The following is a 144179-nucleotide window of genomic DNA, read 5'->3' on the forward strand; positions in this document are numbered from 1 at the left end:
AAGAACATGTAGAAGTCACAATAAGTGTTCACTAAACAAGTACATTAAACTCACTGCTCCATAGCGCCCCCTGCCCTTTTAGCTTCCCTTAATGTAACAGTTAAAAGAAGAATATTGCTTCTACAGTGACTAGTGTAACACACACACACACACACACACACACACACACACACACACACACACACACACACACCTTTTCTCATTTCTATAAATATTTTTAGGTGAACAGCTTAATTCTGTCATTCTTTTCTCCCTTATTATGTTCCTTCTCATGAATATGTATGTGATAATTATTCAGAGAAAGCACAGATTATAGGTGACTCATTTAATACTTTGTATTATAAATGTCGTTAAATACAAACATAAAAAAACAAAAATAGGAAGTGAAGAAGAATGTTGCTGTAAATAAGAGAGAAATGTTAAGTGGGTAAATACTCACAATGATGAGCAAAACAGACAATGTCACCTTCATCCTGTCCGTAGAGGAGTGTATTCAGCACTGAAACAGAGATTAAAACTTCATCAGATAAACAACAACAGTGACAACAGTTTCATGTATTTCTCTCATTATATTCAGTTGCAAAGAGGTGGCAAATAAATGCTAAAGAAACATTTAGAAATTAAATGGATCAGAAAGAATATGAAATGAAATATATCACATACGTAACTTATAGCCAATATATTATGTCAAGCCATTCAGGAAATTATTATATATATGGATTAAAAATCTGAGAATATATATCAAAATCTGACAATATATATTAACACCTTCGGTTATAACCTTCAATATATATTCTCAGATTTTAATATATATTCTCAGGTCTCTATATTATAATATTCTCAGGTTCCTATATATATTCTCAGATTTCAATATATATTCTCAGGTTTTGAATCCATATATATAATAATTTCCTGAACGGCTTGCCGTAATATATATATATAATATATATATGCACCCTTGGCAGCGCTATTGTACAGTGAAGGGAAGGGGGATTTGTAACTTTGTAAAGTCCGTTTGGTGAAGAGCAGAGGGGAACGGGGAACGATGTGGAATATGTGTCTGTGTGCGCTGCATGTGTGTGTGTGTGTGTTAGTGATGTGTGTGTTAGTGATGTGCGGATCGATACTGAAATATCGATACTTCCGATACCAGATCTGTATGCTCTAAAATCGATTATCAAATGAAATATCGATACTTTTGATACTTCAGTCATTTGTGGTAATGTATATTATTAACAGGAATACGGTGGAAAGTAACTAAACTATTCAGATCTTGTCTAAATGACACGCTGCTGGTAGGAACTACTTTTTCTTCCGCCTGGGTAAGTGCCTAATACGTAAGCGCAGTGGCACAGTGGCACGCTGCTGCTCACTCGTCTCTCTCTCTCTCAGTGTGTGTAATTGAATGGCGGAGCGAAAAAGAAGTTGTGTGTGGAGCTATTTTATATTATATATTTATATTATATTCTCAGGTTTTGAATCCATATATAATAATTTCCTGAATGGCTTGCCATAATAAATATATAAATATATTTATATATATATATATATATATATATATATATATATATATATATATATATATATATATATATAAATAATAACAATTCAGCCCAATCAGCAACCAAATTCATGCCAACACAATTACGATGCTGATGAAAAACATATATCAACCTCTGGAAGTCACAAAGGTAAAGAGTCAGAGATGTACTCACAGAATAACCCCAGCACACAGGACAAAGTGCGCCCCATCTTCACGTCGAGCAGGGACAGTCTCTCTGATTCTGAGATATTCTACTACTTTGCTTCAATAGTACGTGTCCTTCCTTCCTTTTCACATAAATCACACAGCGACAGCAGTTTTGACCGCAGCCTACTCTGATATGATGACACTTCCTGCCCACTGAATTTTTTTAGATTCTATCTTTTCCAACAGTTGATGCCTGTTACATTACAATGTTTCAGGGACCAGGACCCTGAGGCGTTCCCAGCCCAGGCAGATATATAATCTCTCCAGCATGTTCTGGGTCTTCCTCTGGGCCTCTTACGGGAAGAGCCCAGGAAAACAAATAGATTAAAAAATATATATTTGTTTACATCCAAATGAAGTCTGTGCTGATTGAAATAAAAATAAATCATGAGTAAATACCAAAATACACGAGTAGCTGTGTCTTTTGAAATTAATGTCTACATTTTCATTGCCTCAATACATCACACGGATGTTAGACTAAATTTTCCAGCTTTTGATATCTCAGTTTTATGGCTTAATGTGGCCTGCAACATAGAGAAATGCCACAAAAATATTTCTGTAATTTGAGATAACTACCCTTTTTATCTCATGTCGCTACAATAACGTCAAATATATACAAAGTGGTAAACAAAGGGATAATCATTGCTTGTGTTTTGTTACACTGAGTTAGAACATTTAGTTCACAATTAGAGCTTAAGAAGTAACAAGCAAAGCCAGTGCTTCTCAGCATGAGTGAAAAACACCCTTTTCATTTCCTCTTTAAAAGATCTGCTGCTTAGTTAAGAATGACCACATTACCACATTCTCTGCAGCAAAGAAGCAGGGTTAAAGTAGCAGAAATTAAGTGCAATGGATACTTGATAATCAATAATAAAGTGAAACAATTCACAACAGGGACTCAGGGGCAGAAGAAAAGTGTCTGAAACCAGGACTGGTTTAAAAAAATCCAATCTTTAATTGTAGATACAACAGGAGAACAAATCCAAAACGACACAACGATAATCCACAGAACCAATTTCAAAAACAGGCCGGCAAAATACAGACATGTGCTCACAGGGGAAACAAAGACAATCTGACAAGGGGGAGGAGGAAACACAAGGGCTTCGTCTCATGTTGTCTATTTTGCATCGCCACTTCCCTTCCCCTGGGTGCATCCCATGTCCCTTATTTTATGTCTCCTCTATCCTCTATCCTCGCTTGAACCGGAAGTTCTTTCGCGTGCCCCATCTTTACGACCATCCCAAAGCTCTTATTTGTGCTCAGAGGAGAGAGGAGAGAGGAGAGAGGAGAGAGGAGAGAGGAGGGAGGAGAGAGGAGGGAGGAGGCATATCGGAGGAGGCACAAGCGAGGATACATGAGAGCATCCCATGTGGAAGTCTTTTAGCGGTGGCCCCGCCCCCTGACTGGACATCAGTTATTGATTAGACGCTGCAGCTGATCACACTGATCTTATACATCAACATCATTGTAGTTTCAAACCGGAGTGAAGACAGATCACAGATTAAACTCAAGTGTGTCACCACAAGTTTTATATTTCATTTATATGATTCGCCATGTAGTTAAAATCTGTTTTGTGACATTTCTAATAAATTAAAAAAAAGATCGCTCTAGAAGCTTTTTTTCCCTTTCGTGATCTGTTCTTTCCACCATACAGATTTATTATGGATATTACTAAAGTAAAAAAACAAAACAATAGAGAGTATGAGAGTCTGTCCGTCAGCAAGAAACACTTTTACATCGTTTGTCATTTCCATCAGTCCCACGTGAGGCTGATCATTGCTGAGTGTAGCTTTGATCTGAGTGACATCATTTACATTTTACCTTAATCATATAACCTAATAAAACATTGGCTGCTGTTCAGCGGACACAATCATGTTCTGGGATATCAAATAATTAATTTATCACCAGGATTGTCTACTACGACGGTGTATTAGGGCCATGTATGAGAATAAATAAATAGGGACCCAGGGGAGTGGAGCCCAGCCACCATGGCACGCGTAAAAACACATAACATGAGGTGATGGTACTACATCACCACATTTTATTTGTTTCTACCCGCGGGATGTCTCTTCTTTTCCATGACTCACTCTGTTTTGGGTGTTTTATCAGAGTGATTGTTTATGAGTGATCTGACTGCTCCCCTCCAGCCTGTCGGTACACAGAGCGCTGTCTTTCAGACCTCCTCTGCTCCTTGTTGACAGTTACAGTGTGTAACGTTCGTCTAAGTTCTTTTCACAGCAGCAGGTTTATTGTTCCCAGCCTTCATTCCTCACGGGCATTCGGACCCAGTGAGGCATGGATCAGTATTACCCCCTTTCCCCGGGTCCGTTTTTTTTCTTCATACTTGGCCCTAATACGCCGTCCTAATACAGGAGCAAATAATAATAAATAATACAAAGGCAGTCCCGTGCCCCTGAGCTGGACACAGTTCACAGTATAAAGACACAATGCAGGCTTTTATTCATGTGCAATAATATTAATCACCTGTCAGTTGGCTTCAACAGCTGTAGCACTTATAATAATAATAATAATAATAATAATAATAATAAGTAACAAGTAACATCAGAATAATAAAACTCATACTCTTTCAGTTCACTGTGTTTTCTACTAGTTCTTCTAGTTTTCTATTGGTAGCCTACTTTTAAGTTTACTGTTCCCTTTTTTGGTTTGACCTTTTGTAAAGCATGTAGTAAAACATTATCACCCATTTCTGTGTTTCACCTTGTTAGTGAACTTCACTCCAACTCTGTACCACCAATTTTACACTTATTTTTGGAATATATATGATACGGTTACAGAGGAAAAAACTTAGTTTCACAATTAGGCCTATCATGAGTATGGATGCATTTGTTTGTTTGGCATTAAATTTAAGCTTTTTTTTTTTTTTAAATCTCTGCATTGTTGAGGTGCACAGTTCTGATGATAATAATAATAATAATAATAATAATAGGCCTACATTTTATTTATCAGCACTTTAAAACTCAAAGACACTTTACAAGATTATTGAGAGCTTTGTAATTGATGAGGAGGATCTTGAAGTGGATGCTGCTTTATTGGGAGCTAGTGAAGGTGTTGCAGGATGGCTGTAATTTGAGTAATTTACACTTTGACCTCTAAAGAAGTCTCTGATGTCCACTGTCCTTCTTTTAGACATCCTGGCTGCGCCTTATTACCAAACACACACACACACACACACACACACACACACACACACACACACAGGCACGCACGCACAGATCACGTGGACACCGATTCAAACGTTAATGTAAATGAAACTGATATTACAATCCGTCTTGCTGACGTCACCCAGGGAAAACAACCGCCCAACATGTTAACAACAATTTACAGCGGCAGATTAACAGGAACTCCTGTCGGGCAACTAGCAGACCGGTGTGCTAGTGTTTACAACCTGATGGAGTGACAGCGGGGACGGCCAATCACACAAGAAACGGCAGAGCCAATCGAGGAGCTTGTGGGCGGGTCTAAGCTAAGGGGAACAGGCTTCAGCTTGAGCGGCCGTTTTCCGCTCGGTCCTAGTGCCTGACACTTTTATTTTGGACGGTAAAAACTGCAGGTGATTTATACTGTGAACTGTGTCCTGCTCAGGTGCACGGGAATGCCTTTATATTATTTATTTGTCCAGTACCACAAGTGAAGTGCAAGCACACACACACACACACACACACACACACACACACACACACACACACAGACACACACTGACACACACACTTTAGAGAGGAATAAAGATTCCCTAAACCAGCCACCATTGCACGTGTTAGAGCCGGGGGCTCTTAAAGCCTCCCACGCTCACCCGGGTTCTTTTTTCTAAACTTGGTCTTACAAAACACTCAGAACAAATGAATAAAATTAACAATTTCTTGAAAGAATAATAGTCAAATGCAATGCTCAGCGCTGGCTCTGCAATGTGATCCCGATGGTACCACAAGACAGAGTGATTACAAACTTACACATATCTTCTTGGGTTTGGCTAACCCCGTCAATTGGGTGGGCTTTTAACGCAATTGGTCAATTTTTTGTGTGATGCTTTTCGGTTGCCACCCATAGCCATGCATCTGGGGATTTGACATCTCCTTGACCTTTCAAATCTATGTGTGTGTGTGTTTTTTGCTGGGGCCTTCACATCCTGTCTCCCCTCCCTATTCTGCATCTCATCTTCCTGTCCTCTTTACATTACGGCCAAGGCCTGAGCTGAACTCCTTCACATATCTGCTGTCTGATACTGTCCCAAATTTGAACTGAAGTAACCCTGACCATAGGTTCATAATTTAGTAACTCAACCAATCCGAATATATTCTTTATCCTACACACACGTAAAGGGGCCTCACATGAGAATGCCCGTGAGGAATGAAGGCTGGGGACAATAAACCTGCTGCTGAGAAAAAAACGTAGACGAACGTTACACACTGTAACTGTCAACAAGGAGCAGAGGAGGTCTGAAAGACAGCGCTCTGTGTACCGACAGGCTGGAGGGGAGCAGTCGGATCACTCATAAACAATCACTCTGATAAAACACCTTAAACAGAGTGAGTCATGGAGAAGAAGAAGAGACATCCCGCTGGTAGAAAGGAATAAAATGTGATGATGTAGTACCATCACCTCATGTTATGTGTTTAACACGTGCCATGGTGGCTGGGCCCCTCTCCCCTTGGCCCCTATTTATTTATTTTCATAAATGGCCCTAATATGCTGTCGTAGTAGACGATCCTGGTGATAAATTAATTATTTAATATCCCAGAACATGATTGTGTCCGCTGAACACCGGCCAATGTTTTATTAGGTTATATGATTAAGGTAAAATTTAAATTATGTCACTCAGTAATGATCAGCCTCGGGTGGTACTGATGAAAATGACAAACAATGTAAAAGTGTTTCTTGCTGACAGACAGACTCTCATACTCTCTACTGTTTTTTTTTTTTACTTTAATAATATCCATAATAAATCTGTATGGTGGAAAAAACAGATCACGAAAAGGAAAAAAAACTTCTAGAGCGATCTTTCTCTTTATTTATTATAAATGTAGAAATATGTTTGTGGTGTTTTTGTTGTTCAGAGCCACAATAAAACAGATTTTAACTACATGGTGAATCATATAAATAAAATATAAAACTTGTGGTGACGCACTTTAGTTTAATCTGTGATCTGTCTTCACTCCGGTATGAAACTACAGCAATGTTGCGATGTATAACATCAGTCCGATCAGCTGCTGCGTCAATTCAATAAGTAAGGGGGCGGGGCCACCGCTAAAAGACTTCCGCATAGGATTCTCTCGTGTATCCTCGCTTGTGGCTCCTCCGATATGCCTCCTCTATCCTCTATCCTCTCTCCTCTATCCTCCGATCACAAATAAGAGCTTTGGGACGGTCTTAAAGATGGCGGCCGCGAAAGAACTTCCGGTTCAAGCGAGGATAGAGGAGGCGAAAATTAAGAGCTTTGGGATGTACCCCAGACACAACATACAAGAACCAAAACTACAAAATAAAACAGGAAGTGCACACACACAAGACAAGCAAACCATTACAAAATAAAAGTACACCATCACATAAAGTAATTAAAGCACAATATCTTTTACAGAATACAAGGTCGACCAGCGTATATTTCTCAATAGGAAGCATCAAAAGATGATTGAAGGCAAAGCCAGGTTTGAAATGATTAATTACATTTGAAAAAATTGATCAGCAACATGTCTTTCAATAGCAAATGTCTCAGTTACCCTCACATGATCCACAAACCAATTGACAGTTTTAATTAGCCAAAAAGTTTATTGATGGATAAAATGCTAAATAAAAATACAATATAAAAACCCAAAACATATAAATCAGAAATTCATAACGTAGATATCATTATATTTTTTAGACAGAGCAAAGCATGTACATCTGCAGTGATACAATATATTTGATAGCACATTATTTAACATATTTTACAGTTAATGATCACCCTGGATCGTTCTTATTTAATACTGAAAATATATAGACTCTGTTAACTTCTGTAATGTGACTAGTTGTTTGATGGATAATTGATGGAGTTTGTTGGATATTTGGACAACAGGTGCAACAGTAATATTAACAATAATTTTATAAAAATGCTGTCAACAACTCATCTTTGTCAAAATAGCTCTGAGACCTCAAGAAAGTTCTATTCTGTCTATTCTGGAAAACTAAATGAAGATAAATAAATGTTTATGATACTGTAATAAAAATAAACACATCTTTATATACAGCCACTATTTAAGTTGGCATTAAAAATGTCCATACATATATACCAAACTATATATATATAAAACAAATTTCCATATACAATCAATTCAATAATCTGCAACAGCATGACTAGTAAAAAAAATATATATATAAATGTAAAACTGAATATGTGAGATTAACATATATAGTAAACTTTTGATGTATAACATACAATAACAATCACATACTGCATATGAAAAAAGGCCCAAAATATATGTAAGAAAGTACAATTTGTAGCTCTGGTGACACGTAGTGGCTGTTTAAAATATCTACCCAAGGTGACTAATTGAGTTTAACTGAACTGCAAGATGGCCCATAATTACCTCCAGTGTAATGATTCATCACATTTCAGGACAAACTTTCTGTACTTTCTGTTTCTGTACTTGCAGTTCAGGTCTTCACATCAGACTAAACAGCGCCCTTCTCTGGTTAATGCTGCTTCCCTGTTAGAATAACAAGATAAAGGACAAAAATAAATGAATGACATTTAGTCACTTCAGGACATAACATCATTAAAACATTTCATTTTTTTTTTGTGTGGAAAATATCTTGATTATTAATTATACTTCTATTATGTCTTATTCACATACACATATAATAGTTTGCAATAAAATGTCAAGAATCAATCAACAACAACACTAAATACCCATACATATTGATTCCACAAAAAAAAATGTTTTGGAGGTTTGGTTGCTCTTTAACTTGGAAACTACTTCCATCCAGAAACCCTGAATAAGCACACAGGATGTATTAGATACATATTTAATTATTTAATCAAATTATTGAATGTATTTTGAATACTTACTTTCCTTTCCAATCTTTTTTAGTTCAATGGAAGAAGAGGTGGCATCTTTGGATTCACCTGCATCTGAAATATACACATTTTGTATCAATAATTCGTTATCGGTCCACTGACTTTTTTAAAAATAAATCTTGTCAGTGTAAATACTTTACCATTTTCATAGTCTTTAGAGCCTTTGATTGTTTCATAGACAGAAGCATCACCTACAGAACAGTTAAAATACAGTCGAGGTCAGGTTAACCATTTTGAATGTATTATCATCATCAAACATCATGCGATTTAAAAAAAAAAAGTTGTTAAGGGAGGGAATATTGATATATAATAAGCAGGATATTTGCTTACAGTGGAGAAGAGAGGAGTATTCACTACGTTGAGCTTCATTCTGATAGACCACGTGACTTGAGGTGGCATCCTGGGATTCATCTGCATCTGAAATATATACATTTAATATAAATCACTTGTGATCAGTCCCCTAAACCCTCCTCTCATGTTGTGGGTCAAATTGAAACATTTTAACGTTTAAAAATCTAAAATAAATAGTTAAGGTGTATTTTTTCATGAAAGGAAAAAATGTAAAATGCAATTTTAAAAAATCAATGGCATGTAAAACCATTGTATGTTTATATGTAGGTCTTTACAATGTACATGAAAAAAGTTTTCGCGTGCACTTTTTATGAAAAAAGACTGAATTGTCCTCATTGAATCATGATCTGTGTGAGGTAAATAACAGCATTGCACTAAATATTGATTAAAATGGTTAGTAATGGAGTTAATGATGAAATATAAACAATGTTTATTAGGATTTTTTTTAGTTTCTGACACTTTTGGATAACAAAACACACCCTGGGTTATTGCTGTTCCTGAAAAAACAAACATAACAGGTGGGTTAACTCTTGCAGCAGTTACATTTTAGCTGCTATTCCTAAGTAAGTCATATGTTCTTATATTAAGATTTTAAATATAGTTGGCTTGCCTTGAGCATGATTGGACAATGGAGAGCTGACTACTGAATGAGCTTGTTTGACTTAATTCAGATTCTGACCTAATAATCTTGTTAGTTGGAAATAATTTGCACTGGGAAATTCAAGCAGAAATAAAGCTCATATTTCAAATCTTTTCAGTTGAATTTGATTGGCCATGTTTGCAGTGCATGGTACTAAATATGTGTATACTGTAACATTTTCATAGTCTTCAGAGACTTTGATTGTTTCATAGACAGAAGCATCACCTACAGAGCAGTGGAAATACAGTCAAGGTCAGGTTAACCATTTTAAATGTATTATCATCATCAGACATTTAAAAGGAGTTAAGGGGGTGATATTGATATATAATAAACAGGATATGTGCTTAGGGTGGAGAAGAGAGGAGTATTCACTACGTTGAGCTTCATTCTGGTAGACCATGTGACTTGTGGCAGAGCCCTGATTGGTGCTCTCAGACTGGATTGGCCTACAACATGAAGCAAATACATTTAATGTTTTAATTAGTATGTAATATATACAGTATATTTGATATTATGTTCATGTTGTACCAACCTGGTGGAGCTTGAATCTGTGAAGAAAAAGACATTTGTTGTTATTGGGTCTTGTGCTGCAGTTCCATATCATGCAGTCAGGATATATCAGTTTATTTGAATAAATAAAGCATAAATCATCTGATAATAGATGAAAAAGTTCTCACCTCTGGTTCTTCTGTAGCAAAACAAAACCAGCAGAATAATAATAACAACAAGTGCGATTCCACAAACCAGCCCAGTAATCAACAGCACAGGAAGTTTAGAGCCTTCAGGACTGGATCCTTCAATAATAGATAATAACTGTCAATAAACTAATATAGCAGTTTATTAAAGTTATTTAACAAAGATAATAAATATGGTAAAGATAAAAGACAACATCCAAAAATACATACAACAAATACACTTACATTTACAAAATCCAAATGTATAAGAAACCACATAAAAATCCCCCATTCTTATTGTATCACACAGGTAAACACTGACAGTCCCACATATAAACATGAAATTAACCATTCACAGTAAATCACAACTATCACAGCCACTGGTGGAGACGTTCTTCAGCTCAGAAGGAATCCAACAGTTAAAATCATCTGACACTAATCAAACATTTCTTCCTCAGACAGAAATACAGTTTACTTTAAAGAAACTGCAGCAAACTGACCTTTAACTGACATCCAGCTCTGAGCTGACTCTTCTCCTGAGTGTCCACACTTGTAGAAGCCCTCATCAGACTTTGACACTGCAGAGATATTTAGCTCCCTTCTGGTGTCGTTCTGAACGAGTTCCTCATTTCGATAGAAAAACACAGTGGAAACAGATTCCCGTCTTCTCAATCTGCAGCTCAGACTGACAGAATCTCCCTCAGTCACAGGATGGACAGGGCTCACCAGGATAATATTATCACCTGTAAAACAGTCAAAGAAAATAAAGTTTCAGTCAGAGATCAGCTGGTGCAGTTTCAGTGTTGACAGTGAAGAATAAGAATTGATAACAATTGTTTTTTATTGCAGTGCTTATAAAACAGTTTAATTAAATGCTTCGTTCATCAATAAAAAAAACAGTTATATTTGGTGGTTGTTAGTATAAGTTTGATAGAGTTTGACCTCAGAGAAACAAGTAGTGGATGAATTCTGTCACAGAAATACCAGTGAGAATATAGAAATGGTCTTTTTCTTTTTTTTAAGGGTAGCTGCATATAAAAAACTCAAATGTGGAACAACTTCAAATTAAATCATATAAAATGTTGAAATATCTAGGAAAAAAATAATCCAAATATTAATTTACAGTTGGTAAAAAAAAATAGATTGCATTCTTTGAGTGGATGATTTAAAAAAACAAAACTTGACAAAGTACTTTTTCTGGTGTAACTTGTCTCCAAAGCTGCTGCTAAATATTATGATGAAGACACATATAAAACAATATTAAAAATATGTATGTTGAAACACTTAAGAATTAAAAATTGTTTATGAAAGAAAATATAATGAAAACATACTCAGTTGAGTGATGTTGACTGCGTTGCTGAACTCTCCTGATCTGGACTCACACCAGTACACACCAGTATCACCATACCAGTTACTGTGTATGTTGCATGTGGATCCAGTCATTGTCCCCCAGGTGGAGCAGTCTAACAGGTAGCCATCAGTAAACCTCTTCACTCTCCACTCAGCAGAGTTTCCCTCACAGCTCAGTGACACAGAGTCAGAGGTGAAGTGTTGCACTCTGTCAGGACTCACTGTGAGAGACGCTGAGGAACCAAAATCTGAAAAATATATAATATGAAGTCAAAACCAAGCATGAAGAGTAAAAGATTGACAAAATTTAAATGTTCCTATGCTTTATTATTTTTCATTACTGAAGCTCAGTGAAACATACAAGTTTCAAAATTCTGGTTTCTACCTTGAAAACCTTCCACCATTTGAGTATATTTTAATGAAAGAAAAACACACGACTGAAGCTGCTGTTGTCTGTAAAGTAGAAAACTACTGACTCTACTTTTATCTGCCATCTTTCTAAGATACAGGAGGGGAGTATTCAAAACTAAAATATTCCCAGCCCAGTATGTAAGACAATACGACTGAAAAAATAAAGTTTGTCTTGATGTTAGTGAGAGAAGAACAGTCAATTAATTTCTTCCACTAGGGGAACCAGGCATTCATTTTCAAAATACTGTATGTTATAAATGTATATATAAACCAAGGTGACGATGTAACATCTTCAGAAGGACAGACAGAAACAAACCTACCTCCAGACCAGACAAACTGAGGTTGACTGTTATCAGTGTGATAAACTGGATCTCCTCTTCCAGCTCTGCACACATATCCTGCTGTGTGTGTTTGTCCATGAACGATGTAAGAATCCTGTTCAGTCCCAGTGGTGCTGTCAGGTAGCAGCTCATAGCTGTAGGAGTTGTCTGATGGTTTGGGAACAGCCTTATACCAGGAGAACCTCCATCCTGCTGATGGATGTTTAACTCTGCAGTTCAGAGTCACTGAGTCTCCAGGACTCAGCCATGATGGAGACACAGTGAGGACAGGTTCAGGTTTATCTGGTGGAAAATAGTGGATCAAAGTCATCCTGCACAAACTTCATTCATTCATTCATTCATTCATTCATTCACTATCCTAACTGCTTATCTGCACTCGGGTCTCGGGGGGCTGGAGCCGATCCCAGCTGACAAACGTTTTAAATATAAATGAAGCAGAACAAGTCTCTAAGGAGTTGTATAATATTCACTCTGAAAGAATAGTGATGTGACTTACTGTCTGATACGGTCAGTTTGATGGGATCACTCCAGTCTGTTGCAGACTGCTGAGCTCTTCTGCCCCTACAGCTGTAGGTCCCACTGTCAGATCCAGAAGCAGATCTAACACGGTGTTCATTTTGATTTGAAGGTTTGTTTCGGCTCGTTGTTTTCCATTCATACTCCCACTCAGTGTCTCCTCCGTCCTTGATGTCACATCTGACAGTGATCGTCTCTCCTCTGTATATTTCAGACCAGTTTGGCTGCAGAGTCACAACAGCCCTGTTTGCAACTGTTCAGGAGCAAGAATTTACAGTAGGGATACAAAAACATAACAAAACATTAAATCTACATCAAAACACGTCTGTTTCCTTTTCATTCTGTTTCAAAGATAAATACCCAACTCACCATCGTTGTTGATGAGGACTGAGTGGCTGTAGTCTGTGTAGTAAAGTGTCTCTCCTCTTCCTCCTCTGCACCAGTAGACTCCTCCCTGTGAGACACTGATTCTCTCAGTAGAGATGAAAACAGCATCTTGTTTGGTCAGAGGTTCAGAGGTTTTCTCTCCTCTGTACCAGAAGAATTTCCAACCAGATGATGATGTCACAGAGCAGCTCAGAGTCACTCTGCCCCCTACAGGAATGTCTCTGCTGTCAGCTCTCAGTCCAGCCTTTGGTTTACCTGCAGTTCAGTTTGAAACAGAGAAATAAAAAGGTCTTTACTATTCTTGGGAAATAAATAAATTGCTTGATGAAAATAAAATCCATTCCTCTTATTGTAGCATTGTTATAAAAAATACTCAATTACTCATTACAGCCTAAACCGTTTTCCTTGTTTTAAAAAAAGTATTTTAATCTCTGAACATTGTGATTGCTAATGTGCATTGAATGATCACTGTTCTTAAGCTGTTCTTCTTTTCTTTCTTTTAAAAAAATATGTTTACAAACGTGAAATAAAACAAAAAAGTTTGTATTTAAGAGCCGACTGAAGCCTTTCACTCTCCATAATGTGTCCCAGTGATCCTCTGCAGGTCACAGGGAGCTGGAGTGGATCCAGGCTCACACTGGGTGAGAAAGAGTGTCGACCCTGGGCAGACAGCCAGTCTATCACAGGGTCAAAGGTCACACAAACTACCATTTACACCAACAGCCAGTTAATGTAGACGAGCCAGTTACAAGATTCATCTCAACCAAACTAACTGTCAATCATCCTAAACAGCAAGTTAAATATGTTCACACACACAGAACCTTCTTCATGTAGGAGAACTGTGTTAAACTGCAGCATCAGTCCACCTATGAAAATAATCCTTGTTCATTCCTCAACGTTTTCCTGTGAATTATACTGGTAATTAATTATTAATAATTAATAATAATTCTGTGAATGACACTGATAAAAAAAAAATCAAGACAAAAAAAACCAACAAGCACCAATTCTACTTGTTATCATCATTATTTTCATCTGGCTACAGTTTTACTGTTGTAAGTTGTATATGTATGTAATTACATCTAATAAAGTAAAACTGCTTACACTATTACGTATAAAACATTTAAATATAATAGAGAATAAAAATGACATCCTCCAAATGTTACTTTCATTGTGTACTATCACTGTAATCCAACAGTACACTGTATGGTGTCTCTCTAAATTTCTTCTCTTCTCACAGTAAAAACAAACAATCACAATTTATTCCCAAAATATTCCACATATTTAAAATCTAGAATAAAATAAGACAAAACCAATTGAACAACTGTAAAACCCAGCAAAATGATGTTTAATATAAAGGGACAAATGTTTTCAGCGGTCGTGTGTTTTACCTTAATCCAGGTTTTTATGAGTAAAACTCAACAGACTTTAGAGGACTCTCAACTCTTCTATTGTGTCTTTATACAAACTGAAGTCCAAACAAACAAAAAGCAAATTCTTGCACCAACAAGTGGGTAAATACATGTCAAACTGTTCTCAACCTACATCATTTATTCATAAGGGTTCTTCTTTTACTTCAAACTAAAATGGCTTTATTACGCACCTTCAGCATTGTTTAACAGAATGAAGAATGTGGTTTGTTTTATTTCAGAGCAAATGACTGAACTCACCATGAACAGTGACTGCATTACTTTCAGGAGTGAAGAAATCTGCTCCTTGACTCACTCCTCTGCAGGAGTATTCTCCGCCTTGTGAAAAGTTCAGTTGATTTCTGTTTCCAGTCTGAACTTCAGGAGTGTCTGAAGGACGTCTGAACCATTGATACATCAATCCAGCAGCAGGGTCAACAGAGCAGGTCAGTGTCACAGCGCCCCCAGCTGGTATGACAGTCTCCTCTGCTGTCAGTGTGACTGAACGTCTACCTGCTGTTTAGATTGTAAAAACAACAAAACAAGGAAATTGCTGTCATAAACATGCAGTAGAAGTTATTGTTTAAACAGAGTGATTAGTTTGCACATTTATGATCATAATCAAACTCCACTTTCTACATGTCTGCATGAGTTGTAGCTCAACACACTGCAGCAAAATAAGACACAACACAAACAAGTTCAGAAACTTTTTCAACAGTTTGACAACACACTCACACCTGCAAATTAAAAAAACAACAACCACAAAACAACCACTGAAGAACAAAACAGAACAAAGTTTGAATGCACGTAAATTCAGTGAAACTCTGATGGCAAATATCCCTCATACCTGTAAAAATAAATCATGTTGTATGTATATATATATATATATATATATATATATATATATATATATATATACATATATATATATAATATGGCATGCCGTTCAGGAAATTAATCTTTGAATATATTGAATGAATTCTTGAATATATGGAATGAACCTTGAATATATTGAATGAATTCTTGAATATATGGAATGAACCTTGAATATATTGAATGAACCTTGAATATATGGAATGAACCTTGAATATATGGAATGAACCTTAAATATATGGAATGAAACTTTGAATATATTAAATGAACCTTGAATATATGGAATGGAACTTTGAATGTATTGAATTAATTCTTGAATATATTGAATGAACCTTGAATATATGGAATGAAACTTGACTGACGTCATCAAGGCACTGCCATCTTGTATTTTGCTGCCGCAATAAGTGAGCATGAGTCAGTCAGCTGGGAACCTTGTGGCAGCAACACTGACCAATGAGGACATTATCAGCTTATTGTCAAGTGCTTGTATGGGCCACAATCCTCCCGATAGTACCCGTGCCCAATACAGTTCTCCTGACGAAGAAGTTCGCTCCCTTTTTAATCTTTTTAATTTGTTTCTCATTTATTAATATGACGGAGGACAGACCGGAAGCGGGAAAATAAAAGTCCCAAAACACTTATCATCATGCACTAGTATAGGCTACTGTTCTCTTTCTACACCCAGGCATGGTTCACATTTATTTTAGTCAGTCAGTTTATGACTAAACTATAAGTAAATATACCTAAAACACACATATAAACCAAATCATTAATCACAGGTCAAATCCTTTCTGCTAAAGTCCTTGCTGATTGCTTATCTAAGCCCAGTTACATTACTCACGAGTCCAGTGAAAAAAGGGGGGGGATCCTTTTCAGCAGAGGAATGGAAGAAGGAAGTTGAGTTCAATAATTTGCTGTCTTGCAAATTAAGTTGCTGGTTGTCCTTATGGTTGGAGTTGGAGCTTCGCTGGCGGTTGCAATGAACTTTGTGTCCATTAATGCAACTTTGGTGCGCAGAGAAGGTCAGAGTTGCCGTTGGTTCAGAATTCCTTATGGAAGGGGATTCTGAATGAAGAAGGCCTCATCTCAGCTGCAGAGGATCTCAGCGGGGGGTGAGGGGTTAGGGCTGGTGGATCCAGACCTCTGGATCTGCTTCCCCAAGCAGGAGTGGTGGAGAGAGAGAGCGGGAGGGAGTACTGGCTTCTTTATAGCAGGCCAGTGGACCTCCTGTGGTGTCAAAGGTGCCTTGACCAACGACACGACACCTGGAAGGTGTTGTAAATGGAGTGCATTTTGGGAACTGAAGTTCTTGAGAGCAGACAAAATGGAGGTGACTCACCATTTTGTGAGTGGGCTCAGGAAAATGTCTCATTTAGTCCACAAATGAACCCAAAATTCACCTGTGGTAGAATCCCAACATCATTCAATATATTCAAAGTTTCGTTCCATATATTCAAGAATTCATTCAATATATTCAAAGATTAATTTCCTGAACGACATGCCATAATATATATATAATAATATATATATATATATATATGTATTTGAAAATGTTAAGTGTGTATCTAAATTTGTTGAAGATTCATTTGCAGCATTTTCTTCTCCAAATGAACCACCAGATGTCGCACTAGACCACCAGCATCTCAGACCAGAACAAATGAGTGCATCAACCACACAACATGCACTAACATGACCTTTTAAGAAGAATGATTACTTTATGTAGCATTTACTGAAAGACAAAACTAATCTGTGCTGAATGAAGACAGTGAAATGTAATTTAATTCTTACAAAAGCTAGAAAAGTGGATATTTGACCTTTGATTAATTAGTTTTGGATTCTTGTTGTAGAATTTTAAACAATGTGTTTGTCTTGTTTGTTTACATCACAGTGTGACAGCTACTTACCTTCCACTTTCAGTTCTTTCTGTTCGGATTCTTTCCCGTCATCAAACTGACACGTGTAAGAGCCCCGATCTGATGCTGACACTGGACCAATGAACATTACTGCTTTACTGGATGACGGATAAAATTCGGACCTTCCAACAAGTGAGCCGCCTTTGATAAAGGTAGCTTCCATCTCATTTCCTGGATCATGAGGCTTACAGCTCAGAACCACACCATCTCCTTCATACAAAGTGAATTCAGGACTTTCCAGGATTGGACCTCCACCTGTGTAAAAGAGGAAGATTTACTGAAAATCTCAATCAAATGAACACAGACTTCATCTGACAACATATGAGTGATTTAGCAGTGATATGATATTACTGGTCAATATAAAGACACTCAATAACATTCAACATTAGGTTGAAGTTAGATTAAAGAACATGTAGAAGTCACAATAAGTGTTCACTAAACAAGTACATTAAACTCACTGCTCCATAGCGCCCCCTGCCCTGTTAGCTTCCCTTAATGTAACAGTTAAAAGAAGAATATTGCTTCTACAGTGATTAGTGTATCTCACACACACACACACACACACACACACACACACACACACACACACACACACACACACACACACACACACACACACACACACACACACAGATTATGATTTCTATAAATATTTTTAGGTGAACAGCTTAACTCTGTAATTCTTTTCTCCCTTATTATGTTCCTTCTCATGAATGTGTATGTGATAATTATTCAGAGAAAGCACAGATTATAGGTGACTCATTTAATACTTTGTATTATAAATGTCATTAAATACAAACATAAAAAAAAAATAGGAAGTGAAGAAGAATGTTGCTGTAAATAAGAGAGAAATGTTAAGTGGGTAAATATTCAGTAAAACAGACAATGTCACCTTCATCCTGTCCGTAGAGGAGTGTATTCAGCACTGAAACAGAGATTAAAACTTCATCAGATAAACAACAACAGTGACAACAGTTTCATGTATTTCTCTTATTATATTCAATTGCAAAGAGGTGGCAAATAAATGCTAAAGAAACATTTAGAAATTAAATGGATCAGGAAGAAATATGAAATGAAATATATCACATACGTAATTTATAGCCTATACATTATGGCAAGCCATTCAGGAAATTATTATATATATGGTTTCAAAATCTGAGAATATATATATATATATATATATATATATATATATGTATATGTATATATATATATATATATATATATATATATGTATATGTATATATATATATATATATATATATATATATATATATATATATATTGAAACCTGAGAATATATATTAAAAGTCTGAGAATATATATTAAAATCTGAGAATATATATTAAAATCTAAGAATATATATTAAAATCTGAGAATATATATTGAAGTCTGAAAATATATATCAAATGTCTGAGAATACATATTTAAAGTATGAGAATATTATTATTGGTATGTTTGTATGCATCTATGTGTACTGGTATGGTGTACAGATATGCAAGTGTTGATACATAGAATTGATATCATGAAAATGAGAAATTAGTCTGAAGGAAACAGGTAGTTTTGAGTTTGACTTTCGATTTTGATTTCTGACCTGTTAATATTGTTTAAAGAAGTGGGGTGGGATTGAACAAGTTTTTACTTCTTCCCACTCCTTTTCAAATATGTTGTGGCATTTTTATAGAGTGCTTGGCGGCCTTATCAGTGCAGGAGTCACTAGGGCTGACTCCTGTTGATGCATTATTATTATTGTATTGTTGTTGCATATTTGAAATAAATCATTCAAATAAAAAAAAAATCAAATCAATATATATAGAAACTTGAGAATATATCTTGAAAATCTGAGAATATAGATTTGAAACCTGAGAATATATATTAAAATCTGAGAATATAGATTTGAAACCTGAGAATATATATCAAAATCTGACAATATATTTTAACACCTTCGGTTATAACCTTCAATATATATTCTCAGATTTAAATATATATTCCCAGGTTTCTATAAATATTCTCTGGTTTCAATTTATATTCTCATGTTTCAATATATATTATCAGGTTTCTATATATATTCTCAGGTTTTGAATCCATATATATAATAATTTCCTCAACGGCTTGCCATAATGTATGTGTGTATATATATATATATATATATATATATATATATATAAACGATTCAGCCCAATCAGCAACCAAATTCAAAGAGTCAGAGATGTACTCACAGAATAACCCCAGCACACAGAACAAAGTGCGCCCCATCTTCACGTCGAGCACGGACACCGTCTCTCTGATTCTGAGATATTCTACTACTTTGCTTCAATAGTACGTGTCCTTCCTTCCTTTTCACATAAAGCTCATACAGCGACAGGAGTTTTGACTGCAGCCTACTCTGACATGATGACACTTCCTGCCCACTGAAATTTTTTTAGATTCTATCTTTTCCAACAGTTGATGCCTGTTACATTACAATGTTTCAGGGACCAGGACCCTGAGGCGTTCCCAGCCCAGGCAGATATATAATCTCTCCAGCATGTTCTGGGTCTTACTCTGGGCAAACAAATAGATTAAAAAACATATTTGTTTACATCCAAATGAAGTCTGTGCTGATTGAAATAAAAATAAATCATGAGTAAATACCAAAATACATGAGTAGCTGTGTCTTTTGAAATTAATGTCTACATTTTCATTGCCTCAATACATCACACGGATGTCAGACTAAATTTTCCAGCTTTTGATATCTCAGTTTTATGGCTTAATGTGGCCTGCAACATAGAGAAATGCCACAAAAATATTTCTGTAATTTGAGATAACTACCCTTTTTTATCTCATGTACCTACAGTAACGTCAAATATATACAAAGTAGTAAACAAAGGGATAATCATTGCTTGTGTTTTGTTACACTGTGTTAGAACATTTAGTTCACAATTAGAGCTTAAGAAGTAACAAGCAAAGCCAGTGCTTCTCAGCATGAGTGAAAAACACCCTTTTCATTTCCTCTTTAAAAGATCTGCTGCTTAGTTAAGAATGACCACATTACCACATTCTCTGCAGAAAAGAAGCAGGGTTAAAGTAGCAGAAATTAAGTGCAATGGATAGTTGATAATCAATAATAAAGTGAAACAATTCACAACAGGGACTCAGGGGCAGAAGAAAAGTGTCTGAAACCAGGACTGGTTTAAAAAAATCCAATCTTTAATTGTAGATACAACAGGAGAACAAATCCAAAACGACACAACGATAATCCACAGAACCAATTCCAAAAACAGGCCGGCAAAATACAGACATGTGCTCACAGGGGAAACAAAGACAATCTGACAAGGGGGAGGAGGAAACACAAGGGCTTCGTCTCATGTTGTCTATTTTGCATCTTCCCTTCCCCTGGGTGCATCCCATGACCCTTATTTTATGTCTCCTCTATCCTCTATCCTCGCTTGAACCGGAAGTTCTTTCGCGTGCCCCATCTTTACGACCATCCCAAAGCTCTTATTTGTGCTCGGAGGAGAGAGGAGAGAGGAGAGAGGATGGAGGATGGAGGATGGAGGATGGAGGATGGAGGAGGCATATCGGAGGAGGCACAAGCGAGGATACATGAGAGCATCCCATGTGGAAGTCTTTTAGCGGTGGCCCCGCCCCCTGACTGGACATCAGTTATTGATTAGACGCTGCAGCTGATCACACTGATCTTATACATCAACATCATTGTAGTTTCAAACCGGAGTGAAGACAGATCACAGATTAAACTCAAGTGTGTCACCACAAGTTTTATATTTCATTTATATGATTCGCCATGTAGTTAAAATCTGTTTCGTGACATTTATAATAAATTAAAAGAAAGATCGCTCTAGAAGCTTTTTTCCCCTTTCGTGATCTGTTCTTTCCACCATACAGATTTATTATGGATATTACTAAAGTAAAAAAACAAAACAGTAGAGAGTTGAGAGTCTGTCCGTCAGCAAGAAACACTTTTACATCGTTTGTCATTTCCATCAGTCCCACGTGAGGCTGATCATTGCTGAGTGTAGCTTTGATCTGAGTGACATCATTTACATTTTACCTTAATCATCTAACCTAATAAAACATTGGCCGGTGTTCAGCGGACACAATCATGTTCTGGGATATAAAAATAATGAATTTATCACCAGGATCGTCTACTACGAAGGTGTATTAGGGCCATGTATGAAAATAAATAAATAGAGTTAAATAGGGACCCAGGGGAGTGGAGCCCAGCCACCATGGCACGCGTAAAAACACATAACATGAGGTGATGGTACTACATCACCACATTTTATTTGTTTCTACCCGCGGGATGTCTCTTCTTTTCCATGACTCACTCTGTTTAAGGTGTTTTATCAGAGTGATTGTTTATGAGTGATCTGACTGCTCCCCTCCAGCCTGTCGGTACACAGAGCGCTGTCTTTCAGACCTCCTCTGCTCCTTGTTGACAGTTACAGTGTGTAACGTTCGTCTAAGTTCTTTTCACAGCAGCAGGTTTATTGTTCCCAGCCTTCATTCCTCACGGGCATTCGGACCCAGTGAGGCATGGACCAGTATTACCCCCTTTCCCCGGGTCCGTTTTTTTTCTTCATACTTGGCCCTAATAGTTGTCCAAAAACAGGAGCAAATAATAATAAATAATACAAAGGCAGTCCCGTGCCCCTGAGCTGGACACAGTTCACAGTATAAAGACACAATGCAGGCTTTTATTCATGTGCAATAATATTAATCACCTGTCAGTTGGCTTCAACAGCTGTAGCACTTATAATAATAATAATAATAATAATAATAAGTAACAAGTAACATCAGAATAATAAAACTCATACTCTTTCAGTTCACTGTGTTTTCTACTAGTTCTTCTAGTTTTCTATTGTTAGCCTACTTTTAAGTTTACTGTTCCCTTTTTTGGTTTGACCTTTTGTAAAGCATGTAGTAAAACATTATCACCCATTTCTGTGTTTCACCTTGTTAGTGAACTTCACTCCAACTCTGTACCACCAATTTTACACTTATTTTTGGAATATATATGATACGGTTACAGAGGAAAAAACTTAGTTTCACAATTAGGCCTATCATGAGTATGAATGTATAAAATCACATTTGTAATCCGAGGTTTTATTGTATTTTCCTCCAAATCTTTTATTGTTGGTGTTTTTTTAAACAGTTGCTGCCTTCCAACACACGTGAAAATAATGAATAAAAATAATCAAAAGTGAATCTCTTCGGCATTAAATATAAGCTTTTTCAAAATGTCTGCATTGTTGAGGTTCTACAGTTATGGTAGTAATAATAATAATAACAATAATAATAATAATAATAGGCCTACATTTTATTTATCAGCACTTTAAAACTCAAAGACACTTTACAAGGTTATTGAGAGCTTCTTAATTGATGAGGAGGATCTTGAAGTGGATGCTGCTTTATTGGGAGCTAGTGAAGGTGTTGCAGGATGGCTGTAATTTGAGTAATTTACACTTTGACTTCTAAAGAAGTCTCTGATGTCCACTGTCCTTCTTTTAGACATCCTGGCTGCGCCTTATAACCAAACACACACACATACACACACACACAGGCACGCACACACATATCACGTGGACACCGATTCAAACGTTCAAATGTAAATGAAACCTCTGATATTACAATCCGTCTTGCTGACGTCACCCAGGGAGAACAACCGCCCAACATGTTAACAACAATTTACAGCGGCAGATTAACAGGAACTCCTGTCGGACAACTAGCAGACCGGTGTGCTAATGTTTACAACCTGATGGAGTGACAGCGGGGACGGCCAATCACACAAGAAACGGCAGAGCCAATCGAGGAGCTTGTGGGCGGGTCTAAACTAAGAGGAACAGGCTTCAGCTTGAGCAGCTGTTTTCCGCTCGGTCCTAGTGCCTGACACTTTTATTTTGGACGGTACAAACTGCAGGTGATTTATACTGTGAACTGTGTCCTGCTCAGGTGCACGGGAATGCCTTTATATTATTTATTTGTCCAGTACCACAAGTGAAGTGCAAGCACAAACACACACACACACACACACACACTGACACACACACTTCAGAGAGGAATAAAGATTCCCTAAACCAGCCACCATTGCACGTGTTAGAGCCGGGGGCTCTTAAAGCCTCCCACGCTCACCCGGGTTCTTTTTTCTAAACTTGGTCTTACAAAACACTCAGAACAAATGAATAAAATTAACAATTTCTTGAAAGAATAATAGTCAAATGCAATGCTCAGCGCTGGCTCTGCAATGTGATCCCGATGGTACCACAAGACAGAGTGATTACAAACTTACACATATCTTCTTGGGTTTGGCTAACCCCGTCAATTGGGTGGGCTTTTAACGCAATTGGTAAATTTTTTGTGTGATGCTTTTCGGTTGCCACCCATAGCCATGCATCTGGGGATTTGACATCTCCTTGACCTTTCAAATCTATGTGTGTGTGTGTTTTTTGCTGGGGCCTTCACATCCTGTCTCCCCTCCCTATTCTGCATCTCATCTTCCTGTCCTCTTTACATTACGGCCAAGGCCTGAGCTGAACTCCTTCACATATCTGCTGTCTGATACTGTCCCAAATTTGAACTGAAGTAACCCTGACCATAGGTTCACAATTTAGTAACTCAACCAATCCGAATATATTCTTTATCCTACACACACGTAAAGAGGCCTCACATGAGAATGCCCGTGAGGAATGAAGGCTGGGGACAATAAACCTGCTGCTGAGAAAAAAACGTAGACGAACGTTACACACTGTAACTGTCAACAAGGAGCAGAGGAGGTCTGAAAGACAGCGCTCTGTGTACCGACAGGCTGGAGGGGAGCAGTCGAATCACTCATAAACAATCACTCTGATAAAACACCTTAAACAGAGTGAGTCATGGAGAAGAAGAAGAGACATCCCGCGGGTAGAAAGGAATAAAATGTGATGATGTAGTACCATCACCTCATGTTATGTGTTTAACACGTGCCATGGTGGCTGGGCCCCTCTCCCCTCGGCCCCTATTTATTTATTTTCATAAATGGCCCTAATATGCTGTCGTAGTAGACGATCCTGGTGATAAATTAATTATTTAATATCCCAGAACATGATTGTGTCCGCTGAACACCGGCCAATGTTTTATTAGGTTATATAATTAAGGTAAAATTTAAATTATGTCACTCAGTAATGATCAGCCCCGCGTGGGACTGATGAAAATGACAAACAATGTAAAAGTGTTTCTTGCTGACAGACAGACTCTCATACTCTCTACTGTTTTTTTTTTTTTACTTTAATAATATCCATAATAAATCTGTATGGTGGAAAAAACAGATCACGAAAAGGAAAAAAAACTTCTAGAGCGATCTTTCTCTTTATTTATTATAAATGTAGAAATATGTTTGTGGTGTTTTTGTTGTTCAGAGCCACAATAAAACAGATTTTAACTACATGGTGAATCATATAAATAAAATATAAAACTTGTGGTGACGCACTTTAGTTTAATCTGTGATCTGTCTTCACTCCGTTATGAAACTACAGCGATGTTGCGATGTATAACATCAGTCCGATCAGCTGCTGCGTCAATTCAATAAGTCAGGGGGCGGGGCCACCGCTAAAAGACTTCCGCATAGGATTCTCTCGTGTATCCTCGCTTGTGGCTCCTCCGATATGCCTCCTCTATCCTCTATCCTCTATCCTCCGATCACAAATAGGAGCTTTGGGACGGTCTTAAAGATGGCGCCCGCGAAAGAACTTCCGGTTCAAGCGAGGATAGAGGAGGCGAAAATTTAGAGCTTTGGGATGTACCCCAGACACAACATACAAGAACCAAAACTACAAAATAAAACAGGAAGTGCACACACACTAGACAAGCAAACCATTACAAAATAAAAGTACACCATCACATAAAGTAATTAAAGCACAATATCTTTTACAGAATACAAGGTCGACCAGCATATATTTCTCAATAGGAAGCATCAAAAGATGATTGAAGGAAAAGCCAGGTTTGAAATGATTAATTACATTTGAAAAAATTGATCAGCAACATGTCTTTCAATAGCAAATGTCTCAGTTACCCTCACATGATCCACAAACCAATTGACAGTTTTAATTAGCCAAAAAGTTTATTGATGGATAAAATGCTAAATAAAAATACAATATAAAAACCCAAAACATATAAATCAGAAATTCGTAACGTAGATATCATTATATTTTTTAGACAGAGCAAAGCATGTACATCTGCAGTGATACAATATATTTGATAGCACATTATTTAACATATTTTACAGTTAATGATCACCCTGGATCATTCTTATTTAATACTGAAAATATATAGACTCTGTTAACTTCTGTAATGTGACTAGTTGTTTGATGGATAATTGATGGAGTTTGTTGGATATTTGGACAACAGGTGCAACAGTAATATTAACAATAATTTTATAGAAATGCTGTCAACAACTCATCTTTGTCAAAATAGCTCTGAGACCTCAAGAATGTTCTATTCTGTCTATTCTGGAAAACTAAATGAAGATAAATAAATGTTTATGATACTGTAATAAAAATAAACACATCTTTATATACAGCCACTATTTAAGTTGGCATTAAAAATGTCCATACATATATACCAAACTATATATATATATAACAAATTTCCATATACAATCAATTCAATAATCTGCAACAGCATGACTAGTAAAAATATATATATATAAATGTAAAACTGAATATGTGAGATTAACATATATAGTAAACTTTTGATGTATAACATACAATAACAATCACATACTGCATATGAAAAAAGGCCCGAAATATATGTAAGAAAGTACAATTTGTAGCTCTGGTGACACGTAGTGGCTGTTTAAAATATCTACCCAAGGTGACTAATTGAGTTTAACTGAACTGCAAGATGGCCCATAATTACCTCCAGTGTAATGATTCATCACATTTCAGGACAAACTTTAAACATGACTGTTGTTTGTTTCTGTACTTGCAGTTCAGGTCTTCACATCAGATTAAACAGCGCCCTTCTCTGGTTAATGCTGCTTCCCTGTTAGAATAACAAGATAAAGGGCAAAAATAAATGAATGACATTTAGTCACTTCAGGACATAACATCATTGAAACATTTCATTTTTTTTTGTGTGGAAAATATCTTGATTATTAATTATACTTCTATTATGTCTTATTCACATACACATATTAGTTTGCAATAAAATGTCAAGAATCAATCAACAACAACACTAAATACCCATACATATTGATTCCACTAAAAAAAATGTTTTGGAGGTTTGGTTACTCTTTAACTTGGAAACTACTTCCATCCAGAAACCCTGAATAAGCACACAGGATGTATTACATACATATTGAATTATTTAATCAAATTATTGTATGTATTTTGAATACTTACTTTCCTTTCCAATCTTTTTTAGTTCAATGGAAGAAGAGGTGGCATCTTTGGATTCACCTGCATCTGAAATATACACATTTTATATCAATAATTCGTTATCAGTCCACTGACTTTTTTAAAAATAAATCTTGTCAGTGTAAATACTTTACCATTTTCATAGTCTTCAGAGCCTTTGATTGTTTCATAGACAGAAGCATCACCTACAGAACAGTTAAAATACAGTCGAGGTCAGGTTAACCATTTTGAATGTATTATCATCATCAAACATCATGCGATTAAAAAAAAAAAAAGTTGTTAAGGGAGGGAATATTGATATATAATATGCAGGATATTTGCTTACAGTGGAGAAGAGAGGAGTATTCACTACGTTGAGCTTCATTCTGGTCGACCACGTGACTTGAGGTGGCATCCTGGGATTCATCTGCATCTGAAATATATACATTTAATATAAATCACTAGTGATCAGTCCCCTTAAATCATGCAGCAGTCTTAATTTTTTAATGCTTTTCCTAAACAAGTTATATGTTTTTATATGAAGATTTTAAATCTAGTTGGCTTGCATTGAGTATGGATTGGACAATGGAGAGCTGATTACTGAATGAGCTTAAAATAAATCATGTCAGTGGAAAAAAATGCTGCACTGGGAAAGTCAAGCAGTAATAAAGCTCATATTCCAAATATTTTCAGTTGAATTTGATTGGCTCTGTTTGCAGTGCATGGTACTAAATATGTGTATACTTTACCATTTTCATTGTCTTCAGAGCCTTTGATTGTTTCATAGACAGAAGCATCACCTATAGAGCAGTGGAAATACAGTCGAGGTCAGGTTAACCATTTTAAATGTATTGTCATCATCAGATAGCCTGGCTAACACCAGACTATTCTCAAATGAGGGCTAGTCTGGCAACGAGCAATGTATTTTTCCGTAGAGGAGGTGTGGTTTACGATCCTCCAGAGCCGTTTATTGGACGCTTATAATGTCTATCAAAAGCATCTGTAGGTAGCTCTTAGCCAATCAGATCAGTTATACCAGATGACGTAGTAGATCAACAGAAATGGATGTTTGTTGTGTGTGTGTCTATGAGAGTGTTGCTTGCTGCTTTGCTTCTCCAGTTCTCGCTTTCTGCAAGATTATTTATTTTCACGCTTTATTCCCCCTCATGTCATTCAGCCACACACATCCACTGATTTTATGGGCAATAATCAAGCTGCTGCGGGCCTCTCGGCGGCTCCGCTGTCCGCGGTAGCGGGCCTATTAGCCGTTAGCGGCTATTAGCTATTAGCCGCTAACGGCGCTAATAGCCGCTAACGGCGCTAATAGCCGCTAGCGGCGCTAATAGCCCCGCTACCATAACGCCGGTGATCTCAGCGGAGCCGCCGAGAGACCTTTCGCCTTTCAACTTTCGCTCTAAACAATTTAAAACACCATCTACAGCTAAAGAGAGTTTCGCGTCTGCTGCAGACATGTTGGATCCAGAAAACTACAAGCTTCCAAGTGCCGAGTAGTACGCGTCATCGTCTTGCCGTCCCTCCCCGCTCTGTGATTGGATCCCTAAAACAGGGCTAAGAAACGGCCCTAGTTTCCAGACTCCGCCGCAGTTCGAAATTAAATTCGAGCACGCAAGGCAGTCTGGGTATACCCAGGCTAATCATCAGACATCATGAGATTAAAAAAAGTAATTGAGGGAGGGAATATTGATATATAATAAGCAGGATATTTGCTTACAGTGGAGAAGAGACGAGTATTCACTACGTTGAGCTTCATTCTGATAGACCACGTGACTTGAGGTGGCATCCTGGGATTCATCTGCATCTGAAATATATACATTTAATATAAATCACCAGTGATCAGTCCCCTAAACCCTCCTCTCATGTTGTGGGTCAAATTGAAACATTTTAACGTTTAAAAATCTAAAATAAATAGTTAAGGTGTATTTTTTCATGAAAGGAAAAAATGTAAAATGCAATTTTAAAAAATCAATGGCATGTAAAACCATTGTATGTTTATATGTAGGTATTTACAATGTACATGAAAAAAGTTTTCGCGTGCACTTTTTTATGAAAAAAGACTGAGAATTGTCTTCATTAAATCATGATCTGTGTGAGGTAAAGAACACCATTGCACTAAATATTGATTAAAATGGTTAGTAATGGAGTTAATAATGAAATATAAACAATGTTTATTAGGATTTTTTTAGTTTCTGACACTTTTGGATAACAAAACACACCCTGGGTTATTGCTGTTCCTGAAAAAACAAACATAACAGGTGGGTTAACTCTTGCAGCAGTTACATTTTAGCTGCTATTCCTAAGTAAGTCATATGTTCTTATATTAAGATTTTAAATATAGTTGGCTTGCCTTGAGCATGATTGGACAATGGAGAGCTGACTACTGAATGAGCTTGTTTGACTTAATTCAGATTCTGACCTAATAATATTGTCAGTTGGAAATAATTTGCACTGGGAAATTCAAGCAGAAATAAAGCTCATATTTCAAATCTTTTCAGTTGAATTTGATTTACCATGTTTGCAGTGCATGGTACTAAATATGTGTATACTGTACCATTTTCATAGTCTTCAGAGACTTTGATTGTTTCATAGACAGAAGCATCACCTACAGAGCAGTGGAAATACAGTCGAGGTCAGGTTAACCATTTTAAATGTATTATCATCATCAGACATTTAAAAGAAGGAGTTAAGGGGGTGAATATTGATATATAATAAACAGGATATGTGCTTAGGGTGGAGAAGAGAGGAGTATTCACTATGTTGACCTTCATTCTGGTCGACCATGTGACTTGTGGCAGAGCCCTGATTGGTGCTCTCAGACTGGATTGGCCTACAACATGAAGCAAATACATTTAATGTTTTAATTAGTTTATACTATATACAGTATATTTGCTGTTATGTTCATGTTGTACCAACCTGGTGGAGCTTGAATCTGTGAAGAAAAAGACATTTGTTGTTATTGGTTTTGTGCTGCAGTTCCATATCATGCAGTCAGGATATATCAGTTTATTTGAATAAATAAAGCATAAATCATCTGATAATAGATGAAAAAGTTCTCACCTCTGGTTCTTCTGTAGCAAAACAAAACCAGCAGAATAATAATAACAACAAGTGCGATTCCAGACAACAGCCCAGTAATCAACAGCACAGGAAGTTTAGAGCCTTCAGGACTGGATCCTTCTATAATAGATAATAACTGTCAATAAACTTATATAGCAGTTTATTAAAGTTATTTAACAAAGATAATAAATATGGTAAAGATAAAAGACAACATCCAAAAATCCATACAACAAATACACTTACATTTACAAATCCAAATGTATAAAAACCACATAAAAATCCCCCATTCTTATTGTATCACACAGGTAAACACTGACAGTCCCACATATAAACATGAAATTAACCATTCACAGTAAATCACAACTATCACAGCCACTGGTGGAGACGTTCTTCAGCTCAGAAGGAATCCAACAGTTAAAATCATCTGACACTAATCAAACATTTCTTCCTCAGACAGAAATACAGTTTACTTTAAAGAAACTGCAGCAAACTGACCTTTAACTGACATCCAGCTCTGAGCTGACTCTTCTCCTGAGTGTCCACACTTGTAGAAGCCCTCATCAGACTTTGACACTGCAGAGATATTTAGCTCCCTTCTGGTGTCGTTCTGAACGAGTTCCTCATTTCGATAGAAAAACACAGTGGAAACAGATTCCCGTCTTCTCAATCTGCAGCTCAGACTGACAGAATCTCCCTCAGTCACAGGATGGACAGGGCTCACCAGGATAATATTATCACCTGTAAAACAGTCAAAGAAAATAAAGTTTCAGTCAGAGATCAGCTGGTGCAGTTTCAGTGTTGACAGTGAAGAATAAGAATTGATAACATTGATATTTTTTTTTCATTGCAGTGCTTATAAAACAGTTTAATTAAATGTTTCATTTGTTCATCAATGGAAAACAGTTATATTTGGTGGTTGTTATTATAAGTTTGATAGAGTTTGACCTCAGAGAAACAAGTAGTGGATGAATTCTGCCACAGAAATACCAGTGAGAATATAGAAATGGTCGTTTTCTTTTTTTTTTTAGGGGTAGCTGCATATAAAAAACTCAAATGTGGACCAACTTCATATTAAATTATATAAAATTAGTTTTTGAAATATCCAGGAAAAAAATAATCCAAATATTAATTTACAGTTGATAAAACAAAAAAAAGGTTGATTGCATTTTGGGGGATGGTTTAAATAAACTAATACTTTTTCTGGTGTAACTTGTCTCAAAAGCTGCTGCTAAATGTTATAAACATATATAAACTAATGTTTAAAAAAATACATGTGTTGAAACACATAATGATATGCTAAAAATAGTTTATAAAAGAAAATATAATGAAAACATACTCTCTTTAGTGATGTTGACTGCGTTGCTGAACTCTCCTGATCTGGACTCACACCAGTGCACACCAGTATGACTAATACTATAAAAGCCACTGTGTATGTTGCATGTGGATCCAGTCATTGTCCCCCAGCTGGAGCTGGAGCTGGAGCTGGGGCAGTCTCGCGGGTAGCCATCAGTAAACCTCTTCACTCTCCACTCAGTAGAGTTTCCCTCACAGCTCAGTGACACAGAGTCAGAGGTGAAGTGTTGCACTCTGTCAGGACTCACTGTGAGAGACGCTGAGGAACCAAAATCTGAAAAATATATAATACGAAGTCAAAACCAAGCATGAAGAGTAAAAGATTGACAAAATGTAAATGTTCCTATGCTTTATTTTTTATTACTGAAGCTCAGTGAAACATACAAGTTTCAAAATTCTGCTTTCTACCTTGAAAACTTTCCACCATTTGAGTATATTTTAATGAAAGAAAAACACACGACTGAAGCTGCTGTTGTCTGTAAAGTAGAAAACTACTGACTCTACTTTTATCTGCCATCTTTCTAAGATACAGGAGGTGAGTCTTTAAAACTAAAATGTGCTGCATTTACTCTTTTCATACAGTCAGTGTTTTCATCTTATTGTCTGAGTTTTATTAAATGTCTGGCTATTTATTTTAAAAGTTTTGTCTGTCTGTAAACTTCTCTGACTTCTAGCCAAGTGTCTTCAAACTCTGCATCCACCTGTTGTATCAGTATAAAGAATAAGTTTCACCAGTAACCGAATTAATTAATGAGTAAATTCATGCTGTCACATTAATTGAATTGGAATAAGAGTGAGGAGAGAAGGAAATTCCCAACCTGGTATGTAACACAATAAAAATAAAGTTGAAGAAGAAAGAAAGAAATAAGAAATAAAGTTTGTCTTGATGTTAGTGAGAGAAGAACAGTCAATTAATTTCTTCTTCATCATACTGTATGTTATAAATTTATATATATATATATATATATATATATATATATATATATATATATATATATATAAACCAAGGTGATGATGTAACATCTGCAGAAGGACAGACAGAATCAAACCTACCTCCAGACCAGACAAACTGAGGTTGACTGTTATCAGTGTGATAAACTGGATCTCCTCTTCCAGCTCTGCACACATATCCTGCTGTGTGTGTTTGTCCATGAACGATGTCAGAATCCTGTTCAGTCCCAGTGGTGCTGTCAGGTAGCAGCTCATAGCTGTAGGAGTTGTCTGATGGTTTGGGAACAGCCTTATACCAGGAGAACCTCCATCCTGCTGATGGATGTTTAACTCTGCAGTTCAGAGTCACTGAGTCTCCAGGACTCAGCCATGATGGAGACACAGTGAGGACAGGTTCAGGTTGATCTGGTGGAAAATAGTGGATCAAAGTCATCCTGCACAAACTTCATTCATTCATTCATTCATTCATTCATTCATTCATTCATTCATTCATTCATTATCCTAACTGCTTATCTGCACTCGGGTCTCGGGGGGCTGGAGCCGATCCCAGCTGACAAACGTTTTAAATATAAATGAAGCAGAACAAGTCTCTAAGGAGTTGTATAATATTCACTCTGAAAGAATAGTGATGTGACTTACTGTCTGATACGGTCAGTTTGATGGGATCACTCCACTCTGTTGCAGACTGCTGAGCTCTTCTGCCCCTACAGCTGTAGGTCCCACTGTCAGATTCAGAAGCAGATCTAACACGGTGTTCATTTTGATTTAAAGATTTGTTTCGGCTCGTTGTTTTCCATTCATACTCCCACTCAGTGTCTCCTCCGTCCTTGATGTCACATCTGACAGTGATCGTCTCTCCTCTGTATATTTCAGACCAGTTTGGCTGCAGAGTCACAACAGCCCTGTTTGCAACTGTTCAGGAGCAAGAATTTACAGTAGGGATACAAAAACATAACAAAACATTAAATCTACATCAAAACACGTCTGTTGCCTTTTAATTCTCTTTCAAAGATAAATACCCAACTCACCATTGTTGTTGATGAGGACTGAGTGGCTGTAGTCTGTGTAGTAAAGTGTCTCTCCTCTTCCTCCTCTGCACCAGTAGACTCCTCCCTGTGAGACACTGATTCTCTCAGTAGAGATGAAAACAGCATCTTGTTTGGTCAGAGGTTCAGAGGTTTTCTCTCCTCTGTACCAGAAGAATTTCCAACCAGATGATGATGTCACAGAGCAGCTCAGAGTCACTCTGCCCCCTACAGGAATGTCTCTGCTGTCAGCTCTCAGTCCAGCTTCTGGTTTATGTGCTGTTTTAGAACAAAGATTCAAATAAGGAAACTATCATCACTGTGATTTAGGCCAATTTAAAGAGTACAGGCCCAACAGCCAATAAATAATTTAATACTGACACATAAGCTTGCTTTAAGTGATAGGATTAATATCAATATTTAATTTAATATATCAATACTGAAGTCATGCTCATTTAATTCCAACAAAGGAGCTCTGTTGCTGTCACACCTCTCTCTCTCTTCATGTTTCTTGTCTGAATCTCTACTGTAACTTTCCAGAAGCACAATTCAGGATTCAACATGCAAACTGCATTTTCCTCTCCAGACAAGACAGCTGTGTAGTTCTCTGCTCTTCTCTGTGACTCATTGTCATTCAACAGTAAACGTTGTGGAGGAAGTTATTAAGATTAAAAAGCATAAAGTGTTGCGGAATATCATGTGAAAAAGTTCCTGTGGGGTTTTTTTTTTTCAATTAAAAACTTGATATTTCCTGAATGGATGACAGACAGGACAACTTACCTGTTACTGTCAATGTGATGAGGTCACTCCACTGTGTGACAGAATAGCCCCTTCTGCCCATACATCTGTAATCTCCACTGTGGGACTCAGTAGCACTGCTAATGATGAGTTCTTTGTGTGCTGGAAGTGTGTTTGAGCTGGGTGTTCTCCAATCAAACGTCCACTGAAGGTCTCCACCTCCTTGGATCTCACATCTGAGAGTGATCTTCTCTCCAGTGAATATCTGAGGCCAGTTGGGTTGACGGCTAACGGTAGCTTTGGAGGAAACTGTCCATCAAAATAAAAATAACCAGTTAAAAACATTCAATATTATTGTGTTTTGATATATAATCCTCATGATTATTAAGTAAATGCATGTTGTAATTCTTGTATCTAGATTAACATGTTAGGTGGTTTCTAAATGTAAAACGTTTGTATCTTTTTATTTAACATTAGGATTTGAAGTAAATTCTTAAAAAAGTGAAAACATGCTGCTATTTGGCATTAATGACATTTACTTCTGCCTTCCAGCACAATTTGCCATCAGTAACTGTAAGTCGAGAGACAATTTTTTCAACAGAGTTACAACAGCCTGGTTTTAGAACCATTTGAACAAAGCGTGGAACCCTGGAGCACATTCTGAGCAGCTGTTCCAAGGCACTTGGAGAGGGACGGTACCGATGGAGACATGACCAGGTGCTGAAGGTTATTGCTGAAGCCATCGGGGCAGGTGTCGAGTGGGCCAAGCGCTCCCGCCTCCCCAAGCAAGCCATCGCCTTCATCAGAGCCGGGGAACAGCCAAGCACCGCTGCAAAAACATCTACAGGTGTTCTGGCCTCTGCAAGGGACTGGCAGCTGTTGGTTGACATTGAGCAGAAACTGAAGTTCCCCAACCACATAGTGACCACCAACTTGAGGCAGGACATTGTTCTCCTGTCCGAATCCACCAAGCAAGTACTACTGTTGGAGCTCACAGTCCCTTGGGAAGATCGCTTGGAAGAGGCCTTTGAAAGGAAGCTTACCAAGTACGATGGACTTGTCAGCAGTTGTCAGCAAGATGGATGGAGAGCAAGGTGTCTCCCAATAGAGGTTGGAAGCACGGGCTTTGCAGCACGATCGCTATCCAGAGCCTTCAGTACGTTGGGCATCGTAGGACTGAGGAAGAGAAGAGCCATCCGCAACACCACCGAAGGGGCAGAGAATGCCTCAAGATGGCTTTGGCTCAAGAGGGGAGAGCCATGGGGGCAAAGGAGCTAGTTAGCCACCTGGACACAAGCTGGGGTCTGATCAGCCTCAGCTGGGTCACCTGGAGGAGGGTGTATGATGTTGAAAGACCCGAAACACCCGATGACTCCAGGAATCACCACTGAAGATGTGTCCAGAAGCAACAGTAGATGTACTTGCACAGAACAACAGTAAAACATTCAACAGAATGATGTTTAATATCAAGGGACAAATGTTTTCAGCTGTCGTGTGTTTTACCTTAATCCAGGTTTTTATGAGTAAAACTCAACAGACTTTAGAGGACTCTCAACTCTTCCATTGTGTCTTTATACAAACTGAAGTCCAAACAAACAAAAAGTAAATTCTTGCACTGACAAGTGGGTAAATACATGTCAAACTGTTCTCAACCTACATCATTTATTCATGAGGGTTCTTCTTTTACTTAAAACTAAAATGGCTTTCTTACGCACCTTCAGCATTGTTTAACAGAATGAAGAATGTGGTTTGTTTTATTTTAGAGCAAATGACTGAACTCACGAGTTTCATCAACAGTGACTGCATTACTTTTAGGAGTGAAGAAATCTGCTCCTTGACTCCGTCCTCTACAGTAGTATTCTCCGCCTTGTGAAATGTCCAGTTTATTTCTGTTTCCAGTCTGAACATAAGGAGTGTCTGAAGTACGTCTGAACCATCGATACATCAATCCAGCAGCAGGGTCAACAGAGCAGGTCAGTGTCACAGCGCCCCCAGCTGGTATGACAGTCTCCTCTGCTGTCAGTGTGACTGAACGTCTACCTGCTGTTTAGATTGTAAAAACAACAAAACAAGGAAATTACTGTCATAAACATGCCATCACCAATGTATTTATATTATTAAATAGCACTATATAAACACTTTTGTTTTGGATTATGTAGAAGTTATTGTTTAAACAGAGTGATTAATTTGCACATTTATGATCATAATCAAACTCCACTTTCTACATGTCTGCATGAGTTGTAGCTCAACACACTGCAGCAAAATAAGACACAACACAAACAAGTTCAGAAGCTTTTTCAACAGTTTGACAACACATTCACATCTGCAAATTAAAAAAACAACAAACACAAAACAACCACTGAACAACAAAACAGAACAAAGTTTGAATGCACGCAAATTCAGTAAAAATCTAATGGCAAATATTCCTCATATCTGTAAAAATAAATCATTCAATCACAATGTGAAGTCTAAATGTTCTCCAGTTTCACTCACAAGAGGTCAAAGTATTATTCAGTCTTCAGTTTTCTCTAAAAACCTTCACTGTGTTGTTTACAATGTGCATATTCTGTATTTGAAAATGTTAAATGTGTATCTAAATTTGCTGAAGATTAATTTGCAGCATTTTCTTCTCCAAATGAACCACCAGATGTCACACTAGACCACCAGCATCTCAGACCAGAACAAATGAGTGCATCAACCACACAACATGCACTAACATGACCTTTTTAGAAGAATGATTACTTTATGTAGCATTTACTGAAAGACAAAACTAATCTGTGCTGAATGAAGACAGTGAAATGTAATTCAAATCTTTGAGAAGCTAGAAAAGTGGATATTTGACCTTTGATTAGATTGTTTTGGATTCTTGTTGTAGAATTTTAAACAATGTGTTTGTTTTGTATTTTTACATCACAGTGTGACAGCTACTTACCTTCCACTTTCAGTTCTTTCTGTTCGGATTCTTTCCCGCCATCAAACTGACACGTGTAAGAGCCCCGATCTGATGCTGACACTGGATCAATGTTCATTTTTCCTTTACTGTATGACCAATGGTTCCTGTCCCTTTCAACAGGTGAGCCGTCTTTTAAAAAGGTAGCTTTCATCTCATGTCGTGGAGCATGAGGCTTACAGCGCAGATACACAGTATCTCCTTCATACAAAGTGAATTCAGGACTTTCCAGGATTGGACCTCCACCTGTGTAAAAGAGGAAGATTTACTGAAAATCTCAATCAAATGAACACAGACTTCATCTGACAACATATGAGTGATTTAGCAGTGATATGATATTACTGGTCAACATAAAGACACTCAATAACATTCAACATTAAGTTGGAGTTAGATTAAAGAACGTGTAGAAGTCACAATAAGTGTTCACTAAACAAGTACATTAAACTCACTGCTCCATAGCGCCCCCTGCCCTGTTAGCTTCCCTTAATGTAACAGTTAAAAGAAGAATATTGCTTCTACAGTGACTAATGTAACACACACACACACACACACACACACACACACACACACACACACACACACTCTCTCTCTCTCTCATTGTTATGTTCCTTCTCATGAATATGTATGTGATAATTAGTCAGAGAAAGCACAGATTATAGGTGACTTGTATAATGTGTAATCAGCTTTCTGTAAGACAAAATGTCAAAAAATAAATCCAGCTGAAGCTGCTCAAGGTTTAAACCTACAAATAATATTGAATTAACATTCACGTGTATTCATCATGTTAGCACAGTGCCAATGATTAAACCAGCAGAGCTAATATATAATTAATATTGTTGAAGCTAAACTGTGAAACACTGCAGATGCTTCCACACACTGAATGGTTTGATGAGTATGTAAATAAACATTTCTCTCTCCAATAGAGAATCAAAGCAAAGGAGCACTGAAGCTGTTTGTTTGTAGTGTCCTAAAAGCTTACTCAGTGATTTAAGGTTAATTTATAATTCGACAGCCATCTAAATATGAAGCGATTTCGAATTTTGGCGGGTCATAGAGAATAAAACAAGACAAAACCACTTGAACTGTAAAACCCAGCAAAATGATGTTTAATATAAAGGGACGAATATTTTTTTCAGCTGTCGTGTGTTTTACCTTAATCCAGGTTTTTATGAGTAAAACTCAACAGACTTTAGAGGACTCTCAACTCTTCTATTGTGTCTTTATACAAACTGAAGTCCAAACAAACAAAAAGTAAATTCTTGCACTGACAAGTGGGTAAATACATGTCAAACTGTTCTCAACCTACATCATTTATTCATGAGGGTTCTTCTTTTACTTCAAACTAAAATGGCTTTCTTACGCACCTTCAGCATTGTTTAACAGAATGAAGAATGTGGTTTGTTTTATTTCAGAGCAAATGACTGAACTCACCATGAACAGTGACTGCATTACTTTCAGGTGTGAAGAAATCTGCTCCTTGACTCCATCCTCTGCAGGAGTATACTCCGCCTTGTGAAAAGTTCAGTTGATTTCTGTTTCCAGCCAGAACTTCAAGAGTGTATGAAGTACGTCTGAACCATTGATACATCAATCCAGCAGCAGGGTCAACAGAGCAGGTCAGTGTCACAGCGCCCCCAGCTGGTATGACAGTCTCCTCTGCTGTCAGTGTGACTGAACGTCTACCTGCTGTTTAGATTGTAAAAACAACAAAACAAGGAAATTACTGTAATAAACATGCCATCACCAATGTATTGATATTATTAAATCGCGCAAAATAAACACTAATGTTTTGGATTATGTAGAAGTTATTGTTTAAACAGAGTGATTAATTTGCACATTTATGATCATAATCAAACTCCACTTTCTACATGTCTACATGAGTTGTAGCTCAACACACTGCAGCAAAATAAGACACAACACAAACAAATTCAGAAGCTTTTTCAACAGTTTGACAACACACTCACATCTGCAAATAAAAAAAGTTAAAAAAACACAAAACAAAAGGGAAGTTTAAACACAAAACTAATTTCCAGTAAAAATCTGATGGCAAATATTCCTCATATCTGTAAAAAATAAATCATTCAATCACAATGTGAAGTCTAAATGTTCTCCAGTATCACGGAAAAGAGGTCAAAGTATTATTCAGTCTTCAGTTTTCTCTAAAAACTTTCACTGTGTTGTTTACAATGTGCATATTCTGTATTTGAAAATGTTAAGTGTGTATCTAAAGTTGTTAAAGATTCATTTGCAGCATTTTCTTCTCCAAATGAACCACCAGATGTCGCACTAGACCACCAGCATCTCAGACCAGAACAAATGAGTGCATCAGCCACACAACATGCACTAACATGACCTTTTTCAGAAGAATGATTACTTTATGTAGCATTTACTGAAAGATAAAACTAATCTGTGCTGAATGAAGACAGTGAAATGTAATTCAAATCTTTGAGAAGCTAGAAAAGTTGAAATTTGACCTTTGATTAGTTAGTTTTGGATTCTTGTTGTAGAATTTTAAACAATGTGTTTTTTTGTATTTTTACATCACAGTGTGACAGCTACTTACCTTCCACTTTCAGTTCTTTCGGTTCGGATTCTTTCCCGCCATCAAACTGACACGTGTAAGAGCCCCGATCTGATGCTGACACTGGATAAATGTTCATTACTTCTTTACTGTATGACTGATGGTTTGTGTCCGTTTTAACAGGTGAGCCGTCTTTTAAAAAGGTAGCTTTCATCTCATTTCCTGGATCATGAGGCTTACAGCTCAGAACCACACCATCTCCTTCATACAAAGTGGATTCAGGAATTTCCAGGATTGGACCTCCACCTGTGTAAAAGAGGAAGATTTACTGAAAATCTCAATCAAATGAACACAGACTTCATCTGACAACATATGAGTGATTTAGCAGTGATATGATATTACTGGTCAATATAAAGACACTCAATAACATTCAACATTAAGTTGGAGTTAGTTAAAGAACGTGTAGAAGTCACAATAAGTGTTCACTAAACAAGTACATTAAACTCACTGCTCCATAGCGCCCCCTGCCCTGTTAGCTTCCCTTAATGTAACAGTTAAAAGAAGAATATTGCTTCTACAGTGACTAGTGTAACACACACACACACACACACACACACACACACACACACACACACACACACACACACACACACACTGAAGCTGTTTGTTTGTAGTGTCCTAAAAGCTTACTCAGTGATTTAAGGTTGATTTATAATTCAACAGCCATCTGTACATGAAGCAATTTCTGATATTGGCGGGTCATAGAGCCAATAAAAAAAGACACTGCGGCATCCAGCACACTGTCACTTTAAATAGGGAACTGCACTAGAAAAGGAATTCGTCATTTCACACTTTGTGTTATAAATACAGAAAAAATGACACATACGTGGCAAAACACAAAAATAGGAAGTGATGAAGAATGACGCAGTATGTGATAAATAAGAGAATTATTAAGTGGGTAAATATTAAAAACAGACAATGTGTCACCTTCATCCAGTCCGTAGAGGAGTGTATTCAGCACTGAAACAGAGATTAAAACTTCAGATAAACAAGAACAGTGACTATTGGTCATCAATCAACAGTCTCATGCATTTCTGTTATTATATTCTATAAATTGGTAAAGAGCTGGGTATCAAAAAGATCCCCTTAGAGATTACATATATACAAATATGGAAAACATTTGAAAGCTACATACATAACATAACCTTAACATATACTGTACACGCACTGTGCAAATGTGTTAAAAATAGTCTCATAATGTATTCAACAACCTTCCGGTCTGAGCGAAGCCAAATCAGCAACCAAGAGCATGAAAAACACGAGTCTACGTCTGAAAGTCACAAATATAAAGTCAGAGATGTACTCACAGAATAACCCCAGCACACAGAGCAAAGTGCGCCCCATCTTCACCTCGAGCACGGACACGTCTCTCTGCTTCTGAGATATTCTTCTACTTTGCTTCAATAGTAATACAACAAAAAGAGAGAAGTTGCATTTCATATAAATATGAGAGCAGCACTTCTGTCCTGAGTATTGTCTCTCTGTCCTTCCTTCTCTTTTACAATAAGCTCAAACAGCTACAGCGGTTTTGACACTCTGACACATTAACACTTCCTGCCCACTATAAAAATAAATGAGCTTCTTTCCTGTCCAACAGTTGGTACCTGGTACCTAAAATATTGTAATGTACATGTTTTCATGACCCTTAACTGCCCATCTCACTATTTAAGCATCACTGGAACATCTCTCCTGGTTTCAGTCAAACCTTTCAAACGGGACACACTGGCAGACGACCAAGGCGTGCCACAAGGCTCTTTGCTTGGACCGCTCCTCTTTATAATCTACATGCTCCCTCTGGCCAGATCATCCAACAACACGGTCTCAGTTTCAACTCTTATGCCGATGACACACAGCTCTATCTCAGGCAGCACATCACTCCAACCCTCATCCACCTTCAGTAGCTTCCAACTACGTCCTGAAAAAATTACAAAATCTTTCTTCTCACCTACAAATCCCTCATGCATTTGCCCCTCAGTACCTCTCTGACCCCCTTCTCCCAAACACCCCATCTCTGAACCTCTGGTCCTCAGACACTCTCTGCTCTCCATTCCCCACACCAGACTCCGTACCTTCGGGGACGGAGCTTTCAGTGTCACAGCTCTTTCCCGTTGGAACACTCTCCCTACAGATATCTGCAACACTTCATCTCTGGAAACACCATCTGTTCACCACAGCCAACAACCTCTAACTCTGCTAGTCATCAAAGACATTCATCTCTGTTACCTGCTTCATTTTGTTTGTTTGTGTTATGTTCTACTCTACTATGTAAATCTTTCTTGGGTCTCGTGAAAAGGGGCTATACAAATCAAAGAAATAATGATCCATCTATTTTTGTCTACTTTTTAACAGGCCGGGTTGTAGGGGCAGCAGACTAAGTAAGGTATTCCAGACTTCCCGCTCCCCAGCAATGTTTTTACCAGGTCTTCCTTGGGAACCCTGAGGGTCTTCCTCTGGGCCTCTTATGGGAGGAGCCCAGGAAAACAAATACAATTTTAAAAAATACTTGTTTACCTCCAAAAATGAGGTCTCTCCTGAATGAAATATAAATAAATTATGAGTAAATACCAAAACACCTGAGTATTCTGTCTTTTGAAATGAATGTCTGTCTCTTCAGTGCCCTAATGCATCATACGGATGTTAGACTAAATAACAAACAACTTAAGACATTTTCCAGCTTTTCATTTCTCAGTTTTAAGGCTTAATGTGGCCTGCAACATAGCAAAGCCAGTGCTTCTCAGTGTGAGTGAAAAACACAGTTCACATTTCCTCTTTGCACATTTAAAAGATGTGCTGCTAACTTATGTGGTCATTACTACATTCACACCTCGTTTTCACAACGCAGAAAAGAAGCAGGGTTACATCCTGTTTTTTTATAAGCTGTAGAAATTAAATTCAATGGATAGAAGATAAAATAGCAATAAAAGCGCAAATGACAAAGTCAGTCAGCCTTTATTTCTCAATCGGAAGCATCATAAATTGCAGGCAAAGCCGGGAGAATTTTTTGAAATTTTTTTTTTTAAATAGACTCTGTTCTGTCGCAGCACACAAGACAGCAGCAGGAAGTGGCAGAACAGTTCAAACACATTACAGCACAGAGACAGCCTGCTAAAAGTAGTGAATGACATCAGAACAAACGTTGATAAGAAAAAACCTTCGGTTCTGATACTGCTTGACCTCAGTGCTGCTTTTCACATTGTGGACCACCAGATTATTTTAGGTAGATTAAGTGCGTGTATCTGGAAATGTGGGCTACACGGTGATGTAGTGGTTAGCACTCTAGCCTCACAGCAAGAGGGTCGCCGGTTCGAGTCCGGCCTTCTGTGTGGAGTTTGCTTGTTCTCCCTGTGTCAGTGTGGGTTCTCACCGGGTACTCCGGCTTCCTCCCACAGTCCAAAAGAATGCACTTAGGTTTAATTGGTGACTCTAAAATTTAACCAAAGGAGTGAATGAGAGCGTGATTGTCAGTCTCTATGGATGCGTCTCATGTCCCTTATTTCGCATCCCTGCTTCCCTTACTTGCCTCCTTTCCTTGCGTCTTAGTCCCGCCCACAAGGGATGCATGGAGAGACGAAGGAAACGAAGCGAGGAGAGAGGAAACGATTTAAGAGACATGAGACGGCCTTCCCTCCGAAGCGTCACGTGAAGCGACGTCCGTTTCTAATGACGGCAGCAGATCACAGCTGGATCAGCTGTCAGTCACTTTAACAGCTGGAGACATGCACTAATAATAATAATAATAGTAATAATAACAATAATAATAAGTGTTTTTCTCTGTTTAACAAACAGCTGCACATGATAAATAAAAACCTGCATTGTGTATTTGTACTGTGAACTGTGTCCAGCTCAGGGGCACGGGAATGCCTTTATATTATTTATTTATTATTATTTTCTTCTGTATATAACGACGGTGTATTAGGGCTAAGTATGAAAAAAATTAAAAATACGGACCCAAGGCAGGGGGGCAATACTGGTCCATGCCTCACTGGGTCTGTCCGGTACCACAAATGCAAGCACAAACACACACACACACACACACACACACACTTCAAAGATGAATAAAGATTCCCTAAACCAACCACCATGGCACGTGTAAAGACGCATCACATGAGAATGTCCGTGAGGAATGAAGGCTGGGAACAATAAACCTGCTGCTGTGAAAAAAGCTTAGACGAACGTGACACACTGTAACTGTCAACAAGGAGCAGAGGAGGTCTGAAAGACAGCGCTCTGTGTACCGACAGGCTGGAGGGGAGCAGTCGGATCACTCATAAACAATCACTCTGATAAAACACCTGAAACAGAGTGAGTCATGGAGAAGAAGAGACATCCCACGGGTAGAAACGAATAAAATGTGGTGATGTAGTACCATCACCTTATGTTATGTGTTTTTACGCGTGCCATGGTGGCTGGGCCCCTCTCCCCTGGGTCCCTATTTATTTATTTTCATACATGGCCCTAATACACCGTCGTAGTAGACGATCCTGGTGATAAATTCATGATTTAACATCCCAGAACATGATTGTGTCTGCTGAACACCGGCCAATATTTTATTAGGTTGGATGATTAAGGTAAAATGTAAATGATGTCACTCAGATCAAAGCTACACTCAGCAATGATCAGCCTCACGTGGGACTGATGGAAATGACAAACGATGTAAAAGTGTTTCTTGCTGACGGACAGACTCTCATACTCTCGACTGTTTGTTTTTTTTACTTTAATAATATCCATAATAAATCTGAATGGTGGAAAAAACAGATCACGAAAAGTAAAAAAACTTCTACAGCGATCTTTCTTTTAATTTATTATAAATGTAGAAATATGTTTGTGGTCTGTTTGTTGTTTAGAGCCACAATAAAACAGATTTTAACTACATGGTGAATCATATAAATAAAATATAAAACTTGTGGTGACACACTTGAGTTTAATCTGTGATCTGTCTTCACTCCGGTTTGAAACTACAGTGATGTTGATGTATAAGTTCAGTCTGATCAGCTGCAGCGTCAAATCAATAACCGATGTCCAGTCAGGGGGCGGGGCCACCGCTAAAAGACTTCCACATGGGATGCTCTCATGTATCCTCGCTTGTGGCTCCTCCGATATGCCTCCTCTATCCTCGCTCCTCTATCCTCTGAGCACAAATAAGAGCTTTGGGATGGTCTTAAAGATGGGGCACGCAAAAGAACTTCCGGTTCAAGCGAGGATAGAGGAGGCGAAAATTAAGGGCCTTGGAACGCAGCCATGGTCGGCAACAGGAAATCAGTCCAAAAAGAACCGATGGCAAGTCAGGCATGAACGCAATGAACCTGGCAGTAAGTGTGTGAAGCAGGAGTTTATATAGTTGCTTGATTAGTGATTAGAGTCAGCTGGGTGAGCAGGTGCAGAGAGTTTGCAAGGAGTTTTACCCTTATTTCCCCCAGTTTTTGTCTGTGTTTATCCAAAGATAAGTTAAAGAAAAAACAGACTTTATTGTTCCAGATTTTAGTTTAACAGTTAAGACTGAAAATCTGCCAATTATGTTGATAATTTGTGACTGTGAAAATCATCTGTATATCACATGAGTGGACATTTATCATACAGTAAATTATTAAAACTGCTTTTAAATTTTTCAATCACTTTTGCTGCATTAATACATATGTTTTACATTTTGGAAAAAATGTGAGTTTTTTTCCCCCAATTTTGGAAGGTCAACCTCAGATCCTATAATAAGTCTACAATGAACTATGTGGCTGAAACAGAGACTCTCAGACTCTTAAGGACAAAAATATTCCCATTTAAACACATTTAAAACCAAAATTTTGGTCCCATGACCGTTCCAGCATAAAATCTGCAATCTATTATGTCAGACTTTCAGTCTAGAAGCCCCGGCTTCAAAATAATATTCTTAACTATTTTCCATTAGATTATGCCTTTTTCTGATGTTTGCCCTATGGGGCAAATGTATACTTTTTTCTGGTTTCCACTATTTTTGCTGCTGTTCGGAAAAATAAAAATCAATCAAAAAAATCAATGTTCTCTCGTAGACTGTGAAAATAATGACATTTTTGTGTTTGTTTTTTTAAATATATAAACAACAGTGGCATGATGTAACAATAATTTAAGGGGCTAATATTCTGAAAATGAAAGATTGTGATGTCAGCTCAGTGAAAGTTTTGTTTGTCTTCTCAAGAAATCAGAGGGACTTTATAAAATGGGAGACACCGAAGTGAGAAGAAAGCTGCACAGTTGATGCAAGAGTCAGCAAACCATGTTACATGAGGTCAGTCAGTCAAAACATCAATCAAACAAAGTGAGATTGACTTTTTTTCCAACAAAAGTAATGCACTGGAATTTGTAGGTACCCCACACCAATTTGTTCTGTGATTAAGCAACCCCAGGCGTCAAACCGCAGTGTTGCAACCCCTTTTTTCCTTACCTCAAGGGAGTGTTTTTGGTGCCTAATATGCTTTACAGAATTAACAATGTGTTTTAAACAGTCATCATGACTACACTGCAATATAGGTGTGTCTAAAAACAAGATAAAAACACTAAATCTGAGGGAAATTATCTTGCTGCACGGACAGATCATTTAACTTGACAAGATTTCTTAAATTAAGATTGTTAAATCTAGAAAAAGGCATTTTGGACACTTAAAATAAGAAATTAACTCTTAAAACAAGATGAATTATCCAACACTTCTAAATCAAAAGGTTTTTTTTTATCTTGGTAAGAAACAAATCATTTGCAGTGTAAGGGTACAACAGCTCATGTATCAAAAATGTGCTGCAGTGTCACTTTTCAGATATCATACAAATATTGTTGAAATTGTTGTTTTTTTTGTAGGAAAGCATATGAGCCCCTTCATGAGAATACATTGAGTGGTTTTCTTTTGACTTTACTTCATCCTCTGATTCAAAAATATGATACGTCAGTATAATATGAAGCTTTTGCCAGCTTTTGTCCTCTTACTTCACAATCATATTGGCATTGCAATGAAAAATGGCTTCCATAAGTATGAATCAAATTAAGAAAAATGTGTAAAAATGCATGCAATGTGTGTATAAAACCACTAGGTGGAGATAGAGTCTAAAGGTGAACATATCTTCTCTACATGTGTCACATTTTTCAGTGAAAAATCTTGAACACATAAAAACACTATTTATTGGATTAAGTTTTTCTTTTTAATACAAGGCTTGAACAGATTTGTGCATGAATGACACGTATTCTGCATTATCTTTTGGTTATTTGATGAGATTTTGTCCAGAGACATCTTGTTAGAGAGCTTTTTTTGGGGGGGCTGCAGGTTGCTGTTATTGAGGGGTCAGTCTTCTTCTATGGTGGCTAAAAGAAGCTGCAGTGTCCTCTCGCCTCAAGATCGTATGCATGACCAAAATTGTGCACAAATGCCTGAACATGTCTCTGTGCGTAAATCCTTTGTGTTTAATAAAAGTTACCCATATTCTTCTTGTTTGTCCTCTCTCTTTCTGTATCTGTGTTAAATGTGGTTTTTGGGGTGTTGGCATACTTTATGCAGGAAGAGGTTTTCTCTCCCTCAGATCAGATCAGAGAGGGGAGGGGTTGGGGGTAGAAAAGAAAGTGACAGACTAAAGGACGAAACAAAGAGGGAGGGAAACATGTGCAACATGTGATGGAAACACAAACTTCATCCTGGGCCAAGGAGGCAGATCAACAAAGAGAGGGGTGGAAAAAAGGAAGATGGAGGCAAGAAAAGGAGGGAGCCTTCCGACCGGTCCACGTTACGCCATCGTGGGCCTCTTACAATGTCTATCAGCTCCACAAAGTCTATCGATAACGTCTCCTGTCTCTTTCTTCTCTTCCTTCCTTCCTCTATTTCTTTGTCTCCTCTAACATAATGTCTCCTGCCCTCTTTCTCTTTTCCCTTTCCCCTCTTTTCTTCTTGTTCTCTCCACTCACTTGACTCCATCTCAGTGACCGCTGACCTTCGTGACATAGTTTTCCTAAAACTCTCGCCGATCTAACAACAGAGGAGCAAATGTGTTGGGTTGTGTTAGGCCTAGCAAGGTCACATTCTTTCATCCAACACGAAGAGGGTTAAAAATGATAGAGCACAACATTGAGCCTGTATACTCTTTGATATTTAAAGCAGCCATATAAATCCAGACTGGCCTATTTTATCTGGTATTTGACATAAAAGAGTTTTCTTGTTACCCAATCAATGACTGGGTTAAATTCATAGACTGTGTAAAAGGAATTGGCGTAACCACCATGAGGTCACCTTGTTGTTTGTGGACTAGAGCCGCAAGCAGGAGTGTTGGGGAAAGTTACTTTTAAGACTAACCACTTACTTTACTAAGTTACTCCCCCAAAATAGTTACGTTTCTAAGTTATCCTTCATTGAAAGTAACAAATGAAGTACTTTCAAAGTGACCTATTTAAATGCTTTTTAAATATGCCGTTGGTGTGCTGTCACTTCTGTTGTAAAGAAATACCCACACTACCAACTCTTATTAAACATGGAGAGCATAAAATCTTTCAATTTAATTTAACTTCAATTTAATGTATTTATCTGTTCAGCATACAAATCATGACCACAACATACAAAAACATTTTCTTATCTGCCACAATGTCAAGTGCACATTTGAAACAAGACTAGGTTAAAATGTTAGCAAATGGCTAACCATGTTTGGTGCTAATGGTCAGTGTATTGTGTCATTTCCAATGTTTCTGTATACTCGGTTGCTGCTCTTGTTAAATACAGTTAACTCTGTTAAAGTTACACATTATTGTGGATAATTGTTCACTTTTTTTGTTTTATACCTACGCTAGTTTAGCTTCAGCTTTATATCCCTTCTTGTAGCAACTTTATAGCTAATCTCATCTGTTTATACATTATTCAGTTCAGTTAACTACTTAGCTTAGCAGCTAGCGATAGCTTTTCTCTGCCGATTGGTGTGTTTCGCTCCTCCTCCAATTGGAAGTGAGGCTCCCTGTAGCCAGTTTCGGGCCGACCGAGTTCAGCGGCTGGGCGGCTGTCCGAAGGAAGCATGATTTCAAGCTGAACAGCCACCGGTCTTAGCCACCATCTGTCCCCTACAAACACAACATTAATACTACTCCCCCACACTTTCCCCCACTTTCTCCTGCACTGGACTCATGCGAAACACATTTTTATCATCTAAATCTGTTTTACTCTGTACCTGTGCTGGAACGCCTGAATTCCCCCATTGGGGCTCAATAAAGGAAAATCTTACCTTATCTTAATGAACAAAATTAAGGAAAACGGCCTTAACATAGTGTCGACTTACTAATTACTTGATAACACTTTACTAACACGTTAACTCCAAAACTGCTTGCAACCCTCATGCTGTGAGGCAAAAGGGATAACCACAACACCAGCATAGAGCACAAGTAAATTCAGTAAAGCTAAACTCATCTGAAGCAAAATAGCTCGTAAAGTCTGCAGTCAGTATTGTGAGGGTGTTCTGTGCTATGACAAAGTAAATGCTAACATCGCCATCATAAACAACATATGACTAAACACAATCAAACCAAACTAAACCAAAGTTGGGAAGAAGAAAGAGAGAGTGCCATCTTACAATCAAGAGAGAATTAGAAAACAAAGATCCAGATAACCGAGTGATCATCACATCAAACACTAAAATAATGTTTTAAAGAGTCTGTTTTTTTGGTGTAATATTTATATAAAAAGCACCTTCAGTCAAGCTAGATTCATGCTAACACGCTGAAGTTTAGCATCCTAATTTAGCCTGTTAGCATGCTAATGTTTGCTAACTTCAGAATCCCTGGGGGGTAATTGCTCTTTGTTACAGTTGCTGCTGTATAAGAATAGAATAGAAACAAGATAAATACAAAGACCAGTCTTAAGTAAATAAAGACAAATATAAAATGTAGAATAATTTGGAATAAAATAAAATATATGTAGCCTACAATAGAATAAAAACGAAATATGGAAATCTAGCAACAGTGTAACAAATTCAAATATTGCACATGATTCATATAGAAGTTCCGGATTGAACAAATAAATATTATAAATATAATTATAAAGCTATGAGTTGTAAAGTTATGAATCATGTGGTCATGACTGCTGATGGTTGAAATATTCTATTTACTCAGATGAAAAGTTTGATGGCCACAGATGAAAGTGTAATTAGTTTTGCATTTAGTTATACACTAATGTATTGCATTGATTAACATTTAGACCTGAATATGAAATAGCTAAAATTAAAGTAAGCATTGGTTTGAAAGAGGTTATTTAAGGTCCGTGTAGATAAAATAACCAAGTATATTTTTTATACTGTTTATAGAGCAATAATGTTGATCTATTTGTTTTCTTTCTTCAACCTATTTATCAGTTGGCTTCAGGTGGAGCTCCCCATCCTTGGAGGCCGAGGATGACCCCGACCCTAATGGAGCCGAACCCCTTATGAAATCGTCACCCAGAAGGTAAACACACTCATATAATCTGGGCCCCTATGAATGCAGGGCCCCAGTGCTCCGGATAAGGGGAGCCCCAAACACCGCAGGACAGGACTGGGTGCTGAGGAGGAACAACACCGGCTGGCAGGTTGGAGGGGGCCCCGCAGATTGATGTGCGTGTGAAACCAGCCGGGACGAATATTGCGCAGTGGCGGGTTTATTGTGCAGTGCGTCCCAGCTGCAGATTCATGCGTCTGCGCCCTGCCTGGGGACTCTCATCTGAACATTCGGTAAATTTAACTCCCTTCAAAACAAAGTTAAAAGGCAGGGTTTGAATGGTGGACTGACAAGTTGCCCTTTTTACTTTCTTTGGAATCAGAAAACTCTATTAGGCTGCTCCTGTAGCGACCAAACCATATTACTTGTTATATTGGTGTGTAAATATTATACTATAGGCTTTTTAAAGCATGTGTAATGGTAACTTATAATGGAATAGTTAATCATTAATAATAAATTAACCCTTTGGAGTCTCAGCCATTTTGGTCATTTTTTAATCCTGTTTTGTCTGCCTGTATAACACTTTTTAAATGCTTACCATGCAATGTTGGTATCATTTTAAATGACCTGAAAAATATTTTTTCTCTTTGACTTACTGGATCAACATTTTGAACCAAAAAACACCAAAAAAAATATATAACTTTGGATCTTGAAAATTATGTTTTGGAAGAATTTTATATGTTGCAAATGTGAACACAGGTTGCGGTAAAATGAGGATAACATCTACTTCTGTATTTTTATCCTAAATATATTTGAACTTATCTTCGGTTTACTTGGGCTATCATCATGAAACAAAAACTGGTGTGTAGTTTTAAGCCAGAATTTTAGAGGGAAGTTGACGGCAGGGCTCCACGCTGCTTTGTTTGAATAAGTCATGTGATTTGACCACGTTGGCTCGATCTGCATCTCCTGAGGGTTAATGTCACGATAAGAGAGGCTTGATGTTCTCCGCAATTAGATATGAAATAACAGCATATATCGAAAAATGCATCATTCTTTACTTGTGTATCAATTCTTTGCATATCCTTTTTTTCTATCTGCAAAGTTACTAAAGCTGTAGAACAAATGCAGTTCTGAAATGTAGCAGTAGAAGTACAACTTTGTAATATAAAATGGGAAAACTGACGGCCTATGTACGGTACTGAAAGTAATTTTCTACCAACTGTTTTCTTTCTATCAAAGATGAAAGTTCCAACAGATTCCACCACAGGGCCGTTGTTTCAGTGTTACTTTGGTGAATTAATTCGTCCTGGTCATCCCATGCTGTCCATTCACAGCAGGACCATGTGTCCTCGCCTATACAACCAGCGAGTCCCCCTCCTTGCAGTCGGACATGGCACAGCCTCACAGAGATGCACCGACATTATCCATTCACTGCACGCTGACTGGCCAACGCAAAACTGCAAGTAGCCAAGTGCACAAGAAAGGAGCCCTGTCTTTTTTTCTCCTGTCTTTGATTTGTAAATACCTCAGTTTCATTGCAACAACTTCCAGGCTTGTATCTTATAACCATCAAACATTTACATGAGAAAGTTGACAAAGGCTGAAACAGCGGAGGAGGCCTCGCAACAAAGAGGCCCATTTATAGAGTACAGTCGGGGAGAGACACGGAGAGGGAGGGTAGGAGGAGAAGCTGGGAGGAGAGTTGAATTAATGAATTAAAAATGTCGTGAAACAGCGGCTGTCTGAATACTTTTGGGTTTATATAGAGAGGCGTGCAGGGGGGTCCTGGAGGAGTGGACAGCACAAGCTTCTTTAACTTCTCTCTGTCCGGACACACAGGGCTCCTTCTCTGCTTCACATGCAGGAAACTGTGCTCATCTGATTACATAATGACCCAGTAACAGAGAGCCAGAACCGGTACTGCCAGTACCAGTGTGCTGGGAGACACTGACGACTGACCGCTGGCCTCTCGTGTGATTACATGTATTTTTCTGCAAGTTTTTCCGTTTATTTTTTTTCTTCTTCCAAATATAGCATGACAACAACGCAGAGGGACCGCAGAAGAAAACAAACAATGTGATGTCAAAGTGAGAGGTGATGTAAAACATGCTCGAGCTGTCAACAAGTGCGCGCCGTTCAAAAACCTGAACTTTCTCGTCTTCTTCTCAATCGTTTTTTCCCCTCCAAGAACTGTGTGCTGTCTTATTTCACATGTCTGCTACACAGTGAAATCAACTGAATCTTCAAGTTTCAAAAGTTGCGGTCCAAGTGAACTTCGTTACAAGTCAACAGAAAGGTAAGAGACACAGACATTTGGAAAATCTGACTTAAAATGTTGTATTTTGTTACTTTTTATGGAAATAATGTGTAGAATCCCCACAATACTCCTCTAAGCACTACAGTACTTATCTCTTGTTTCATTGAGTTGTTATTTTCTCATAATCTGCATTGTCACATTCCTTTAACATGCCAGAATACATTTGTTTTTGGCTGTAATATTTTTCTTGAGTGTTATGATATTGTTTTCCTAAAAAGTGTTGTAATGTGGAGAATAATCAGCTGCACATCCTTAAAACTTAAAGCTTAACATTCAAACAGGTGCTCAGTCTTGCTGCATCCACTGTGTTGTGTTTACAGCGCGGAGGGATATTAGTAGGAACAATAAAGGAGGTTCCACTATCAAATCGGAACCTCATCTGACTGCGAGACAGAATTATCTGGGTCTAATGCAATACATTAGTAGCAAAAAGGCCATAAAATCATGTAATATTTAACAAATTAACTTTGTGTAGCAATGTTTTGCCGGTACATGAAACTTAAAAGGACAGTTGAGATGTTTTGTGTGGGGTTGTATGAGGTATCCATAGTCAGCATATTACAGTAGAAGGAGAAGCAGACAGTACTATCAGCATTAAAGCTAAGCAATGCAAGCACCAAAACACATTTTAGGTTTGCGTAGATGAGCCAAAAAAAAGGCCCCAATCAGTTTAATTATATGCTGTATTTAGAATATTTTCTCTTGCAATGATTTACTTTGCTGTCCGACAGCCCTTTCCAATGGGGAACTGGAGCCGTTGTATTAGAATCTTAAAAACCACCAGACTCCATTGACAAAAACAGTACTTTTACCTTTGCAGAACGTGGGGGTTGTTGAGCTATCACTGCCTAAATGGGACAGTTAGTTTGTGTTGTTGTGTGACTTTAGTGACTCCAAACTAACCCTTTAAAATACCAAAGTGACACAATAACAAATAACCAAACAGATCGAGGCTGTGGTGGGCCAACAGCTCCTGTGTTCTGCAAAGTAAAATGATTGTTTTTGTCAAAGGAGTCTGGTGGTGTTTGATGAGATCAAAGACGGATATAAAAGCTTCAGTTTGATGGAAAGGATTTTCCAATGGCAAGGTATGGAAGAGAAAATATTCTTAATATAGCGAACACTTTAATTACGCTAAACAGCAACTATGAATTATGGACTAAGTACTTCAAGAAATCCAAACAATACCAATCCCAAAACCTGTCTTACATGGATACTCACTATTCATATTTAGATGCAAAACGGAGGAAAAACATTTGGGCTTCTGCTGCAGAGCAATAGAAGTTGCAGTACAGTACAGATAGTAGCAGAAAGTAATAGAGGGCCAAGCGTGATGGTGGCTGCTCATTGAGGAATCCTCATCAGCGCGACAACAGTACACATATTTACAGCAGAGAGGCAGACTGTTGGCTCGTACTGACTCTTCATGAAGAAGTCAGTCCTAAATTACAGCCTGGTGTCCAACAGCTGCTCCGCATTGTTTAATTTGGGTCAATGTCGTAACTCTTCAGCTACTAATTCTGGGCCGAGGAAGTGGAGGCGAGTGGTTTAGATTTAGATGGAGCTTTGGACAGACACATTGACACATATTGAGTCTGATCACTGGGGCAACTGTTCACGTTTACTTCCTGCTGTTAAATTGTACAAGAAGGTAATTAATGTTGACATGGATGGAAGCATGATGTGGACAAACTACAAATACTAAGTGTAGATGGAAGTTAAAGATGCAGTGGTGGAGCATTACGTATATTAAGTACATCTAATCCATTAGCTGTTATATTCCGGGGGAAATTAATTGTGACTTTGATTACATGTTTCTGCTAAGTGTGAGTTGCAATATAGAGGGAGGTTAAGGTGTCAGTCTGCTTCAAGAAAATCTGACAATATTTTCAGCCGCAAGGTCAAATGTGCAGAGGGCAGAAGTTTGAGAATTTGAACTTTTTAAGTCCTTTTTCAGAATTTTTTGCGATTCAACTCTCATGTTATGGTTGCTGACAGTCTGAAAAGTGTGTGAGTGTTGGAAAAGCTGTGATTACATCTAACTTCAGACATGGATGTGTCAGGAATATTGGAGAAAAATAGTTGGGTCTCCTCATGCTATACATATTGAACTATTTGCATTTCTAGAGTCTTTACTTAGAACCTCTCCTGTCCGCTCCTCTCAGCTCTGTGTAAACAGATTTTCAGTGAATATTTGTCACGTGACCGTTCAACTCGCCAGAGTCAATCATGGCTTTACAGTGTCGCTGAAGAGCAGAATTTAATGTTTTTAACAGGATCTAGTTTCATTTTTGTTGACCTTTTTAAATGAGGAATATAGGATAAAGTGATTCTGACAGAAATATCACAAATTTAAGCTTCATTTTGGTTACTTATTATAATGAAAACTTTCACAACCTGTGATCCATTAATGTTTTATGGTTACAATTTTTACAGTAATGCCTGTTTTTACAGTTTTATTCTATATTTTGGGCTGTATTTTTGGTGATCTTTGAAAGAAAAGTGAATTTTGCATTTACAATATTAGCCACATGGGTTTTCAGGTAATTTTATCAAGGAGGTCCTCTCTAGGGGGCTTCCAAAGGGTCCTGGTGTAAAAGTCCTGAGTCTAATTAATCAAAACATTACATCAAATATACTACAGAAACAATGATACTACTTATCCAGATAGAATCTATACTATACTAAATCCATACCATCGTCACTGTATTGAGGACCAGAATTGAATAAAAAATGTATGTTGGGAGTTGGTCAGGTCAGTCTTGTAAATTTGAAATCAAAGGCTGTCCGGTGTAAACTGTGACTCTTTTTTAGATAAAATGAAGAAAGAAAGAGTTAATTTTTGGGTTGTGAAAATTATTCCACCTGTCACACTAAATAAACAATTTAAAAAGTTCAATATAAAAACAATTTAAAAAGCTCAATGAAGGGCCATTTTTCTTATCTTCTTTTAGGTTATGAAAGGGGATGTTTTGAAGATGCATGGTTTACATCAGGCAGGAATATTGTACAGTTTTAATGGCAATGAAAAAAAGCACAGACTTCGTAATTTGCTTCTTGTGATCAATATAAATTTGTAACTTTATGAATCATCTTAGACTGCAAGAGGGTCGCAGGTTTGAATCCGGCTAGCAACTCTTCTGTGTGGAGTTTGCATGTTCTCCCCCTGTCAGCATGGGTTCTTTCTGGTTTCCTCCCACAGTCCAAACACATGCAGCTTATGTTTAATTGGTGACTCTAAATTGCCCATAGGAGTGAATGAGAGTGTGAATGGTTGTCTGTCTATGTGTCTGCCCTGTGATGGTCTGGCAACCTGTCCAGGGTGAACCATGCCCCTCGCTCTATGTCAGCTGGGACCAGCTCCAGCCCCCCCACGACCCGAGTTCAGATTATCGGTGAAGGAAAATGAATGAATAAATTATCTTCCGGACCAGCAAAGCCAATATGTACTGGTTTTGTGATTGTTGGGGTACCTGCAAATGATGTTAATTACTTCATCATGTTGACATCAGTGATATTACCAGAAACATCAAGCTAATGTAGTGCTGCAATATGGTGCCACAGTATGAGTTCTTAAACCTGGAAGTAATGCTTTCTTAAGCTGTTGGTATCAACCTGGTCTCACAGAAATCCATGAAATAGCCATGGATTTCGCTTAACTCAAAATCCGTGGAATAGCCACGGATTCGCTCAAATTTCCGTGAAACTGACACGGATTTCGCTACAATGCAAGTTAATGACAGTCATATCCCGTGGCTATTGGTTTGTTCCAAGTCACGTGACTTTCAAGGTCCCAGCAGTCAGAACAAAAAACATGGCGGACAGTTCTCTCATTTTTAGTGAAAAATCAATATTTTGACTTAGTTTCTGCATAAAAATGGATTTTGATCACATTTCTAGCGAGAAATATATGTTTTATTTTCTAAATCTTCACTCAGTGAATGTACATAATCACTTTGTGGTGAAGATCTCGCCAGAAAAATATGACTGTCATTAACTTGCATTGTAGCGAAAACCGTGTCAGTTTCACGGAAATTTGAGCGATTCCGCGGATTTCTGTGAGATCATGTTGGTTGGTATACAACTTCCGACTTGCAGTGGGTTACAGTATGAAGAGACAAAACAGGAAACGGGACAATTTTTTTTTTTTTTAAAAGGCCACTGCTAAATAAGAGGCTCTCTCTTAATGAGACTGTCTGAAATCATTCACTGGATACATAAAGACACACTGACACAACAGGTGGTGATGTGCGGTGCTTAGTTTGGCTCCAGTGAGTTTGTGGTTTTATCATCTTGTGTTGGCTGAGTGTATGCCCTCTTGGCACGGCCTGTGTTGATGTTTAGACAGTCCTTTCAGTCCGGTGCAGAGGCGGCGGTGGTGTGGACAGTGGTCACAGCCATTCAACTTGTGTTGTATTGAGCCTTTTCAGTGCAGTGTACTGGCTGCTATGGTGCTTTATGGCTGTGGACACTGGACAGGGGCACTGAGTGGAAGGGATTACTCCCTCCTCTGGAATACTAATGACCGTCTTTTGTCACCGATCTGTTTCCTCCACCATCGCTCCACATACCCCTTCCTCTCTCTCCTTCGCCGTCCATTTCCCTCCTTCTTCCTCTTTCACTCCCTTTGTCACCCGATGCTCAATTCTCTCTCAATCCTCCCCTCAAAACCAATTATTCTCTCCCTTCTTCCCCCATCTCTGCCCCCTCACAATGTCAAGCACTGCATACTCACACACGATCAAACACCGTCACACACACACACACACACACACACACACACACACACACTTTAACCCTCCGTACCGCTCTCCTCTCCCCGTCTAACTTGTTCTCTCTTTCACTCACTCGCTCACCCAGTCGTATTTTTCAATGGTGGCTTTTGTCCCTTTCATCTCATTGAAAACAAAGGATTCTTGTGCACACAGGACAGAGGGAAGGAGAGAGATGGAGAGCCGGACAGAGAGGAAGAGATCCTAACCTTGAGTGTGGAAATAGTCATTTTACAGGAGGGGGAATCCATCAATACTGTCAGCGAGACTGATACACTTCCAAATATTGGTTTTGGCTCTACTGATAATGACATAACTTGTATATTTTTAAATATTTTAGAAGACTAGTGACTGAGGACACTGTCAAAGGATAAGAGTGGTGATAACCTGTATTTTTTATTATCAGATAACCACGACCAATCAACACCGAAACAACAATGAATTGAAATACAAAATATTATCAGCCTAAGTGTTCAACACATATATGAACACCACACCAAATAATCTGATAATGTACGGCTGAAAAATAATCCCATCAAGTATACTTGTTTGAGTGCCTGAGTGTACAGTTGTTTTAGAAATACCTTTAAAATGAAAGTACTTGACTTGACCTGTTCTTTAAAGCTGTATTGATCAATATTTTTATATAAACAATAGATCAAATGTGTAATGTGAGAAGGGCTTGTGACAATATATTCACAGAAAATTAGTTCAATCATTACACTCTAAAGTGTTGAGCATTTTCAACTTATCATTTTGGTTTTATGGCCAGAAAATTTAGTGTATTGGTTCATTCTTAACGCTCTGATCGAACTTGTTTCCAGGAATCTGTTCACACTACAAAGTCACTGATCTGGAGTCCTTGGCGTCACTTTCAGTTGTATTTTTGGACGTGCAGGACTGCCTGAGGAAGTCAGGTGTTGCAGAACTGAGAGCATGAGAGAGGTGGGTTGTTTGTATTTATGGGTCCAAAAAACCCCAAAAACTTTCAACCAGAAGGCTCATGCAAAAACCATCACAAACATACAATTTTTAAACCCAAATTTCAATCTCTTCCTGACCATAACCAAGTAGTTTTTGATGCAACAACCTAGTAGTTTTGTGTGAATTCACATCATTAACTACATATTGACCTCTATCGGACTAGCCATGCAAATCGAAAATGGATGCTAAAGTTGTACCCTGTGCATTTAAAAGTGACGTCAAGGAATCCTGATCAAGTGTTTGTATATGACGCGTTGGAGTGACAATGTGTTTTTTCCAGCTGTTTGGAAAACCTTTCATAAACCGCCCAATCTGCACATTATCATACTACAGAAGGTTATGATCAAACCCATTCGATGAACTTTTTGAATTCATTTAACTTTCGTCAGGCTTAGTCACAGAAAAAAGACACACTTTTGTTCGGTTCAAGTTAGAAAAAGTACTTTTCTAGGGCAAAAAAGTCATTGTAGGAGTGAATAATAATACCGACGTAAATACCGGAAATTACATAGTTACATTGGTTAAAAAGGTGACCCACTAAAGTTAAGTGATGTTACTTCAAATTACATTGTTTACTTTTGATTTCACACGAGGCACCACAATGGTTTCCTCTGCGAAAGTCCTGGATTTGTTTGACCCACCCACCACCCTAACAGCTTTTCGTCCTCTATAGGCTTCTTTACCCCTTCGCTTTCAAACTCCGTAACATCACTTTCATCACGTTTTGTTGTCATTACTACAGCCACTATAACAAACAGATAACAGCCAGCTGAACCTGCTGGAAGGTAGAGTAGATTTATGTTTAACCCTTTGAACCTCAACAAGCAATTTCAGGGCGTTTTTTGCTCTTTTTACATTTTTCTCACTGTGGCCTCGTATTTCACTGCAATATATAAGTCCTGCAGCTCTATGGAATCAGCACAATCATGGCTAGATGAGGGAACAACTCAGAGATGTATTTTTGCAGAACGACACATTATTATGACATAAAGCATAGAAAAAGAAAAAAGTTTCAGTGAATATTTGTCATGTGACCGTTTGTCTCAGCAGAATCAATCATGGCTTCCCAGTTACACTTGGGAGCACAGAATTGAATGTTTTTAAAAGTATCTGGTTTCTCCAAACTGTTTATTTGTGGCGACATTTAAAATGAGGCATGTCGAATCACAATTTTAAGCTTTGTTTTGGTTACTTTTTCTAAGGGTAACTTTCTTAATCTATGATCCGTTTAAGGACAATTGGAAAGTTCAAATTCATTATGATAATGCATGTTTTTCAGTCACGGCGTATATATCAATCAAGAGGATAAAGATCAAATGGGCTCTGGACTGAGTGCCATAGTCAGACTAGGGAAGCTGGAACTAAGTACTAAGAGATTGTCTAATGTGTTGTAGTTTTTAGTCTTCTCATTGGATTTGTTCACAATGAAAAAGAAATATAGAATAATAGCAAAAGAAATAGTGATGGAACAAATGCATTTCACTGCTGCACGTTGTGTGTAAGGTTCCGGATTTGCAATCCAAACATTCCTTTGGACAACCAATTGTATTGTATCCTGCTGTAACTGTTCAAAAGGTCTATATGTCCAATACACGAGTGTGTGTTTACTGTATGTGTAGGCAGGAGCTCCGCAGGGTTCAGAGTTCAGTTGGAGATGGACACGGCCAATCACATGGGCCTCCTCTTGACCCCGCCTCCCCCCGCTCTCTCCCCCTCCACATCTTAGTATTCAGAGCACAGACATCAACACAGATCTCTATTCATTCACTCAGTGTGAGCTCCGGCATGGAGAGAGAGGAGAGAGAAGGGTCAGGAAGGACAGGAAAGGACAGAGCGTATCAGATCGTCGTGTTTCTTAGGCTTTTGTTTGTGTTGTTCTGTTTTTGGTTTTGTTGTATTCGCTCCGGAAAGCAGAGGCAGTTTGAGACAAAAGGGCCATTTAGTGAACAGTGAGCAAGAGAGAAGGCAAGAAAAAGAAGGATGTGGAGAAACTGCAGCCCAGATGAGGGTAAAACTGTTAAGTGTGTACATAAGACGGCCCATACAGGGACAATAAGTGTCTATGGCACCCAAGGGTGGGGAGAGGGGCTTCTCATTCTCTCAATACACTGCTGACACTTATATACTCATCCATTCTGTCACATTACACCACCATCATCTGGCAGACATTCACTTAACACTTGTTAAATGACAACAAGCACTTGGCTTCAGTAATGGTTTAGTTGTATGGGAATATAAGTATTCAGATCCTTCACTGAAGTAAAAGTACAGAGAAACACTGTGAAAAAAACTCCACTAAGTAAGTAAGTAAAAATCTGATTATTTTCAGTCAAACGTACCTAACATATGAAAAGTAAAAATCACCCACTGTGCTGTAATATGTTCCCTGTCAGTGTTTTATAACCCTCCGTTTAACAGATCATAGTTAACGAAAGTTTTCTGTTTGAAAAAGTACCCAAAATGCAGCTGAAAACTGTGATATTTCTGTCAAAATTAATTATTCTACATGGCTCATTTAAATTCTGCGTTCCTCATCGACACTTGATTGATTCTGCTAAGACGAACAGTCACATGGCAAAAAAAATTCACTGAAAATCTGTTTACACAGACCAGAGAGGAGCGGACAGGAGGGGCTGTAAAAAATGTAGTTCAATATGTATAGCACATGAAAACCCATTTCTCTCTCTCTATTATTTATGAAACATGTGGACACTTAAATAAATTCTATTTTATTCCATTTTAAAGAAGAGAATTTCAACTTTCTTTTTTCCTGAATATGATATATGACATTTTTTAGTTCTTCCCATTTCTAGCCATGGTTGTGCTGATTCCATAGAGCTGCAGGACTTATATGCTATTGTTTTACAAAATATGATATTGTAACTGGCCTGACTGGAGTTAAGGGGCCTCATATCAAAACTACACAAAATCCAGCTTATCGTACAGTTCTCCACAGCTGACAACCTCTCAAAAGCTGGATCTGACTTCTAAATAAGCTGCTGCAAACGCTGCATAATTGAGGTCTCTATTCAAGTATATAGAAACAGGCCCAAAAGTGAAGGGTAATGTATGAAAACTGCTTTCAGCATAAGGGAAGAGGGTGGTCCGGTAGAAGACCTCAGCATCTTTGATTCAAATTTAAAGACCCTAACCCTTTTCATAATCTTTTTCATCTGGAATAACAGTCACTAGTGTCTCCCCATCTGAATTCAGTGGCCGTCTTGTGCAGCCAACACGTGAATGAGCCTGCACTATCACGCTTTTAATGTGAAAGAGCAGCTGTGCCTTCATGCTGAAAGGAGGCTTTTATTTTGACAAGGCCAGCTGCCTCAATTGAAAGGAGAAAGGGGGCTTAAAAGGACCACCATGGATCGCCACAACACTGTTCGGTTAAAAAATGTGCTTCTAATCCCCTTCTACTTCTTCTTCGTCATCTCCCTTTCCTCCCAAATGTTCCACTCTGACATTTTTCTATTCATGTGGTTATAAAATGCTCTCTCTTAAATCCTTTTTCACACATCCTGCACCATTTAATTTGGCCTCACCTGCTGTTCACTTCATCCCGATGCCCATACAACCTCTGCCCTTTTTTTCTCACCATCATACCTCTCTTTATCTTTTCATGTATACTCCCTTTACCCACCTTTCTTCTTCTTCTTACCTCCTGTTGTCTCTTTCCAACCAGCCATGACCTCAGCCACGCCCCCCTCCTCCGAAGGCTCCTCCCCACAGAAAGTATGCCACTCCCAGACGCAGACTGACATCACCAAACCCTTGCTGGGCTCCACAGCGGGGACTGGAGGTGCTGGTGCAGGTGGAGTAGGGACAGGAAATGGAGGGCCCAATGCTCTGCGAAGGAGGCGGCGCGTCCTCTCTAAGGACGGTCGAAGCAATGTCCGCATTGAGCACGTAAGCGGGCGAGGGGCGCTGTACCTCCGTGACCTCTGGACCACTTTCCTGGACATGCAATGGCGCTATAAGTTCTTCCTCTTCTCTGCCACCTTTGCTGGGACCTGGTTCGTGTTTGGAGTGCTCTGGTACCTGGTGGCAATGGTGCACGGAGATTTACTGGGTAAGGAGGAGGGAGGGAAGATGTTTGAGCTCTGTTTTGCAGCATAATCGGAGGGAAGAAAGAAAAAGAAAATGAAAGAAAGGCAGGGAGTCCCTTTTCCATAAGTTATGATCTGAAATTGACACAAAGTCATGTTTTCACAATGAGCAATTTATAAAATTAGATTCCAGATCCTCACGAAACATCTGAGGAGGTGATATATCCCCAAACAGAACACCACAGCAGCAACAATATCACTTATTTGTTAGCTTTTAGTTCCAGCACTGCCATCGACAATTTTGTACAACCATTCATGGTCCCCAGAGGATGATGCCTACTGACTTCAGGTTAACATTTTTGATTTTTAGTGAAATGTCACAAAAACTATTCAATTGGACGATTGGATTGTCACGACACGTGATAGAAATTTAGGGGAAAGTTTTGAATTCTTCAATATATCTCAGCATTTACAAAATAATTCACACAAATGTTGTTGTACTAATGGTCCCAAAAGACTTAATCCCACTACCAGACTGTGGTGATCACTCTCATGCTACAATTGACATTTATGGTTTTAAGTAAAACGTCTTGAAAACTCGTGGAAAGATTTCCATAAAGATTAATACTCATGTCCACCCCCAGGGTGAATCATATTTTGGCAATCCCCTGACTTTTTAGTATTTTTTTATCTAGCATCATCATCAAGTCAAGAGTGTTTACAACTGAAAGTAAGGTGTGAATTACTGGTATTAATCAGCAACCTTATCAGCCCCCCACGGATATAAAGGTCATATAAAAATCTTGCTTATTGTCGCTTTTTCCACATAGTTGTACATCCAAAGTCCTTTTCCATGTCCTTTGGCTTTCTGTAAAAAAAAAGACCTGTGAAGTACTTGTTTGTGAATGAAGAACACACATGCATACAGTTTTACATTGCAGAAAGGGCATGAGAAAGATAGAACATTGAGAGAGAGGGAACAAACAGTTCCTTGATAATTTGATTATACCCCCAAAACCCAACATCTTCTGTTCCTTCCTCCCTTCCCATCCAGAGTTTGACCCGCCCTCTAACCATACTCCATGTGTAATGGAGGTGAAGACCCTGACGGGAGCCTTCCTCTTCTCTCTGGAGTCTCAGACCACGATTGGCTACGGTTTCCGGTGCATCACCGAGGAGTGCCCTGCCGCCATTGTCCTGCTCATATTTCAGCTAGTCATCACAATGGTGATGGAGATCTTCATCACCGGCACGTTTCTTGCGAAGGTAGGCAGATAAAAACTTTAATCTGAGGCGTATCTCGATGTATTCTGTTGCAGTTTGTGGCTGGTTCCTCAAACACCAAAACCAAAGTTATCAGTTACGCTTACAGGTTGTCACCATGTTGATGTATCACATGTCTTACAGTAGGCCAATCAGAAGCCCTGCAGATGATTACTGAAGGATATATATGTGTAGCACCAGGAATCATTGTATACCCGCTTTCTTTTGTGTGATGTGTTTTCCTGCTCTTGTAGGTCGCTCGTCCCAAGAAGAGAGGTGAGACAGTGAAGTTCAGTCAGCACGCTGTTGTGTCGAATCACGAGGGTCGGCCCTGCCTCATGATCCGAGTGGCCAACATGCGCAAAAGCCTGCTGTTAGGATGCCAGGTATGCAAGTCGCTTTAGGGTACTGTTAATTTCCGTGAAACTTTCGTCAAAAGCAACCCCTCTACCTTGTATCTCTGTGTATTGAGCTTTTAATACTGATTTCACCTGCTCAGCGCAGCATTAAATGCTACCGACATGAGCATTTTTCTAATACGAACTTCAGATATGTCCGGAGAATCAGTTCGGACATTGCCCTTTCACACATGTAGCACACAACAATTGATTGTCAGACATGTTGTCATGTTTGGTGGTGAAGCGGTGGTTCTAGATTGTGCAGGAGGTAGGACATGAAGCAAAAACTTGCAGTGTTTTGTTTACGTAGCCAGTTCGTAATTTGTTGTTGAGTCTCTTGCCTTTCCTTGATGCTGGCCCTTACTAACAGAAGTTCTTTAGTCTCGTCATCAGTCAGAAATGACCTTGGTGTCTTTGTTTAAATGACGCTTCTTCTTCACACTTAGTTGATTGTATTGCACAAGTCATGTGATTATTTTAATTGTGTATTTAACCAGGAAGTCCCTTGGGAATAAAACCTCTTTTTCAAGAGAAACCTGGCAAAGATAGCACTCCATTGGATAGAAACGTCATCAAGACTTGTTCTCAATGAATTCTCAGTAAAAGTACAAATACCACACTGTAAAATTACTCCACTGCAAGAAAAAGTCCTGCATTCCAAACTTACTGAAGTAAAAGTACAAAAATATCATCATCAAAATGTACTTAAAGTACAAAAGTAAAAGTACTCATTATGCAAAATAGATTGTTTTAAGTATTCAAAATATATTCTAGGATTATTATTATTATTGATGCATTTATGTAAGCAGTGTAACCCTAACCCTAACCTTAAATTTTCTCAAAGTAGGGCTAATATTAACTAATTAATATACTGTTATGAAGTTGTATTTTTATTTTAAAAATCTAATCTCTTTAAATTATTCAAAATTTTTCTAAATGTTGTGGAGTAAAAAGTACAATACTTGCCTCAAAATGTAGTGGAGTAGAATAATAAAGTTACATAAAAATTGAAATACTCAAGTAAACTACAAGTACCTCAAAATTGTATTTAAGTACAGTACTTGAGTAAATGTACCCTGTTACATTCAACCACTGCCCAGAAGCCAATGCACTTAACAAAACTAAAAGAAAAGCTTTTATGAGAACCATAAGCTTTTCAAAGGGCTGTTATAATGTCAAGAATAATTAGACTAGTATGAAATGTAGTTAATGACACATTCAGTCACTGCCATGCTCAAGAAGGCAAGGCAAGGCAAGGCAAGTTTATTTGTATAGCACAATTCAACACAAGGTAATTCAAAGTGCTTTACATACACATTAAAAACAGCAAGACACAATTGAAAACAGTAAAAACAATCAATTAAAACAGGGAAGATACAGCAGGATAAAAAAAGAGGTAAAATAATAAAAAGCACAAGTCAAACATTGTGTAGTTAAAAAGTAAGGGCAGTAGAGTAGAGCAGATAAGTGTTAAAGTTAAGAGTACGCTTCAGTAAACAATAGTGTTTTTAGTCCTGATTTAAAGGAGCTGACTGTTTGGGCAGACCTCAGATCAACAGGTAGTTTGTTCCACAGGTGAGGAGCATAATAACTGAAAGCTGCCTCACCCCGCTTAGTAAGAACACCTCTTCCCCTTTGATGAAGACACTGGCCGTTGCAGGTATTAAACCTGGGGCCTTTTGGTTACAGGATGCCTTCTGCAACCTCTTGGCTACATTTACTGACTCCATCTTGGCTCCCAGGTGACGGGGAAGTTGCTTCAGACGTCGCTAACAAAGGAGGGCGAGACGGTGCGGCTGGACCAGCGCAATGTGCCCTTCCAGGTGGACACGTCGAGCGACAGCCCCTTCCTCATCATCCCCCTGACTTTCTACCACATCATCGATGACAACAGCCCCCTCAGGGCCTGGGCAGCAAAAGGTAGGTCACGGCACACATGTCAATACACACATTTCCAAACTACACTGTTTCATTTCACACACGAGGCATGAATAGTAAACTTCAGTTTAATGTAACTCAGCAGGTTGTTCTCATTCGCTGTTCATTGTTATTGGCAGGAGGGAGGAAAGGCAGAAGTGAGGTGACGTATCATAAAAACTAAGAAAGTCCATTTGTGGCGGGTAGATGTGGCGGGTAATGGGTCAATCAATGACAGGACTTTGACCCTAGAAACTGATGTTCCTCTTATTCTGTGCAAAACAAAAGACAGCTTTTTATTTTAAGTTAACCTGTACATTGCCCGATATAAATAAATCATTTTCTAGGTTAAGTTCTGCATCACTTACTGCTCCCAGTATAGAAGTAGTTATTTTAACCCAAACTAAGATCTTTTTCCTAACCTTAACCAAGTTGTTTTGTTGCCTCGGCCTAACTAGATAATTCTGTTTCACATTAACCATGTGTAAAACTCTGGCTGTCACATGTTTAAAACACAGATTTTGCGACCGTTTCCCAATAGAAGGGTCATATTTCATAAGATATCATTGGAGCCAATCATGAGAATATGTTCAACTCTAGTAAAGACTAGGGTGGTCAAGGTGGTCAAGGTGGTCAATAAACAGATATTGCCATATGATTTCAGAAGTTTAAGCCAATGGGACAAGAGTTTAAAGCATTCTTGTTTCCATTTGTAGCTCAGGTAGTATTGACCAATCATGTTTAAGCGGACTGTGAGGTGGAACGCACTGGCCAATATGCAATTCATCAGCTTCTGTCTGATGATGGTTGCTTTTTAAAAATGTCAGGAGCAGGGAAATGTAGGTTTTTTTGTCAAGACAAGAAGTTGCTATTCAGACTTCTAACAATTACTGGCTCAAGAAAAAGAGGAAGTCTTGGTCCGAATATCCAGAAACCATTCATCTGTTGGCCGCACTGGAGGCCCAGTAATATATTGGCTGTTGCTCCTAGAATCTAAACCCCCCTCAGACAGCTGATGGGTTTAGAAATGGGACTCAAAGACCATTATGTGTTTTATGCAGTGGTGGAATGTAACTTAGTACATTTACTCAAGTACTGTACTTAAGTACAATTTTGAGGTAATTGTGCTTTACTTGAGTATTTCCATTTTATGTAACTTTATACTTCTACTCCACTACATTTTAGAGGCAGATCTTGTACTTTTTACACCACTACATTTATCTGCCAGCTTTAGTTACTTTTCAGGTTGAGATTTAACATAAAAAACATGATCAATTTAAAGTAATTTTTTAAATAAAAGTTTTTTTTTAAATTAAACCTCATAAAAATATATTAAGTTAAAGTTAAATAAAGTTGCCCTATCTTTACAAAATTAAAAACCTGCCTACATAAATGCATCAATACATTTTTCAAAATAATATGTTAGAATATATAAAACAATCTGAGTGGGGACATTCTGCATACTGCAAGTACTTTTACTTTTGGTACTTTAAGTACATTTTGATGCTGATACTTTTATACTTTTACTTCAGTAAGTTTTGGATGCAGGGCTTTTTCTTGTAGTGGAGTTATTCTGCAGTGTGGTATTAGTACTTTTACTTTAGATAGACATCTGAACACTTTTCCCACCAGTGGTTCTATGCCCTGTGCAGAGTTGATAGTTTTAAATCACAGACAGATACAGTAATCAGTTAATGGCAAAGGGTCTAATATGTTTAATGAAATGGTCTTTATTGGAAAAACAAAAGTTTCATATGTTCCTTGAGATTAGCTGTATGTACGCTCAGTATGTATGTGTATGTAGGTGTATTGGTATTTACGGTCATGTGCTGCGTGCTTGGCTGCGTCTGACCGTCCAGAGTTGGGCTGGTTTGGCACTGGAGGACAGAGTTTCTTTGGCTGGAATGTGTGTGAGAGAGATCGGCAGAGACACCCCTCATTAGAGCACAATGCTGTACAGTCCAGGGTGCTGACACGAAGCCTGCACAGATCCACTTACAGCAGCTCAGACCTCTCAGCACTGGAAACCACAAAGCATCAGTACTGACAGAGTCTGATCGCAGCGTATTTACACTTCTCGTTTACTGTAGACGGCTTTTTTATTCAGCCACACTTGACGCGTTGATGTTATAACAAGTTGTCCTCATTGCTGTACCTTAAAGCTCCGCCCTTTAACTTCTGCCTGTTTCCTTTTAGTCATCATTACCTTTCCTTGAGTAATAATTTTAACTGGAGCCAAATTTAAGGGATTATATTACAGCAGACATAATACTGTAATACCTGTTCTGAGTGCCTACTGTAATAGTAGTCAGGTTTTGTTTCCCACTCTGCAGTGCTTCTTCATCTGGGTTGTGAATCTTAGTTCAACATAAAAAAACCCAGCTTGTTGTTCTGGGACCATAAGAAGCTGTCTTTAACCTACATATCTATGTATGTATGAACCATTTGTTGAAGCAAAGGTGCAGACCTCAGTTCTTGTGCCACTTTCATGTCAGGCACAAGATTGCAATCAGTGTGTGAGCAAGTGAGCAGTTCACCAGCACCCAAAGACATCAATCATATCACCTGAAAACAGATAAAGTCTCTCTCTGGGTTCAGTGTCTCTGATGTATTTCTCAGTAATGGTAAACAAGTATGAGTTCTCAAGAGCTGCAACCACAGAGGTGCAGGCATTCACACGCTGGTGGAATGTAACTACATTTACTCAAGTACCGTACTTGTGTACAATTTTGAGGTACTTTTACTTTACTTGGGTATTTAAATTTTTTGTAACTTCTACTGCACTACATTTGCAAATATGGTTTTGACAGCTTTAGTTACTTTTTACATTGAGGCTGGGGAGAGGGACGTCTGGAATGCCTTGCTTAGCCTGCTGCCCCTGCGACCCGGCCCCAGATAAGCAGATGAAAATGGATGGATGGATGGATCGTATTAGTACTTTCAATTAAGTAATCTGAATACTTTCTCCACCTTTACCTACGGTGAAATCTGTGGCCCCCAAATTAACCAACATGAGTGAGCTATAGAGCTTCTGGTTGCAGCTAAAAATTGTAAATTGAATTTGATGAGTAGATAGAAAGACTTGTTTGTTTACATGTTTGAATCATAACCTGGTAATGTTAAAATAAAATAAAAAAAAAACATCAACAGACCAACCAACAAAAAATGGGAAAACTCAAAACTAATTCAGTATCATTAATTATCTTTATAGGTAAGTTTGTAAATGGTTGTCTTTTTCTCTATTGGCAACCATTCATCTGTGTGATACAACAATTACCGCTGTCACGATAAACAGTGATTCAATTTGATCATAATTAAAATCATGTCTGATTGCTATACAGTAAATACTATCCAGCATCAAACAAAGTTAGAAACAGTCCCCTTGATGCAGGTGCAATCGGCAACACAGGTTAGTTTGCATAAAGAGGTGGAACATTTTCAGTAAATTTCTGTTCAATTTCCAGAAACATTCCATGGGAAGTTAAACTGAGGGGAAATTTTGGACATTTAAACAGATTTTTTATAAGTAGAACTTTATCAAGTTTTAATTATTTTATTTTGTTGTTCAATCAATTCTTTCATTGAACAACAAAAACATGAATGCTGAGTTAAATATTACTCATCTGCCCCAGTGCCACCCGTTGAAAAATTAAGTAAAATGCCCCCCCTTCCAGAATCCCCCTAAAAGTCCCATTCTAAATGTTAAATGGAAAAAATGAAAAGAGACCCTTTCTCTCTCCAAAAAAGTCCCATTCAACATGTAAATGAACTGAACCTGTGATGGAGGAATGCACAGTGCATGTCGGGGGCACAACCTCGATAGAGGGCGTGGCCTCAGTAGGGGCGTGGTCTCTGTATGGGGCGTGATCTCCATATGGGCGTGGCCTCGGTAGGGGGCGTGGTCTCATTTTGCATCCCCTAGATTTGCATCACTGAGAACATGGCAAAAGGCTGTGACAATGCTCTGGCGATTTTTCAGCCTTCTGAGTAGATTTGTCTGAAATATTGGTGGTTAGATGGTTTTCACATATTAACATAAGGAGAAAAAGTGTTGCTTATTTACTTGTGGATTTCAATATAAAACTCAATAAAAAAAGATTGTATTCTGTGTATCAGTATGTTTTTGATTCAGCACATTTAAAAAAATAACGTAATAATTCTGATAACCATGATTTTTTTTTGGTCACTGTAATCATGATATGACATTTTTATGCCATTTCGTCCCTACCTACCTGAATTCCTGCACATGATAATTACATCCTGACACTGGTGGATAAAGTATTCAGATCCCTTACTTAAGTAAAAGTACTCATACCACTACTATTACTCCACTACAAGTAAAAGTCCTGAATTCACAACTTATTTCAGTAAAAGTACAAAAGTATCAACATCAAAAGTAAAAGTAATCATTATGCAGAATGTCCCCATTCAGATTGTTTTATATTCTAAATACGTTATTAGATTATTTTTATTGATGCATTTGTGAAATTTATGTTAAATCTCAACCTGAAAAGTAACTAAAGCTGTCAGGTAAATGTGGTGGAGTAAAAAGTACAATATTTGCCTCAAAATGTAGTGTAGTCGAAGTATAAAGTAACACAAAAATGTAAATACTCAGGTAAAGTACAAGTACCTCAAAACTGTACTTTAGTACAATGCTAGAGTAAATGTACTTTGTTACATTCCACCACTGCATCTAGATTTTTGAGGAATATTTGGATGGCAGTCCCTAATGTTAAAAAGCCATTCTGGGACATACATTCACGATAATTCTCATTACTGAGCACATTTCTGTGCTCAATGGTTCTTTGAACAGAGCTGTAGAGCTCCCTGCAGAGCTTGTTTTGTGTCCTCAACATGTACTTCACTTAAAGGACATTCAGCAGGGAACTGGCTTCCAGTGCAACGGTGTGTGAATCTTGTTGACATTGTGTGACAATGATTCACTGAATCAGGAGGGCAGGACTCTGTGAAGAAGATGGTCTATAAGTCCAAACCACTGAACTAGAATACCAGCACATTCCTCTTAACAAGGACACTGTGGGAAACACCAGCAATGACTCATTTAAAGACTTTCTGTTTCCTGTAGAAGTGGGAGACTATGAAACTCTTCTTTGGTTGATGACAAAGAAAATGCTTGCAGGATAACAAAGTGAATGTCAGCACCACAGACTGTATATAAATTATGGACGTAGTCTATTTTAAAGTTTGAAGCGTAGAGTTGGGCGTTACGTTTGTCACCATCTTTGTATTTTGAAACCGGGATAGACCATATTTGGTATCTAAAAATAAACTCTTATTGCTAAAACAAAATGTACTTAATGGAAAAAATGAACAGCCAACTCCTTGGAGTGTTTTTTAGTTCAACTGAACGCTGAACAAGACTTGAATGGGGATTTAAATGAAGAAAATGTTCAAATAAACTTTCAGGAACTGAAAACACACAAAGTTCTGTAAAGAAAACATGACAAACAAGTTTCTGTTTAGATGTACACAGTGCCATGGATACACTTTGTTTTTCTTCACTTCTATCATGATTGACACCTCGCCGTGTTAGCGACCTGTCCATCAGAGGTAGCCATGCTTAAAATTATAAGCTTCTTCATCATCCATTTTCATCTAAATGGGAACATTATTTGCACAGTTAAATCATATTGTCTTGAAGAAGATTTGAAACTAGCGTTTGAGACCATAATGTTACCACAACAATTTTTTTCTGAGTTAAAAAATCAAGTGAGATGTCGTCTCATTTTGTATTGAGATAGATAGGACCGGAGTGCTTTTACAACCGCGACCCCTGATGGACTTTTTGAAGGAATGCAGGCTGAAGGCACTTTGGGTTTGCATCACTGCTCAGACCGGGAGGTTGCCGCCTGCTTACATTACCTGTACTTCAGATTTAGGCTACACTCACTTCTGGATTAAACCCATAAGTGGAGAATAACAGTTATGATTAAATAATTAAATAAATCATTTTCAAACTCTTTCTAACGGAACCTTTCGTAACCTATGATCCATATTTTTGGCGATCTTTTAAATAAAACATACTTTTCGATGGCGGAGTCCAGAGGGTTAAATTGACGATCATTGTAATTCATGGCACAATTCAGACAGAATCAAAAACTTTATTATCTTTTTATTATCCTTATTTATTATCTTGACTACACCTACGCAGTTTCTTTCAATCTTTTTTTTTTTTTACAGTTCCTTCTGAGGGGGACCGTGAATGTCTGTACAGCCTTTCATGGTAACCCCTGCAGCAGTAGCACCCTTAGCCATGACGCTCAGAAGGCCACTACATTCATGCAAATTATTGCATTAATGCATTTGGACCGCCCAATAAACAGAATCCCTCGACCACGTTTGTCGCAGTGAGCACAAGCGGTTGCGAAACGTGGTGTTTTTGCCCTGGTGGGAGCGGTACTGGGTCTGGGTTAGAGTAAGGACTGTTTAGACAGATGACAGAGTCTGCATTCTGAGTGAGGCCTGTTGATGCAGGTGTGTGCTTGTTTGAGTGCATATGACTTCTAGTGTGTCCTTCCTCTTATTGGGGTTGTGTGTCAATGAATGACAAGTATTTGTGTTCATTTAGGTCACATTAGAAATTTATGGTGGGAATGTTTCCGTCATGAGGTACATTATTAATTTGTGCGTGATTTCAAATATCAAGAAAGTGTTCATGTGTGAGATCCAGTCAAGTATGTCAGTAAGTGGGGAGTTTTTATGTTTTGGAAATTTCCGGATGTGTGTGTGTGTATCTTTTCTTCGTCACATACATGCAGTGGTCGAAGAAGAATTCAGATCCCTTACTTAAGTAAAACTACTAATACCACACTGTGAAATTACCCTACTACAAGTAAAAGTCCTGTAGTCAAAAAGTACAAAAAGTACCAACATCAAAATGTACTTAAAAAGAATCAATAGTAAAATGACTTGTTATGCAGAATGACCTCACTCAGATTGTTATATATATTCTAAATATATTATTAGATTATTATTATTATTATTGATGCATGTACTGCTGTCAATGTCGGGCTCATTTTAACTACTTAATATACTGTTATGAGGTTTAATTTACTTTAAATTATCATGTTTTTTTATGTTAAATCTCAACCTGAAAAGTACCCAAGGCTGTCAGCTAACTGTAGTAGAGTAAAAACTACAATATTTGCCCTTAAAATGTAGTGAATTAGAAGTATAAAGTTACAAATGTCTTTAACTAAATGTGTGAATTTGACTTCCATAATACAATAATTCACACATTTGCTACCTAATACTTAATAATGCTTTATGTATAATGACAATAGTATATAGTATTACATAATATCAAAAAGCTGTAATGTGTTCGGTAAAGTGACAGCCCCACAGAGAATTATCACCCAGGTCTGCAGTTCCCCTCATCTCACTGGAGCGTTTCATCTTATTTTAGCTCGTTTGTTATGGTTTTCTGCACTGCAACTGTTTTCTCCTCAGCCCTGTTTCCAGCTGCAGCGGCCAGCTGTTTTCAGCATAACTGCCCTAATAAACCCCCTGTACTCTGTCTCTTCAGCACCAAACAGCAGATGCAGTGGTGAACATAGCAGAGAATTGAGCAGCAGAAGAGAGACCAGACACTTAAAAAATGTTTACAACCATTTTATCATTGTTTTCAGCACAACCTCACCTATATGTTTAACATTGCAGCTCTAAAACTTTGGAACGAATTGCCGCTGCAAATCAGACAGGCCTCCTCACCGTCTCATTTTAGATCTCTTCTTAAAACCCATCTCTTTTCTTTGACCTTTTGACCTCATGTGGAGTGTTGATTTTATGTGTATACATGCATATTTTATTTTGTGCAGGCTGTGCACTTTATGGTTTATTTTAATTTCATTTCATTTCATTTTGTCGTTTTTTTAGTCTATTTAATTCGATTTATTTTTAGTCTATTTAATTTTATTGATTATTGTTATTATTTTGTTTTTGTTTTTGATCGTTCTTTTGTCTACATCTATTTACTGTGTTTAACTTTTCGTGCAGCACTTTGGAAACCTTGTGTTTGCCAAAACCGTGATATATAAATTCAGTGGATTGGATTGGATTGGATATGACCTGATCATTTTTTTGGTTCAACATGTTGAAGCCAAACGGAACAAGAAAAACACATAATTGGGTTTAGAATTTTTTTTACTTTCAAAACACAATCATGCTCAGTGAAGAATTTTAAATGTTGCAAATGTGAACAAAGTTTGCCAAAAATACATATAAGAGGTAGAATGTGGATAAGATATAGTTCTATATTTTTATACTAAATATATTTGACCTTATCTCCGATTTTACTTTGCAGATCATCATCAAACAAAAACTGATATGGAGTTTCAAGCCAGTATTTTTTGGGGGGAGTTGCTTTTGTGGGGGTTTTTTTTGTTTATTGTTTAACCTCAGGCCTCCTCTTCCCTCCAGGTGGCGGTTGGACAGACCCAGAGCTGGCTGACTTTGAGCTGCTGGTGATCATGAGCGCCACGGTGGAGCCGACCTCCGCCACCTGTCAGGTCCGAACATCCTACCTTCCAGATGAGATCCTCTGGGGCTACGAGTTCCCCCCCGTCGTCTCCCTGTCTCCCTCGGGGAAATATGTGGCTGATTTCGCCTTCTTCGACAAAGTGGCCAAAACCAAAAGCCCACCCCTCTTCAAGCACGCCCTGCCATCGAGCCCGAAATCACAGGCGTCCCGCCCCCACGGCGGCAAGGAGGCTGGGATGGACCCCGAGAAGATGCGATTGGAGGAGAACTACAGGGGGGAAGAGAGGGGCCGGGAAAGGGGCCGCATCAGAGATAGCAGCCCACTGAGCGTGCGCATTAGTAATGTGTGAGGGAGGCAGGACGTGGTTACCAGAAGAAAAGTGATGTGAAACTGAGATCAGGTAAAGACAGGAAGAAAAGAAACAAGCTGCTCACATTCTCACCTTCAAATGTCTCTTACCCACTTGTTCTCCAAACACGTATGACAGGAAAATAAACACCTCCGACCACAAAGACACTAAAGATATCTGCAGCCAACTTTCAGTGGAACAAACTCAGCATGTACAAAGGTACAGCACAACATCAAGTCACCTGCAGAGACATTTCTGCACTTGTGTTCATTTTTCTTTTTTGGAGAGGACTTCATTTAATGCAAACACTGCAAAAATCCTTCATCTCATCAGGTCGTTACTGTCTATGATTTAGCCTGAGGGTTGTAGGAATAACTGATTCCAATAAAAAATCTACTTATATTAAGAATGTTCTAGAAGATGAGCGTATATCCTTAAGGCTTAGTCTTTGAGTGCAGTTGGCCCAGATTCAAATCCAGCTCTGAGCCCTTTACTGCAGGTTTTCCCCTTTCACCACAACTGTCATATAAAGCAGAAAAAGGCCACAAAAAAAGAAAACCAAGCTCTTTGAACCAAGCAGGAATAAGAAAAGTGAAGAGCAAAAGTTGATTTCTCTATCCTTGAAATTTTTTATTCAAATTGACTTGATGAGATGTTTTTTGCAGTGTCTCCTTTGGTTGTTAATCACTGATTTCCTGGTACTGTTTTTTATTTTCTATTATTAACAAAATACCTGCAAAAAGGTGGCGAACATACTGGAACCATATTATTTTTTTAACGAAGGATTCTAAAGGAATGTATCATATTTTATGTACACAATAGTTTCTAACAAGTTGTTTTACCTGAAAATATTGTGCTCTTTTATATGAATGTTTTTCTTGTTTATCGGGGTATGATGTTTAGTAAAATTACTAAAAGCACTTTAACTTGAAAGAAATGTGGCATTTGACATAAAGGGGAATAACTGAACTAACTCTTAATTAATGCACTGTAATTAATGATTAAATCTCGTGGTTATGTTTGGGATTCTTTATGCTTGAAAATGGGTCATTTTGCAAGTGTTTGTATGAACTTTTTTGAGGACCATCTTCATGTACAGTACGTGTGTGTTAATGTACCTCTGTACAGTGTATAAAAATATTTTTTTCCTACATTATTCATATCTTTATGTCATGACATTTGGTACACACCTCCATATTCTCATGTTGTCAATGCACAGAAGTTATTTCTGTAAAGTGCAGAACGGCCATCTTTTTACTGCTGTCATTTTATTTTCATAAGCTGGTTATGAAAGTGTGTGTTGATTCTGCAAATGTGTGTCTAATCAACTGCAACTATTTGGATAAAAATGAAATTTTTTTCTTTATACTCTCCATGGAAATGGCGACAGACGCATCAGAGTTAAATCAAATTATGATTTGTGTTCAAGGGAAATAGTTAAAAATCTTTGTGATAAAAAGGAGCGACATTGAATATGTTATTAAAAATCAATAATATATTATATATACGTGATGATCGGTATTAAATTTGTGCTCTTGATAGAGATTAAGTGCCACAACTCTAGTGAAATCATCTGCTGCTCCAGACCAAGCCCAACAGAAAATATTTCAGTATCAGTGTCTGGTGAGCGGTGGTGCCTGTTTATACTGTAAAGCCTACTGTATACTGTATATGGATCACTCACATTGGTCTAACTTTTTGAGTAAGCACTTTTTAAGTGGCTGTTTTAATAAATGTATTATTTACAACTTGTCTCAATTTGTGTGCATCAAACAAAAATGATTCATTTTCGAATTATCTCCATCTGCAAACAAACACTAGAAAAGGTAAAAGGCAAAAAAGAAGTGATAACATATTTTTTCATGTTGATGGTAACTTATTATTTTTTTAATCTTTTATTACAAAATGAATTGTATTATCATCTTTTTATATTTTATTTACATATATTTTATTGAATATATTTTTTAATGCTGATAGCATACATTGTTAAAATAGACCTGTACTTCACTGTTTTATTATACAGTGTTTTTCTTGTTTTTTCTACATTAAGGACAAATTCAATGAATTTTATTGCAAATATTAATCATAAAATGGGCATTGAAATCTGTAAATTAATATAATGGGACACTATAGATTTTTTTAAGTGGATGGTGAGTGTTTATTAATAGTATGATGATACGTATAATAATATAATATAATAGTATAGTATCAAAAAAAAATACAGAAAAATATACAGCATAATATATTATACTTTCTGTGGTCAGGTGTATGCAAAGATAATCCAAAAAGAAAGGGACAAGGACAGAAAAAGAAACAAAATAAATAAATAAATAATAATAATAATGATAATAATAAACTAAAATAACAATAGATTAAAAAAGGATGACAAACAAATAGTTAACACCAAGACATCAAGAAATTAATAATACGTATGTATTAAATAATGCTTTATTCAAGCATTTTTCCACAAAAGAACAGTGCCACTATACATAAACATAACAATTTAGACATAAAAAATAATTGCATTTATTCCTCAGTATCTTGAAATATTTATACACATGCACATACATAAAATACATACCAGAGGCAGGTTTAGCTGAGTCCTTGCTGCGACGGTTTAGCTGGTTCCGGTGTTATATCCCTGCTGGTTTCCACACCAACAGGCAGCTGTGATGTAGTGTTCACTTATTCAATGATGTTCCCCCCAGTAGATAGGAGATGCGACTCGTAAAACGCCAGGTTTTATGTTTATATATGACGAATCTGCTGACAGAGGGGGGCCACAGCTGCGGATGTTGACGCACGCACGCGTACGGAAACCAGTTGGTATGGAAACCAGTAGGGATATAACACCGGGTTCGAATCCGGCCTGAGGTCCCTTTGCCGCACGAAAAATGCTAAAAAAAATAATCTTGAAAAAAAAAAAAGGCTTGACGCCAGCGCTTGGACGTATGTTTGTACGAGACTGAAGGCTGTAAAAACCGTGTAGCCATTGGCCGCTAAGCTAACGAGAGTGACGTTGCTAGCCAACCGCTAGCATCGGCAGTTCGAGGGTTTCAAGCACCGATAGATCCGTCAGTGACCACAAACGACTTTGGCTTTCTCTGACAAAAGTTTCAGCCTGCTTACTCTGCTTTTCATCGTCATAATGTTTCTCTTCAGGGTCGAAACACAAGTGCAAGTTAAAATGTATTTTCCTTTAGCCTGTTTGAATGAAGAGGATTTACCCTCGGTGTTACGGTTTAAGTGTTGACTGTGTTAACTGGCGACTTTCAGCCGTTAAACGGGTCTTTGTTTAGCTTTTCATTGCACTGTTAAATTAATATTTTGTTTTATCGTGTACTACCTGGCTGAGCTGCTGTGCCATTTTTAAAAATGAAAAGGTAAAATGCTGTTTTCGACAGCTTATATAACTACGTCAACCACAGTGTCACTCGAAAGTTACGAGTTAACTGGTGACTGTGTTAACTGGCGACTTTCAGCCGTTTAACAGTAAGAAATATGTAACAGTTAGCTGCTCTCTTGATTTAACTTCTCATGACAATGTCAAAATTAATATTTGGTATTCGGGGTCTGTTTGAATATACATATCACATGGCTGAGCTATTCAGCCCTTTCAAACATGATAAAAAAAGTAAAACGTTGTTGCTGCTGATGTAACTACATTAACCACAGACGCATTAGGCTGAAATTTCCGAGGGCGACAAGATAAACCGTAACACCCGCAGTATTCTGGTGACCACTTTTTGGAAGTAAAATAATAAATTAATTGAAATTATGCCAATAAACATTAACAATGGTTTTGTAATGCACTATGATAACCTGTTGCACAAAGGCTAAGTCAATACATATAGTAACCTAAGAGCAACTAAATATCTTAATCAAAACTCAAAAATGTATACATTTCCTTCAGTAACTTAAAGAAACCTACTGTATATGGAATATGAGACTTAATATACTTAATATAAGACTTATTTGGGATCTATTTAAATATACAATGTATATTTAAATAGATCTGCCGCTGCTTATAAAATGTAGGGGGAAACACTGTACATGTCTCAGCTAATCAGCCCATCTAACCACAGGCGCATATGTCTTAAAGTCACCAGATAACAGGGTCAATAGAAAACCCATAACACCAGCTTGGCCTTTTAAGCTGTGACGTAAATTTTGTTTGTAAGATGTAATAATTACACTAACCTTGTGGTAGCCACATTGAATAACAAAAGTAAAAGACCCCATATCTGTAGTCATAATAGATATGGCACAAGGCAGCTGGCTTCCTCAAATGATGTTTTAATTTAAGTAAAGTAAAAGTATGTTTCTGATATGGCATTTTATTTAGGTGTTAGTTCTCCATAATACTAGATTGTTAAGAACTTGATGGTATATTATAGTGCAGGCAAAAATCAGCTCGGCATTTTACTGCTATAGAAATTATTGTCCCTCATTTATTGTACCATGGTATAGTTTTCTATCAGGTAAAGAGTTTGACTATAGTTTCCTTGACTTTAACAAACGCCACTGTCTATGAGCAAGAGCCACATTTGCAATATTATTGAGAAAACCTTTGTTTCCTGGGCAGGTTTCTCTGGCTCTCAAATGAGGGTTGCATTCAAATTAATTTTTGCTTTGCTGCATTCATGGTTTCCTGCACCTGTTAAACAGGAAACCGCTTTCAATGCGTTAACAGTTAGATAATCATTGTCTAGTGTGCAAAGTATTCGACTGAGTGGATTGAAAATGCTTCTTCTTCTGGGTTTTTGTATTATTGCAGGTAAGATGAATAAAAATTCTATCACCATTTGCAAGTTAATGCCAAAGCCAGTTGATCTATTTTTGTAAAATTTATATTAGATTACATGGTATAACTGTTTAATGCAGTTAAGTCCTATATTCCATATACAGTAGGTTTTTTTAAGTTGGTAAAGGAAATTTGTTAATGTTTTGATGGAGATATTTAGTTACCATTTAAATTCTATTATTATTTCACTGAGAGAAAAAAAAGGTCTCCAGTATATGTGAATAAGTGTCTTACATTGTAGCCTATACCATACTGAAACATATAGAAAGCAACTTTTTAACTTTTAATGTTTAAAAGGGCTGAATAGCTCAGCCACGTAGTACATGTTACACAAAATATCTAAGAATACTTTTGACATTGCGATGAAAAGCTAAACATAGACCTATTTAACATCAGGAAGTAGCCAGTTAACACCAGTTTAACCCTAACACAGAGAGTAAATCAACTGTGCATCAAGTATAGCTGGTTGCTTGTAATGTTGTTGATAGCAACCTGAAAATGAAGAAAACAACAGCATCTTTGGAAATGCTCAATGATAGGTCCAGTGAGCATGTTCCATTAGTTGAAAGAAAGCAAAATGTATCTAACAAATGTTTGTCTTGCAAAAAAAACAAAATGCCAGGGAAGGGATTATGCTTGACATCCATCTCAGGATATTTTAAGTCACATACTTGATGCATGAGACTTTTTCCAAAGTAATATGCTGTTCTGTATTTCATGACGTTCTTCTAATGATGATATGTGATGTTTCCTGTCAGGGGTTACAGCAAAAGACGCACCGACGATGCACTACAGGTTGAAGAACAGCTCATTATGTCTACTCGTTGCTGAAACGCCACCATATCATAGCGCCACATGGAAATTTCATGATAGGGTCATTATCTTTTCTAATCAAACCACACCCATCTACAGAGACAAAGTGGATTACAATCCAAAGAACAGCTCGTTGTGTATCCACAAACTCACAGACACAGATAGTGGCATCTATACATTTTCATTCATTAATTCTCAATATCACGCATCAACTGAGACCCACAGACTAATTGTTGAAGGTAAGATTTTAAATTTCTTTCTCTTTTGTTGTTTAAGATTAGTATGGAAGTACAAACAATACATACTGTATGTTTCTTTATCTTGTATTTAGCTTAAGACCGGATTTAAGATTTTGTCAAACTCACATGACATGATCATATTATAATCAACCTCAGCCAATCCCCTCAAATGCATTGACCTTTTTTTCCATTGTCAATTCAAACATGTCTACAATCCAGTTTTCAAATAAAGACCCAAATAACAAATACACTTTAGGCCAGTGATTCCCAACCTTTTTCTTGAGGGACCCACATTTTTACCATTGTAAACTTTGGCGACCCCCCCTTTGGGATCTAGCTCACTGACTTTTTACGCACAATGATGTGACACATCTTTGTAATCAGCGTAGTTTCTGCTTTCACAGGACACCAAGTTTGTGTGGACTTTCGGTTTTAAGAGGTTAAATTTACACTCGTATGCTAAATGTTTTACTTTTGAAAAAAGCAAGACATTCAAACTTGCATGAAGCCTTGCCATGTGTTGTTAGCTTGTAGATTGGCTTTTTTTCCCTTCAAATTTATAGGTATAGATGTATATATTTAACCCATTAGATTTATTACACCCCTTAAAATAAAGAGGGCTTCGCGACCCCCCGTGGATCTTTGGCGCCCCCCTGGGGGGGTCGGGCCCCCCCGGTTGGGAATCACTGCTTTAGGCAATAAATGTTGTCGACAACGACCAGCGTACACGCCTGTTTATTGCCATATTATTATTTCATACAATATGTGATTATTTCAATTTTTTTAGTTACATATACTTTGTGGCTTATCTTTTAAGTGCAAGTGGCCTGAACATTTGTGTAAATCTGTTTTTATCAGATCTAGTTGCTGATATGAGCAGATGTTAGAGTGCATGGGGGCAGACAGTGGACAGTAAAGACATTTATACATTCTAATAAAGAAAAGAAGACTAACCCAAAAGCAGTTTTATATACATATATATAGTTGATCTTGTCTTGTTGTACATGAGTTTTGTTGTGATTCTTACTAGCTGCCACCAGAGGGTGCCAACAAATAAGCCAATGCCTTTAATGTTTCTGCTTGGGTTGGTGTTGCAGAAACTGTTCCTAGACCCATCATCAGAATGTCAGGGCTGCACTCCAACCTGTCTGCTGAATTGTGTAACGGCACAGTCAACTGCTCCATCCAGGACGATTGGATGTTTTCTGTTTGTGATAAAGACGGCTGCAGAACATCTCAGAGATCACTCAGAAGGCTCAACATCACCATCACCATTGGCAACAAATCTATTATCTGCAGAGGCAACAACTACGTCAGCACAAACAAAGTTTCCGAAAGCACAGAGGCAACGTGTAAGTATAATGTGAAACTTTAAATCAAGGATATTTGCTTCTTTCTCTTTTGGTCATTTTTGAGCAACCTTATTTTGATAATTCAGTTGTTGTGGTACTGTCTGCTAAAATTGAGTTTCCATGTCTTTACAGGCTTAGGAAAACGTAACCCAGAACAACCCACTGCCATAATAATTGTAATAGTTGTTGCAGTGTGTGTGTCCCTCGGTACATTTGCTGGTTTTGTGGCTAAGGGGCTCTCTTCATCACAATATAATCACAATCATCAGGTAAGCTGGTGTTACTAAGCAATATTTAATTGCAGGTTTGTGGTATCACTTTGAATTTGATGACAGTATGTTGTGCATTTTGAAATAAAATGTTTTTAGGTTATTGCAACTGAAACAATTCCTCAAGATGTGAAATTTATTTTACAAATCACACAAATGTCAATGCTAGGATCTGTCTTGTCATTGGATTTCACTGTTAAGAATGAATGCATATTTTTCTGCATTATCTCTAGGCGGGGGTGTCTAGTGCTCGGATAGTACAGAGCCAACCTGTGGAGGCACTGTCACAGTCCCTGCCCAGAGTCTGTACCTCCTCCTCCACCAGTCAAGCAGAGGCCTGTTATGAAAACGTGGGCGCCACAGAGCCCTGCCGCACCAGCAGCCCGACCGTCAGCCCAAGAGAGGAGTTAGGGTCCAAGCAAAGTCAGCAAATAGACACTGTTTACAGCTTTTTACAGGTACAGAAAGCGACTTCCTCTTTAGGTAAGAGTGATGACAGTGAAGGACACAAGGAGGTTCAAGAGGCCTCGGCGTCAGAGTGTGTCGGCCAGAATGAGGCGGAGCACCCTGCACAAATTGACACGGTGTACAGTGTGTTGCAAAAGCCACAAAAAAAGCCACAGCACCACCAATAGGACAAACAAGATTTTGAGAAAAAATCATGAAAAGAAACTTGACTCTGAAGAATGATATTGACATTCATGCAGTATTTACTTGAAACTGGAGGACACGTCGTTATGGATTATGCATGTATTTTGTACAGTGGGGCTCATTTATACATATATATTTTTAAAATCTAAAAATAAAAGAACTTGGGGAATTCCTTCAGTAATACTTCTTCAACTTCACTTTCTGTTATCATAAGCGTTTACAATTCCAATGCAAAAGTTGGGACATTGTTCAAAACAAACGAAACAGAAAGGGGTATTTGGAAATTCTTTTTCAACCTTTTTTTAAAAAAATTAAAAACTGTCTATTCAATGTCAATTAAATGTTATTGAGATTGCAATGTTATTCATCATATAGGATATTGCATAATTATCTTTCTTTCCATCACTTATATTTATTAAAAATATATTTATGATGTGATCTCTCCTAAACATTTTTTTTCCTGAAGTCTATGGTTAATGATTTAGAGTAAAGGACGTCTTGCATAACAATACTAAATCCAGAAGGTGTTTCGACACATATTTTGCCATTTAACAGATATTTGCAACTTCCTGTTTTCATTCTTACTTTGTTCATGGGTCAGTGAATACAGTAGAGTATACAGTATGCATAGAGCACAATGAGACAGCACTGTATTGGATGGTAAGTGCTAGTGTGTATGTTTTGTATGGGAGGATGTTTTATTGTTTGCCTTGTTTGACCCCAGTCACTGTGCAGTTGAAATAGAAGCTCTTTCCATAAATGACCACAAGGGGGTTTCAAACTCACTTATTTGATAGCCACAGAAAGCAAGTACTGCTTCTAAGGTCTGGGACTCTGGCTGCTGTTATGATGCCATGTGAAGTTAAGTTATGAGCCACTGTCTCAAATACCTCCCAAACTAACAAGCTTTTGAAACTTTTCCATTTGAAACTTTTTATATTCTTTGACAGCTAGAAATATTCCAGTGTTGCTCTATTGTTGAGTTTCAATTCCTGTTAATAAACTGACTTTTTAGGGTTTCACATCTTTAGCACTGCACTGATGCATGGGACTGGCTGGTCTTTGCTCCTGCATGTTGGGGTCAGGCAGGTTATTTTTAATGTAATGTTTAACGCCCAACAGTGTGGCAACTTTCATGTTAGATTTTTTTTAAGTCATCCTTCTGGCTTTGCCTGTTATCATCTTTAGATGAAGAAATATTAACCACTAACTTCCTCATGTCACCATCAGTCATCTTTGTATTCAAAACACTGTTATAAAAATCATGTTTTATTTGCTATATTATTTATTTTCAATGCATTGCATTTGACTTCATTTCTAAAAATGTGTAAGTGCTGTGCAGTGTATGACCCCTGTTCCTCTTCTGTGTAGAAAGGCCTTACTGTAGGTGTGAATGTGGCAATGACGTTGTCTTATTCATGTTATCAGAGGAGCACATCTTGAATGTGAGAAGAGGAACCGGAACGTTTTTTTTTTTTTTTCACTCATGTTGCACTAGCTTGGCTTGTTATTTCACGATTGTAGCCTAAAAGCAATCTAAATAACAAGTAGAACATAACACATCACTTGATTTATTTAATGTGAAAGCCTGTTAACATTGATGTTTATGTTTTTTGTTTTAGATGCATAACAAATGGTGCATTAGGCCACAAAATGAGGCATGAATGGCAACATTTAAAATTACACAACTTATGTTGGTGTTTATTTATTTTTCTGAACCATTTTTACAAGAATAAGTCACCTAATTTTAAATATCTGCAATAATATCAGTGTCCAAACGAGTGCTTTTATCAGTTAATGAATTATGAAGTCTTCCATATATTCTTGAAAGGTTTTTGAAGTGTTGAATTCATTTTTTGCTCAATTTGAATCATAATGATTTTTAAACCAGAGTTTTTTTATTATGTGCATAAAATAAGGTAGTCTTGATGGCGTTCTGCCACTTTAAGTCTTTTACAAACATCCACTTGGACTCAAGGGTGAACTGATAATGTTCAATGTCACTGTGAAGTCACAAAATCTGTTTTTAGCCATAACTAAAGTATTCTCTGATGTGGTGCCAGGACTAACAGCTGGCACAGTTAGTTACCACTAATAATAATAATAATTACAATGCCAACAATTACGCTGAGGGCAATTAAGTTAATTGACATTTTTCTATTTTGTATTCTTTTTTTTTTCCTGTTGAAATACAAAATCCAGTTATCATACTTCGGCTTTTATTGAGCTTTTTTCCCTAAAATAATCTAAATTAAATACATAAAATGTCAAATCAGATATCCAATCTATAATCTAAATGTGTTTATTGGTGGATTGTAAACCAACTTTAATTTAATGCCTGATATGTATCATGCATTCCTACCACTTAACTTTTTGTGAAAGCTGAATACATGTGCTGATTCAGACAAAATTTAACACAAAGACCTAATAGTGACATTTCCAAAAAAGGTCAAAGGTCAAATTCACTGTGGCATCATTGTGTTGAGTAGAAACACTTTTCTGGTTGTTATTTGGCGCCTTAACTCAGAAAGGGAGACATTTGGTCAGAGTTGGTGACACCTTGAAACTGTGGTGAGGTATAGATCGTCTGTGTTGCCGGGTGACAGATGTGAGTGAAGTGTCCTCTTCTTGAATGAGTTCAGACAGTACTGCTCTACATTGCTCTGTATGTGCTCCCATGCGTTATATTATCACCACAGTGGTTAATTGCTCTTTCAAGTGATAAGAAAAGCAGCAAAGGCAAAGTTCTCACCACATTTCACATTAAATTCAATATGGAGTGTACTGATCACACGCATGCATGATGCAATGTTCAACCTAGATGATGTAATCATACATGTATACACACACACACACACACACACATACACACACACACACACACTGCAACTCCAACAACATACTAAAATACACAGTTAAATGTAAGGAATGCATTAGATGTTATATAATTTGATGAACTTGTCTTGTGTTTCAGAAATGTGCATTAAGGTTGTTTTAGGTACCAGGCACCAACTGTTGGACAAGAAACAAGCTCATTTATTTTTGCATTTGGCAGGAAGTGTTAATGTGTCAGAGTAGGCTGCGGTCAAAACCGCTGTAGCTGTTTGAGCTTATTGTAAAAGGGAAGGAAGGACAGAGAGACGATACTCAGGACAGAAGTGCTGCTCTCATATTTAAATGAATTGCAACTTCTCTCTTTTTGTTGCATTTCTAACGAAGCAAAGTAGTAGAATATCTCAGCAGAAGCAGAGAGACGTGTCCGTGCTCGAGGTGAAGATGGGGCGCACTTTGTTCTGTGTGCTGGGGTTATTCTGTGAGTACATCTCTGACTTTATATATTTGTGACTTTCACACACATGTTTTTCATGCTCTTGGTTGCTGTTGGCTTCGTTCAGACCGGAAGGTTGTTGAATACATTATGAGACTATTTTTAACACATTTGCACAGTGCGTGTACAGTATATGTTAAGGTTATGTTATGTATGTAGCTTTCAAATGTATTCCATATTTGTATATATGTAATCTCTAAGGGGATCTTTTTGATACCCACCTCTTCATCAATTTATAGAATATAATAACAGAAATGCATGAGACTGTTGATTGATGACCAATAGTCACTGTTCTTGTTTATCTGAAGTTTTAATCTCTGTTTCAGTGCTGAATACACTCCTCTACGGACAGGATGAAGGTGACACATTGTCTGTTTTTAATATTTACCAACTTAATAATTCTCTTATTTATCACATACTGCGTCATTCTTCATCACTTCCTATTTTTGTGTTTTGCCATGTATGTGTCATTTTTCTGTATTTATAACACAAAGTGTGAAATGACAAATTCCTTTTCTAGTGCAGTTCCTTATTTAAAGTGACAGTGTGCTGGATGCCGCAGTGTCTTTTTTTATTGGCTCTATGACCCGCCAATATCAGAAATTGCTTCATGTACAGATGGCTGTTGAATTATAAATTAACCTTAAATCACTGAGTAAGCTTTTAGGACACTACAAACAAACAGCTTCAGTGCTCCTTTGCTTTGATTCTCTATTGGAGAGAGAAATGTTTATTTACATACTCATCAAACCATTCAGTGTGTGGAAGCATCTGCAGTGTTTCACAGTTTAGCTTCAACAATATTAATTATATATCAGCTCTGCTGGTTTAATCATTGGCTGTGCTAACATGATGAATACATGTGAATGTTAATTCAATCTTATTTGTAGGTTTAAACCTTGAGCAGCTTCAGCTGGATTTATTTTTAGACAGTTTCTCTTACAGAAAGCTGATTACACATTACACAAGTCACCTATAATCTGTGCTTTCTCTGACTAATTATCACATACATATTCATGAGAAGGAACATAAAAGTGTGTGTGTGTTTTAATGTTCTTGTTTAGTGAACACTTATTGTGACTTCTACACGTTCTTTAATCTAACTTCAACTTAATGTTGAATGTTATTGAGTGTCTTTATGTTGACCAGTAATATCATATCACTGCTAAATCACTCATATGTTGTCAGATGAAGTCTGTGTTCATTTGATTGAGATTTTCAGTAAATCTTCCTCTTTTACACAGGTGGAGGTCCAATCCTGGAAATTCCTGAATCCACTTTATATGAAGGAGATACTGTGTATCTGCGCTGTAAGCCTCATGATCCAGCAAATGAGATGAAAGCTACCTTTTTCAAAGACGGCTCACCTGTTGAAATGGACACAAACCATCAGTCATACAGTGAAGCAGTAATGTTCATTGGTCCAGTGTCAGCATCAGATCGGGGCTCTTACACGTGTCAGTTTGATGGCGGGAAAGAATCCGAACAGAAAGAACTGAAAGTGGAAGGTAAGTAGCTGTCACACTGTGATGTAAAAATACAAAACAAACACATTCTTTAAAATTCTACAACAAGAATCCAAAACAATCTAATCAAAGGTCAAATATCCACTTTTCTCGCTTTTGTAAGAATTAAATTACATTTCACTGTCTTCATTCAGCACAGATTAGTTTTGTCTTTCAGTAAATGCTACATAAAGTAATCATTCTTCTAAAAAGGTCATGTTAGTGCATGTTGTGTGGTTGATGCACTCATTTGTTCTGGTCTGAGATGCTGGTGGTCTAGTGTGACATCTGGTGGTTCATTTGGAGAAGAAAATGCTGCAAATGAATCTTCAACAACTTTAGATACACACTTATCATTTTCAAATACAGAATATGCACATTGTAAACAACACAGTGAAAGTTTTTAGAGAAAACTGAAGACTGAAGAATACTTTGACCTCTTGTCAGTGAAACTGGAGAACATTTAGACTTCACATTGTGGTTGAATGATTTATTTTTACAGATATGAGGGATATTTGCCACTAAATTTAAAATTAGTTTTGTTTTTAAACTTCCTTTTTGTTTTTTGTTTTTTATTTGCAGATGTTAATGTATATGCATTTTTGCCTTCACATTAAACATCATTCTGCTTAATGTTTTACTACACATTACAAAAGTCACCAATAATCTGTGCCTTCTCTGACTAATTATCACATAGCCTAATTATAGTCTGCTGTCAAAGTGTGTGTGTGTTTGTGTGTGTGTGTGTTAAATGTACTTGTTTAGTGAACACTTATTGTGACTTCTACACGTTCTTTAATCTAACTCCAACTTAATGTTGAATGTTATTGAGTGTCTTTATATTGACCAGTAATATCATATCACTGCTAAATCACTCATATGTTGTCAGATGAAGTCTGTGTTCATTTGATTGAGATTGTCAGTAAATCTTCCTCTTTTACACAGGTGGAGGTCCAATCCTGGAAATTCCTGAATCCACTTTGTATGACGGAGATACTGTGTATCTGAGCTGTAAGCCTCATGATCCACGAAATGAGATGGAATCTACCTTTTTAAAAGACGGCTCACCTGTTGGAAGGGCCACATTTTATCCGTCATCCAGTAAAGCAGTAATGATCATTGGTCCAGTGTCAGCATCAGATCGGGGCTCTTACACGTGTCAGTTTGATGACGGGAAAGAATCAGAACCAAAAGAACTGAAAGTGGAAGGTAAGTAGCTGTCACACTGTGATGTAAAAAAAACCCCCAAAAAACACATTAAAATTCTACAGCAAGAATCTAAAACAATCTAATCAAAGGTCAAATATCCACTTTCCACTTCTCAAAGATTTTCATTTCATTTCACTGTCTTCATTCAGCACAGATTTGTTTTATCTTTCAGTAAATGCTACATAAAGTAATCATTCTTCTAAAAAAGGTCATGTTAGTGCATGTTGTGTGGTTGATGCACTCATTTGTTCTGGTCTGAGATGCTGGTGGTCTAGTGCGACATCTGGTGGTTCATTTGGAGAAGAAAATGCTGCAAATGAATCTTCAGCAAATTTAGATACACATTTAACATTTTCAAATACAGAATATGCACATTGTAAACAACACAGTGAAAGTTTTTAGAGAAAACTGAAGACTGAAGAATACTTTGACCTCTTGTCAGTGATACTGGAGAACATTTAGACTTCACATTGTGGTTGAATGATTTATTTTTTACAGATATGAGGAATATTTGCCATCAGAGTTTTACTGAATTTAAAATTAGTTTTGTTTTTAAACTTCCCTTTTGTTTTGTGTTTTTTTTTTATTCGCAAGTGTTAATGTGTTGTCAAACTGTTGAAAAAGCTTCTGAACTTGTTTGTGTTGTGTCTTATTTTGCTGCAGTGTGTTGAGCTACAACTCATGCAGACATGTAGAAAGTGGAGTTTGATTATGATCATAAATGTACAAAATTATCACTCTGTTTAAACAATAACTTCTACATAATCCAAAACAAAAGTGTTTCCATTGTGTTATTTAATAATATAAATACATTGGTGATGGCATGTTTATGACAGTAATTTCCTTGTTTTGTTGTTTTTACAATCTAAACAGCAGGTAGACGTTCAGTCACACTGACAGCAGAGGAGACTGTCATACCAGCTGGGGGCGCTGTGACACTGACCTGCTCTGTTGACCCTGCTGCTGGATTGATGTATCGATGGTTCAGACTTCCTTCAGACACTCCTGAAGTTCTGGCTGGAAACAGAAACAAACTGGACATTTCACAAGGCGGAGAATACTCCTGCAGAGGACGGAGTCAAGAAGCAGATTTCTTCACACCTGAAAGTAATGCAGTCACTGTTGATGAAACTGGTGAGTTCAGTCATTTGCTCTGAAATAAAACAAACCACATTCTTCATTCTGTTAAACAATGCTGAAGGTGCGTAAGAAAGCCATTTTAGTTTGAAGTAAAAGAAGAACCCTCATGAATAAATGATGTAGGTTGAGAACAGTTTGACATGTATTTACCCATTTGTCAGTGCAAGAATTTACTTTTTGTTTGTTTGGACTTCAGTTTGTATAAAGACACAATAGAAGAGTTGAGAGTCCTCTAAAGTCTGTTGAGTTTTACTCATAAAAACCTGGATTAAGGTAAAACACATGACAGCTGAAAAAAATATTTGTCCCTTGACATTAAACATCATTCAGCTGAATGTTTTACAGTTCAAATGGTTTTGTCTTGTTTTATTCTACTTTTTTACATATGTTGAATAGCTTTTTCCTTGGGAAGAGAGGACATTTGAAAAGACCACCGAATAGTGTAATGTTTATTTACATTGATAGAACATAATTAAACTAACACTAAAGAGTCAATTTGTGGGTTTTTTTCTATATTTACATCATTTTGTATATATTATAGTGTACTGTAGCGAGATGAAAACAATGATCATAAGTCAAACTGTTGCTGGAAACAGGTAAGTCTTGTTTTTTTGTCTTGATTTTGTGTTTTTATTAGTATCCTGACTGATTATTTTTCATGTTTACAGTTTCCAACAAGGCTTCTGTGACCATTCAACCCACCTGGGCTCCCATATTCAGAGGAGAAACATTCACTGTCAGATGTGAGATCGAGGGGAGAGAACACGCTGAATGGACGTATGAATGGAAACCAGACAAACTGAACAGTCCTCCAACACACAATGAATACAGAATTATCAGTGCTGCTGATTCTGACGGTGGAGAATACAAGTGTAAGGGAAGAAGAGACTCCTATTTCTCAACACAGTGGAGTAATGGCATCAGATTGGACGTCAGGCGTAAGTTGGATCATCTTTCTTCTCTATTGAAAATGTTATTCCAAATAAGACAACAATTATGTATTTCTCTTCAGGTCACGCAGTAATAAATATTTAGTTTATTATAGTGGGAACCAAATAACTGAACAGGAGCCAGAAATCAAAGTGCTGCAGCTTCTGAAATATAATAATTCACAGGGAAACGTTGAGGAATGAACAAGGATTATTTTCATAGGTGGACTGATGCTGCAGTTTAACACAGTTCTCCTACATGAAGAAGGTTCTGTGTGTGTGAACATATTTAACTTGCTGTTTAGGATGATTGACAGTTAGTTTGGTTGAGATGAATCTTGTAACTGGCTCGTCTACATTAACTGGCTGTTGGTGTAAATGGTAGTTTGTGACCTTTGACCCCGTGATAGACTGGCTGTCTGCCCAGGGTCGACACTCTTTCTCACCCAGTGTGAGCCTGGATCCACTCCAGCTCCCTGTGACCTGCAGAGGATCACTGGGACACATTATGGAGAGTGGAAGGCTTCAATTGGCTCTTAAATACAACCTTTTTTGTTTTATTTCACGTTTGTAAAAATTTGTTTTTTTAAAGAAAGAAAAGAAGAACAGCTTAAGAACAGTGATCATTCAGTGCACATTAGCAATCACAATGTACTTATTCAGAGATTAAAATAAAAAAAATGAAAACAAGGAAAACAGTTTAGGTTGCAATGATTAATTGAGTATTTTCTATGACAATGCTACAAGAAGAGGAATGGGTTTTATTTTCATCAAGCAATTTATTTATTTCCCAAGAATAGTAAAGACCTTTTTATTTCTGTTTCAAACTGAACAGCAGGTAAACCAAAGGCTGAACTGAGAGCTGACAGCAGATTGTTTCTGAGCTGCTCTGTGACATCATCATCTGGTTGGAAATTCTTCTGGTACAGAGGAGAGAAAACCTCTGAACCTCTGACCAAACAAGATGCTGTTTTCATCTCTACTGAGAGAATCAGTGTCTCACAGGGAGGAGTCTACTGGTGCAGAGGAGGAAGAGGAGAGACACTTTACTACACAGACTACAGCGACTCAGTCATTATTTACAAAACTGGTGAGTTTGGCATTTGTCATTGTAACAGAATCCAAACTATTTTGCCTTTCTAACAAATGATTGATAAAAAAAGCAAATTTCAATGATTTTAAATGTAAATTTAATTTTTAATTATTTGGACATTTGTTCTTTTATTCCCACTGAAAATTCTTGACCAAGAACTGTTGCTAACCAGGCTGTCACTCTGTTTTGTGTTGAAAAAAAAAGTAAAAGTAAATGTCATTGATGCTAAATAGCTGCATGTTTTCAGTTTTTTTAGATTTTACTTTAAATCCTAATGGTAAATATAAAGATACTAACTTTTTACATTCAGAAACCACCTCACATGTCAATCTAGACACAAGAGTTACTAGAAGGAAGGAGCTGCTAGTATTAACACTGCTCTGCACTTTACTCGCCTTAGAGGAGTTTTACTAAAACAATTTGCACCATTATGTAATGTTAAAGCTGATGCTGCTTATTTTAAAATAAATATTCCTGCAGAACTGAACAACATGCATTTACTTAATAATCAAAAGGATTATATATCAAAACACAATATTGAATGTTTTTAACTGGTTATTTTTATTTTGATGGACAGTTTCCTCCAAAGCTACTGTTAGCCGTCAACCCAACTGGCCTCAGATATTCACTGGAGAGAAGATCACTCTCAGATGTGAGATCCAAGGAGGTGGAGACCTTCAGTGGACGTTTGATTGGAGAACATCCAGCTCAAACACACTTCCAGCACACAAAGAACACATCAGTAGCAGTGCTACTGAGTCCCACAGTGGAGATTACAGATGTATGGGCAGACTGGGCTATTCCTTCACACAGTGGAGTGACCTCATCACATTGACAGTAACAGGTAAGTTGTCCTGTCTGTCATCCATACAGGAAATATCAAGTTTTTTATAAAAAAAAAAAAAACCCCACAGGAACTTTTTCACATGATATTCTGCAACACTTTGTGGTTTTTAATCTTAATAACTTCCTCCACAACGTTTACTGTTGAATGACAATGAGTCACAGAGAAGAGCAGAGAACTACACAGCTGTCTTGTCTGGAGAGAAAAATGCAGTTTGCATGTTGAATCCTGAATTGTGCTTCTGGAAAGTTACAGTAGAGATTCAGACAAGAAACATGAAGAGAGAGAGAGGTGTGACAGCAACAGAGCTCCTTTGTTGGAATTAAATGAGCATGACTTCAGTATTTATATACTAAATTAAATATTGATATTAATCCTATCACTTAAAGCAAGCTTATGTGTCAGTATTCAAGTATTTATTGCCTGTTGGGCCTGTACTCTTTGAATTGGCCTAAATCACAGTGATGATAGTTTCCTTATTTGAATCTCTGTTCTAAAACAGCACATAAACCAGAAGCTTGACTGAGAGCTGACAGCAGAGACATTCCTGTAGGGGGCAGAGTGACTCTGAGCTGCTCTGTGAACCCGTCATTGTCTGGCTGAATTAACATTAACTAGCTGTTGGTGTAAATGGTAGTTTGTGACCTTTGACCCTGTGATAGACTGGCTGTCTGCCCAGGGTCGACACTCTTTCTCACCCAGTGTGAGCCTGGATCCACTCCAGCTCCCTGTGACCTGCAGAGGATCACTGGGACACATTATGGAGAAATAGATAGTATGACTTATACAGTTCTCTTTCAAATAATAATAAAAAAAAAACTACAGTTAACAAGTTAAATTTGCTCTTCAGTGTAACGGTTTTTGTTTTATTTCAAAACGGCAACAAAAAAACAGCTTGAGGAATGATAATTTTGTTCACAATAACAATCACAATGTATTTACCTTAGATTAAAATACAAAAAATAAGGAAGAAGTTATTATTCAGATTCTAATTAAGTATTTTCTGTGACAATGCTGCATGAGGAAGAATTTGTTTTATTTTAATCAAGCTATTTTTGTTGGTTTTGTTCACAAGAATAGTAAAGATCTTTTTATTTCTCTGTTTAAAACTGAACAGCAGGTAAACCAAAGGCTGGACTGAGAGCTGACAGCAGAGACATTCCTGTAGGGGGCAGAGTGACTCTGAGCTGCTCTGTGACATCATCATCTGGTTGGAAATTCTTCTGGTACAGAGGAGAGAAAACCTCTGAACCTCTGACCAAACAAGATGCTGTTTTCATCTCTACTGAGAGAATCAGTGTCTCACAGGGAGGAGTCTACTGGTGCAGAGGAGGAAGAGGAGAGACACTTTACTACACAGACTACAGCCACTCAGTCCTCATCAACAACAATGGTGAGTTGGGTATTTATCTTTGAAACAGAATTAAAAGGCAACAGACGTGTTTTGATGTAGATTTAATGTTTTGTCATGTTTTTGTATCCCTACTGTAAATGATTTCTCCTGAACAGTTGCAAACAGGGCTGTTGTGACTCTGCAGCCAAACTGGTCTGAAATCTACAGAGGAGAGACGATCACTGTCAGATGTGACATCAAGGACGGAGGAGACACTGAGTGGGAGTATGAATGGAAAACAACGAGCAGAAACAAACCTTCAAATCAAAATGAACACCGTGTTAGATCTGCTTCTGAATCTGACAGTGGGACCTACAGCTGTAGGGGCAGAAGAGCTCAGCAGTCTGCAACAGACTGGAGTGATCCCATCAAACTGACCGTATCAGACAGTAAGTCACATCACTATTCTTTCAGAGTGAATATTATACAACTCCTTAGAGACTTGTTCTGCTTCATTTATATTTAAAACGTTTGTCAGCTGGGATCGGCTCCAGCCCCCCGAGACCCGAGTGCAGATAAGCAGTTAGGATAATGAATGAATGAATGAATGAATGAATGAATGAATGAATGAATGAAGTTTGTGCAGGATGACTTTGATCCACTATTTTCCACCAGATAAACCTGAACCTGTCCTCACTGTGTCTCCATCATGGCTGAGTCCTGGAGACTCAGTGACTCTGAACTGCAGAGTTAAACATCCATCAGCAGGATGGAGGTTCTCCTGGTATAAGGCTGTTCCCAAACCATCAGACAACTCCTACAGCTATGAGCTGCTACCTGACAGCACCACTGGGACTGAACAGGATTCTTACATCGTTCATGGACAAACACACACAGCAGGATATGTGTGCAGAGCTGGAAGAGGAGATCCAGTTTATCACACTGATTACAGTCAACCTCAGTTTGTCTGGTCTGGAGGTAGGTTTGTTTCTGTCTGTTCTTCTCTCACTAACATCAAGACAAACTTTATTTTTTCAGTCGTATTGTCTTACATACTGGGCTGGGATTATTTTAGTTTTAAAGACTCCCCTCCTGTATCTTAGAAAGATGGCCGGTAAAAGTAGAGTCAGTAGTTTTCTACTTTACAGACAACAGCAGCTTCAGTCGTGTGTTTTTCTTTCATTAAAATATATTCAAATGGTGGAAAGTTTTCAAGGTAGAAAGCAGAATTTTGAAACTTGTATGTTTCACTGAGCTTCAGAAATAAAATTTAAAGCATAGGAACATTTACATTTTGTCAATCTTTTACTCTTCATGCTTGGTTTTGACTTCGTATTATATATTTTTCAGATTTTGGTTCCTCAGCGTCTCTCACAGTGAGTCCTGACAGAGTGCAACACTTCACCTCTGACTCTGTGTCACTGAGCTGTGAGGGAAACTCTGCTGAGTGGAGAGTGAAGAGGTTTACTGATCACAGTTACCTGTCACGCTGCTCCACCTGGGGGACAATGACTGGATCCACATGCAACATACACCGTAGCTGGTATAGTGATACTGGTGTGTACTGGTGTGAGTCCAGATCAGGAGAGTTCAGCAACGCAGTCAACATCACTCAACTGAGTATGGTTTCATTATATTTTCTTTTATAAACAATTTTTAATTCTTAAGTGTTTTAACATACATATTTTTTAATATTGTTTTATATGTGTCTTGATCATAACATTTAGCAGCAGCTTTGGAGACAAGTTACACCAGAAAAAGTAGTTTGTCAAGTTTTGTTTTTTTAAACCATCCACTCTAAGAATGCAATCTATTTTTTATTTTTTTTTACCAACTGTAAATTAATATTTGGATCATTGTTTTCCTGGATATTTCAAAATTGTATATAATTTAATTTGAAGTTGGTCCACATTTGAGTTTTTTATATGCAGCAACCCTTAAAAAAAGAAAAATACCATTTCAATATTCTTACTGGTATTTCTGTGGCAGATTTCATCCACTACTTGTTTCTCTGAGGTCAAACTCTATCAAACTTATACTAACAACCACCAAATATAACAGTTTTCCATTGATGCGCAAAGCAGTTAATTTAACTGTTTTATAATGAAAAATAATGAAACCAGCTGATCTCTGACTGAAACTTTATTTTCTTTGACTGTTTTACAGGTGATAATATTATCCTGGTGAGCCCTGTCCATCCTGTGACTGAGGGAGATTCTGTCAGTCTGAGCTGCAGATTGAGAAGACGGGAATCTGTTTCCACTGTGTTTTTCTATCGAAATGAGGAACTCGTTCAGAACGACACCAGAAGGGAGCTAAATATCTCTGCAGTGTCAAAGTCTGATGAGGGCTTCTACAAGTGTGGACACTCAGGAGAAGAGTCAGCTCAGAGCTGGATGTCAGTTAAAGGTCAGTTTGCTGCAGTTTCTTTAAAGTAAACTGTATTTCTGTCTGAGGAAGAAATGTTTGATTAGTGTCAGATGATTTTAACTGTTGGATTCCTTCTGAGCTGAAGAACGTCTCCACCAGTGGCTGTGATAGTTGTGATTTACTGTGAATGGTTAATTTCATGTTTATATGTGGGACTGTCAGTGTTTACCTGTGTGATATAATAAGAATGGGGGATTTTTATGTGATTTTTAATACATTTGGATTTGTAAATGTAAGTGTATTTGTTGTATGTATTTTTGGATGTTGTGTTTTATCTTTACCATATTTACCAAAAACTGCTATATTAGTTTATTGACAGTTATTATCTATTATAGAAGGATCCAGTCCTGAAGGCTCTAAACTTCCTGTGGCGTTGATTACTGGGCTGTTGTCTGGAATCGTACTTGTTGTTATTATTCTGCTGCTTTTGTTTTGCTACAGAAGAACCAGAGGTGAGAACTTTTTCATTAGATGATTTATGCTTTAATTATTCAAATAAACAGATATATCCTGACTGCATGATATGGAACTGCAGCACAAAACCCAATAACAACAAATGTCTTTTTCTTCACAGATTCAAGCTCCACCAGGTTGGTAAAACTCTCTTTTGATTCTTAACACAACTAATATACCCATGCTCCTTTTTAAATTCACTTGATCATGTTGTAGGCCAATCCAGTCCGACGGCACCAATCAGGGCTCTGCCACAGGTCACATGGTCGACCAGAATGAAGCTCAATGCAATGAATACTCCTCTCCTCCTTCTGGTAAGCACCAATCTTGATTTTATATATACTGTATATACACTCATTTCAAAAAGTTTTGACAAATTGATCTGGTTCACCCTGAGGGTAAAACTGAGAAAAATCTGATTTTTTTTTTGGACATATGTGATTCAGATCTGAACAATATGGACAGCACAAATCACAGGGAATCTGATCTTTTTCCTATTATAATTTGTATAATTTCATATGTGCCAGAGCTGACTGTTTTGCAGCCTCAGTCTGGACACTCATATGGGAACTCAAGTTACTTTTACACCACTCTATATAGACATTTATCACAGTTCTGCTCCAGCAGCTGTCACTTGTCACTCAGTGAAGGCAAACATGGACAATAGCTGCGATGGAGGTAGTTAATGGGGGGACAGTGAGGTGTTAGACCTCACAAGTATCAGAGAAGACTCTTCTGTACAAGCAAAATGTGAAGGGTTGTATCATAACCGGTCTGTGTTTGAAGCATATTGAAGGAAATGGCTGATTTGAATGGCTGAATGACTTTAACTCCACAGCGATGAATACATGAAACTGGGGCTGTGTTCAAAAATCTATTCATGGATTCAAACTCAATATTAAATTTAATTTTCCGATATCAATTCATAAATCTTAAGATTGATCTTTATATACATATATATAATCCAGTGTTTGTGTGAAGCTTTAACCTGGCCTGTTAGTCTTTTTTGGCGAACCTTTCTTCTTGTAGATGCCTGATCTTTAACCCCGTTAGTCTGTAGTGACTCTACAGGCACAGGGAGACAAGATTAACAGCTCACTTTTATTAATGCCAACACCACAATGCCTAAAAATAATATACAGAAAAGAGGTGAAAGAAACTTGTCCATCATCCACCTCACTAATCAATCCCTCTTTTTATTACCGTGTTGATTAACACCATCACAACTACTGAGCTTTTAAAGACACTCAGCTGCTGTGATATATTGCTATTGTAGGCTACTAGCTGTATTTTATTGTATTTTATTCTGTATTTTATTTGTGTCTTATGTGTTTAGCGTAACCATTTTGCTTTTGTGCTGCCGTCTTGGCCAGGTCACTCTTGGAAAAGAGGTTTTTAATCTCAATGAGTTTATTTAACCTGGTTAAATAAAGGATATTGAACTAGCTAACAAAAATTTGCTGCCCTCTCAGCTGTTTATGAGTGTCGTTTTTTTGGATACTACACATCTCTGAGTACAATTCTTAATGTAAAAATGCATATTTTTAATGATGTAGAGTGTTACTTGTGCAATTTACAGCATTAAGATTCTAGAAATTTCTGTCATATAAAAGGAAAATTGGTATTGTAACTGAAATGTAGGCAATAGAATCGATCTGGAATCGAATCAGGACCTCAGGAATCAGAATTGGATCAATTAATAAAATAATAATAATAATATTAGAATCTGTGGGGATACCGAGACGTACATGAAATCATTCTGCTGATATCAGTGGCCTCCATGTTAACGTCCGTACTGCAGTGGTCTGCATGTGACGTATTGTTGTTCTTCTTTTGTGCATTGAGTCAAAACAGTGGCTCGTGCAAACTTAAATCTGATATCAACCAAATTTCTAAATAATGTGATCAGCTGAACAAAACATCGGAATAATAAATCTGAATTAAACATTAAGGCTTGCAGTGTGAACATTAGATGACTGAGAGGACCAGTCAGTTTATTTGAATTGTCTTTGATGGGTTCAAAGAGAGTCTGCTCTATAAATAGACGTCATTTTTGTTCAAAGTACAACTAATGTTTTGTACATTGAGAACAACATGCTGTGCAATAATTGTAGACTGACATCAGAAATGCCAGAAAGAGACAAAAGCTCTACATAATCCAGCCCATTTTCTCTGTAAATCAGACTACATTTGAAATCCATATAAAGGATTATATTACTCATGGCAGTTACAAATGCAAGATGTTTTTTTTAAGAGTGATTAATATAAAATCCTGTAACTAAATAAAATGTGGATATTTCAGCTGCAGTTGAACCTCAGGATGTCACCTATTCTTTGCTGGAACTTAAAAACATTGGACAGAAAGGTGAGTACTCCAAATACATACAATAAATAGGCATTGCATTAAAAAAAGAGTAATTTTAAAAATTGAATGGAATTATCTGATTATTTTAACAGCGAGGCAACATAAACCAGAGGACAGCGCCGTTTACTCTGAGGTGAAAGTCGGAACTGCAGGTACAGTCAGTTACATCACATTCATATTATTACACTGGAGCTAATTATGAGTCAGAAGTTAATACATCCAAGTTATTTTGGGTTCTACATATCACCACTAGGGGTCCCCAGAGATTTACAGTGTCAGTTCTGACACATATCTGGGGAGTTTACTTTTAGGTATGTCTAACTGTCTGTTTCATTTAAAATATATGTGATTGTTAGTTTAAGTTTGTGTGTCACTTGTTTATATTTCCATCTCAGTTATATTGTGTAAACCTGAATTGTTTTTCTCCCATTTTTTATACTCTAATCATACTGTTGTGTCAAGTAAAATAGAACTTCCCCTCCATCTTTTCCGTTTTGTCTCAAACAAATGAAAGAGCAGCATTATAGGTCATTTTATTCCAAAATATATCCTTTCAATCTAAATTGCCCGTAGGAGTGAATGACAACGTGAATGGTTGACTGTCGACCCAAGTTCAGATAAGTGGTTAAGGATTATAAATTAATGAATTTGTCCCTTCTATAAAATTACAGATGCCCATAAAGTCATGTGTACTTGTATTGCACAATATAACACACAATGGGCCGCATGCAAGAACCACTTGTATGAACAGATTTTCATATCCACCAGTTAAGATTAGATACGATATTCCTTTATTAGTCCCACAACGGGGAAGTTTCCACTGTTACAGCAGCAAAGTAAGCATCAATCAGATAACAATAAATAAAAACAAGCAATTTCAGCAAGAAATATAAAAGTATCTACACTTTGAACAATAAGAAATATAAATTAAGGAACAGTATATACAATATAGACCAGGGATGGGCAACTGGAGGCCCGGGGGCCGCATACGGCCCGCACCCTCACTTGAAGTGGCCCTTAGTACAACTACATGCATTTGAGCATGAAACCTTAAAAGTACAGTGTAAAAATGCAAAAAATGACTTCTTGCAATTGATGTTGGTCTGCTGTTCTTGCACTGAAAAAAAAAAAAAAATCACAGTATATTTATTTGCTTCAAACCTTTTGTATTCCTATTTATACTGTTATACATGCATTTGACCGTGAAATATGTTAAGTTACTGCACTGTAAACATATTTAAAATTGCAGTTTCATCATATCTGGTGAAGTGCACGGTCCTATATGTGGCCCCCTGCAGCATTTAAGTTGCCCATCCCTGATATAGACAGACTCAACAGTGGAGTTGAATTTACTCTTATTTTGAAAATTTTCTGAGGCACAAACACAATTGGTGAATTATATATTTTATGACTTTAAGACAGATTTTAGGTGTGAAAATCCTTTATAAACTGATAAATCATAAAGTAAGAGAAAGCTCAGATATGAAACTGTTCTTGAATTAAGTCCATTTTCTCACTCGGCTCTATTGGATCCTCATTCATTCATTCATTCATTACCTTCAACCATTTATCTGAACTCGGGCTGAAGCTGATCCCAGCAGGTATTGGGTGAGATGCGGAGTTACACCCTGGACACGTCGCCAGACAACCATTCACGCTCTCATTCACTCCTACGGACAGTTTAAATTGACCAATTAAGCCTAAACTGCATGTCTTTGGACTGTGGGAGGAATCACGCCATCAAAAGACTCTGAAACAAACAAACAACACAATACATTTATACATCTAGTGTGTAATCATGAAGAAAATAAACCCAAGCATCCCATATATCCATCCAGCTGTACATCACAGTGTTCAGTGTCTGCTCAGTAAACAAATACGGCTTCTGTTTCAGACGACAATCTGATGTATGCCCAGGTCAACTGCCTCAACAAAGGTAAAGGCAAGAAAAAGAAAGGTACGTAAAGTCTGTGTGCACCTGCAGTTGTTATTGTCTCACATGTTAGACTTTAACACAGTGCAATTTACAGTTAATAATGTCTTCTTTATTTTTAAAATCATATTTTTATTCCTATTTGTTATTATCTTGTATATTGTTATTTATATTGTTGTATGTATGTACGGCTTGAAAGTAGTTTACATACATTTGTACATTCTTTAAAGGCTTAAATATGAATAATAATGATAAAAATATTATCTCCTTTCACAGGGGAATCAGCTCCTGCAGCAACTGAGGACACTCTTTATTCTGAACTGAAACCAGGAACAGCTCTGGGTAATGATGCTGCCGTATTAAGTGCATATTAAACCATTGATTTTACAGATAATTATATTGGTGTAAAGTCCGAATGACGTGTAAGGAAGCACCCTTGCATATTGAATAACTGTCTTCTTTTTTTGTTCTCTTCCAGGTCCGTAAAGAGAGCTGGTCATCCAGATTTAGACATGCTCAGTATTTTCTGCAGTTCATTTGTTAGTAGTTGATATAAAATAATTCCATCATGTGGATTTCATTTAACTCAGCACAAGCACAAGACTACTGAGGCATATTCTCATTTAGAACAGCATTATCTTTCAGTTTTTTTTACATACATTTTGTAATTTCTTTTTAAAGTTTTTGTAAAAATGTTTTTTTATGAAGTGACTGTGCAGCTTTAAACTATTTTATCAGTGTGGGACCAGACGGGATGTCATCAGAAATTTAATATATGCAATAACCTGCTAAACAACATATATTAATATATTACAGTTACATGCTTTTTATACCTTTTTAAAAATATATATTGATAGCTATTATATGTATTTTATTTTCACCAGAATTTGCTGTATATTTTTTTGTGTTTTTTCATAATATATCTGTATTTTATAGCATTTTATGCATCAATAAAGGTGTTTTTTTTTCTAGCAGTTGTGTCCATATTAAATGTTTTATTTTTGCCAAGCATGGCAAAAGCCGTAAGGTGGACTTGGTGGACTTTGTGGGATTTTCCGGACCATTTCTTTGATAAAGATGAGTTTCAGTCAAGTTCTGTGGATCATCAACAGTAACTAAGTAACTGCCATTAGCAGACATGTTGCTGCTGGATTTTTTGGGGGTAAAGGAACAAAAATCTCAGATTATAGTTTTTCTCAGTCGCTTTGGTACAATTCTCAAATCATGCTCGACATTTGCAAAACAGTAAGTGCATTTCTCAAAACAATTTGTACAAATAGCAAAACACCATGGATGACCTGCAAAAGCCACTCTCTTGCTCAAAATCCTTAGTTCATCTCTCAAAACTAAATATCCGTGTCAATGAACATGTCAGTGCATCAGAATGACAAGTCCTTGTGTCATTGTGTACGGATAAGACAGTCAAATTGCTTAGTCATGTTGTCAATATAACAGTGTACTCTGGAGGGATGTTCTGATGTAAACTATGGCTAAAGTTTTGATGACAATTATTGTAAATTGTAGGTTACACCTTAGTGTATGTGGAGTTTGAAAGAGACTGGACAAGATTCACATTTACGCTTTTATATTTTTCCTGATAAAGAAAAGAAAAGACAGCACTGCATAGCACAAAGAAAAAACAAAAACAAAAGTAGAAATGTAAACATAGGACAATCTCCTTAGGGAAAACTGTACATGTGCCTCTATTTTGCCTCCCAAGTCCTCCGCCACGCAGCCTCACTCCTCTTCTTCTTCTTCTCGCTGGCTGTTGATCCCGTCCAATTCCTTGTCCGTCCATTTTCAGAAATTGTAACACTGTGTTGTGCTCCGGCTATATACGTATATACTTGCCAGTTGATTGATTCGTTTGAGAAAGTCAAGATTCACCTGGGAGCAATTTACCAATTCAGGACAGACTTAGAAAAAAAGTCTCATGGAAATGTATAGAAATATGCTTGACATGTTATGACAACGTGTTCAACCATTTTGCATGTAAAGACTTATGCTATGAACTAATGCCTAAATGTTGTGGGTGGTGAGACTATTCAACAGAGACCCATGATAATACATTTTGATCAACATGACATAAGCAATTGATAATGTAGGAAACAGAAGAGAATTGTACATAATCATTTGCATGGATGTACCAAAGCATTTGCAACTTGCTCAAAGAAATGAGAAACTGCTTTTTTGATGTGCACAAGTGACACAATGATGTGAAGATTGAACAGGTAGTTTTGAGAATTTCAGTTCTGATCTGAGAAATGTACCAAAGCGACTGAGAAAAACTGTAATGCAAAACAAAACCTGGTGGTATCTCATAAAGAAAGTGGTTTATATAGAGAGTGGGGGTTTTATGTCCCTATATTATCATATACATTATATACAACTTCAGTGCAAAAGGAAATAACAAAACACAGCTTGCATTATTCGCTTTAGCTCTTTGGCTTTTGAGAGTTTGGATACAAAAATCCCAATAAATCTCAACTGTGTTCATATCTCTGACAAACTACCACAGAAATGGCTAAAATTTAAGCAGCTGAGTAAAGAAACAAGAGTACAGATTTATACATTAAGGAAAGTCTAAGCAATAAAAACCCGAAGACCTGATAATTGTAGTAAAAATGTGTTCTAATAAGTGACTCTATATAATAATCCCGTTTGTTTTGTTGCAAAGTATAGAAATGAAACTATGATCTTTGAAATGTATTTTTAAGGTTCATTTGGTGGTAATATTTGATTCTGAGTCTTATTATTTGGCTGCTGTTGTGGTTGTAATGTGACTCACATTGCCCAGCACAGTACAGGTCAAGCTGAGAATGGAAAAAGGAAAAATTGCTCAGCAGTTATTATTGTATAACATTTAACTGTTGGGGTTAAATGTGACTTTGATGTTTTCACAAATATGATGCTTATTATGCAGATCGTTATTTTTCTCTTTCTCAGTGGGTTCTGTCATCAGTCTTTCCTAAATGCATGTTCTTGTATATATTTTAAACTTGATAGATAGATAGATAGATAGATAGATAGATAGATAGATAGATAGATAGATAGATAGATAGATAGATAGATAGATAGATATACGTTATTTATCCCAAACTGGGAAATTACAGTGTAGCAGCAGCATTACACACAGAGACGATGACAACACAATTAAATAAAGGAACAACCTAGGCATACTTCAAGCAATAAAATATAAAAATACAATAAAATGTCATGTAAAAATAAAGTGTCTAAAGAAGGAGTATGTATTAAGGAGTAGAATTCCAGTGCAGAATAAATATGAATATGCAGTATAAAAATGTTGGTGCCGTGAAACAAATAAGGTGCAATGAACAGTGTGCATAAATGATGTCCGTTTGCTGTTGCGTTGGAGGGTTGAATTTGAGCAGTTTGTCATCTTACCAAAACCGTCCCATAAAGCCCCATAAAGTCACAGCTACTACCGCTAAAGAAGAAGGGAGAGGGTGTTCCTGTCTTTAGTTCGCTTCTGTTTGCTCAACCGCATTCACTTCCTGTGGGCGAAGCCTTGACTGAACTCGAAACCATAAATTCACCACAAATTCAAGACACGTCAAATTTCTGTGGAATGAACGCCTACCATCCTCTTCAGGTTCAAATATGAGCTTAAGACAGATAAGCAGCTTATTTTAATATCAAATGATTGGACTCCCTTGGAATTTTTTTCTTATCATTAATTACTGAACCTTTGCAAGGCAGCACACGCCCACAGGATAGTTATATCCATGTCAAGAAGGAAATTAACTGAACTGAAATGTTTATCTCTTGGTTATGAGATGATATGATTAAATTAGATGTCTTGTATATGTGCAAAAACAGGCCTGTGTGAGTCACATGTTATAGGGAAGGAAGTACAGACTGTAAATGCAGAAGAAGAAGTAAGAGAACTTCTGATGCAATATTTATATCGAGCGCACCTTCCTTTTCAACGCACTTCCCACAGTTCTTTACACAAAGTCGAATTGTTTCTCAGAAGCAGAGTCAAAGAGAGTCAGCTCTGGATGTGAACATGGGACACACTTTGCTCTGTGTGCTGGGCTTTTTCTGTGAGTACACCTCTTTATAAATCATAGTGATCAAACCTTTTTTAAATTATATATTTTCTGTCAGTTTGATAATGTTTCAAACTTTATTTCAGCTCTTAACATGCTCTTCTACTGTGGACATGCTCAAGGTATTTATATTGTTTTCTTTCTTTTTTATGTTTACTTCAGATTAATTTCATTCTACTTAATCACTTTTCAACACATCCTCTTTCTGTGTGTTTTACATTTCACTCTGTGCATCTTGTGTTGGTTTCTAGACGTTTTGCTGACCATTGAGCCAAAAAGGTCCACTGTATTTACCGGAGAGTCTGTTACCTTTATGTGTGACACGAGGGGAGAAAAAGGTGACAACTGGTATTACTCGATCAGCAAGGATGATCAACTAATTATCAACTACAACAGAAATAAGACTCATACAGAAAAACTTCAAACTACGCTTTTCAGCGGTGAATACCAGTGCCTTGTTGGTACCGGGGTCTCAACAATAAGAAGTAATAATAAAGTCTCTCTAACTGTTTCAGGTAAGTGATCAACATTATAACACTATGACCGTGTTCACTACAAATCCTTGTTTATTCATGAGTCATGTTGATGAGATCCCCCTGTTTGACAAAGTGTTAATATATATAATGTAAAAATGTTGTTTTACTTTACTGTACTACTAATGAAATTATTCAGCTGTATAACTGTAACACTGTTTTGAGTCATTATTTCCACTTAATCATGACTAAAGAGGAAGCTGTTCACATCAAGGCGTTTACGTCATGATAAGAAGGATTCAGCAACAAACCATTTAGTATTTCATCCCTTGTGAGAAATGAATATAGGACAAATCTATTTAGATATAAGGAAAAATGCTGATTTTGAAAATATTAAAATTGGATTATTATAAATAAAGGTGCAATATTCAAATGACAGGAAGGCAAAATATTAGTAATAAAGGGGAAATATATGTCAAAATAGCTTCTAATTTAAGTTTTGTGCTGGTGCAACATGTCGTGTTTAAAAAAGCCTTTTGTTAAATAGAGATCTTTGCAAAATAAATCACATAATGTTCCGTTTAACCCCTCTGAACCCCTACAAGCCAATTTAACTCACTGGCCTGGTATTTCACTGCAATGTATAAAGTCCTGCAGCTCTATGGAATCAAAACAATCATGAATAGAAGTGTGGACAACTCTAAAATATCTTTTGTGCAGAATTACAGTAATGACATTATTATTTTTTTTTATTGGAAAAAACATGGAATTTATATAACATAAATAATACACTTTATAAACACTTTTATAAAACACTTTGTAAGTGCACACAAGTGTCATGAATATTGGAAAAATAAAATGGGTCTCCACATGTTATACATATTGAACTATTTGCATGTTTCCAGCCTCTCCTGTCCTCTCCTCTCAGCTCTGTGTAAACAGATTTTCAGTGAATATTTGCCACATGACCGTTCGTCTCAGCAGAATCAATCATGGCTTCACAGTGTCTCTTAGGAGCAGAATTTAATGTTTTTTACAGGATCTAGTTATTACAAACGCTTTATTTTTGGCTACATTTTAAATGAGACATGAAGAATAAAGTGATTTTGACAGAAATATGATTTCTATGATTAACATTGTATTTTTGGCAATCTTTCAATACAGCAGGATGGTGGGGTTCAGAGTTCAGGTTTTCAAAGAAAACTAGAAAACTGATCTGTTCATTTAATCTAGTAAAACAAGATACAACCTGTGTTCTACAGACAAAGATGTGATCCTGGAAACTCCTGCGTCCTCTCTGTTTGAAGGAGAATCAGTGACTCTGGGCTGTCGGTATCGTGACCCAACAAAGAATAAGAACGCTGTTTTCTACCAAGACGGATCTGCTGTTGAAATGGACACAAACCTTCAGTCACAGATGATGAAAAACACAGTTCAAGTGATATCAAACAGGAGCTCAAGTTACATGTGTAAATTTGGGGATGAAGAATCGGAACCGATAAAACTGAAAATACAACGTAAGTAGTTTTCTTTAAAATCACTTTAATCCAGTTTAGTAAAATCAACCAACATCAGTGGCAGATGAGTTTAAAACACAAACCTAGTTACTATTGATTTTAGTTTATTAGACAGATTTAAAAGTGATTAAATATTTTCGGTATTTTCTTTAATTACTTTTAGCACTGTGAAGAATACTAGATGAGATTATGCTCATCTTTCAAACTGGACAATAATAATAATTTTATGTTTTTGTTTTGAATTCAAACAGCACAACCAAAGGCCCATCTGATGGATTATCCAGCAGAGGGTAATGTGACTCTGACCTGCTCTGTGGAAACATCATCATCATCTGGTTGGAAATTCTTCTGGTACAAAGGAGAGAAAACCTCTGAACCTCTGACCAAACAAGATGCTGTTCTCCTCTCATCTGGACAAATCACCGTCTCAAGAGGAGGAGTCTACTGGTGCAGAGGAGGAAGAGGAGAGCCACTTTACTACACAGAGTACAGCCACTCAGTCGGTAAAGTAGTAACTGTCTATTTGGCAAAATATGTTTTACACAATGCTGAAAAAAAGACTTGTGTAGTTAATAAAAATGAATAAGAACTATTACCAAAAGTGTTTCTTTGTATGCTTAACCATTTTCTCTTGTATTTGTGTCCTCTTGAACCATGAACAGTCACTAACAGGGCTGTTGTGTCCCTGCAACCCAACTGGCCTGAGATATACTCTGGAGAGACGATCACACTTACATGTGAAATTGAGGACGGAGGAGACACTGAGTGGGAATATAAATGGACAACTCGCAGCTCAACCACATCTCCAGAAACAAAAGAATACAAATTTAAACCATCATACAGTGAAGACTACGGCTGTAAAGGTGTCATAAAAGGTGGAAAGTCTTCAACAAAGCTGAGTGATGTTTTCACATTGACACCATCTTTCAGTAAGTCATCATTTAAATTTCACTGAATTATTATGAGGGCCACGGGGCAATCGCACCGAGCACTGGTCCCATACAGCAATAGCTGCATTGAAATGAATGGGACGGCCGAAAAAAAATGAGTGAAAAAGAACAATAATTGGAGATTTTCTTTTTTTTTTTTTTTCAAAACTTTGTTTATTGAATTTTCATCACATAAATGACAGTTATAGGAAAACAAGTGTCGAGTTTTTCATTAATATAATCATCATAACACTCAAATGAAGACAGACAATGTACAAGACACTTGTATGTAAATATATAAACAAACAAACAAATTATAAACCAAACAAAAACAACAACAAACAAAACAAAAAACAACAACAAAGCAGGTCACCTATACTAAATGAACAATTAGACAGTTACACAAATGGCATTAAAGTTATCAAAGTCACATTAAAGTGTATCACATATATCTGTACAAAGCATGTCATTAAAACAGATCAGACCATGGACAGAGGTTGTTTGTCAGTTTGGGATATTAGGAAAAGTCAACTTATTTGCATACTCAAAAAATGCCCCCCATGTTTTCCTGAAAGCAGCAGATGATCCCCTCAGTGTACAACGAATTTTCTCCATGTTAATAAAGTAAAAAATGTCCTTTATCCATTCATGGCAAGTTGGCGGGGTCCTGGATTTCCATTTCATAAGAATAAGACGTCTAGCTAAGAGGGTTACAAAAGCTACCAGGTTCTTCTTATAATTTGGTACAGCAGGTATGAGGGTGACCCCAAATAGGGCAGTGACTGCAGACGGTGTAAAAGAGACTAAGGTGATCTGTGAGATAGTATTAAAAATCTCAAACCAAAAGGTATTCAGGGAAGGGCACGCCCAAAGCATATGAAAATAGGTGGCTGGGAACTGGCGACATCTATCACAAATAGGATCAACATCATCATATATTTTAGACAATCGGACTTTAGTAAAATGATAGCGGTGAAGAACCTTACACTGTAGCAACCCATGCTTAGCAGATATGGAGGAAGAATGGACTCGCCGCAGACACTCATCCCAAACATCATCCGCAAATTCACATTGTAAATCATTCTCCCATAGCGTCCTAATAGTACGGAGTGGGGCTGGGTTTAAAGAGTGAATGAGATTATACAGCACCGAGATCATGCCCCTCGCAGCAGGCAACGGGGACAAGAATGGGTCTAGGCCAGTAGGTTCTGGTAAATTAGGAAAGCTGGGGTAAACATTTCTAACAAAACTACGAATCTGTAGATATCTGAAAAAGTTATTTTTAGAAAGAGTGAACTTCTCTGAAAGCTCCTGGAAAGATGAGAATATGTCATCATTATACAGGTCCATGATTGTTCTAATACCCCGTGCCCGCCAGGAAGGGAACGCTCCATCTATTAGTGAAGGGTGAAATAACAGGTTAGGTGCCAGCGGGGCCAGTCGAGAAGGAGCCTGAAGGCCGAAATAACGTCTAAACTGTCTCCATATCTTTATCGTAGATTTAACTATTATACTTTTTGAATAGGGTGAAATGGGGTGACTTACAGGAGCATGAACAAGTGCAGACAAAGAAGCTGGTTTGGCAGACATGGATTCCATAACTATCCATATTGGGGGAGAAGTGGAGCCCTCAAAATGAAGCCAGAACTGGATTGCTCTGAAGTTACAGGCCCAGTAATAAAATCTAAAATTTGGCAATGCCAGACCCCCCTGAGATTTTAGTCTCTGAAGCAAAGATTTGCGTAGTCTCGGGGGCTTCTTGTTCCAGATAAATTCAGCTATCAGTTTATCGATCTTGGAAAAAAAAGACTGCGGGAGAAAGATGGGGAGACATTGGAATAAATAGGAAAACTTTGGAAGGGTGTTCATTTTGATAGAGTTGACCCGGGCTGCGAGGGATAAATTTAATAGAGTCCAGCGCTCAAAGTCATTTTGCATTTTAGCGACCAACGGGAGAATGTTAGATTTAAATAAATCCTCAAATTGAGCTGTGACCCGAACACCCAAGTATACAAAACTATCTGAGGCGACTTTAAATGGAAAGTTGTGCAGTGGGAAACGTTTTGCTGCCGGGTTCAAAGGAAAAATCTCACTTTTGGTCAGATTAAGTTTATAGCCAGACACCTGGCCAAAGGAGGTAAATGTATCTAAAATAGTCGGGATTGAGATTGAGGGGTCCGAAATGTACACTAAAAGATCATCCGCGTAAAGCGAGACAGTATGCACAACACCATACCTAAGTATGCCTCTGATGTGGGGGTGGGACCGTAGGGCAACAGCAAGAGGTTCGATCGCAATAGCAAACAGGAGGGGACTTAAAGGACAGCCCTGCCGGGTGGAGCGGTGTAGAGGAAAAAGTTTAGAGAGGATGTTATTGGTTCTAATAGACGCTGTGGGTGAAGAGTATAAAAGTCTCACCCAGGAAATAAACTTATTGCCAAAACCAAACTTCTGTAGGGTATAGAAAAGATAATCCCACTCCACCCGGTCAAAAGCCTTCTCTGCATCCAGCGAAATTAAGACTTCTGGTGTGCATGACGAGGAGGGATTGTATAGGATGTTAAAAAGTCGCCTGAGATTAGAAAAGGAATATCTACCACGAATAAATCCTGTCTGGTCGGGAGAGATTATGGAAGGGAGAACTGATTCAAGGCGCGTGGCAAGGAGTTTAGACAGAAGTTTTAGGTCCACAGATAACAAACTTATGGGTCGATAACTTGTGGCTAGTAGGGGGTCCTTATCTTTCTTTAAAATAAGTGAGATTGTAGCCTGCATGAGAGTCGGTGGGAGTTTAGATAACAAAAAAGATTCATTAAACATGTCGATTAAAATTTGGGCTAACTTGTCAAAAAATTTCCTATAAAATTCTATTGGAAACCCATCTGGACCTGGACATTTCCCCACTTGCATGGAAAAAACTGCTTGTCTAAGTTCAGCAATAGTGATTGGTTCTTCCAGAGTTTTAACAGAGTCAGGATCTACTCTAGGAATACTAAGAGAGCTAAAAAAGTGGTCGAGGGCATAAGAGTCAGTGGCATGTTCAGAAGAATATAAAGACGTATAGAATTGTCTGAAGTGTTCATTTATTAATTTAGGATCTGATGTAACACCTGATGAAGTTCTAATTTGTGGGATTTGGTGAGAGGACGCTGCCTGTCGTAAAGAGTGAGCAAGCAGTCGACTTGCTTTATCCCCATGCTCATAGTATGTGGATCTGGATTTCAGCAGGAGGTCTTCAACTTGAGCAGAAGCGAGGACCTCATATTCTGCTTTCAATGAAAGCCGTTCTTTAAATATATCAGGTGATGTGGAAGTAGCATAGGCATTGTCAAGCTGGACTAACTGTTGCTTCACTTCAGACATCTTTTTCCTCCTAAGCTTGCTTTCATAGCTTGAAAACGAAATAATTTCCCCCCTTAAATAGGCCTTCATAGCCTCCCAAATCACAGACATGGAGACATCGGGAGTCTTATTCAGCGATAGAAAATCATCTATTTGCTGTGAGATAAAACTCACAAAATTTTCATTGGACAGCAACCGTGTGTTCAGACGCCAAGGGGGACGCTCAACATTGTAGCCCTCAAATTGAAATTCCAAAATAACAGGAGCGTGATCCGAAATTACAATAGCATCATAAGAGCAAGCATGTGCTGATGATAAGAGATTGTTATCCAACAGAAAGTAGTCAATTCGTGTAAAGGTGTGATGCACATTGGAAAAAAAGGAATAAGCTCTCCCTGAGGGGTTAAAAAGGCGCCAGGGATCTAACATGGAAAATTCATCCATAAAGGATTGAATGACTTTGGCTGATTTTGAAGTTACTACATTTCTAGTGGAGGAACGATCTAAAGCTGGGTTGATCCAACAGTTAAAGTCACCACCAAGTATGGGGAGGTACGAGGGCATGTTGGTCAATTTAGAAAAAACCAATTTGAAAAAGGCCTCATTGTCCCAATTAGGACCATAAATATTAATGAGAGCAACAGGAACATTACATAACCGGCCAGTAACAATTATATATCTTCCGTTAGGGTCAGAGACTATATCAGAGCAAGTGAAATCGATTGACTTTCGAATCAGTATTGCAACACCTCTGGCCTTACCCTGGAAAGATGAATGAAACGTTTGTCTAACCCACCTACCACGCAGTTTGGCATGATCTGATACCTTTAAATGCGTCTCCTGAAGGTAGACAACATCTCCTCCTAAGTGTTGAAGATGATGGAGTACTTTGCTACGCTTAATTGGATGATTAAGACCCCTACAATTCCAACTTATAAATTTTAACCTCCTCCCGGACTGACAGGACTGGTTATTCTGAGCCATTGCACCTACCGATCTTGAGGTAAATATGTGTACAGATGTACTCAGTGACAAATGGATAGCCAATATAAAAATTAAAGTGAGGTGACCTACTGACATAAACATGACATAACAACAGAACGAAACGAGTAACCAGGAACAAGAGAACGACCCCTCCCACACCCCCCCCATCCCCTTGCATAAGCGTCTCCCCAAACGAGACGCGCGCTAGTCCCATCTTCTACCTAAACTCTCTGCTAAACCTAAACTAAAGCTCCGTCAGAGATATGCGACATACCACTGGGTTATTCGCTAAAGAGCGACAATATTATAAAGGAAAACACTGTATATTGTATCACTGATGATACCAAAATAGGAAGAAAGAAACAAGAAAAAACCAAAAAGAAAACCAATAATAATAATAAAAATAAATAAATACATAAAATAGATAAAGACAGAGAATTAAAATATATAAGTAATACAAATTAACTACCAAATAGAAATAAAAATCAAACGAAACTGGCATTATACCTTAGACCACAGCATCTGGGGTAACTGACTTCTTAATACTCGCATTGACAAAGTCCATGGCTGAGTCCGGATCATCAAATGTGTGCGTTGATCCGCCTGGTAGAGTTATCTTCAGGACGGCCGGAAAAAGAAGTCCAAACTTAGTACCGGGGCAGGAGTGGAGCTGTCGCTTCACCCCTGCAAAGGCAGCGCGTTTCTTGGAGACAGATGCAGTGTAGTCAGGAAAGATGAAAAGTTTTTTCCCCTCGTAGAGAAGCGGGGAGGCACGGGACATCTCACCCGCACGCCGCAGAATATCATTACGGACCTGGAAGTAGTGGATCCTGATGATGAAAGGACGGGGCGCCTCTCCGGCTTTAGGTTTCGCACGGAGGGTGCGGTGAGCCCGGTCAAGCAGTGGTATCTCATCCAACTTCAACATGTCCTTTAGGAGCTGTGCGATAAAGTTGGTCGGTCGAGGGCCCTCCACGCCCTCCGGGACACCAATCAAACGGATGTTGTTTCGCCTCGATCGCCCCTCTAGGTCCTCGCATTTGTCATTCAGTAGTTTCACCTGGGCTTTAAGGGAATCCACCGCTGAGTCCAGCCTGGACAGCTCGGTGCCGTTATCAGTGCATGCGCGCTCCAGCTCGAGCATGGTCTCGTCATGGGCGTTCAAGCGCTGCAGTATCGGCTCAACTGTATTCTCCAACTCTTGTTTTACCGACGATATCTCAGAACGAAGGTCAGAGGCCAGAGAGTCAATTCTTCCACATATGTCGCCTTTCATGGAGGCGAGCATTCGCTCGAGCCGGTCCCAGTCGGGAAAGTTAGCATCTAGCTTTGGTGGGGAGCTTGGGTCAGTCGAGGGCGAGGTCTTCGCGCGGCCTCCCCGTGATGACTCCGTCTTCGGCCGAGTAGAGGTCATAGTCAACTCGGGAGTGCAGAAAGTTTTACAAAATCAAGTCGGGGAAAAATAACTTAAAGGTATCAACAGGTTTCTATTAATAAAAGACGCTCAAAAATTCAAAAATAGTCACAAACTCCAGGAGCAACGGAGAAACACGTCTTACATGGCGACGGTCGGACACGCCCCCCTAATTGGAGATTTTCAAACGTCTACTTCTCCGGTATAATTTCACCTAGAGATTCCATTTAAACTTTAAACAGTAGACACAAGTCTTGTGTATTGGTGTATTAATCCATGTTTCGATAGGCCATATAGTTTTTTTTATCAATCCCTGCTCAATAACCATGATCATTTTTGGAGAAATTCTGAGATTATAATGGGTGTGTATTGCACAGAATGTTCGTGTCACAGTGTGTGACATCATCGCCAGAGTGTAGAGGGAGGGAAAAAATTGTCAAAAATTAAATTTGAAGACTGCGCTCCAGGCCGCAAATTCCACTCTACAGAAATAATTTATACATAGAAACGTAGGAAAATTTGTCTTCTTACTCACAATCCTCTGGTAAAGCTGTCAGAATTATAGTTTGGGCGTAGGACGCACAGATGCGCCACAAACACGCACCAACAGCCTCATAGGCTCCCATATTAAAAACGCAGGATGATTTCTGAAAAAGGGAGATGTAACAGCTTTTTTAGATCGATCTAACAAAGCTATTTTTTTCATTTTTCTTAAAAAAAACCCATATGTAGCTTTTCAGGAAAAACTCAGGATGCTCAAAGTGAAGTCGGATCAATGATAGGTATTATGGTTTTGCCATACCTCATACCTGTCTACCTCCGCTGTCACTGTGCCAGAACAGGTGTCAATTCAGTAGATTGCTTTGATCTGATTGCCTTTGATCTTTGATGTGATTACAGTTACAGATACACACACACACACACATGCGCATAAGCGCGCACACTCCTCATACATGCATACATATGCTTCAAACACACACGCGCGCACACACACACACACACACACATACACACACAAACACACACACACACACACACACACACACACACACACAGGTAACTTTATGTGATTTTAATTACACACACACACACACACACACACACACACACACACACACACAGAGGTAACTTTATGCGACACACATTTTGAGGTTAAAGGGCATAGTTTGAAATCTCTGAAGAATCTCATCATAGTGTACACACACCGGCAATAGCCAGAGGAAATTTTCTACTTTTTTAATGTTAGTTTAGTTACATTTTAGGAAAAATCAAGTAGGATACAAGCAGCACATGTAACCAACAGTTCATCATAACATGTCTTCATTCTGTGAAATCACTTTCCACCAGATAAACCTGAACCTGTCCTCACTGTGTCTCCATCATGGCTGAGTCCTGGAGACTCAGTGACTCTGAACTGCAGAGTTAAACATCCATCAGCAGGATGGAGGTTCTCCTGGTATAAGGCTGTTCCCAAACCATCAGACAACTCCTACAGCTATGAGCTGCTACCTGACAGCACCACTGGGACTGAACAGGATTCTTACATCGTTCATGGACAAACACACACAGCAGGATATGTGTGCATGGCTGGAAGAGGAGATCCAGTTTATCACACTGATTACAGTAAACCTCAGTTTGTCTGGTCTGGAGGTAGGTTTGATTTGACCTTTTAATGCTGACAGTAAAAATGTATTACTCACTTCTGCTGTACTGGACCAAAATTCACAATGAATTGTTGATTAAAACATAATAAACCAAAACAGTTCTTTCAATTATGGATTTTTCATTTCATTTTATATATGTTCACACACACACACACACACACACACACACACACACAGTCCTTTGTTTCAATTCACAATTAAATTATTAAAACACAATAAAACAGTAAAAATGTTGTTCTTTCCAGATTTTGGTTCCTCAGCGTCTCTCACAGTGAGTCCTGACAGAGTGCAACACTTCATCTCTGACTCTGTGTCACTGAGCTGTGAGGGAAACTCTACTGAGTGGAGAGTGAAGAGGTTTACTGATGGCTACCTGAGAGACTGCTCCATCTGGGGGACAATGACTGGATCCACATGCAAAGTGGATAAATACTGGCTAAGTGGAGTCTACTGGTGTGAATCTGGAACAGGAGAGTTCAGCAATGCCGTCAACATCACCATTGAATGTGAGTTTTAATTTCTCATCTGTATTTCAACATTCTGTCAAATTGTTTTGAAATTGAAAGATACATTTACAGTTAGAAACATTCAAGTTTAAAATACACAAGCATAGTTATAGGTATTTGCTTAGGTAATGTCTTGATCTGTATGACAAGAAAAAATATATACTGTATATATATATATATATATATATATATATATATATATATATATTCTCTCATAATTTTATGTCAATTTATTCGACCTGCAACAGCCAATCTTTTTTCAAATAATAATAATAATAATTATTATTATTATTTTAAAATCTTTCTACAGACGGTCATATCATCCTGCTGAGTCCTGTCCCTCCTGTGACTGAAGGACGTTCTGTCACTCTCGGCTGCAAGCTGAAGACACAAAATTATATTTATAATGTGGTTTTCTATAAAAATGGCAAAATCATCCAAAATGACACCAGAGAAGAGCTGAATATCTCTGCAGTGTCAAAGTCTGATGAGGGCTTTTATAAATGTAAAGGAGATCATTCATCACAAGGCTGGTTGAGTGTGACGTCACCAGAGAGCTGGATATCAGTAAAATGTGAGTATGATTTAAAACAGTTTCTTCATTGTAAGTAGTGTTGCAGTCTGAATAAGAAAACTTGTGATAAATAAGAAGTTGGCTTTGTTAAATGTGTGTTTGTGTATAAGAAATAATGTTCTACATTTGTGTATACAGAGGGGTGAAATGGGTCAGAATGATCCAGAAGGCTTCAGGCCCCATATGCTGACAGATTCACTGTTTTTGTGTCTTTTATCTGAGCTAGACCAGAGAATATTTGTTTAAAACTCATCAGTGATACTGTTCTGCCCTCATCATTATTTGCTGGAAGTGGTGATGCATTTAATGTGGAGGAGGAACTGCACCAGACTTCCGTTAAAAAACAACAACTTCCTTTTATATGCATCATGTGTCTGCAACCGGTCATATAGTAATTTGGGACGCAGTCTAACTTTGTGTTCTCTGATTCATTTTGCATTTAGTTAACATACAATTAATAATTTTGTTTTAATGAAAACTTTACTTTGCTCCTGGAGTTTTCCACCACTGAAAATTTACTGAAAATCAGACAGAACTGCAGGCTGTTTACACAGAGCAGAGAGGAGAGGACAGGAGAGGTTGTAAAAATTCAAATTCAAATTCAAGTTCAATATGTAGCATGTGGAGAGCCCAATTTTTCCACAAATATTTATATTATAGTTAAATAATAACTGTGTTATTCTGCACAAAAGACATTTTGACTCGTCCCCACTTGTGCTGATTCCATAGAGATGCAGGACTTATATATGATATATTTTACATATTTCATGTGAGTATATGTAGGTTGCTGTATATATGTTAAGACTTGTGTCTTTTGTTTTTGCCTTGACTTTAAAGTGCACAATTTGTTTGAGAAGAGTGTCATATAAATAAATATTAATATAGATTATTTATTACAGCAGCGTCCAGGCCTGAAAACAACCCTCCATTTCCTGTGCTGTTGGTTGTTGGGCTGGTTGGTGGAGTTTTACTGATTATTCTCCTGCTGCTGTTTCTGTTGCTGTGTTGCTACAGAAAGTCAAAAGGTGAGATCTTTTCCTTCAGATGTTGGATTTATTTTAATGTTTACATGTAGTTTAGTAAAAATAAATCCATATCGTTGTAAAACCAAGTAACAGCCTGTGTCTTTTTGTTACAGACTCCTGCTTTAACAGGTTGGTGCAACAATCACTTCTTATTCTAGACATGACAGCAGCACATGTTCCTTGTTCAATCCACTTTATTTATTACATGTTTTTTTTTGCCCAGCAGGTCTCAGAGATCCAATCAGAGCCCTGCTACAGACCAGGATGGATCTCAACACACAGGATGTGCCTCTACTCTTCAAGGTCAGCAGTAATCTTGATCCTAATTTTAATGACTTATCTGTTACTCTAAAACTCACACTTCCATTTCTGGTTATCAGTCTCAGAAAATGTGGAATCCATACAATGTAATTAAAAGTTTTAATATGACCTTGACTTGATTTTCATGGCTGTAGGTGATGTTTGCCACTATGAATCAATCAAAGACACACATGAAACTGAAAATGGTACAGTATATACTTTGTTTTTAACACTAGAATTAAGCATTTATATGAAATGTACAATCTCTTAAATTAATAATAATTTTAAAAAAATCTATATTTTAGATAAATCCAGGGATGCAACCTATTCTGTGGTTGAACTTAAAAACATGAGTGAGTACTTCATTTTAAGCATTAAGAATGACATGCAATAGTTGATATGCAGGGCCTGAACAAGTACAAGATTGTCTTTTGAAGCATTCATGTGATGTTCCTAACAGGGAAGGATGATGAAGCCCACCAGAACGCTCTTTACTCGACTGTGGAGATGGCATCAGCTGCAGGTACAGTCAATACAAGACTCACCTTAACTTGTTTTGGTGCTGTGCTGCCTGCCACAGTGTCATTTCTTCATGCTAACACTCGAGAGTAGCCAGTGTCACCAACAGACAAATCCTAGAGTTCATTAGAGTGTTAAACATTGTATATAATTTTCCATTCATGCATTTAAGTATCTGTCACTCTGTCAATGTGAGTCATGAAACAAACATGGATGCATTTAATTTGTGTCTATTCTGCATATGGATACATTAATTCATATATAAATGTATAAATAAAACCTGAAATGTGGCTTCTGTTTTAGATGATAACCTGACGTATGCCCAGGTACACACCAAAATGAACGCAGAGAAAGGCAAGTAAAGTCAACATCTACTTCCTGCTCATCCTGTCCACAGTTCTTTATCCATCCAAGACATACGTTTAACATTTCATAAAATGGTTGCTCTTTGTGAATTTCCGATAATTTTTTTAAAATTAAGATTCAACTCTCATAATCCGTTTTTCCTAAAACAATAACCTGTTTTCCCTTGTGTCTTTCCTTTCCACAATGTTTTAAAAAATGATCTAAATGTATACATATGTTTACATTATTATTGTTGCATAAAACAAAACCAAAAAATCTCTCCATTCATAGGAAAATCAAGTCCTGCAGCAGCAGCAGATGAAACTGTTTACTCTGAAGTCAAACCTGGAACAGCTCCAGGTAATAATACAGCAATAACAATAACATTTGTCAATGTAGGGATTTATTTTACAGAGGGCTAAAATGGGTTATAAATGGGTCATAAAACAGTGTTTCTTAAATAATTGTAATTGTAAATCCCGCTTTCCTTTGGTTGTTTGTTTTACAGATCAATAGAGAAACTGTTTTTAAACCGGATGGAATGGATGACAACATGGAAACTACATTGTAGTTATTGCAGCTTTTATGTTATCATTTTGTGCAGCTCTGCTAAACAAATATTCAGCAATATTTTGTACAGTCAATCGAATATTTTATTGACAGGAAATAGATCATATGGCTTAAATCTCTTTTTTGTTTTTGTTTACTTCTTTCATCATTAAACCTTTTTTGTTCTAAATTGTCTTTCATCAACCAGTTTAATTTACTTTATAATCTTCCCTAATTTTAGAGATGCTTTAAGTCATGCTTTTGCTACAATTCTACAATGTCATTTAGCAGACGCTTTTATCCAAAGTGACGTACAAATGAGAGTAATACAACACAAGCAATGATGAAGTCAAGAAACATAGCAAGAATAAGTGCCGTGGGTTAAGTTTGAGTCCATTAGGACACAAGTGCTTTATAGGGTCGCAAGAGCGGTCGGTGCGATACTTGTCGTAGTCGTCAGTGTAGATCAAGAGTGAAGGTGTTCAGTAAAGAGTCGGTCTTCAGTCTCTTCTTAAAGATTGAGAAGGACTCAGCGGAACGGATGGAGTTTGGAAGTTGGTTCCACCACCTATAGGGGCTCTACAGAGGAGAAGAGTCTGGTTTGAGACGTAGAGGCCTTCAGCGGTGGAGGAGCCAGACGTCTTTCACTGGAGGAGTGTAGTGGACGGGAGGGTTTGTGGATCTGAACAAAGGAGTTTAGATAAGAAGGGGCTGTGCCTGTTGCTATTTTGTAGGCAAGAGACAAGGCTTTGAATTTGATTCGGGCTGTGACTGGGAGCCAGTGCAGTGACATGTGCTCTCCTGGGCTGGTTGAAGACCAGACGTGCAGCCGCCTTCTGACCTGTCTCCGTCTCTAACATAAAACACAGTGCTTGTAAAATGTTTGTGGGTACACTTCTTAATAGGCGGCAGAAGAGCCCGCCCCTTCGCGTCACTCAAGTGAATTAGCCAATCGGTGACGTAGCAAGCGCTAAGTCACTGTCACTGCTATATTTCTTAGATAAAAACTTGTAAAAGAGACAAATCTGCTGAGCCAATGTTTACCTTGCTCTCTCAGATACATCTAATCTAATTTCCATTCAGATTTCAGCCAGCCACCAGTGATGGGCTCGCCCACGTCGTGATTGGCTCGCCCACGGCTAGATCGGCTGGAAACTTTTAAAAAGTCACGTATCACATGTTTCACTGCTCTGATTGTTTGCTGGTTTATCCTGCTGCGTCCAGTCTACAGGGCCGTCAAGCCAAACACACCAAGAGATCAAATATGAATCAAGATTCTGTTACGACACATTTCTATTTCTCACTTGGATGAAAATCAGAATAATGGCTTTTAAAATACTTACTTAAGTGCATTAAGTGTCTTACAAATTAATTCTTTAATCTTCCAGATGTTGTCTAGTATTGTATGTTGTGTATTTTATCTATTTAAGATTAAAATTACTTTATTAGTCCCACAATGGGGAAATAAAAACTCAAACCAGTGACCCTCCGGTTACAAGCCAGATTCCTAACCTCTAGTCATGCTTGTCTATATCAACAGTAGCACAGTAAAAAGTCATAGCCACAAACAGATTGCAGGAATGTAAAAGTTGTATTACTAAGAGAGCTACTTTGTTTTTATGTTTTTGAACCATCTCTGTGTTATCCCCAACCCTCTGGTAGATTGTGTTATTCTGTTAGTCCGGTAGCTGAAATGAGGGTCTGGGTAACACACTGCTAGTAAAAAAAATGGCACAGTAGCTCTTTAAGTTTGAAAAGTCTCTACATTTTAGTTACATCACTACTTTCTTAACCTGTTTTACTGTTGATCACATTCAAAACCTGAATGATCATGATGTCAAACATTGCGGAATAGATGAAACTTTCCATTTCCTCTTTTCTGTGTTTGAGGTAGTTATATGCAGTCAAAACCACAGTCTTATCATTGAATAGAGTTTTAATGGCTATGGCATCTATTGGTAGGCTTTGTAAGTGTGTCTCTGTGGATTTTCTGCCACTTTGAATGAAGCTGGACATCCCAGTTGTCCAGACAGCTGACTGTGTGAAGCACATTAGTGCTGGTGTCACTGTGACGTTGACAGTCTAAATTTATACCACAACAGCAGCACTTCTCTAAATGTGTGGAGAGGAACTCATTCACACATTCTGACAAGCTGTGTCTTTGCTTATTTTTTCTTGGGTTGTGCAGTAGTTGGAAAAAATAGCAACATAATGCAGCAACACATACGTAGATGCATTTTCCATTAATTAATTTATCCATGTAAGTAACAGTATCACTTTGCAGACGATATGTAAATGACCCTTTTTTATATCCATCTAACAAAGCCATAAAACAATTTTACTGCAGATCATAAAAAGTTGAAATGTAGAAATGATTAAATGAGAACATTACTTAAGGCTGATATCAGAGGCTTTGAGATGCTTATTTTACAAGTGACTGCTGACATTTGTGCTGTTTTTAGATGAAAATGTGATGTACTGTATGTTCACATGAACAATGGCAATAAAGGTCAGACCAAGAATGACAAAGTAGGTAAAGCCTTAATCCTCCAACAGCACTGTAACAACAGCAGGACTTATATAAATATAATACTGACACTTAAAATGTAGCTGTGGCATCTTCTTTGACTATTTACTCACTATTTTTAAGTTTGTACGATGTACACAACTCCATTTATATTGCTTGAGCATCCCCTGAGCTGGGTTTCAAAGTAATTCAAAAAGTGTGAGCTCTGTAGAAACGGGAAGGAAGAAGAGATATTCTTAGAAATAGACCAATGAGCTCATACTGAAAGGAGATGTAGCTACTCCCTCCTACAGTATTCTGTCAGTCTTGCTCGTGTCTTTATAGTGGAAATACCTGTCAGAGTGCCAAGGTTTCAACTCCAGATGTGATAATGGGACACACCTTTCTCTGTATGGTGGAGTTATTCTGTGAGTACATCACTGACTCTTTCTGAATGCATCACAAAGGCCTATAATTTTATTGTCTATATATTTATTTATATTTTTCAAGGCATTATTTGGACTTTGTTGTGATGATCTTGATTGGTTTGCAATAATGATTTTGATTATCCATCCAGAGTTTGTTAACTTAAAGCTGTTTGACATTTCTGTCACTTTTATAAAGTCTGATAAAGTCTCAATCTGTTTTTAGTGCTGAAGACAATCCTCCACTGTGGACACGCTACAGGTGACTTCACAATCCTCCTTATTTTTCTGTTCTACTGTATTTATTCACTTCAAATTAATCTGCACTTCTTTGAGACTCTTTCACTGTTAAGGCTATGGCTACCAAGTACTTAAGAGTTCTCTGGGGATTCAACACAGTGTATTATTAGAAATACATTTGCAGTATATCACTGTACTGTTTTGTCAGTAAATTATAGAAAATGTATCTTAAAGTGTTGTAATCACATAGTTAAGAGTCATATTTACATAGTTCATTCCCAGAATGCATTACAATATACAGTAGATCTTATTGTATATTTACATCTAGGGTTTGATAATAATAACCTTTATTTATAAAGCACTTTTTAAAACATGTTACAAAGTGCTTTACAAAGACAAGTTAAAAAGAGAATTTAGAGTTCTCTGGGGAGTCAACACAGTGTTTGGAATAGACCAATTGTCTTGTATTATATCCTTGGATAAACTGCACTTTTTTTTACCTTCATACATTTTGCAGCAAGCTAGGCTACTTCACAATTTTAGTGACATCATTACAGAGTTACATGACTCTGTGGAGCTGTCTGCTCCACTGAAATAAAAGACATGATCATCCGCGCTCCCTCCGCTTTGAGAATTAGCAGTTGTAGCAATGACAAAGTCCATCCGTCCATCAGTTTCCATCTGCTTATCCGTAGCCGAATTGCGGGGACAGCAGGCTTCCCGCTTCTCCTGCAGGACCCCAAGGTGTTCCCAGGCCAGTAAAGAAGGAAAATCCCTCCAGCATGATCTGGGTCAACCGTGGGGCCTCTTACCAGTTGGACGTGCCCAGAACACCTCATCTGTCTCATCTCATCTGTCTCCATCTGTCTCATCTGTCTCCTTCTCCAACGGTCCCTCCGGATGTCTGAGCTCCTCACCTTATCTCTAACTGGGGATTTCCACCGGGCGATGAACGGCAGCGTAGCGAGTCAGCCGTATACACACGAGATAACGAGAACACACGATAATCCTGAACAGACAGAAGACCGCGAGATCCCGTGATAAACTGTGTTTAAAGTAAACAACAACGTTACAAACAAACAGCTTACTTTGCTTCTCCAACGTGGAATAACTGTTGATCTGACCATCTATCTTTATAAAAAGAGTGCGTTATGTCATTAATGATAGTATGCTGTTCCACATCAACAATCAGTCTCTCATCGTTCGTGTCGCCGATCCTCTGAGATCCTTTGATTGATTGATCCCTCGGTCATAACATAATGTTAATGTGAAGTAGTTTTAGGCTGCATGAACTGTGTATTGTGTTTTATTTTGAAAGGGGGCGGAAGTGTATTACGTTGATTCTCAGTCTGATTTCCTTTCTTGTGCGATCTGCTCTGTTGATATTTACAAGGTTTAGCAGCGGCTCGCAGAGAAAATAGAAATGCTACGGAATGCTCGCGCCGGGGAAATGCTCCCATTGATTAGAGTGGCAGCGATCAGCAACGTTATTTCCTGTTGCCCGGTGGAAATCAGGCTTAAGGCTCAGCCCAGCCACCCTATAGAGCAAACTCATGGCCGCTTGATCTTTTTCATTCTGCCACTACCCAAAGCTCATGGCCATAGGTGAGGGTTGGAACATAGATAGACTTTTAAATCGAGAGCTTCGTACTCCTGCTCAGCTCTTTCTTTACCACACCGATACAACGTTTGCATCAGTGATGATTCTGCACCAAACCGTGTCTGTTCTACCCTCACTTGTGAACAAACCCGAGATACATGAACACCTTTGCTTTGGGCAGCAACTCACTGCCCACCTAGAGGGGGCGGTCCACCGTTGTTGTTTTTTTTGCAAAACCACATGAACAACAGTGTAAGCACAGCAAAGTTGGCAGATGTTGGCCTATAATGTTTTTTATCCACTGTTTAGCATTGCGGTCATGATGTACAGTGGGGAATTCATGGTGCATTCAGTTGCACCTCATAAATCCATATTACAGTAGAAACCAATACACTATGCCCGAGATGTAGTTGAGTAGATTTTAATTAGTCAGCTGGGTTAAACAAGGAGGAAGTCTGTTGTAATATTTGTTTCAAACAATTAATGCAAAACATGACTAGACTTTTAATTAGAACATGTCCTCATTCTATGAAATCACTTTCCAACAGATATACCCAGACCTGTCCTCACTGTGTCTCCATCATGGCTGAGTCCTGGAGACTCAGTGACTCTGAACTGCAGTTTTAAACATCCATCAGCAGGATGGAGGTTCTCCTGGTATAAGGCTGTTCCCAAACCATCAGACAACTCCTACAGCTATGAGCTGCTACCTGACAGCACCACTGGGACTGAACAGGATTCTTACATCGTTCATGGACAAACACACACAGCAGGATATGCGTGCAGAGCTAAAGGAGGAGATCCGGTGCATCACACTTGGTATAGCAAACCTAAGTTTGTCTGGTCTGGAGGTCAGTATGTTTGCTTTATGTTTACCTTTTTTCTTTTACCCTTTCTGGCTCAACCTTTAGTTTAAATGTTCCCCAAATTTTTAAAATCACAATAGCCACAGGTAAAGGACACTTTATTTTGTGGTCAGACAGACAGCAAAGAAACTAAGATGTCAAGAGGCAAATGTGGCTTTTGCAACAAAAACAGGAGGTAAGATAACAACCAGAATGCTACACTGTAAAACTTTTCAGTGTAAATTAACAGTAATTAACTGGCAGCAGCTTCACCCGCAAAGTAATGTTTTCTTTAAATACAGTGTATTATTAGAAATACATTTGCAGTATATCACTGTATTGTTTTGTCAGTAAATTATAGAAAATGTATCTTAAAGTGTTGTAATCACATAGTTAAGAGTCATATTTACATAGTTTATTCCCAGAATGCATTGCGATATACAGTAGATCTTACTGTATATTTACATCTAGGGTTTGATAATAATAATCTTTATTTATAAAGCACTTTTCCAAACGTGTTAGAAAGTGCTTTACAAAGACTAGTTAAAAACAGACATAAAAAAACCAACAGATAAACGTGATGTTAGTGTTGTAATACCTGGCTGTCGAGTAAGAAAATGAGAATTTTAATTTAGTTCAGTTTAAAATCTATATTTCTATCATTTACTGAACCCACTGGAAAGTAGCCGCTAAAAGTTGCTAGTTTCCTCTTTCCACTGTTGTGAGGATGAATTATTAATACACACCCAATAATTTTCACTGTACTTTCCTTCATTTCAGTATCTCTGGGTTTTTTTATTTTTATTTTCAGATTCTCATCCAGCATCAGTCAAAGTGAGTCCTGCCCGAGTGCAGCATTTTTCCACAGAGTCAGTCTCACTGAGCTGTGAGGGAAACTCTGCAGAGTGGAGAGTGATTAGGCTTACTGAAGCTGGCCGTATGAAAAACTGCTCTGAGTGGGGGAGCATGCACGGACCCACATGCAACATCAGCAAACATACAAACAAAACAGCAGTGTACTGGTGTGAGTCCAGATCAGGACAATTGAGCAATGCAGTCAACATCTCTGCACATGGTAATTACAGTTTTGTTGTTTTCACAACCGCATTGCTAGATTTAACAGCTTACATTTAAATTGCATAACCGATAAAGTTAAATGTTCAGAGGCAAATCGTCCTTCTGTAAACTTTTCTGTGTAAATTTACAGTAATTACTGGCAGCAGCTTTGCCTGCAAAGTATTTTACAATTCCTTACTGTATTTTAGAAATACAGTGTATTTTATTACTGTGTTATTGTAAATATACAACACAATGCAGTTCAGTCTTGTCAGAAAATTACTGCAGATATACAGTAGCTTGTAAAACCTTTCAGTGTGAATTTACAGTAAATTCCTGCAAATAACTATCTTAAAGTGCTGTAATCACATTTTTTCCCAGATTGCATTGCGCCAATTTCACTGTAAATTTACATATAAGGTTTACAGTGTATTTTTAATTTTTAAAGAAATAGTGTATTGCTATTAAACTTCACTGACATTTTAGTTGCATTAGGCATCAACCACTGGCCGACACTAAAAGTTGTGATTTTAGTGTATATGTATACAATAAAGGTCGATCTTTTTTGGCTACCAAGGCTTCAAACCGTTCATCACCCTAAGGAGGTTTGGTTTATATAAGCGTCACAATTGAATCCTTGGCCCAAAATAGTCCACAAGTCAAAGTGTCTGCTTCTCTTGTGAAATATTCTCAAGAAAACCACTTCACAAAGACAAGAATAGTCACAAGAATAATTGTATGTGCCGTGTCAATGTCTGCAACAGCAGATCTTTGACTGAGACTTGATATTCTCTGTTTTACAGGAAAAAGTATCATCCTACTGAGCCCTGTCGGTCCCGTTGCGGAGGGAGGTCCTGTTACTCTCGGCTGCGAGCTGAAAGAAGATACGATTCTTTCCAATGTTGCTTTCTACAAAAATGGCAAACTGATTCAAAATGATACCAGAGCCAAGCTGAGAATCTCTGTAGTGACAAAGTCGGACGAAGGTTTCTACAGGTGTGAATGCTCAGGAAAAGAGTCACCGCAGAGCTGGATGTCAGTGAAATGTGAGTATGATTATTAATATTTCTGTATTGTCTATTTACACTTTTGTATATGTATTTAGTTATTTGTGATGTATATACTTTAACTGTATATTTGTCTATGTATGAATGTATTTGGGTGTAGTTTTTTTCCCTATTTATCATATTTGTGAAATTTTGCCATAAACTAATTTTTTTTTCTTCACAGCAGTGTCCAGGCCTGAAAGATCTTCAGTTCTTCTGCCGTTGATCGTTGTGTTAGTTTGTGGAATTGTACTGATTATTCTCCTGCTGCTGTGGCTTTGCAACAGAAAGTCAGAGGGTGAGACCTTTTCCTTTCTTATACTTTATACTGATTATTTAAAATATTCCAGATTCATTTCCAGACTATATTAATTCCAGAGGCTCCTTGTAGCTTTGACAAAATATTGTGTCCATATGAATATTTGTTATTTGTTCAAATTTAAAATTTTGCTCATCATTGTTGTAGACCGAAAGCAATTCTCCAACTGTAAAGATGCATATGATGTGTTAAAAGAGATTGAGGGCTATTTTACAATAAGGACATTTTTATTCATGACTATTTTTGAATACAACTTTATGTTGTGGTGACAACAAGTTAATTTGAGACGAGACGTAAATGTGTCACCCCCTAATCATCAGTAAAAGTATTTTTTAGTTAATCAAATGTGTCTGAAAAGTAATATGCTGCATGTATAAAAAATATCTCAAACGTTTATAAGCATTGATTTGCTGTTAAATTGCTCTAAGTGGTCGTGTTAGGCTGCAGATGTTCTTGCTAGAAGTTTCTTTTCTAGTATCCTTGAATATAGTAACTTCCTAGAGTGTTGCCATGTTTGTTATTTACATCCTGCAAATACGGTATTTCTATACGGTCTGACTTCTCTGGTTAAAACCTCCAGTAAGACACATAGTACACAGGCAAGTATGTAAACAATACTGTTCACAACCACATGGTTGTACAGCTGTGGCCTGGAAGTGTAGCTGCACCTAAAAAAATAAATAAAAGTTAATTAAATATAATTTATGTACATATAAATTTGTGTTTCAGATGATAATGAATCCGGAGATGTCACATACTCTTCAATTCAACTTAAAAACATTAGAAAAAAGGGTGAGTACGCAAGATACAAACCATTAATGCCATGGTTAAGAGTTATTTTTAAGGCCAGCAATTTATAGGTAAAAGAAAGCATTAATCTATTATTTATTACTCTATCTTTTCATACATTGATCATTTTTACAGGAGAGCGTAATGAACCAGAGGAGAACTCCATTTACTCAAATGTCAAGATAGGATCAGCTGCAGGTACAGTCACTTACAAACAATATTTGGTATTTTAAAAAATGACTCAAAGTAACAAGGGTTGGTGTTTAGTTATATTAACTTTGATCATCTCAGGTACAGTAGCTAACACTAAATAAAATGTTTTTTTATATGCCCCCACTTGTTTGGGTCTCACAGTTCATAATTGTGTTTAGATGGCTGTCAGAATTATTAATAATTATTATTAATTAATAATGAATAAAAGCCAATTCACCTAAAAAAGTCTTGTAAAGTTACTAAACTATCAATTTGACACTCCGATTAATGATTAATTAAATAATAACTAAATTACCATATTTATATTTAGTAATGGTTGACATGTCACTCACATGTACAACATTAAATGCAAAACAAAACACACAATGTCTAAACTAAGTATATTATTTGCTTAAAATGTTATAAATAACCAGATGTTTCAAAATATGAATCACCGACACAGTTGAATCTGTTGACATAAAATAATTACTGTCTGTCCGTCACTATTATGAACATGTACTTTATATTTGCATTGCTGACGATGTCAATATGCAGCAGCGTACAGGATGTAAAATCCAAAATATTCTACTCTGCTGTGTGGTTGGTTGCTGTCATTTATCCTTTGTCTACAATATGTCAGTTCAACATATGCTAAATGTTATCTGACACACAAAAATGTTAAATTTATCGCCTTTCCATTCATAGCAAAAAACATTTTCTGCAGTAACGGAAGAAATTGTTTATTCTGAAATCAAACTAGGAACAGCATTGGGTAATAACCCAGATATGTAATGTGCATATAGTGATTTGTGTCTTTAATTATATAAAAACATCCTAATGAACCTTTTAAATTTCTCTTTTTTTCAGGTCCATAAAAGAAGTGTATTCATTGTTTGATCATAATGAATTTTCCATTCTTTTAAACTTTTGATTTAATCTGTATGTACTTTGCTTTTACCTGCAAGTTATTATCACTTCTGCAACAATAAACTTCTCTACGGCAAGCCATTAGTCATGTTTTTAATTGCTTCTCTTATGTTGTTTTTCGGTCAATTTTCTTCTTTCACACCGTTTTTGCAAACAGCTTTACAGCTGAAAAAAAAGTCACACAATAACAAAAAACCAGTCCAGGCAGTGATAGACCACCAACTGCTGCAGTCTGTGAAGTCAAATCTGTCAAAGAGTGTTTTTAAAGAGAGCATGAATGGCCTCAGTTTCCTGTCAGAATGGGCTGTTTGATGGCAAGATAAAGCAGTGTAAATATTCTAACTATAGCGTACACTTTAACTGATGGTGGTACTTCTTTTTTTAGCTGCAGCACTACATTGATTAGCTTCCGTGTCAGCCTGTTTCTGCAACCTGGGCCGTGCTGACCACCATCTACTGAAGGTAATCCAAACTACCCTTTCAGTAATGTCATATTTACATTCCTCTCACTTGTTCCTGATCCATTAGATTTTACTGTGTGTAGATATGGACGGACATGAATACTGACATATAAAACTTTCTAAGCTGTGTTAAAGCAACACATCATGGAGAAGGTTAAAAATGTAGCTTTAGGACACAGTAAGTATTTTAAAAATTCACTAATTTTCAGAGTGTTCAGAGTGAGTCTTATTATTGTAATGCATGTAAGATGTGGAAATGTGAAAAAGTCTGTTGCCCGTCTCTGGTGTCCATGCCATAATGTTAAACAGTTACACTTATAGCAATATCTCGTCATATATATAGCTTTCTTTGCAATTGTTTACATTTTTTGGGCTAGAAATGGCAAATAATAAACACTGCTGATTTAGCATAGCTTAGTGTTTTATTGATGCTTAAAATAGTCAAAACATAACAAAACATATTACATCCAGGTGAAACTATACTACAAACAATTTCTATCAAGCCTTTTTTAAAAAGACAAAGAAAAATGTCTGATAACAGTAGATGTAATAAATGAGTAACATTTGTTTTTCCAAAATAAAATAAATGCTAATTCTAATGGGTGCTGAAATAGTTATTACAAAAAAGATGCAAATACTGCTGAAACAAGGATGTAGTTTTTCTATGCTGTCACCCGTTTGATTGGTTTTGTCCACTCAGATAACTTTATTGATCTGAAAGAAAGTAAAAAAAAAAAAGAGATTGAAGGTCATTTCAGAGTTGACGGTAATTTATGACATTTTACTCTGCACTATTCTTTATTATAACTCTATACTGTGGCGCCAACAAGTTAGTTTGATACGAGACGAAAACACGCCATCTATTATTAATCAGTTAAGTCATTTTTTTATTCATAAAACGTGCCTGAAAAGCAACATGCTGCATGTATGATTGCTCTGTCCTAGTGGTCGTGTTAGAAACTCCTTTCGAGTATCCTTAAATATAGTAACTTCCTGGAGTGTTGCTGTGTTTGTTATTTACATCCTGTAAATCCTATACTTTCTAGGCACATTTAATATATTTGGTAAGAAATGTCAAATAGCATTGTAATGTTTATTTTACAGCTCAAACAATGTTTAAATTAGCAGTACCACAAAATCTATTAACTTTTATGATAAATATTCATTGTTATTGTAAAGTCTTGTGTATGTTGTGTGAACGCTCTCTTCTAGAATGATCAGATGAATTTATGAAAAGACAATTTTTCTGGCCTACAAAAGCCTCTCAGCTAGATAACATGAAATTACTGTAACTCTACTTGCAAAAAAGAACCCCTTTTAAATTATACTCTATTTTACTGACATCCAGCTCTCTGGTGATATCCGACTCCACCGAGCTTGTGGTAAATTATCTCCTTTACATTTATAAAAGCCCTCATCAGACTTTGACGCTGCAGAGATAATCAGCTCTCCTCTGGTGTCATTTTGGATGATTTTGCCATTTTTATAGAAAACCACATTATAAATATCATTTTGTGTCTTCAGCTTGCAGCCGAGAGTGACAGAACGTCCTTCAGTCACAGGAAGGACAGGACTCAGCAGGATGATATTATCATCTGTAGAAGGATAAAAAATATGAAATTCTGGTCAGAAAGATCAGCTGGTGCAGGTTAAACAATTATGAGAAAATATGTACACACATATATACAGATGCATACAGTAGCTAAGCAAATACTAGCAATTCGGTTGTGTATTTAAAACTTGAATGTGTCCACCTGTCAATGCATTCTTCCATTTAAAAAAAAGTATATCACAGAATGTTGGAAAAAAACCCACATAAAATAGAAGAAAACTCACACTCATTGGTTATGTTGACCGCATTGCTGAACTGTCCTGTTTCAGATTCACACCAGTACACCCCACTACGCAGGTATTTATCCATTTTGCATGTTGATCCAGTCATTGTCCCCCAGGTGGAGCAGTCTGACAGGTAGCCATCAGTAAACCTCCTCACTCTCCACTCAGTAGAGTTTCCCTCACAGCTCAGTGACACAGAGTCAGAGGTGAAGTGTTGCACTCTGTCAGGACTCACTGTGAGAGACGCTGAGGAATGAAAATCTGAAAAGGAACAACATTTTCATTGTTTTATTGTGTTTTAATCGATAATTCATTGTGGATTTAACCAGCTTCATTGCTGATGGTTAAGCAGTTCAATTAACTGCCGCTGTAGAATGTTCCAGCACAGTGACAGCAGCCAGAGGTGGACAGACTGGAATTTCAGGCCTTGAACAGAATTTTTTTTTGGCAAAACCATAATACCTATCATTGATCTGACTTCACTTTGAGCGTCCTGAGTTCTTCCTGAACGTCTACATATGTTTTTTGTGAAGAAAAATGAAGAAATAGCTTTGTAAGAGCGATCTGAAAAACTGTTAAGCTTTTCTACAGAAATCTTCCTGTGTTTTTAATATGGGAGTCAACTGGGCTGTTGGTGGGGCACCTGTGCGTCCTACGCCCAAACTATAACTCTGACAGCTTTACCAGAGAATTGTGAGTGAGAAGACAAATTTTCCTATGTTTCTATGTATAAATTATTTCTGTAGAGTGGAATTTGCGGCCTGGAGCACAGTTTTCAAATTTATTTTTTGACAATTTTTTCTCTCCCTCTGCACTGTGAGCGATGATGTCACAAACTCTGACACGAACATTACATGCAATATACATCCATTATAATCTCAGAATTTCTCCAAAAATGATCATGGTCATTGAACAGAGATTGATAAAAAACTATATGAATTATTGAAACGTGGATTTATACACCGATACACAAGACTTGTGTCTACTGTTTAAAGTTTAAATGGAGTCTCTAGGTGAAATTATGCCGGAGAAGTAGAAGTTTGAAAATCTCCAATTATTGTTCTTTTTTGCTATTTTTTTCCAGCTGTTCCATTCGCTTCAATGCAAAATTTTGCGCATTCCATATTCCGTAGAGAAAGGTAATAGCACACTGATCCTGATCAAACTGCACGTTTTGATATATAATTTGTGGGACGAAATTGTGTCCGGAAGAGGAAGTAGAAAAAATCCACAGTATAACAATAGGGCTCGGCGCGATTGCCCTGTGGCTCTAACAATATATTTATATTTTGAAAATTAAAAAGTCAAAAAAAACCTACCTCCAGACCAGACAAACTTAGCTTCACTGTAATAAGTGTAATCGACTGGATCTCCTCTTCCAGCTCTGCACACATATCCTGCTGTGTGTGTTTGTCCATGAACGATGTAAGAATCCTGTTCAGTCCCAGTGGTGCTGTCAGGTAGCAGCTCATAGCTGTAGGAGTTGTCTGATGGTTTGGGAACAGCCTTATACCAGGAGAACCTCCATCCTGCTGATGGATGTTTAACACTGCAGTTCAGAGTCACTAAGTCTCCAGGACTCAGCCATGATGGAGACACAGTGAGGACAGGTTCAGGTTTATCTGGTGGAAAGTGATTTTAAAGAACGAAGACATGTTATGATGAACTGTTAGTTACATGTGCTGCTTGTATCCTACTTGTTTTTTCCTAAAATGTAACCAAACTAATATATATATATATATATATATATATATATATATATATATATATATATATATATATATATATATATATAATTATGACTTACTGGAAGATGGTGTCGATGTGAAAACATCACTCCACACTGTTCCAGATTTTCCACCTTTTGGTCTGCCCATACACCAGAAGTCTTCACTGTGTGATGGTTTAATTGTGTATTCTCTTCTTTGTTGAGGTGTGGTTGAGCTGCGTGTTCTCCATTCATACTCCCACTCAGTGACTCCTCCGTACTCAATTTCACATGTAAGTGTGATCGTCTCTCCAGAGTATATCTCAGGCCAGTTGGGTTGCAGGGACACAACAGCCCTGTTAGTGACTGTTCATGGTTCAAGTGGACACAAATACAAGAGAAAAAGGTTACACAACAAACTTAACACTTTTGTACATGTGTACAAGTATTTTTTTCAGCATTGTGTAAAACATATTTTGCCAAATAGACAGTTACTACTTTACCGACTGAGTGGCTGTACTCTGTGTAGTAAAGTGGCTCTCCTCTTCCTCCTCTGCACCAGTAGACTCCTCCTCTTGAGACGGTGATTTGTCCAGATGAGAGGAGAACAGCATCTTGTTTGGTCAGAGGTTCAGAGGTTTTCTCTCCTTTGTACCAGAAGAATTTCCAACCAGATGATGATGATGTTGCCACAGAGCAGATCAGAGTCACATTACCCTCTGCTGGAAAGTTTTGTCTCAGTTTGGCCTTTGGTTGTGCTGTTTGAATTTGAAACAAAAACATAAAATTATCATTATTGTCCACTTTGAAACATACTAAAACGAACAATGTAATCTAATCCAGTATTATTCATAGTGCTAAAACTAATTTCAGAAAATATTGAATCACTTTTAAATCCGTCTAATAAACTAAAACCAATAGCAACTAGGTTTGTGTTTTCAACTTATCTGTCACTGATGTTGGTTGATTTTACTAAACTGGATTAAAGTGATTTTAAAGAAAACTACTTACGTTCCGTTGTCAGTTTTATCGGTTCAGATTCTTCATCCCCAAATTTACACATGTAAATTGAGCTCCTGTCTGATATCACTTGAACTGTGTTTTTCATCATCTGTGACTGAAGGTTTGTGTCCATTTCAACAGCAGATCCGTCTTTGTAGAAAACAGCGTTCTTATTCTTTGTTGGGTCACGATGCCGACATCGCAGAATCACTGATTGTCCATCAAACAGAGCGGATGCAGGAGTTTCCAGGATCACATCTTTGTCTGTAGAACACAGGTTGTATCTTGTTTTACTAAATTCAATAAACATATCAATAATTTTTTACAACAATTGTTATTTGAAAGCAACATTAACATAAACTGTTTGACAGAAGATGCTGCGGAAGTCACTCTGACTGACACAGTAATGAAAAAGTACATTTCTTCAAACTCACCCTGCTGTTTTTGCTACATTAAAAGTATCACCTGGAAGCAGGGCTGCAAGATTTGGAAAAAATATTGGGTGTAGAGGACACAAATATTCCACAAGTTTTGTTTTGGATATATGAAGTTAATTGAATGATAAATGTGCCAGCATTTCCTTCATTTCCATTCCCTCAAAATGGAGGTTCCCTTTTGTTTCTCCAAACAAAGAAACCCCATCCCCACCACTGCCACGACTCCAGGTGGATTTACATACGTGTGATCCCCTCATTGGCTATGGAATAACCTGTTCTTCCAGGAAGCACAACCTCCAGCTTCAGACAGAAAAGTCTCCAGATCATTCTTCTCTCTCTCCAGGGTCTGCCCAGAGATTTACTACATGAGGTATAATCACATGTTCAATATATTTAATTTGGGACCACCTAGGTTCACTACATTGTTGGTACCCCGTGTGAGGCATGGTACAGTTGGCAATTGTTCATAATTGTGCAATATTAATATCAGCATAGTCATTTTTGGTCCACACCAAAACTGTTGAGTCCAATTCTAGACTTGCTAGAAGTCTTTATATCTTACACCAGTAGTCTGCTACAGAAGTAGACATCCATCCATGTACTCACAAAAGTGCATTGTGGTGTAAATACATTTATTCATTAATTGAGTAAGAGATTTGTGTATTTCAACTATCACCTTTAAACCAGTCATTCTGCTAAGTTTACCACTTGCTGTTGATAACTTTCTAAGTTAAACCTGCTCTGTAGAAGTGTAAGAACTTTGTTTCAGTATTTGAATACAAGATATTCAATGCAATATTTTCACACATTTGCTGTTAAATAAGTGCTCCCCTTTTTTCCCCTTTTGAGTGACACAGCGTGCCTCCAGCCCTTTCTATATAGAGAGCTGTATTTTGCTGCTACTGCTGTGCATTTCAGCATTAGGAAAAGATTGAGATTGAATCTGGGCCACAACGTGCTTTAGGCCCTGTGAGATAATTGTTTGTACCTTGCAGTTTCTTCCACGTGTTTCAGCTGGAGTGAGTTGAAACACGTGGATTTTAAGAAACAATCCTCTAACCGTTACTGCCCTGCATATCAGTTAGTGTGCAAGTTTAAAGCTTAAGAAGCAAACTTGTGAACCTAGGTTTACAGTTTACTGGCTTTAATCTTGATACCCACTAGGGCCACTAGTTGCTGTTGTAGCTGTCCTCTTCCACAGGAAGCTATTCTCTATAATATAGTAAGCCTATTGTTTGGTTAGGCTAGTGTATTGTCAAAGCTACATTACCAGGTGTCTGTCAACACAACACCTCAGCCAACCATGTTGTTTGTGTACTTAACCCCCGATGAGAGGGTCTAAGGACAGAGGATGGCGTACCATGTACAGTCTGTAAAGCCCTTTGAGGCAAATTTATGATTTTGGGCTATTTAAATAAAAAAATATTTTTTTGTATTTGATTTAGGGGAATTGACTATATTTTCTCCGTTTTACATAATGGTGCCCCAAATCTAGAGGTGACTTTGAGTAAACCAAGTTATATCACAGTTTATTATCATTAGTAATTATTTACCGTAGCCATCTAACCCACCTTTGAAACCCTAACATTATATTGTGCATCCATATTTTTTTCCTTTTTATAGATCTTTTGGTGTCTCGAGGCATAGTCCCTTACATATTTTGGTACCCCATATAGAGATATCCATTATAATCACATGTTCGATAATATTATATTTAATTTGGGATATCCTAGGTTCTCTGTTTATCACAGAGAGAAAATGTAAAAACAGGCATCGAATTAGAACTTTCTGTCAGTCTATGAACGGATCATAGTTTACGAAAGTTTCTGTTAGAAAAAGGAACCAAAACAAAGCTCAAAATTGTGATATTTCTGTCTCATTTAAAACGTCAAAAATAAACTAAATCCTGTTAAAAGCACTCCATGAATGGTCATGTGACAGGTTGTTTACACAGAGCAGAGCGGACTAGACAGGAGAGGTTTTAGGTAGAGCAGTAATCTCTTTAAACTTGAAATTGTAACACCATAAAAACATTAATTATAAGCTATTTAGACATATATTTTGCCCTTTATATTAATAAGGATTTGTAGTGAACACAGTCATAGTGTTGTAATGTTGATCACTTACCTGATGCAGTTAGAGAGACTTTATTACTTCCTTTTATGGAGCCCCTGATGTGAGCACTGCACTGGTATTCACCGCTAAAGCCCATAGTTTGAAGTTGTTCTGTATGATTCTCCTTTTTGTTGTAGCCAATAACTTCTTGATCACCCCTATTGATTTTGTAATACCAGTTGTCACCTTTTTCTTCGCTCGTGTCACACATAAAGGTAACAGACTCTCCGGTAAATACCGTGGACCAGTTTGGCTCAATGGTCAGCAAAACGCCTAGAAAATAAACAGAAGACCCACAGAGTGAAATGTGAAACACACAGAAAGAGGATGTGTTGAAAAGTGGAAGGAAATTAATCTGGAGTAAACATAAAAAAAGACAGAAAACAGTATAAATACCTTGAGCATGTCTACAGTAGAAGAGCATATTAAGAGCTGAAATAAAGTTTGAAACATTATCAAAATGACAGAAAATATATAACTTAAAAGGTTTGATCACTATGATTTAAAAAGAGGTGTACTCACAGAAAAAGCCCAGCACACAGAGCAAAGTGTGTCCCATGTTCACATCCAGAGCTGACTCTCTTTGACTCACTCCACAGAAGTTTTACACCTCTTCAATTTATGGTGAAATTATTGTTTTGAGTTCAGTCATGACTTCATCCACAGAAAGTGACTGCAGTTGAGCAAGACAGGAATTAATTCTACCTTCTTCATTAGCGGTAGTAGCTGTGACTTTATAGAACAACTCTTCTGTAAATAATTACACTCCTCTGTCCGAAATCTTGCCAGGAGCACCTGGTCATGGACGATTTATGGTGAAATTATATTCTTTCCACTTCTTGATTATGGCGCAACAGTGCTCACTGGAACATTCACAAGTTGAGAAATCCTTCTGTATTCAAGGCCATCAGAATGTTTTGCAACATTAGGGTGCAAAGGTCTTGAGAGCTTTTTGCTTTTACCCATCGTGAAATGTTTCTTGTGTGACAATGAGACATCATGAGAACACTTAACATTTTTGACAAAAAACCTATACATTACCATTTTTGTCAAATTAATAATAAGTATAAAATATTGGACTTCGATAGCTACCAGTTGTTTTTGTATGTTTGTCTCATTTTTAAGGTTTTGCATGGACTAGCCCCTCCACCATTACAGGATTTCATAAAGAAAAAAACCCCTAGAGTAAACACCAGAGCACTGACTAGGGGAGACTGTGACCTACAATGGTGCAGAACTAAATTTGGTAACGCTTTATAATAAGGTCCTTAATAACCATTAATTAACAAGTAATAAGCCATTGTTCTCGCTTTAGATCCGGTAGTTGCAAAAAGCATAGTTAACTTATACTTAACTTATAATAGATGAGCAATAAAGTATATTTTAAAATCAATAAGCAAACAAAATAAGAATAATAAAGGCATGGCAAAGACATAATGGGTGGGTCATGGGTGTTTGTAATGCCATTATTAACACTTATATAAGCTTATAAACACACAATAATGTTAATAAGCATCTTGTAAGGACTTACAAGGGCCTTATTACTTGTTAATTAATGGTTATTACAAGGACCTTAATATAAAGTGTAAATTTGGCCAAATGGTGGTGTCAATCAGAGGAACACAGTGGTGGAACACGCTGCCAGCTCGTATTAGAAACTGTGACAGTTACACCACCTTTAAAAAGACCCTTAAACAGTGAAAACAACCCAGACCTGCTCTCATGGGTAACCTCTTTGTCTTTTCTATTCTATGTATGAATTTTGAACCTCGATGTGAATCAGGATTTATTTTTTGTGTAAGATTTCTACATGTTTTATCTATTTGTCATGGTATATTGTCTGGATGTTTTTTGTACCTGCCTTAGGACAACGGGTGAAATTTAGCTGTGCTAACCCCGGCATATTTATATTGATGCTTTTGCTGATATTAATTAATGTGCATTGTCCTAATCAAATAAATAAATAAAATAAAATAAATAATTTGGGACTGAACCAGCCAGTATTAATTTGCACTGACAAGGGGCAGGATTGCTTTCTCATTACTGATAGACTTCAGCTGGAGCCTTTTTGCACCTCCCTTTCTCTCATGTGTTCAATACTTTTTCCCTGTGTTAATTTACATAATTACACATAACTTAATATCTAAACGTATTTGTTTTGGTTTCTTTACATGTATGGATTAATTGGGTTATTACCAACATCTGGTGAAAATTTCATGTCAATAGCACCTTTGGAATAATATTTACTGAGTTATATGTCATAATTTTGAAATGATGCAGGGAAAAAAGTATTGAACATGCTTACTGAAATTTATTTAATACTTTGTACAAAAGCCTTTGCAAATAAATGAATAAATAGAGCGTCCACTTGAACTAATACTGGTACTTTTTTATTTTATCTTAGGTGGCATGTAAGACATGGAAATGTGAAAAAGTTTTCCCACTACATCCTGTTGCCCGTCTCTGCTGTCCATGCAATAATGTTAAACAGTTACACTTATAGCAATATCTTGTCATAAATATAGCTTTCTTTGCATTTGTTTACATTTTAAGCTTTAGGCTTTATTTAGAGAAAGAAATGACAAATAAAAACACTGCTTAGCTTAGTACTACAACAACTTTATTGATATTTAAAATAGTCAAAACATAATAAAAATACAACAAAAAACTACATTACAAACAATTTCTATCAAACCATTTTTAAAAAGACAGAGAAAAATGCCTGATAACAGTAAATGTAATAAACTAGTAAAGATTTGTTTTGAAAAATATAAGAGATGCTAACTTTATAGGGTGCTGAAGCTCTAATAATTTAAACTTTAAACAAAACAAATGAATATAGAAGATACACACTTAATACAAACATTTTAATTACATGTCATATATGTCACATGATATAGTATTTTTACCTAATATAAAATAATATTAAAGCCATATGATGCATTTCCTTTGAATGAACTGCTGGGTTAACTACAAAACACAAATAATATTAGAATAGCAAAAGTGCAGGTAATAATTACAAAAAAGCTGCAAATACTGTTCAAAGAAGGATGTTTTTTTTATCCGTCATCTGTTCAATTGGTTTTGTCTGCTCAGATAACTTTATTGATCTGAAAGAAAAAAGTAATTATCAGTTATTTCAGAATTTTGACATTTTACAGCAATATTCTTTAATATTTAGTAACTTCCTGGAGTGTTGCCTTGTTTGCTGTTTACATCCTAAAGCCTGTATTTTCTATACGGTCTGACTGTGCCCTCTAGTGGAAAGCTCCAGTAACACACATTCTACACAGGCACATTTTATACATTTTGTAAGAAATGTCAAGCAGTAGTTGTATTAATTAGTTTACAGCTCAAAAAACAGGTTTAAATTAGCAGTACCACGTTATAGAAATACACTGTGGCAAGTGGCACAGCGCCAAATAAAAACTATTTACTTTTATTATCACTATTAATTGTTATTGCAAAGTATTTTGTATGTTGTGTGATTTCTCTCCTGTTGTTTATTATTCTTCTGGAAGGATTGTAGCACTCTGTAATAATTTCCTGATAATGTAATAACACCCGAAAATGTAACAAAATTTGCACTTAACTAGATGGAAAATGTAATAAATCCAATAATTTAATAACTTCACCAATAATGTAATAAAATATCCTTTTTCCAATTATCCTAATTCCAGCTCAGATAAGCTTCTGAGCAGCACTGGAGAGCCAGGTAACTCTTCCCTAAACGTTCCTCTTCACAGATTTCCAACAAATCACTCATGAAAACAACAACAAACAACAAAACAACTTCCTGAAAATGTAATAAATTCCCAATAATGTAATAAAAATTAAATAAAAATGTTTTTACAATATCAGTCGGGATATTTAATTACATTATTGGGTTTTGTTGCATTTTAGATTGAGTTAAGTGCAAATTTTATTACATTTTCAGACGTTATTACAGTATCAGGAAATGATTACATTATACGGTGCTACAAGGATCAGATGAACTCAGTAAAAGAGCATTTTTCTGGCCTACAAAAGCCTCTCAGCTCATTGAAAGCATCACCAGTTAATCACTTAATAGTCTTATTCTAGTATATACTCTACCTTTTTCAGGTTCTTCAGGTCTTCTGATTGTGTCATAGAGGCAAAGATCACCTAAAGAGTCGTGCAGATCAAGTCAAAGTTAAATCAATCATTTAAATGCAACAGATAATCAGAAGTAGAAATTTTAGTCTCAGAGTCGAGTAAAATTTGAAGATGTATTACCATGTGAAAGTGAAGCGTAGTGAGATCCTTCCTGGTCTGTAGCAGGGCTCTGATTGGATCTCTGAGACCTGCTGGGTAAAAAAAAAACATGTAATAAATAAAGTGGATTTAACAGGAACATGTGCTGCTGTGGTGCCTAGAAGAAGAAGTGATTGTTTCACCAACCTGTTAAAGCAGGAGTCTGTAACAAAAAAACACAGGCTGTTACTTGGTTTTATAACAATATTGAATTGATTTATTTTTACTGAACTACATGTAAACATTAAAATAAATCCAACATCTGAAGGAAAAGATCTCACCTTTTGACTTTCTGTAGCAACACAGCAACAGAAACAGCAGCAGGAGAATAATCAGTAAATCTCCACCAACCAGCCCAACAACCAACACCACAAGTAATGGAAGGTTGTTTTCAGGCCTGGACGCTACTGTAATAAATAATCTATATTAATATTTATTTATATATACAAAAAAAGTCAAGGCAAAAACACAAGACACAATGACCGTCCTAACATATATACAGCTACCTACATATACACTCATATGCAAAATATAAAATACAAATAAAATATATCATATATAAGTCCTGCAGCTCGATGGAATCAGCACAAGTGGGGACAAGTCAAAAATGTCTTTTGTGCAGAATAACACAGTTATTATGGCATAAAAATAAATATTAGGGGAAAAATTGGGCTCTCCACGTGCTACATAGTGAACTTTTACAGCCTCTCCTGTCCTCTCCTCTCTGCTCTGCGTAAACAGCCTGCAGTTCTGTCTGATTTTCAGTGAATATTCAGAGGTGGAAAACTCCAGGAGCAAAGTTAAGTTTACGTTGAAACTAAAATATTAATGGTGCATATGATGCAATGCTGCATGCAAAATGAATCAGAGCACACAATGTTAGACTGTGTCCTAAATGACCATATGACCGGTTGCATACAAGCGATGCATAAATACACAAATGTAGAACATTATTTCTTATACACAAACACACATTTAACAAAGCGAACTTCTTATTTCTTAAAAGTTTTCTAATTCCAACTGTGACACTGCTTGTAAAAAATATATTTTAAATCATACTCATCATACATTTTACTGACATCCAGCTCTCTGGTGACGTCACACTCCAGCCTTGTGGTGAATTATCTCCTTTACATTTATAAAAGCCTTCATCAGACTTTGACACTGCAGAGATAATCAGCTCTCCTCTGGTGTCATTTTGGATGATTTTGCCATTTTTATAGAAAACCACATTATAAATATCATTTTGTGTCTTCAGCTTGCAGCCGAGAGTGACAGAACGTCCTTCAGTCACAGGACGGACAGGACTCAGCAGGATGATATGACCGTCTGTAGAAAGATATAAAAAAATAAAAAAGTTTGGTCAAAAAGATTGGCTGGTGCAGGTTGAAGAAGTTTACATAAAATGATGAGAATATATAATTTATTTTTTTATTTTATTGTTATAAAGATGCAGACATTAACTAAGCAAACACCTGAAATTTTGCTTGTGTATTTTAAACTTACATTTTTCTAACTGCAAATGCATCTTTCAATTTCAAAACTATATGACTGTTAAAATACTTAAAAAAACAGATGAAAAATGAAAACTTACACTCAATGGTGATGTTGACGGCATTGCTGAACTCTCCTGTTCCAGATTCACACCAGTACACTCCACTTAGCCAGGATTTATCCACTTTGCATGTGGGTCCAGTCATTGTCCCCCAGATGGAGCAGTCTGACAGGTAGCCATCAGTAAACCTCCTCACTCTCCACTCAGTAGAGTTTCCCTCACAGCTCAGTGACACAGAGTCAGAGGTGAAGTGTTGCACTCTGTCAGGACTCACTGTGAGAGACGCTGAGGAACCAAAATCTGAGAGGAAACAACATTCTCATTATTTTATTGTTTTTTAATCATTTATTTGTTTATAGAAACAAAAGACCACACCAATATATATATATATATATATATATATATATATATATTAAATTGTACAACAGTGTAACACAGCGAGTGTATAAAGGTGTGTATATATGTATGTCAGGAATCAAAGGTTGGAACAGATGTGCACAACAAATTAAATGTCAGAAAAAAAGGGGTCAGAAGACAATTCAGTCCAGTACAGCAGAAGAGAACTAGAAAATTTCCTCTGGGGAAATTCTGAAAGGGCCACGGGGGCTACTGCCGGTGTGTGTACATTATGGTGAGATTATTCAGAGATTTCAAACAATTAATACTAGTAATGTTATGATACTACAGTATATTATATACAAGGAGCACACCTACAACAAGCATTCCTTTTCAAGTATTTATTTATACAGCAACCTATGCCATTAAACCTCAAAATGTGTGTGTGTGTGTGTGTGTGTGTGAAACATGTGTATCTGGAGGAGTGTGCGCGCTTACGCGCGCATTTGTGTGTGTGTGTAACGAAAATTTTTAATATGGGAGCCAATGAGGCTGTTGGTGCATGTTGGTGGCGCATCTGTGCATCCTACGCCCGAACTATAACTCTGACGGCTTTACCAGAGGATTGTGAGTGAGAAGACAAATTTTCCTACGTTTCTATGTATAAATTATCTCTGTAGAGTGGAATTTGTGGCCTGGAGCGCAGTTTTCAAATTTATTTTGTGACAATTTTTTCTCTCCCTCTACACTCTGAGTGATGACATCACACACTGTGACATGGACATTCCGTGCAATACACACCCATTATAATCTCAGAATTTCTCCAAAAATGATCATGGTCTTTGAACAGGGATTGATAAAAAACTACATGACCTATCGTAACGTGGATTAATCCACCAATACACAAGACTTGTGTCTACTGTTTAATTG

At 37.4% G+C, this 144179-nt stretch overlaps 6 protein-coding genes and 1 long non-coding RNA gene across 7 annotated transcripts in view; 4 read left to right on the forward strand and 3 right to left on the reverse strand.

The window, feature by feature from the left end:
- Nucleotides 1-7135: 7135 nt before the first annotated feature.
- Nucleotides 7136-9268, reverse strand: LOC131989714 (uncharacterized). Its single transcript, XR_009395978.1, has 4 exons — nucleotides 9153-9268; nucleotides 8963-9013; nucleotides 8814-8876; nucleotides 7136-8451 (listed from the first exon to the last, which is right to left on the reverse strand). It is a non-coding gene; the product is annotated as an uncharacterized LOC131989714 (long non-coding RNA).
- A 390-nt stretch (nucleotides 9269-9658) lies between these two features.
- LOC131990161 (uncharacterized) lies at nucleotides 9659-33965 on the reverse strand. Its single transcript, XM_059355559.1, has 27 exons — nucleotides 33950-33965; nucleotides 33463-33738; nucleotides 33074-33346; nucleotides 32537-32839; nucleotides 31467-31757; nucleotides 30626-30868; nucleotides 30131-30250; nucleotides 29987-30002; nucleotides 29836-29900; nucleotides 29625-29675; nucleotides 28788-28874; nucleotides 27805-27855; nucleotides 27402-27488; nucleotides 27211-27261; nucleotides 27062-27124; nucleotides 17676-17939; nucleotides 14065-14169; nucleotides 13475-13747; nucleotides 13086-13358; nucleotides 12569-12871; nucleotides 11819-12085; nucleotides 10988-11230; nucleotides 10491-10607; nucleotides 10346-10361; nucleotides 10186-10259; nucleotides 9983-10038; nucleotides 9659-9670 (listed from the first exon to the last, which is right to left on the reverse strand). Exons 1-27 carry the CDS (start codon nucleotides 33963-33965, stop codon nucleotides 9659-9661), a joined length of 3996 nt encoding a protein of 1331 aa, XP_059211542.1.
- Nucleotides 33966-51859: 17894 nt separating this feature from the next.
- Nucleotides 51860-76423, forward strand: kcnj10a (potassium inwardly rectifying channel subfamily J member 10a). Its single transcript, XM_059355016.1, has 6 exons — nucleotides 51860-52419; nucleotides 61882-62268; nucleotides 63300-63511; nucleotides 63763-63894; nucleotides 65649-65826; nucleotides 74266-76423. Exons 2-6 carry the CDS (start codon nucleotides 61884-61886, stop codon nucleotides 74673-74675), a joined length of 1317 nt encoding a protein of 438 aa, XP_059210999.1. The 5' UTR covers nucleotides 51860-52419; nucleotides 61882-61883; the 3' UTR covers nucleotides 74676-76423.
- Nucleotides 76424-79020: 2597 nt separating this feature from the next.
- On the forward strand, nucleotides 79021-82787 carry LOC131990162 (uncharacterized). The gene is made up of 5 exons (XM_059355561.1): nucleotides 79021-79452; nucleotides 80238-80531; nucleotides 81629-81883; nucleotides 82016-82152; nucleotides 82386-82787. The coding sequence occupies exons 1-5, from the start codon at nucleotides 79419-79421 to the stop codon at nucleotides 82785-82787; spliced, it is 1122 nt and encodes a 373-aa protein (XP_059211544.1). The 5' UTR covers nucleotides 79021-79418.
- A 5801-nt stretch (nucleotides 82788-88588) lies between these two features.
- LOC131990163 (uncharacterized) lies at nucleotides 88589-119769 on the forward strand. The gene is made up of 35 exons (XM_059355562.1): nucleotides 88589-88845; nucleotides 89719-89979; nucleotides 90654-90923; nucleotides 91750-92004; nucleotides 92585-92851; nucleotides 93969-94244; nucleotides 94361-94633; nucleotides 94860-95162; nucleotides 95535-95804; nucleotides 96351-96593; nucleotides 96953-97066; nucleotides 97189-97204; nucleotides 97284-97381; nucleotides 99370-99432; nucleotides 99525-99584; nucleotides 101327-101389; nucleotides 101642-101721; nucleotides 105330-105432; nucleotides 105525-105560; nucleotides 105690-105953; nucleotides 107174-107428; nucleotides 107680-107931; nucleotides 108091-108357; nucleotides 115445-115747; nucleotides 116007-116267; nucleotides 116578-116841; nucleotides 117741-117866; nucleotides 117980-117995; nucleotides 118090-118169; nucleotides 118322-118372; nucleotides 118472-118519; nucleotides 118627-118689; nucleotides 118989-119039; nucleotides 119322-119390; nucleotides 119539-119769. The coding sequence occupies exons 1-35, from the start codon at nucleotides 88674-88676 to the stop codon at nucleotides 119544-119546; spliced, it is 5601 nt and encodes a 1866-aa protein (XP_059211545.1). The 5' UTR covers nucleotides 88589-88673; the 3' UTR covers nucleotides 119547-119769.
- Nucleotides 119770-122375: 2606 nt separating this feature from the next.
- LOC131989711 (uncharacterized) lies at nucleotides 122376-126584 on the forward strand. The gene is made up of 4 exons (XM_059355019.1): nucleotides 122376-122513; nucleotides 122737-122772; nucleotides 124899-125201; nucleotides 126007-126584. The coding sequence occupies exons 1-4, from the start codon at nucleotides 122477-122479 to the stop codon at nucleotides 126327-126329; spliced, it is 699 nt and encodes a 232-aa protein (XP_059211002.1). The 5' UTR covers nucleotides 122376-122476; the 3' UTR covers nucleotides 126330-126584.
- Nucleotides 126585-129738: 3154 nt separating this feature from the next.
- Nucleotides 129739-144179, reverse strand: part of LOC131990164 (uncharacterized) — a 15912-nt gene continuing 1471 nt past the window's right edge. The window contains exons 4-18 of the mRNA XM_059355563.1: nucleotides 142953-143213; nucleotides 142427-142687; nucleotides 141640-141765; nucleotides 141506-141521; nucleotides 141341-141411; nucleotides 141179-141229; nucleotides 137480-137515; nucleotides 137096-137356; nucleotides 134541-134795; nucleotides 134033-134287; nucleotides 133629-133895; nucleotides 133141-133443; nucleotides 131822-132082; nucleotides 131328-131580; nucleotides 129739-130699 (exon numbers count right to left, since the gene is read on the reverse strand). Coding sequence (XP_059211546.1) covers nucleotides 130648-130699; nucleotides 131328-131580; nucleotides 131822-132082; nucleotides 133141-133443; nucleotides 133629-133895; nucleotides 134033-134287; nucleotides 134541-134795; nucleotides 137096-137356; nucleotides 137480-137515; nucleotides 141179-141229; nucleotides 141341-141411; nucleotides 141506-141521; nucleotides 141640-141765; nucleotides 142427-142687; nucleotides 142953-143213 — 2729 coding nt within the window. The 3' untranslated portion in view covers nucleotides 129739-130647. The remainder of the gene's footprint in view (nucleotides 130700-131327; nucleotides 131581-131821; nucleotides 132083-133140; nucleotides 133444-133628; nucleotides 133896-134032; nucleotides 134288-134540; nucleotides 134796-137095; nucleotides 137357-137479; nucleotides 137516-141178; nucleotides 141230-141340; nucleotides 141412-141505; nucleotides 141522-141639; nucleotides 141766-142426; nucleotides 142688-142952; nucleotides 143214-144179) is intronic.

Source organism: Centropristis striata, chromosome 17 (assembly GCF_030273125.1).
Source record: "Centropristis striata isolate RG_2023a ecotype Rhode Island chromosome 17, C.striata_1.0, whole genome shotgun sequence".
In the NCBI taxonomy this organism is placed as follows: Eukaryota; Metazoa; Chordata; class Actinopteri; order Perciformes; family Serranidae; genus Centropristis; species Centropristis striata.

Excerpts from the sequence above, each read along its gene's own strand:
- LOC131990161 (XM_059355559.1), bottom strand. Across the intron at positions 27,489-27,804 it reads CTCTGAAGACAATGAAAATG|ATGCAGATGAATCCCAGGAT; the intron begins GTAAAGTATACA and ends TATATATTTCAG. Across the intron at positions 12,872-13,085 it reads CAAACTGACCGTATCAGACA|ATAAACCTGAACCTGTCCTC; the intron begins GTAAGTCACATC and ends ATTTTCCACCAG.
- kcnj10a (XM_059355016.1), top strand. The coding sequence starts at position 61,884 with ATGACCTCAGCCACGCCCCCCTCCTCCGAAGGCTCCTCCCCACAGAAA. Across the intron at positions 63,512-63,762 it reads CCGGCACGTTTCTTGCGAAG|GTCGCTCGTCCCAAGAAGAG; the intron begins GTAGGCAGATAA and ends CTGCTCTTGTAG. Across the intron at positions 65,827-74,265 it reads CAGGGCCTGGGCAGCAAAAG|GTGGCGGTTGGACAGACCCA; the intron begins GTAGGTCACGGC and ends TCTTCCCTCCAG.
- LOC131990162 (XM_059355561.1), top strand. The coding sequence starts at position 79,419 with ATGCTTCTTCTTCTGGGTTTTTGTATTATTGCAG. Across the intron at positions 80,532-81,628 it reads CCACAGACTAATTGTTGAAG|AAACTGTTCCTAGACCCATC; the intron begins GTAAGATTTTAA and ends TTGGTGTTGCAG. Across the intron at positions 81,884-82,015 it reads CGAAAGCACAGAGGCAACGT|GCTTAGGAAAACGTAACCCA; the intron begins GTAAGTATAATG and ends ATGTCTTTACAG.
- LOC131990163 (XM_059355562.1), top strand. The coding sequence starts at position 88,674 with ATGGAATCTACCTTTTTAAAAGACGGCTCACCTGTTGGAAGGGCCACA. Across the intron at positions 92,852-93,968 it reads CATCACATTGACAGTAACAG|CAGGTAAACCAAAGGCTGGA; the intron begins GTAAGTTGTCCT and ends AAAACTGAACAG. Across the intron at positions 101,390-101,641 it reads TAAAGGCAAGAAAAAGAAAG|GGGAATCAGCTCCTGCAGCA; the intron begins GTACGTAAAGTC and ends CTCCTTTCACAG.
- LOC131989711 (XM_059355019.1), top strand. The coding sequence starts at position 122,477 with ATGGGACACACCTTTCTCTGTATGGTGGAGTTATTCT. Across the intron at positions 122,773-124,898 it reads CCACTGTGGACACGCTACAG|ATATACCCAGACCTGTCCTC; the intron begins GTGACTTCACAA and ends ACTTTCCAACAG. Across the intron at positions 125,202-126,006 it reads TAAGTTTGTCTGGTCTGGAG|ATTCTCATCCAGCATCAGTC; the intron begins GTCAGTATGTTT and ends TTTTATTTTCAG.